The 144,179-nt window shown below is 44.6% G+C and overlaps 2 protein-coding genes and 1 long non-coding RNA gene across 9 annotated transcripts in view; 1 reads left to right on the top strand and 2 right to left on the bottom strand.

The window, feature by feature from the left end:
• cdkal1 (CDK5 regulatory subunit associated protein 1-like 1) overlaps window positions 1-8,652 on the bottom strand; it is a 358,098-nt gene extending 349,446 nt beyond the window's left edge. Inside the window, exons 1-2 of the mRNA XM_060920977.1 lie at window positions 8,494-8,652; window positions 7,613-7,773 (exon numbers count right to left, since the gene is read on the bottom strand). Of these exons, the coding sequence (XP_060776960.1) occupies window positions 7,613-7,770 (158 nt within the window). The 5' untranslated portion in view covers window positions 7,771-7,773; window positions 8,494-8,652. The remainder of the gene's footprint in view (window positions 1-7,612; window positions 7,774-8,493) is intronic.
• Window positions 8,653-84,720: 76,068 nt separating this feature from the next.
• On the bottom strand, window positions 84,721-115,068 carry LOC132886372 (uncharacterized). Of its 7 annotated transcripts, XM_060920957.1 has the most exons (7): window positions 114,972-115,067; window positions 114,141-114,210; window positions 107,590-107,617; window positions 107,259-107,312; window positions 90,248-90,286; window positions 87,745-87,793; window positions 84,721-87,470 (listed from the first exon to the last, which is right to left on the bottom strand). In XM_060920957.1, exons 6-7 carry the CDS (start codon window positions 87,768-87,770, stop codon window positions 85,838-85,840), a joined length of 1,659 nt encoding a protein of 552 aa, XP_060776940.1. In that variant the 5' UTR covers window positions 87,771-87,793; window positions 90,248-90,286; window positions 107,259-107,312; window positions 107,590-107,617; window positions 114,141-114,210; window positions 114,972-115,067; the 3' UTR covers window positions 84,721-85,837. The 7 variants fall into 7 exon arrangements, 5 of the variants coding, with proteins under 5 accessions (XP_060776940.1, XP_060776939.1, XP_060776938.1 ...); XM_060920956.1 differs by lacking the exon at window positions 90,248-90,286 and having other exon boundaries at window positions 114,992-115,068; XM_060920955.1 differs by lacking the exon at window positions 90,248-90,286.
• On the top strand, window positions 105,773-113,466 carry LOC132886388 (uncharacterized). The gene is made up of 4 exons (XR_009654687.1): window positions 105,773-106,842; window positions 112,687-112,806; window positions 112,914-113,090; window positions 113,215-113,466. It is a non-coding gene; the product is annotated as an uncharacterized LOC132886388 (long non-coding RNA).
• Window positions 115,069-144,179: the final 29,111 nt, after the last annotated feature.

Below are 144,179 nucleotides of genomic sequence, written 5' to 3'. Positions count from 1 at the left end.
TATAACTGTGTCGTATCCAAAGTGTCTTCCAGGACTTGCATTTTTACATCCTAAAGCAGATTCTACCGTAACTGGATCCATTAACCACTTGCCCACAAAATAAGAAATTTTTCTTGTCCTTTTTTTCAGTGAGGTAATATTTTCAAGATTGAAAATATGGTATTTGGTCTTCTAAAACAGCATGTCATTTAAAAATACACTGAGTATATCAATAAAAGATTTTTAAAGAATAAAGTTCTATTTCTTTGACATGTCTGACAGACATAACTCCCATTTTAAAAATCCCTTTCATTATCTCTGTTGCTATCGTCAGTGACTTTCTGTCAGATGACCTGACGATAGACTCGGCCATTATGGATCTTTGGTAGTTATCGTGTGGAAGCAGGCTTTATCATTTTTGGGTGTCAACAGATAGAGCTGAAATAGATTAACAGCGAAAAAACTATTTCGTTCACGAGAGAAGCCCACAGTTATTTTTAAAAAATGCTATTGTCAGCCTGTCAGTCGAATGCACCTGACGATAGCAAAATTCAAGCCCTCGCCACGCACGTGTTGACTGACGCAAGGAGGAAATTCTACTGCGCAGGATTTTTGTGACAGCAGACATTTACTTCCGGGCAAGACTTGGAGTTCTGACAGCTAGATTTCATCAAATAAATCAAGGTAAGATTTTCAGTCAGCTATCCTGACCATAGAAATTTTTGACGATAGAAACATTGAGAATATATTTGTGCATTCATATTAAAATTTTTCTGGAGGAGAACTATCGTAAGTTGAGATAAATCAGAGCCACTTGCGACCCTTTCAGCCGACAGGCCATTTCAATGTGTTATTTCCCTGCGAAAGTGACACAGTGGTGTCTATCGTCACTGTTCTGACAGACCATGAGATTGCTATCGTTAGTATATGACCGACAGGTGTGCGCTATCGGCACAAAAATGACAGACCTTGTAAAGTGTGATAGCACACACACCTGTCGGTCATATACTAACGATAGCAATCTCATAGTCTGTCAGAACAGTGACGATAGACACGACTGTGTCACTTTCGCAGGGAAATAACACATTGAAATGGCCTGTCGGCTGAAAGGGTCGCAAGTAGGGTTGCCAACCGTCCTGATTTGCCCGGGACATCCTGAATTTTAGGTGAATTTAATTTGTCCCGCGAGGAACAGCTCCCGTCCCGTATTCCAATCGCAGTCGCAGTTTTTGATGAAATATGGATGAAATATTTTGTCCAACAGTAGCAGACTGGTGATTGACGACACATTGAACCCTTCAACTAAACCGTCCGTTTGGGCAGGGTGCGCCAGCTCCACGGCACTCCGCTTAGGTTTCGTTTCTATCCAGGGCTCCAGCCCGACTTTGGACGCCCGTAGCTCGGGCAGGGGAGGTCCCAGCCACCCCAAACTTGACAGGCAGAGACCTCTGCCCTCTCCCCAAAGAACCAGTGCTGCCAGGGCGCCGTGATACACGCTGGTGTGGATCAGCTTAATCCCTAATAACCTATACAGTTCATTCAGTGTCCGTGACATAAACGAGGTGCCTTGATCAGTCAGAATCTCTTTTGATAATCAGTAGAGTTACCCACATTAAATATCCAAAACGAGAAAAGAATTTCAAAGGAAGAAGGAATGGTTGGAAATTTAATTTAGCCACATTTTGTATGAATGAATTCTGTTATGTATAATAATATAGCCTTGTATAAGGCCTGTATTTTTATGCTACAAACACAATTTTTGTTTTGCCTTTCTCCTGTATAAACAGTAATTATTGAGTTTTAAAATTTTTCCTTGTATAAACCATTTCATTTTCCTGGGAAATGAGAGGTGTCAGTAATTAGCAAACAATAAAGGTTACGGTCAGTGAATTATGGAATCAACGGTCCCCTCACAGTCTAAATAGATCATAATGGAAAGGTTTATGAAAGGAAAAATTTTAAAACTCAATAATTACTGTTTATACTGTCCCTTTTTTTCAAATTGTTCTTAAAAATCATATAGAATTTTTTTCCACATTTTATCTTCGGGGGATTTTTTCCTAGGGCTTTATTTCCATCGGGGTTTTTTCCTCGGGGTTTATTACCTATGATCGATCATCATAGGCCTTACTACCATCAATATCATGCCTTCACAGTCATGGATAAAGCATTCGGCCTACCAGAGTACACTGCATTAAATACTGTATATAGGCCTATCTATTATAGCCATACCAAATAATATGTCAACTTAGGTCATTATTTTGTTTTGCAACTAAGTTGACTTAAAGTTAAGTAGAAAATAATATGACAAAAAAGGTAAAAAAAAAATTAATAATAGATTTTTAAAACTATTTTAGCATGTCATCTCCAAGTAGCAAATATCGACAAAAACTTAAAGAACAAGACCCAGAGAAATACCAACAGTACCTTGAGGACCAGAAACTTAGAAACAAAAGAGCAAGGGAAAAGCTGAAAGAACTACTGAAAAAGAAAAGGCCTCCTAAGACAGCTTTGGAAAAACTCGAAAAGCAGAGGGAACAAGGACGTGCCAGACAGAAGAAGTATGTTGACCGTTTGACTGCAGCAGGAATATCACCAGCATCCACTCATCATCAGTCTGATGTTCAGATGCTGACTCGAAAGCAGCAAGAGACTCGAAGGGAACAAAATAACCGATATAAACAGAAAGAAAGAGCAAACCAGACCACTCAGAAGAAAGCTTGGATCAGAAAAAAAGACAGGGAAAACAAAGCCCTGAAGAGATTACAGGCTAAGAAGCAAAATCAAAGTGAAACCTCAACTCCAAAGGGGGCAACAGGATTCAAGGCCAGGAAAACTGAGTGGAACGCAACATCAAAGGCACAGTCTTCACTCCCCAAAGAAGCAACCAAATACGCCAAAGTAGCATCCAATTTGATGACAAAGTAAAAAAAACTTGAAATGTTTTATACTTTCCTGTGTTACTGTATAGTTTTGTTATTCCTAAAAATTCATGTTTCAAACTTTTAGATTACCCGTCAATTGTAAGCATGCACCGATACTGGCATCGGCCCCGATACTCCACTAATATACTCATACTCGTCAAACAGTTGCCGATACCATGAACCAGTGCCGATCCCATGCGCCGATCCCAATGTTCCCCGCAGCGCTTTTTGTTCCATTCGAGAGAGAAAAAAAACCTGAAGCATTGTTGAGCTCAGGCTTGAGCATAATATGATAGGCTATACCATGCGCCGATAGTGTTCCGTGAAGCGCCTTTTGCCAGCGTCCGTTCGAGGAAAAAAAGCCTCTCCCAGGAAAAAAATTGTAAATCTCAAGCATTGAGCGTAGGCTAATTTCGTCAGAAGACAAAAAAAATTGTTCGACAACAACCCATTTTTCCATGACGAATATGTGTTTGCGTAGTCATGAAACAGTGCCATCACAACATCTTTCCCCAACACTGTCATTTTAAACATCTCTCCACACTCCACTCCCTTTCGCTGCCATACGCAGATAGGCCTACGCTAAGATCCCCAACGTTGTCCTTTTTTAATGTTGGCTATTCGCCTAGGTAAGGGTTTTGTAGGACAGGCTACTCACTAACAAACAAATGAAAATCGGATTTTTGTATAGGTGAATCCAACCGGCAGAGTTTTTAAGTACGAGTCCAACCGGGAGAGTTTAAGAGTGAAGAGTGAGAGAGAGAGCTTTAAGAAATGGCTGATTGAGTTTTCCAACTTGTTTCAGTTGAGGGCAACGCTAAGACCAAGGAAACTGACGTCCCATCTACAGGTATGGAGCTCCACGAGCACGGGACGCGATGTTGCGTTTGGTTGTAACGGCTGAGTCGTCTTCTCAAAACACTCGTTCATGACTAGTTGTCTCCCTCTGCTGGGTACTGAATGTCAGTGCGCAGAGTTGTAGTGGGTGGTTGCGAGCATTGCGGCGGCCCGCGGGTGTTAGATTATAGATATGTAGGTAGCCTATATTTTAATAACATCAACAGTATCGGTATCGGTAGTACTCGGTATCGGCAAGTACTGAAATGATAGTACTCATACTCGTATCGGTTTTCACAAATGTGGTATCGGTGCATCTCTAGTCAATTGTTACGGAACTGATGGAATTATCGTGATATTGATGTATGTAATTACACGTATACAATGTACTGTTAATAATACATTCTCAATAAGTATTAACTGCATAAGTGTAATTGATTATAAAGATTTCTGAATTACATGTTCTTTCTGATTGAAAAGAGTACATGTATAATGTAATGTTATTTCATGTAATTTCCACAATACTGGTATTTTACAATTATTGTTGATATTTCAATTTTGAAAATAAATTCTCTTTTTTATTTCAATATTTTATTTTATTTGGTTCTAGTGCTGAGGTATTTAATATTATTACTAAATTTGTCAGATTAATAATGTAAGAAACAGTTTTGTTGCTATTCGAGAGTGTCTGTCAGAACATGATGGCATACGTTAGTTTGTCTGTCAGATTCTGATGATAGAAACCGATGTGTTTCTATTGTCATTTAGCATGTCTGTCAGAAATGACAATAGAAATGGTGGTTTTCAAAGAGATAAACTTTTTTTTTTTAATTGTGGAACATATATTTGCTTCATATGATTATATCATACTCTGGCAGACATTCTATATGATTTTCATGACTTTCCTCCATGAAAAAGATTCAAAATTGTGGGAGAGAGTCTGTCAGATAAAGACTGATTTTGTCTGTCAGAATGATGGTAGAAACACGGGTTAATTAAAATGGCTTTTATTAATTAGTTACCAGGAGTACTGTCCTAAAATTTACTGTGAATGTCCAAGACCCCAAATGCGACTAGAAAAACTTAATAAAATGATCAAAATAATCAATTCAGCAATTTAAGGAGATGGGAGTTAACTGGCCTCTGTTATGGTAGAATCTGCCTGAAGCATTTCAAACCCAAAGGATAAGATTTTTTTAAATTCCAATCAATTTGACAAAGAAAAAAAAATAAGGATTAAAAGATAAAAATTAAAAAACTCGTCTGCATAAAATGTTAAATATTTCCTACAAAATATTTAAAAATTCAGGTGATGCTGATTCAGGGCGGCACAGTGGTGTAATGGTTAGCGCTGTCGCCTCACAGCAAGAAGGTCCGGGTTCGAGCCCCGTGGCCGGCGAGGGCCTTTCTGTGCGGAGTTTGCATGTTCTCCCCGTGTCCGCGTGGGTTTCCTCCGGGTGCTCCGGTTTCCCCCACAGTCCAAAGACATGCAGGTTAGGTTAACTGGTGACTCTAAATTGAGCGTAGGTGTGAATGTGAGTGTGAATGGTTGTCTGTGTCTATGTGTCAGCCCTGTGATGACCTGGCGACTTGTCCAGGGTGAACCCCGCCTTTCGCCCGTAGTCAGCTGGGATAGGATCCAGCTTGCCTGCGACCCTGTAGAACAGGATAAAGCGGCTAGAGACGATGAGATGAGATGATGCTGATTCAGAGAAACTTATACAATGAAAAACATTAACTATATTTTTTTTCGCGGTCCGGTTTCCATCAAATCCTGCGCTCTGATTGGCTGGCGAGCGGGTACGGATCCTACGGTACGGATCCCTGGCGACTCGCTCGTTCACAACAACAAACATAGTAGCAATTTGTGTCAACATTTATCTTTTTTTTTTTTATAAGATTTCTAAATGTTTGCCAGCATTTCTCAGGAGAATAGCATTAATTTTACAGCATGGATAGCGATAACGACAGTGTTCACAGCGAAAGCGAGTTTTACTCCCCTGAGGAAGAAGAAATAAAAGAAAACATTTCAGGAGAAAGCTAAAAACCTCTAACTGCTGCTAATGCCGAGCAAAAACATGGCTGAATCCTGAATGACTCCTATTTGTATAAATAGGGGACGACATAGGCGGCAAAATGTAGTTTTTTCCCTGCCATGGAAGTGCACTTGTATACCGAGGAGGAAGCCATTTGCATTACAGCCGTGAATGAGGATTCAAAATGGCGGCTCGGCTCGGTTTTCTCTTTCAGGCGCTCTCGTTTTCTGTTAGAATTTGGTAAAGAAAAAAATAAATATATTATTCACCAGCTTAAGGTCGGTCCGTATGGTGAAATACTGTGACCTCGGCCTTGAATACTGACCTCCGCCCAGAGGGCCTCACTCAGTACTTTCAAGACCTCGGTCACGGTATTTCACCATACGGACCTTCCAGTTGGGAAATAACATACACACACTATATATATATATATATATATATATATATATATATATATATATATATATATGGGATTTTTCTGACGGTGTGTTCACAGCAGCCTGCTGAGTTCCTGGACGCTCAGTGATGAAGGTGAAACAGGCAGTGAGGCGACGAGTTCAGGAGGAAAACTTCGTCTTGGAAACTTTATATAAAGCAAACACGCATCAGCTGGTGTCTCTGTGCCGAGTGACTACAAGTGAATGAAGGAAAATAACGAACCTTTATGATCCATGTTTGGGAAAATAAATCACACGACATTAGTGTTCATCTGAAACGATGCTGAAATTAAACTGAAATGATCAGAGAAGAAAATCAGTAACTTAAAGCTGTACTGCCTTTCAGATTTCTCAAGTGTGGGTCATAAAAAGAATTTTCCCGACACCCAATTATTTTTATTTAGTGACCGAAAGCTACTGAATTCAAAACACAGACTTGCAATTTTATTTTTTAAATAGAACAATTAATGAATTTATCTCCACATGGCCCGAAATTCTCCACTATTTTTTTCCTGCTTCACCATGACCCAATTCAAGATACTACGTCATGCGTCACATCCCGTGGTGGGCTTTCCCCGTTCACGCAAAGCATTGTGGGATACAAATTTGAAACAGGAGAGAGAAAAATGGAGGACGTGAGTGTGCAAATGAAACGTGAAAGAGCGACTACAGTAACGGAAAGAAAGCAAAAAGAAAAGATGTTATATATGAAGGAAAGGAAACGCAGGACCAAACTAATAAATATGGGCGCTCAGCGAGCACCTCGGTGTGATCAGCTGTTCGTTTAGCGACAGAATGATGGAACTGTCAGTGCACACTCAAAGGGAAACCTGTAGATGGCAGTAATGCAACACTGTGGATGCCAGCTGCCGTAAAACCCAAAAGAAGGTAAACCTGCGCATGCGCACACGGACTTCCTCTGTCTGCTCGACTGCGCCAAGCGAGCAATTTCATGCACATTATTTGCTTTAATCCCCTCAAATTAAATAACTTCCCAGCCACAGAATGGCCTGATATTTTGTGAGATATTACAGAAATAAACAGATATCACAATCACCACATTTCAGACGGAACTAAATTTCACCCATTTTATGAAATCAAAAGGACGTCTCACTTTCAGAACTAAAAAAAATTACATTTTTACCAGTTGATAATCATTTGAAGGAAACGAATACCTGATTTTCAGAAACAATTAAAAAAAAAAGATTAAATTTTACTTTTTTACTTCATTAATACATTTTTACACCCGTGTGTTGTGCATCATCAGTGTTTATTGCACTGTGCTGAAACTGTGTGCGCGTCTTTGTGTTTCACAGTCACACAATTTCCACATTTTGTTTGAGCCGCTCAAAAGTTAGTGCGCCTCACTGACAGGTCGCACCGTGTCTCGTTTCCTCACCTGTCCGCCTGCAGCTCCTCGTTATCTGTGTGATCTTTCCGTTTTCTCACTCGGGGAACGACGGATCGCCTGCTGGAGGAGCGCTGGAGAGGAACCGGCTCGCTGGAGGACACCATGTCCTCGATATCGTCGATGAGAGAGTCGCAGGAGGATGGCATGATCTGGAACATAAACACAGCATCAGGACTGACACTCGATAAATCCAAAGAACTCCAGAGTTCATCAGGAGACGTCAGCATGACACATACACTTTACACACAAGATCACTGGGCTCCTGTTTATTATTTTAATTTATTTATTGCTAACAATCAAATAGAGTGCTGAAATTAATTACATTAATAAATCATTTAATTTCATTTTGCATTGTCATTTCTTTATTTCGCATTATTTAAAAAACATATTGCTCTCCTGAAAATAAAATTTAAACAATTTCTCTCAGAAAGACATTTATATATGTGTTATAATCAAATATTTGAGTCAGTTTCATATATTCGACAAATTAACGCATCACTAATAACGTGTGAAACTGTGAATATAAGATTTAAAATAAAAAAAATTAACTTGTCATATAACTAGACTGAGAAATATCAAATGTTTATTTATGTATTTATTTGAACTAATTTGGTCATATATTAAACGTCATAACTGTTTATCTTGACTGAAAATTAAAATGTAATATGAATCATAAATTCTCTCTGTCTGCTGATTCTTTCACACAGAGTTTTAAAGTTTGTCCAACTTCAAATAAAAATAAATCCTAAAACACTCTGAAGCTAAATCCTCACTAGCTAACATGCTAATCTAGCTAACATGCTAATCAGGCTAGCACAGCTGGAGCCTCACGTGAGCTTCAAACTCACTGCCAGGACAAAAACACTTACTTTACAAATTAATAATCGTCTTGTTTTATCTTTAAATAATATTTCACTCTAAAATTCACAAAAAAAGAAGAAGCGGCTCAGACTCCAACTTCATAAACGCTCCTTCAGCTAAACTTGGCTTGTTTATCTCAGAGTCTCCATGCTGGAGTCACAAGAAGGCTCAATCCTGAACAGAGAGCTTGTACACTGTCGCTGTGCACTACATAGGGGGCAGTAGTGAGCGTCTGCGCTCTGGATTAGTGCACTTCATAGCGAACAGCCGCCATTTTGCGATCGAGCCTGAAAACGATGCTGTACGGCAGCTGCAGTGGGACAAACTTCAGCTTCAGAATCAGAATCAGGCGAATTGCCGAGTCCATTCTCACAGCCGGGGGCGGGGCCGGGGGGCGGGGCTGGAACAGTGAAGAGAGAAGAATTTAGCAAAGACAGCAGTGATATACTACAGAGAATAAAACATGAGAAGAATCTAAAATATACAAATTTGAAAAGTGGACAGATTTTCAGGTGCATGTGTCTGGGTTGTGTTTCAGTCCAAGCTGAACAGTCTGATCTGGTCACATGATGAAGATGAAGAAGAGTCATGACATGAAGAACCCAAAGAGGTGGACAAAGAACCCAACTTCATTACTTCAGTCAAAGTCCAGATCCCGCTGGTCAAATGTCACTCCGATACAGGAGTGAAAGTTGTCCAGTCAATTTTTTCTCAAGTTAAAGTCCTGAAGTACTTGCTTTGAAAAATGATTAAGTATTAAAAGTAGTGGTTAGCGCTGTCGCCTCACAGCAAGAAGGTCCGGGTTCGAGCCCCGTGGCCGGCGAGGGCCTTTCTGTGCGGAGTTTGCATGTTCTCCCCGTGTCCGCGTGGGTTTCCTCCGGGTGCTCCGGTTTCCCCCACAGTCCAAAGACATGCAGGTTAGGTTAACTGGTGACTCTAAATTGACCGTAGGTGTGAATGTGAGTGTGAATGGTTGTCTGTGTCTATGTGTCAGCCCTGTGATGACCTGGCGACTTGTCCAGGGTGAACCCCGCCTTTCGCCCGTAGTCAGCTGGGATAGGCTCCAGCTCGCCTGCGACCCTGTAGAACAGGATAAGCGGCTAGAGATGATGAGATGAGATGAGATGAGAAGTACACTACCGTTCAAAAGTTTGGGGTCACCCAGACAATTTAGTGTTTTCCATGAAAAGTCACACTTTTATTTCCCACCATAAGTTGTAAAATGAATAGAAAATATAGTCAAGCCATTTTTCTGGCCATTTTGAGCATTTAATCGACCCCACAAATGTGATGCTCCAGAAACTCAATCTGCTCAAAGGAAGGTCAGTTTTATAGCTTCTCTAAAGAGCTAAACTGTTTTCAGCTGTGCTAACATGATTGTACAAGGGTTTTCTAATCATCCATTAGCCTTCTGAGGCAATGAGCAAACACATTGTACCATTAGAACACTGGAGTGAGAGTTGCTGGAAATGGGCCTCTATACACCTATGGAGATATTGCACCAAAAACCACACATTTGCAGCTAGAATAGTCATTTACCACATTAGCAATGTATAGAGTGGATTTCTGATTAGTTTAAAGTGATCTTCATTGAAAAGAACAGTGCTTTTCTTTCAAAAATAAGGACATTTCAAAGTGACCCCAAACTTTTGAACGGTAGTGTACATTTTTCTGTCAACGCATCGTTGTATTATTGCCACAACGCTTACAAAACCTATCGCCGTTACCAAAGACAGAAATGTGAATCCACAAAATGAATGCATGCTGTGAATCATGGCGGTTTAACGTTAAAGCACATATCACGGGTAAATTCAGGAGCAAGATCAATGTAATGTATTTTATATTAAACTTTGGTCAAATATCCGTCACATTTTGTGCAATTTTTTTTACCTTGCGCAATACCAGAAAACTTCAGTTGAAATCAAGCCATTTGAGGCGAATTGGTCCGCCTCTGAAAAAAACTTGCCATTTGGATTTCCCAGCAAACACTGATTTGTGACGTCACGTGCGGGACGCCTCCTTCTGAATCCTACGTCAGCGCTGGTTTGTTTATGAGAAAACGACCTGGTGGTTTTCTGCAAATTTCTTCAACGTTATCACGTAATTATTAAAATGGTTAACAGATGTATCGTAGGAGGGTGTAGCAACACCAATCATGATGGGATTAGTGCTCATCGTTTCCCAAAAGACCGGACAATGAGAGAGAAATGGGAGTGCTTGGTCTACACAGGCTGTGCACTGAAACCGTGCAAAGCTCGCGCAGCCTGCTGGCGCTTCCGCAGGTGACGTCACAAATCTGGCTCCAGACTCCTTTGGGATTTTTCCAGACATGTTTTGTTATTTTATTTTTTTCTGCTGTAGACAGATGGCCTTGTGCAAAATTATCCTTCTGGATGAGTGTGTAAAGGGACATACTTTCATATTTAAAAAAACGAAATTGATCCAGAATCTCATCTCATCTCATCTCATTATCTGTAGCCGCTTTATCCTTCTACAGGGTCGCAGGCAAGCTGGATCCTATCCCAGCTGACTATGGGTGAAAGGCGGGGTACACCCTGGACAAGTCGCCAGGTCATCACAGGGCTGACACATAGACACAGACAACCATTCACACTCACATTCACACCTACGCTCAATTTAGAGTCACCAGTTAACCTAACCTGCATGTCTTTGGACTGTGGGGGAAACCGGAGCACCCGGAGGAAACCCACGCGGACACGGGGAGAACATGCAAACTCCACACAGAAAGGCCCTCGCCGGCCACGGGGCTCGAACCCAGGACCTTCTTGCTGTGAGGCGACAGCACTAATCACTACGCCACCGTGCCGCCCCTTTAAAAGAGTCATTATAAGAAATTAAACAGTCAGTTATTCAGACAGTCTTTTAAATTATTTCGCATTTAGTATTCGTACAGAGAGTCACTTAACCGTGGGACTCTCTGAACAATTCAGTAAATCTCTGAACAACTCTCTGAATAACTTGAATTACTTTTTCAGTTCGGAGACTCAGTTAAGTTATTTCAGTGAGTCATTTCAACCTGAAGGTTCAGTTCTGTCAAGTGTACTAATATCGCTCAGCATGAATGCGAGAGGGTGGTTACTAGTTAGCTTTATAGATACGTTGCTAATCAGAGGCTAAATTCCTTACATTCCTTATGTTGTCCAGATTAGCATTCTGTTTCCACAGTTCAGTTATGCACATGTTAAAGAGCTGGACTCTTTTGTTTAGCCACATACAGACACACACACACTCATATTGAGCTGTACTGAGTGTGAAATATGAAAATATGTGTCTGCGTGTGTGATTCGTGACTAACCACATACTTACACGTATTTGTTTCTCACTGATCAAGTCCAATTCCTGCAGCATCACACTTTGTGCTTAAACTATAAGAAAGCGATGGAGGACCACCGGTGTTCCTCTGACTGACGTGGCTACACACATACAGAACGATATTCATCTCATTATCTGTAGCCGCTTTATCCCTCCACAGGGTCGCAGGCAAGCTGGATCCCACCCCAGCCGACCACGGGCGAAAGGCGGGGCACACCCCGGACAAGTCGCCAGGCCACCACAGGGCCGACACACAGACACAGACAACCACCCACACCCACACCCACGGTCAATCCAGAGCCACCAGTCAACCCAACCTGCACGTCCCTGGACTGCGGGGGAAACCGGAGCACCCGGAGGAAACCCACGCGGACACGGGGAGAACACGCAAACTCCACACAGAAAGGCCCCCGCCGGCCACGGGGCCCGAACCCGGACCCTCCCGCTGCGAGGCGACAGCGCCAACCACCACACCACCGCTCTGCCCCAGAACGATATTTAGCCAGCCAATTCATTTAACCATGCTTTCATCAAACCTTATTACAGCTGTATTTATTAAAGTTTATTTTAACCCTACACTCACATTTTCATGTTAAACAATCTGCTTCATATTAGCTTTGTCTCAGATTATATGTACACTCACTAGAAGAGCCAACAATCTCTGCTACTTCCTTTCAAGCTTTATTTTTCTTCATAATGTCTCTAATGAAAGCTTGTATATGACAGGATAAGACGAAACCACACTTAGAAGATTTTCTTCCATGTTTATGGGAAATAATTGCAAGTAGGAACTAAAGTTGTGAGCAGGGAACTGAATGGATGTCAGACCACACACGCCATATGATCGGTCCGAGGAATCACTCGAGCTGATCATTTGGATTTTGTTTTTTGTTTTTTTTTTGTTCCTTTACAGCGTGATACCTAATGTGCATGGAAATGAGAATATCTATCACACTAAAGCCACCAGTCAGTTATGGTGAAGGCTAACACCTGCTAGCATAACTGTTTACTGGCTTTAATATCAGCTAGCAATGTAAGTGCTCCCTAATGCTAGCTGAACTAACTAACCATAACAGCATAATGGTAGCGAGAATGCTATCAGAGGTTTTGCCTGGCTAACATCACCTGGCTAAGTGTGTGCTTTCTTTCTTTCTTTCTTTCTTTATTTCCCCAATGGGATAAAAGTATTGGCACCTACGGCTTTATTTGGGTTGCCACCATTAGAACAAGCTCGCTGTGTCTCGTGCTCAGTAGTTCACCCTGAGAGAGGGAGGGGGGATAAAAGGATAAAAAAGAGAGACAGAAAGAGAAAGTTGAGAAAAGGAATGTACAGAAGAGACGAGATTAGAATCGCATTGTCCCTATCTGATTAAATTCATGCAGTCTACACTACATAATAAGCACTGTGTATTTGTTAAAAGGCTGAATCTCAATGTTAAGTTGAAGAACAGTGGTGCCTTAGGGACTTTTTTTTTACCCAGTAATAATTTATTTGATCAATTTTCTTGGATATAAAAAAATTAGTTTACATTGAGTCTGAGTGGACCATGTTCTCTACCTCCATTGTGGATGCAGCTGTTCGGAGCTGTGGCCGCAAGGTCTCCGGTGCCTGTCGTGGCGGCAATCCCCGAACCCGGTGGTGGACACCGGAAGTAAGGGATGCCGTCAAGCTGAAGAAGGAGTCCTATCGGGCCATGTTGACCTCCGGGACTCCTGAGGCAGCCGACGGGTATCGGCAGGCCAGGCGTGCTGCAGCTCGGGCAGTTGCGGAGGCAAAAACTCGGAACTGGGAGGAGTTCGGGGAGGCCATGGAGAAGGACTATCGGTCGGCCTCGAAGAAATTCTGGCAAACCGTCCGGCGCCTCAGGAGGGGGAAGCAGTACTCTGCCAACACTGTTTACAGTGCGGGTGGGGAGCTGTTGACCTCGACTGGGGACATTGTCGGGCGGTGGAAGGAATACTTTGAGGATCTCCTCAATCCCACCGTCATGTCTTCCACTGAGGAGACTGAGGCTGATGACTCAGAGGTGGACTCGTCCATTACCCAAGCCGAAGTCACTGAGGTGGTTTGCAAGCTCCTCGGTGGCAAGGCACCGGGGGTGGATGAGATCCGCCCTGAGTATCTCAAGTCTCTGGATGTTGTGGGGCTGTCTTGGTTGACACGCCTCTGCAACATCGCGTGGCGGTCGGGGACAGTGCCTCTGGAGTGGCAGACTGGGGTGGTGGTCCCTCTTTTTAAGAAAGGGGACCGGAGAGTGTGCTCCAATTATAGGGGAATCACACTTCTCAGCCTCCCAGGGAAAGTTTACTCCAGGGTACTGGAGAGGAGAATTCGACCAATAGTCGAACCTCGGATCCAGGAGGAACAATGCGGTTTTCGTCCTGGTCGCGGAACACTGGACCAGCTCTATACCCTTCATAGGGCGCTCGAGGGTTCATGGGAGTTTGCCCAACCAGTCCACATGTGCTTTGTGGATCTGGAGAAGGCATTCGACCATGTCCCCCGTGGTATTCTGTGGGGGGTGCTTCGGGAGTATGGGGTTCGGGGCTCTTTGCTAAGGGCTGTCCGGTCCCTGTACGAACGGAGCAGGAGTCTGGTTCGCATTGCCGGCAGTAAGTCAGACCTGTTCCCAGTGCATGTTGGACTCCGTCAGGGCTGCCCTTTGTCACCGGTTCTGTTCATAATTTTTATGGACAGAATTTCTAGGCGCAGCCAGGGGCCGGAAGGAATCCTGTTTGGGAACCACAGGATTTCATCTCTGCTTTTTGCGGATGATGTTGTCCTGTTGGCTTCTTCAAACCAGGACCTTCAGCATGCACTGGGGCGGTTTGCAGTTGAGTGTGAAGCGGCTGGGATGAGAATCAGCACCTCCAAGTCCGAGGCCATGGTTCTCGACCGGAAAAGGGTGGCTTGCCCTCTCCAGGTTGGTGGAGAAGTCCTGCCTCAAGTGGAGGAGTTTAAGTTGGTCATGAGCTTTGGGTAATGACAGAAAGAACAAGATCGCGGATACAAGCGGCTGAAATGAGTTTCCTTCGCAGGGTGGCTGGGCGCTCCCTTAGAGATAGGGTGAGAAGCACAGTCACTCGGGAGGAGCTCGGAGTAGAGCCGCTGCTCCTCCACATCGAGAGGAACCAGCTGAGGTGGCTTGGGCATCTTTTTCGGATGCCTCCTGGACGCCTCCCTGGGGAGGTGTTCCAGGCATGTCCCCCCGGGAGGAGGCCCCGGGGAAGACCCAGGACACGCTGGAGGGACTATGTCTCTCGGCTGGCCTGGGAACGCCTTGGTGTTCTTCCCGAGGAGCTGGCCGAGGTGTCTGGGGAAAGGGAAGTTTGGGCTTCCATGCTTAGACTGCTGCCTCCGCGACCCGGTCCTGGATAAGCGGAAGAAGACGAGACGAGACGAGACGAGATAAAAAAATTATTTATTGTCATAAAAATGTCATATGACTGTAAAACTAGCAGCTCAGGTAATGTGGAACTGAAAGACAGGTTTGTGACTACACAAGGCGCGCTTATTCTCAGTTTACATTCACTTTTTCAGTGACTTTATATACCGGTAGGTGCACACACACACACACACACACACACACACACACACACACACATGGCCCCTTTCCACCAAATCAGCTCCAGGGCTGGCTCGGGGCCAGTACTTAGTTTGGAACCGGGTTTTCTGTTTCCACTGACAAAGAACTGGCTCTGGGGCCAGAAAAACCGGTTCCAGGCTAGCACCAACTCTCTGCTGGGCCAGAGGAAAGAACCGCTTACGTCAGCGGGGGGTCGGAGTTGTTAAGACCAACAACAATAACAAGACCGCGAAAGATCGCCATTTTTAAGTGGCGAGAAGCCGCAGCTGTACAAACGCGAAGTCATCCATTATTATTATTATTATTGTTGTTGTTGCTGCTGCTTCTTCCGTGTTGTTTTTGCTTTGATATTCGCGCCAAGGTTTAAGCAAACGTAGTGACGTAACTGACGTATACAGCGACGTAATGACGTATACAGCAACGTAATGACGTGGCACCGCGAGCGATGGAAAAGCAAACTGGTCCCCAGCTGGCTCGCAAGTTGAACGAGCTGCGAACCAGCACCAGCACTGGCCCCGAACCAGCCCCGGAACCGATCCGGCGGAAAAGGGGTAACACACACACACACACACACACACACACACACACACACACACAGCAGTGGGTTGCCAGTAATCAGACACAGGTGAAACTCATCACATGTTACCTGCCAGTTCTAACTGACTCTTCACCGCCCACAGCTGGCGCTTGATCACATCCAATCATGCCCCCTAAAAACACATGCCCCCACTGGCCAAATCAGGCCAGGGAGCTTGGTGGGAGAGGTAATCTAACAACACTATCTTCACCCCAAGTCTGTGGACCAGCTCAAACTTAAAGGGATGAAGAGCCAGATACCAACCAGTGATCCATGTGTTGGCATCCCTCATGCAGTGGAGCCCTTGGAGTGGGGTGTGGTCAGAACAGAGAGTGAGAGGGCATCCCAGAAGATAGTATTGGAGAGTGAGGACCACCCATTTGATGGCCAGACACTCCTTCTTAATTATGCTGTACTTACTATCCCACACCAAGAGCTTGCGGCTGATGTACAGTACCGGGCACTCCTCCCCCTCTACCACCGGGGACAGAATGGCCCCCAGCCCTCTGTCCAATGCTCCAGTCTCTCTCTCTCTCTCTCTCTGCACTTTAATCTTTCCTAGAACACCTCCAAGACTGAAAACAGCCTGCCTTCAAAGGGGCACACTCCACAGGAACTAGCATTGTGGATGTTACTGAGAAACTTTATACCATACAATCAACCAAACTGTCATCCATACTAATCCTCCTTGGCCATTCACCAACCTTCAAGATGGATGGCAGCTCATCACCTCAAACTAAATCCCAGCAAGCTGTATTTCCTGAGAGATGAATCCCCATGTCAATGTCTCAATATCTTGCAATCAATCTGGACAAGCAAAAGACATTCCAGTGATCTCAGATTTCACCATCTAACACTGCAGACAGCCTTGTTTCCCCACACCACCCCATGGTTGCATTCTCTCAACTTGCTTCCTCTGGCTATTGCATCAGATTTAGAACACTGATGCTTGCCTAAAAAATGTCAAAAATCCACCCACTCATCGGGGTGGGCAACACTTGCATAATTGTTCTTTAATATGTCCAGTTTAATACTTACACATTATTTTGTCCTATTTATACTTACTTGAGTACTTTTTTTAGTTGAATAGCTGTCCTCTTCATTGCATTTCCAAGATAAAAAAGTATTTTACTCTTTACAGTCTTCTTTATACCTTCAAAGTTCTTGTTCCAAATCTCAAAAGGTCTTTTTTTCTCTCTTATTCAGCTCATGAATGTCTGCAATACATCATTCTAAGGGGCTCAGTTTAGAAGCCAGTCGTTTCAGTTTAGCATCCAATCAAGTTAATTAATATAGAAAAAAATCTATCAAGAAGGATGTCAATTCATCAGTGGCAATGACTTTCTAATGTTACATAATGTAGTTAATGCTCTCGCTATCTGTGTGTTTGACAATGGATAATCCACAGTGAAGTTACAGTTTTAACTTAAAATCTATTGTATCGATTTTCAATTATTAAGTTTTCATTGAAAGAGACTTGAGTGCAAATTGTTCTGAGCAATTGTAGCCCTAAGCAGATCAACCATTAGGTGATGGACAGGGGGACACAATTTTCTAACCTGGGCCACTGATCCACACCCATACACCCTGAGCTCTAACGCCAACACAGTCAATTTCAAATAAGTTCTTGTGGTGCAGGAAAAAAACCAAAAAATCTTTCAAATCCAGATACAAGCATCAAAATTTGCACGCAGACCCCTCAAGTACTATATTTTTCATATTTCCCATTAGCCAGTTGAATTTCAAATTTGGCCACCATTTTTAGCCATAAAATAACAATTTCCCATAGAATGTGACCCACGTCAACAAAATTTAGTGAGAATTATTGAATAAACACTGATAAGGATTCTTAACATTGCTGTTTTATTCATCAAAACTGGAAACGAAAAATAAAATTTCACTTTTTTCACCTCAATGATAAATCAGATTATTGTTTTAAAAAAAAAAGTGGAGTAAAGCATGGTGGTGCACCAGGGCCGGCTCTAGGTCTTTGGCTGCCCTTAGCAAGATTGAATTTTGGCGCCCCCCCCCCAAGAAAAAAACCCCTTTAATAACTTCTAAATAAATAATCACTCTATTCTATTACTATTAAACAATGTACGGTGCATGGACAATAAACAAGAAGTCATTTTTATCTTTTTCATTATTGTTATTATTGTTATCATTATTAACATAAAGTGTCACAAAGTAAAATGACCACACAAATTCAATACATATCTCCATATAATGGGCAAAAACTCTTCCGCACCCTGTTCAAAGTGTAGTGCATGGACAATAAACAAGAAATAATTTTTAGTTTCTTTTTTGCTATTAAAAGTTAAGTCATCTCTGAAGAATTAACAAATTAAATGAATAAAAAATTCTACAATTCTAAATTGTGCAAACTTAAGCACCCTGTTAGGACATCAATGGGCTGTATTTTCAAACAAAAGTGCTATTATGGGTACTTTGTAATTGAAGTCTATTGCTGTTTGCATCTAGTTAGCTAGGCAGACATTGATTCAGGCGTCTAAAATATTAATTTGCCACTATAATGGTTGATATGAGAGATTAGATCAGACTTACCTCTATACTTGGCTCTATTTGTTTCTGTAGCCTTCGTTTGTGCCCTTGCGCACTCGAGAGTTTGGATTTCTTCATTTAAGCACTTGTAGTCTGGGCTACTTTTTGCAGTGGATAGCCATTCTCATTCCCCAGTGAGCACCGCTCCCCCCGCCCCCCTTATAACCTATCATTGTGCATTTTTAGTAGGCATAAGGAAATCACCGACCACTACTGCATAGGCTACACTTGTTTTTCAACCTTTTTGAGCCAGGGCGCACTTTTTTCAATGAAAAAATCTCAAGGCACATCACCAATAGAAAATGTTGACTGAAACTAAAATGCTGTTGCCAATATTTACAATATACAGTCATTCTATAATTTTCCACGGTACACTTGGTGATCTCTCACGGCACACTAGTGTTCCGCGGTACTAGAGTTCGGCAGCACAGTGGTTGAAAACACTGTACACCACTGATGCACTTGGTAACATCTCCTTCAATAACTCCATCCCTCCTTTTTGGTGGGGTTTTAGTCGCCCTTGGTGCCCCTGGGCACACTTTGCACTCTAGGCAATTGCCTAGGTTGCCTGTAGCAATCGCTGGCTATGATTACATGGCCAAAACAGAGAATAGCCACGGATGCGCACTTGCGTGCCCGAAGACACACTATAGACAGGGCGAACCACTGTTGAGCGCTTATTGTTTCATGATTAACAACCACCACCCCAACCCACCCCACCCCGCTTTTTTTTTTTTGACAAATCGCACCCTGACTACATGCTTTGCTGTACAATTAAATTAGACTAAGACATTATAATGCTGACTCATTTTCAGAATAGTGGAAGTCATAATTTTTCTCCCCCCGTTTCTGCGGCCCTGGATGGATGCAGCGCCCTTAGCATTTGCCTATATTGCCTATGCCACGGTCTGGCTCTGTGGTGCACCCTATGACAAGCTGGGCCACAGCTGGGTTCAAAGCTGATGGTCAACTGGGGCCTTTCTGCATGGTGATGCATGTTCTCCTCGTGACTGGGTGGGTTTTCTCCGGGGGCTCCAGCTTCCTCCCATATTTTCTCATGGGATCAGGGATCTGCCAATATCCCTTTGTCAAATCCAGTGTGAAATAAAAGCAAAACATGCCTAATCGATGGAGCAGTTTGTCACTGTGAGGCATCAGATACGTGTCAAACTTAGACACCATGCTGACTTTTCTAAAATCCACACAAAACTGGACTAAACTGTCAGTCTTGGACACAAAAACCACTGGGACACTCCAATCACTGTGGGACTCCTCAATTCCAAAAAATTAGCTATAAATCTCCTGTAGGAGCCAGCCAGCCCCAGGAACTGCTTCAGCCCCTTTTTGGTCTTGGGTCTTGGGCAGGCCGCAATCACTGCAGTTTGATTAATTTGGGGACGCATCTGCCCATGACCCATGTGGAAGCCCAAATACCGTACTTCCACCCATCCAATTGTACACTTCCTCGGGTTTACCGTCAGTCCCGCACATCTCAAAGATCTCAGGACAGCCCTCAGATATTGTAAATGCCGCTGTACTGTATTACTGTAAATCATGATTTACAGGACCCCCAAGAAGGGCGTGACTGTCACACAGTTTGATCGACCACTTTCCATTCTCAGGCGGTTGGTAATATGGTAAAGAGGGACTGACTCACTTCTAAAATGGCTGACATGAGCAGTGTTGTTTACATCGTCTCTGAGAAACAGAGAGGATGTTCAGAGGCGTTCAGTGACCTCTGGGATGCAGATCTTTTTTTGTTATTGACATAATGAAATGGTAATCATATCAAATATAATATTAGAATGAAAACAAAATGTCGAGTTGATGCCATAACCGGACTCCAGGCTGCTGCTGTACAGCGAAATCAAACAGCTCATGCATTAAAAACCTGACACTGAGTTTGTGTCGAGCAGATCAGGCGACACATATTGTGTTCAATGCTGTGAACAAATTCACAGGTTGTGTTCATTTTAAAACGACACATATCCATGTGCAAAAAAGCTGAATTCTTCAACACAGATTCATTTAATATTGACACAAAATGTGCAAACTGGAGTGCAACACATAATTGTGTAATTTTTCAGGAACATTCCTTCTAAAAGCGCACAGTGAGATTTTAAAGATTTTATTTGATATTTATTTTAATACAGCAATAAGCAGAATTTTGTACAGATTAAACACCAGATGGTCAGTGATGATACTGTATGCTTCAACAGAAATTAATAACTACATGAAAATCATCAAACCATCAAGTAGAATTTTGTTTGTAATTTTCTTGAAATTGTTGGTTTGGTCCATTTAAAACATTCAAGGAAAGAGTAAACGCAGATCACTGTTAAAACAATATGATGTGATAAAGTGTCACAATTATCAGTTGATCCGATCTTATAACTGCATGAGACTGCTCGAACACAATACAACTACTACTACGATTATTAATAATAATAATAATAATAATAATAATAATAGCATAAACAGCAAAGCTTACTCATCCTGAGGCCCGACTGACCACAGAAGGTTTTTGCAGGCAGTTACAGTTACAATACCGAAATTAAAAACAAGGAATTTCAAAAATGATAGATCGATAGACTGTAGAATGGACAGAAGCAGATAGATCATGATGAATAAATGTATACAGTATAACGTGCGCAGCATGCTGGTCATACATCAATTATCATAGCAATACAGGGGGTTTCAAAACATTTGATATCATTTCACAATCTAATAACTTTGCCAATTCTCATTCAATTGACCTCAAATTTTAACAGCATGTGTGGAAACAGGTCAATATTTTATGTTTAATGTTTTTAGGTGTAGAAACGCCATTCACTGGGAAAGAAAAGGCGTTGTGTGTGTTAGAGTTCGCTTGAACACAGTCGAACAAGACTACAGCGTGCATTTATGAGAGAATTCTCTAAAAACACACCAACTGCAATACAGATTTGGACATGGCACAAAAAGTTCAAAGAGGAAGGCTCTGTGTGTGTGTGTGTGTGTGTGTGTGTGTGTGTGTGTGTGTGTCAGGCGGTGCGCATGTTGAAAATTTGTGAAATTGTTCATGGAGTCCACAGACCTTTGAATTTCTCATTCAAATTTTGAGGAATAAATCTGATATTGCTCAACGTTAAACCTGTTCAGTTTCATTTGCCTCGACCATGTAGTTTCTGGGATATTTACATCTCAAATAATATCAAAATTTTTTGAAACACCCTGGATATAAAATGTTCTGTATCCAAGATAAAGATGAAATTCTTGCTGTTTTCTGGCCTGTCTGTGACTCTGGAACAGGTATGAACAGGCGATCTGTGCAGAAGTCAGTCAGGACGTCTCTCAGTTCACTTGTTTGTGTCTGGTTTGTCCATGTGCTGACCAACAGCATGAAACCACTTCCGCACCTCCACCATTACTGCTTTACTACTCCAGAATCAGAAGAATATGGAGCTCCAACACTGACAGGATGCTCAGTTAGGTGATGCTTATATATCATCCATAAAACAACGGGCAGTGTGTCACAATCCAGTTTTACTTTTTCTTGATAGAGACTGATGAGGGCAATGGATTTTCCGTTCCATTCCGATACGCAATGCATGACCTCAGTGACTGAAGCTCACTGGTTCAGGCTGTCCTTCAGGATGATGTTCTTCTGTTGTCTGAAAATTTGGGCCCATTTTTGTTGCAATGCCTCCTTCCCATCAAAACATCTTAAAGTTGTAGCAGAAAATGAGTCACGTCCACCAAGAACAATTTCTTTCCAGACCACCAGAGGGAACCTTCTCTTGATTTTGGTTATTGTTTTGCTCATTCCTGGTTGTTGTCTTGTCTTTGTTTGTTTTGTTCATGCTTCAAGACCTCTGAAGAACATTTTATCAGAGCTCAGCTTGACTTCTTCTGTTCATTTTTATCTATTTGTCTCTGTAGAACTGACAGAAGCTCCAGAATCTCATTCTGAAATGTCTACGCATAGTTGTGTTGTCTGTCAACTCAGATATAAAATTGTCACTCTCTTCTCATCATGTTTAATGTAAATGACTGACCAAATGATACACTGATTGGTTTTACATGTTTCAGAGAGTCGATACTGTTGGAGAGACCCAAAAGTCACCACCAGAATTATTGTCACCCTTCATGAAATTAAGCTCCTCCATAATGATTTCTGAAAGAGTGACCTACTACCACATATTAACCTCCTGGCAGAGGCAACCAAGTCTCACACTAAAGTCTGGAAGGACTTGGTGGAATTCATGACGGCATCAATCTTCACACAAAGTCCAGGACACAAAACGTCTCTCAAAATAGTCAAATTGGAAACCAATTCGTAAACCAAACTGAAAACATTTAATTGCTAAGGAGTTAAACTAAGAATATATACACAAATCCTAACAGAGGGATTTAATTACATTTTACTTCAAAGTGTCATAAACAGTCATGAGCTAAATTTAGAAGATTTCTGTTAGGGTGGCAATAGTTTTAGCACTGGCTATACTGTGTACATCATGTGATGAACTAATATTAGGAAAACACATTTTTACACTAATTTGGAAGGAATTACATTAGCATTGCGCTGCACCATTGTATTAGCTTTGCCACCTGTTTATCATCAGCTCTTCGTTTTATTTCTTCAAGTTTCTGCACTCGGGTTGTGTTTCCTGTTTCCTTCACTTTCTCAATCAAATAGTCCAGATGCTGCAGTGTAAACAGAGTCACTCTTTAAGGCGATCTCCTCAAGCAGTATCACACACTCATAACACTCGTTCACCAGTCTGATTTTTTCTTTCTCCATTTCTTTTATTTCATTCTCTACATGATTCATCAAGCTCTTTTTCTCTCCAGACTCTGTCTCGTATTTCTTTTTCAGATCTTCCTTCGTCTTCTTGACCTTCCTTGTCTTACTCACATAGATTTCGTTTTCTTTTGTATGATGACTGACCCGACACTTCCCAGTACACACTGTGCACTTACCCTCAAACATGACGCTACACCATGAGAGATCTCTGACCCACCAGCATCCTGGATAATGACAGTTCTCCTCACAGATGTTACAGCAAGTGGCCTGTGTGGTGAACAAGTTCCGCCAGCTAAATTCTATTGGTACCTTTGCTTTGTAAGGCTCATCCACTTCATATTCCCAGTTATGATGGTCGCCTTTTTTCTCATGCTCCTGTAAAGCCTCTTTTGACTGCTGAAGTGCTTTTTGTTTTAGTTCCGTCAGTGTGATTCGATCCTTTAGATTGGAGATGGATGCTGTCAGTTGTTTGCGTTTTCTCAGCACTGCTTCAGTCATTTTCAAGTTTATGGCTTTACTTTCTTTCAGAAAGGTCAGAAAGCTCTCCATTGTTTTCGTTAACAGTTTCCATGATGCTTCATAATACTCTAATATTTCCTCATCATTAAAGTTTTCACAGTGAAAGTTGTCGAACCTGAAACACACAGGCTCCCCTTTATCAGTCTGAGCACACGGGATTTTGGATTCCTTGATGGATTTAATGACATTTGTAGGTTTTCTCGGAGCGTGTGTGATGAAAACAATTATGTTTTTCTCCACGTCATGGCCAAATAATGAGAGAACGGCATTAAAAACATACAGCTGTCTTTCAGTGAGTCGATCTGTGCTTGATTTCACCACAAGACAAACTGCATCAATTTCATGACTCCATCTTTAGATCTAATTAACTCATGTAAACTTTCAGATACCTTTAAATCCTCCTGAATACCATCAGTGCTTCCAAATCCAGGCGTGTCGATGACGGTCAGGGAGAACGGGCCGTGTTCAGTAAACACATCATATACTGTGACTACATTTGTCTGAGAATCGGTTTGATTTTCTTTTGTCTCTATGATCTCACACCAAACTCTGTCTTTACTTTCAACACCCAGCAGGTAATTGACCATGGCATTGATAAGAGTTGACTTTCCTGTTCCTGTTTCTCCCACTAGTAAGATGGTTTTGTGAAGTTTGTTGGTGTCTTTTTCTCCAAATGCTTCTCTCTTCAGTCTTTCACCATCAAATACAGTCCTTGTGTTGAGAATATATCTTGTGATGAATCCTTCTATTGTTCTGCTGTTTCTTCTGATTTCATTTAGTTGTGTTTCTGTTGAAGTGTCCAAGTCTTCATTCCTACACAAAAAATAATGGTTTATGGATGAATCTAAAGTATGATGGATTCTAACTCTGTCGCATCCTGCATATCAAATTGAATCCACACATTTGGCAGACTTTCCTTCCATTATCTTCATCACTGAGATTATCGATATTGTTGTTCACTTCTTGTCATGTCTGTGGTACCCTTTAATGGGTTACTTAAATATAGTGGCCTGCAATGCCAATTTACTTCATCAGGCAACATTTTTGGTCAAATTTAATTAAGTGCAAAATGAAGTGGATCTCCATAACTTGTTTAAAATGTCAGTTTGATGGAAAAAATAATTGTATCAGATGAAACCTTACCCTTCAGAGGAATGACGAAAATGCGCCATGATTGGTGTCTTGTTGCTGATATCAAGAAGTAAATCAGGGTTATTTACAAAGTCTGAGTTTTAAGTCAGAGAAAAATATTTATTCTCAGAGCAAAATAAATTACAGGCACATTAAAAGCTCAGTATATGCAGTGAAGCCTCTGTACGTACCGAGGACGCAGGAACTCAGGGTGCTGACGGTGCTGCAGTCGCCCAAACTTTCAGCTGTCAATGCTAAAAAATAATAAGATATAAACAAATAAAGAAAAGAACAAGCTTTAAAACTGAGCAGTGTGTGTAGAGTTTAAATTTGTTTGTCAGAGATAGTCTTCCTCTAATACCACACTGATTACAATTTATTTTTTTGTGTGCACATTTGTTTATTGGTTTTCAGAGAACATGACAAATACAAACTCAATCATGTGAAGATGAAATGCGAGGTGCGTGTCAGCTGCAGGCCGGATGCTACCCCAGCCCGAGTCGGGCGGCAGGACTATGTGGCAGCGGGGTCGTGATCGAGCGTCGGCTGTGGGAGGTGGGGAGTCAGGAGACCCACCAAAGCTGGTTGGTAAAATGTGATGGGTTTCACCCATGACCGATTACTGGCAGTTTATTTGTGTGACTCTTATATTCTTGAAGAGAGAAGCCAGTAACCAGAGAGAGAGAGAGAGAGGTTTTTTTTGAGTTCAAAAAAAACTTTTTTACAATAACTTAAAAAGACATCTCATCTCATTATCTCTAGCCGCTTTATCCTGTTCTACAGGGTCGCAGGCAAGCTGGAGCCTATCCCAGCTGACTACGGGCGAAAGGCGGGGTTCACCCTGGACAAGTCGCCAGGTCATCACAGGGCTGACACATAGACACAGACAACCATTCACACTCACATTCACACCTACGCTCAATTTAGAGTCACCAGTTAACCTAACCTGCATGTCTTTGGACTGTGGGGGAAACCGGAGCACCCGGAGGAAACCCACGCGGACACGGGGAGAACATGCAAACTCCGCACAGAAAGGCCCTCGCCGGCCACGGGGCTCGAACCCGGACCTTCTTCCTGTGAGGCGACAGCGCTAACCACTACACCACCGTGCCGCCCTTAAAAGACATTACAATGTCAAATTGTCATCTTAAATATAATTAAAAATCAAATAAATAACACAGTTAAAAATATTAAACGGCAGATACAGAAACCTCTAACACAGGGGTCATCAAACTACGGCCCGCGGGCAAACTACGGCCCGCGGGCAGACTCCGGCCCGCCACCCCCCTTTGACCGGCCCCCCAGCCCCTCTGCCCCCCACCACTTGAACCGGCCCTATGAGGCAATCCCCAAAAGTGGTCATGGCCTATTTTTTTTAAATTGCTTTTTGGCAAATAATAGCATGTCTGTATCTTGTATTTTGTTGATTTTATCAATTAAAATTGATATTTAGTTATAAAATGAACTATTCATATTTTCCGAATTTTCGTCATATGCTCGCGATCAAGCAGTGACAGGCAGCGCATGCGCAGAGAACTGTCAGTGTTCAGGACAGCAAAATGGCTAGCGGTCAGCAAAAAGCTGACAGAGAGTGCAGAGTTTTTAAAGAACAGTGGACCACCGATTATTTTTTCGTTTAGTGTAAGGACCGTGCAGTTTGTCTTGTATGTAAAGAAAGTGTGTCGGTTTTCAAAGAATATAATCTGCGTCGTCACTACGAAACCTGCCACAAAGAGAGTATGCTAGTTTGCCAGGGCAAACAAGAGAAGACAGGATTCGGAGGATGAAATGCGGACTGGCTGCACAACAGAATGTATTCCTTCGTCAAACCCAGATCAACCAGGCTGCTGTCCGAGCTAGCTATAAGGTAGCTCACCTACTGGAAAGCCCATGGAAAGCCGTTTACTGATGGGGACTTTGTTAAAGTATGCATGCTTGCTGTGGCCGAGGAGGTGTGTCCCGACAAGAAGGATGCGCTCAACGCGGTGAGTCTCTCCGCACCTACTATAACCAGGCGAACCGAAGATTTGGGGGACGACATGTATGACCAGCTGAATGAGAAAGCGTCAGAATTCGAGTTTTTGTTTTGGCCGTGGATGAGAGCAATGACGTGCAGGACACAGCACAACTGCTGTGATCTATTGCTCATATTATTATAATTTCACTGTTTTTTTTTAAATGTATTTATTTGACCTTTATTAAGTGCTGCACACAATTATTATTAATAATATCAACAGGCCTACCTACAATTTATAATTTTCCACTCACCTTTGCCAGTGTCAATCACCTCAACTAGGCAGATGTTTCTTACCTTGACAGCTTTGATGTTATTTTTATTAGAAAATAAATAAATGGAATATCTCTGGTATTTCAAATTAAAACAAAGTGTGAAGACTCGATTACTACTTTTGCAAACCACTAGTAAAGATAAACAAATATGTGCCAGGAATCAAGTGTTGATACAGTAGTGGGGGTATAGTAGTGTGGATATAGTAGTGTGGATATAGTAGCGGGGATACAGTAGTGTGGATACAGTAGCGGGGATACAGTAACGGGGATACAGTAACGGGGATACAGTAACGGGGATACAGTAGTGTGGGATATAGTAGTGGGGATATAGTAGCGGGGATATAGTAGTGTGGGATATAGTAGTGTGGGATATAGTAGTGGGGGAATAGTAGTGTGGATATAGTAGTGGGGGATATAGTAGCAGGGATATAGTAGCAGGGATATAGTAGTGTGGGATATAGTAGCGGGGATATAGTAGTGGGGATACAGTAGCGGGGATACAATAGTGTGGGATATAGTAGTGGGGATATAGTAGTGGGGATATAGTATTGGGGGATATAGTAGTGGGGGATACAGTAGTGGGGATACAGTAGTGGGGATACAGTAGTGGGGATATAGTAGCGGGGATATAGTAGTGGGGATACAGTAGTGGGGATATAGTAGTGGGGATACAGTAGTGGGGATATCGTAGTGGGGATATCATAGTGGGGATGGCTGTGCCAGGCTAGTAATCTCTACTACACAATGAGGCCTGCCGATATAGCTGACCCGACCCCGGCCCCCCATCACAGTCAGGAACGGCAATGTGGCCCCCAGAGAAAAAAAGTTTGGTGACCCCTGGGCTATGCTTTTGTGCTTTATAGGCGTATGGAGAGCGCATTGATCAGACCCTCCAGGATTTCGCGATGTTGCGATTTGCAACTTCAACGCAAATTCAACCAATCCCCGCGAATTCAGGGCGGTGTTGCAATTATATCCAATCACCGCAACTTTCCCGCAAATTTGACCAATCGTTGGCGTCGTCTTGAGGTGACGTCGGCAAACTACCTTCTGCCTTACTTCCGTGTATACGTTCAAGAGAAGCAGCATGTGAGCAGTGTTGCCAGATTGGGTGGTTTACGTCCTAATTGGGCAGTTTTAAGTGAATTTTGGCGGGTTTTTAACATATTTTGGGCTGGAAAACGTCAGCAGTATCTGGCAACACTGCATGATGTGCGAGTCAGTGTTTATGTTGGCTTAAATTCTGTTACTGAAAGTGTGTTATGTTTACAGTGAAGGACTGTGCGCACTTTACATTATTATTTGACTTAATACAAGAAATTAATGGATGCCAACATTTTTGCCAAAATGGTGTTTTATTTTCCATTGTTTAGGCAACTTCAGCATCATACTGTGAGATTCTGTTCAAATTGTTTTTTTCTTCTATGAAGCCTGAGCCATTTATTTTATTAGTTTATAATTATTGTTTAATTTAGTCTTCAGGAGAGACTGCCTGCACACAGTACTAGTGTTAATAGTTTTTTTTCTTACATGAAAGCTGAGGCATTTATATTATATTTTAAGGTAACTTCATGTTGTGCTGTGAGGTTCTATGCACTTTAACTTTTGAACCAACAGGTGCATTTGGATAAGTAAAGCCTATTTTTCTGTATTTTTGTAGTCCTGGTAATCTTTTATATTGGTAAAGTTGTTTATAGGACCATTTCTCAGTGTCTTTGTTTTTTTAATCAATAGTTTTTCAGTAATAACTTAATATTTAACATATCACTCAATTTTAATCACAAAAAGAGAAAATCGCAACAGTTTCTCGCAACTTTCACTTCCTTCCGCAATGTAATCGCAACAAAAGCCTAAAAAACACCGCAACTTTCATCGCAATTTTTTGCAAAAACCCGCAACAGACATTTTAGCCCGCAACAATCACAAAAAAGGCCCGCGGAATCCTGGGGGGTGTTAGGGTTTTGCTGGGATTCGAACCTGGTTCGTTGGTGTGATGATCCAGCAAACCCCCACTAGGCCACCAGGGGAATGACTCAAATGCAGAGGCGTGAGGCGGAAGTAGAAAAAGTAACAAAAGGTTTATTTATACTATGTACACTATATACAATCCAGGGCAAAACAAAAAAACAAAAACAAAGAGTATAATTCAAAAAGAAAAAGGCAAAAATGCAAAAGCTCAGAAGATCCACAAAACACAGTACAAAGGAAACTGGAGATAAACATAACAGCACAAAGACTCCGTGACAAGAGGACTGAACTCAGGGGTATAAATACACAAACTAATTAAGGACACAGGTGAAGATAATCAGGACAAACAGGCAATTAACAAAAAACACAAAACACAGGAACAGTGGCGGCCTCTAGAGGCCAAAATAAACATGACAAGAAAAAGAAATAACAGCGGCCTCTAGAGGCCAAAACAGTCCTAGTCCTAACAGGGGGACTGACTGATGGATGACGTTAAGTGTATTGTTTCAGTAAAATTACTTTGTCCATTTCGTACTGGCAAACCTACCTTTTCTGTCAGGCAACAGTAGGCTATTTTGAGGCAGTATTAGTTAGCCCTACGTAGTTATCTAATTCGTCAAATTATCCTACCAGGATCAGGTTGTTTCCAAATTCACCGGCGAAGTGCTTCCCGCTTGACATTGTATGTGTGCAGTCTATCCAAGTGATGGAGACGTGAAGTGACAGCAGTGATAAACTAATCCAGGTCTGCATGCACATGTTAAAAGGGAAAAGTAGTCTATTCTAACAGAGAGCGAACTTCGATGCCACTTTTGAGAATTAGTGCTAGTAGCCTTAACGCCATTTGTTACTGGTGAGACGGAAGACATTAAATTATTTTTAGCTTTTTCTAATAGGCTACCTTCTAAAGGTGAAGCTATTAGGCCACATAATTAAGGGAATGTAATGTTAGTTACCTACTTAATTAAATTAACTTCTTGACTCGAATTTGATTGTTTTTGATTGATGTGATATGAATCTCAATTGGTGATCGTTTTTGATTCACCAGTGATGTGAATTTCAATTTACATTTACCCATTGTTTTTATGCTCAAATCCTACCTAAGTTCAATCTCACTTTCACTTAATTAAATATTTCAGAGTGAGCTCTACAATCACATGACTCATCGTAGGAACAAGTTGTTTGCCATTTTAGGTCAAAACAGACCTTCGTAACAGACTGCAAGGAGAGCACCTGGCCGCCTGCTTGAGGATTTCCATTAACAGGCCACAACCAGAAGATATAAATTATGAAAGGGCACTCGAACTCTTTTTCTCAAAGCCAAGAAAAATCAAATGCACAAGTGCAGGGTGTGGTCTTTGTAAATAGGGCAGGCATTTGTCAGGGTCACTTTTGACATACAGCAGAGCTAGAAGTCCTTGTTTTGTAGGACTTTTTGTAGGAGTTCAGGGTGTGAAGTATTGTAGGATTTTTGGTTTGGTTTGGTTGCTATCTGTAATATGTTCTTCTTGTAGGACTGCCCTCTGTAGCAACATGCTAAAATAAAATACAAGGTGCATAACCAGTACCAACAAATTTGTTCTATGTTAGTCTTAGTTTAGTAGTATTAGTAGGCTAAACAACCCCCGCGCACCCCTGCAATTCAACTGGACACGCGCACCACGCACGCCACGCCCCCCCGACTTCCAATCAAAATAGCTACATCATTGGCATTAGCTGATAGCTTCAAAGAGAGGTTACAATTAGGAAGAGTTACACCCTTCAATTTGGCTCTTCACTGTATTAACAGTGGCTCAATGGCTAAGGAATAGGCTATAGCATGTAGACAAGGGACATCCTTGCCTAATTCCCCTAAAAACCCTAAATGGGGCACACAAGTCACCATTAATTTTCAGAATACTTTCATTGTCACAATATAGAGCTCTAATTTTGTTTATAAAATCAAGATTAAAACCAAAAGCAGTCAAGGCGCTCCATAAATAATTATATTCAATTCTGTCAAATGCCTTTTCCTGATTAACAGAAATAATGCCAAAGTTCAAATGTAAAAGTTTACCAAGTTCCAAAATGTAGGTACCGCCTGTCTCATCTTTTAGGACTACAAATCCCATCAACCAACTTCCGCTGTGACCTATGTCACGCCTGGGCGGGATCACCAACGTCACATCCTCCCTGAAGCCATAAGTAACTGAGCCACGCTTCCGCTCACTCTCTCTCGTCTGGACCATCCCTTCTGCAGGCACAAAGAGATCCGCTCATCAGAGCACCCAAGATAAAGACGTCTTTCTTACAAGTAAAAGAGATTTTAGCACGCTTTCGTGTTTGCCACTGGCCACGGTAAAACTACTTGAGTTGCGCTCTCTTTCTTGGTTGAGTTATAACCGGTTTATTTGTATTATAAGTAACGTTACGACTGCCGCCCAAAGCAGTTGATTTAAAGTTAGAAGCGACCGGATTCCTTCTGACTAAAGCGCTGTGCACGTTATTGATCAGAGACGACTTCTTCACGAACTACGAAGCATCGGACCAAGAATTCTCTGCTTTCCACGGAAGCCCCATGTGCTCTTGTGAACTCCAAAAGTTTCGGAACATCTCTATAAACTTGCACTGGAAGCAAGATACTGAAGTAAGACTGGCATTTTGGGCAAAAACTAGTCTTCAGAATTAGCTTTATGAAGTAGTGTGAATTTAAACTCAGGAACGGTTTAATTGTGTACACTGTAGACACTCAGGGTGTTTAATTATTGTTCTATTTTTGTCCTCTCAATTGTTAATAGATAGGCTTTTGCATGCTCTTGCTATCCTTTCTAACCTTTAATTTCATCATTACACATATTTTGACCTCATCAAGATTTCAGTGGATTTAGTAATGTTATAAGCTAGTGGAATTAGCTGCTACGGCTAATTCTTTTGTCTCATTAGCATCCAGGGCTAATTGTATTGTCTCAAGGGACCACGAGGTTGTCACCCTCCCCCAACACACACACACACACACACACACACACACCCCTTAGATAACATTCCAAGGCCTGTTTTATTCCAAACTTTATGGTTCATTTTCCCACGCTCACATTCAAACCCTCTTTGTCTCCTCCTTCCCATACCGCGCAGTCGCGCACAGGACACACCCCTTTTGTTCTCCTTAACACCACGAGGTAGAATTATTTTGCCTTAGCTAGCAATCAAGGCTAGTCCTTTGTTTTAGGCCACGAGGCCACACACACACACACACACACACACACACTCCCATACACAACCCCGATTCCAAAAAAGTTGGGACAAAGAACAAATTGTAAATAAAAACGGAATGCAATAATTAACAAATCTCAAAAACTGATATTGTATTCACAATAGAACATAGACAACATATCAAATGTCGAAAGTGAGACATTTTTTAATTTCATGCCAAATATTGGCTCATTTGAAATTTCATGACAGCAACACATCTCAAAAAAGTTGGGACAGAGGCAATAAGAGGCTGGAAAAGTTAAAGGTACAAAAAAGGAACAGCTGGAGGAACAAATTGCAACTCATTAGGTCAATTGGCAATAGGTCATTAACATGACTGGGTATAAAAAGAACATCTTGGAGTGGCAGCGGCTCTCAGAAGTAAAGATGGGAAGAGGATCACCAATCCCCCTAATTCTGCCCCGACAAATAGTGGAGCAATATCAGAAAGGAGTTCGACAGTGTAAAATTGCAAAGAGTTTGAACATATCATCATCTACAGTGCATAATATCATCAAAAGATTCAGAGAATCTGGAAGAATCTCTGTGCGTAAGGGTCAAGGCCGGAAAACCATACTGGGTGCCCGTGATCTTCGGGCCCTTAGACGGCACTGCATCACATACAGGCATGCTTCTGTATTGGAAATCACAAAATGGGCTCAGGAATATTTCCAGAGAACATTATCCGTGAACACAATTCACCATGCCATCCGCCGTTGCCAGCTAAAACTCTGTAGTTCAAAGAAGAAGCCGTATCTAAACATGATCCAGAAGCGCAGACGTCTTCTCTGGGCAAAGGCTCATTTAAAATGGACTGTGGCAAAGTGGAAAACTGTTCTGTGGTCAGATGAATCAAAATTTGAAGTTCTTTATGGAAATCAGGGATGCCGTGCCATTCGGACTAAAGAGGAGAAGGACGACCCAAGTTGTTATCAGCGCTCAGTTCAGAAGCCTGCATCTCTGATGGTATGGGGTTGCATTAGTGCGTGTGGCATGGGCAGCTTACACATCTGGAAAGACACCATCAATGCTGAAAGGTATATCCAGGTTCTAGAGCAGGGGTGTCAAACCTGATCCATAAAGGGCCTTGTGGCTGCAGGTTTTCATTCCAGCCATGCAGCAGCACACCTGACTTGGCTCATTCAATCAACTGAACTGTCTTCACACAGTCAAATACTTGCAGCCACACCCACCCTTGATTAAAGGGTGGGTGTGTCAGTTGATTGAATAAGCCAAATCAGGGTGCTGCTGCATGGCTGGAATGAAAACCTGCAGCCACACGGCCCTTTATGGATCAGGTTTGACACCCCTGTTCTAGAGCAACATATGCTCCCATCCAGACGACGTCTCTTTCAGGGAAGACCTTGCATTTTCCAACATGACAATGCCAAACCACATACTGCATCAATTACAGCATCATGGCTGCGTAGAAGAAGGGTCCGGGTACTGAACTGGCCAGCCTGCAGTCCAGATCTTTCACCCATAGAAAACATTTGGTGCATCATAAAACGGAAGATACGACAAAAAAGACCTAAGACAGTTGAGCAACTAGAATCCTACATTAGACAAGAATGGGTTAACATTCCTATCCCTAAACTTGAGCAACTTGTCTCCTCAGTCCCCAGACGTTTACAGACTGTTGTAAAGAGAAAAGGGGATGTCTCACAGTGGGAAACATGGCCTTGTCCCAACTTTTTTGAGATGTGTTGTTGTCATGAAATTTAAAAAAATCACCTAATTTTTCTCTTTAAATGATACATTTTCTCAGTTTAAACATTTGATATGTCATCTATGTTCTATTCTGAATAAAATATGGAATTTTGAAACTTCCACATCATTGCATTCGATTTTTATTTACAATTTGTACTTTGTCCCAACTTTTTTGGAATCGGGGTTGTACACACATCACTCACTGTTTGCTGCTGATCATATTTGAATATTTCAACTGCTATTACTCATTTTTTTTCATTGTTATAATAAATTCAATTATTCTGAAACTGTGATTGTCTGTTTTGCTGATATATCCTGGAAGTCACACAATCTAAAAGACCTCCAAATTGCTTTCAGTGTGCCGTTGGCTGTAGCATTTATGTAATTCGGTAAGTGATACATTATTGCTGCACTGGTAGTGGTCATAACAATTTGGAATATACCATAATTTAGCTGTTTGGTAATTTATTATTAAGCACCAAAATTAATGGTATTATTAATGAGACTGATTTAATGAGACTGATCACTTAACACCAATAGCACCCTACATATACCTACAAAAATCTCTAATAAAAGAAATGTTATCATAAATAAGTCTGCCCGGCACACAGTAGGTATGGTCAGGTACAATAACTTCTCCCAAAACTTCACCGAGTCTATTAGCAAGAACTTCATAGAGCAGCCGATAATCCGCACAGAGAACATGACACAGGTCTCCATGACCTGATGTCCTTCAAATCTCCCTTCTTTGGTAACAGAGTAAGAACTGCTCTGCGACAACTAAGTGGCAGCTGCCCCTTGCCCAAGCTGTCCCTCAACACAACCAGGAGGTCTGCGCCTATTTCTGTCCAGAAAGACTTATAAAAGTCAATTGGCAGGCCATCAATCCCCGGTGCCTTGCCACACTCCATAGCCTGAAGGGCCCTGTCTAACTCATCCAGGGTGATCACCCTTCCGAGATCGATATTAGCTTCTCTTGATACCTTGGGAAGATTCATCAGAAAAGGACTGTCAAGGGCCTGCTCGTAGGAGATTTCACTCCTCGACAAAATTTTATTGAAATCTACCGCTCTCTTACGAATTTCTTTATGGTCAGATAAGAGGATTCCAGTCTCTGAAACCAAAGCATGTATAAGCCGTTTTGGCCATTTTTCCTTTCCAGATTAAAAAAGAATTTGGAGGGTGCATCCATTAATTCCGCACTCTGGAAACGAGACCTGACCAGAGCTCCTTGTGCTTTGATGCCCTGCAAATTGGCCAAAAAGTTCTTTTTTAATTTTCCATATAAAACTGATTTCCTATGCTTTCAGCTAAACCTTGGAGCTCCATTATCTCATTTTCCACAATTTTCATACGTTGAGCTATATCTCTCGTGACATAGGAAGTATACTGTTGACACAACTGTTTTATCTGAGCCTTTCCAAAATCCCACCACTGTTGCACAGACTGAAAAACATGCTTTGTGGTTCTAAAATCCCTCCAAAAAAACTTTAAAACATCCCTAAAATGACAATCATTTAAAAGACCGGTGTTAAAATGCCAGTATGCACTCTTATGTCTAGTGGCACTAAAAAAAAAAAGTACAAAGCACCATACTATGATCAGAGAATCCTACTGGGAGGATGAAACAACTTCTAAAACAATTGAGCTGATGTTTAAAAGTATAGAATCTGTCCAATCTTGCCAGAGATAACATTATTATTATATGAATGAACCCATGTATACTGTTTCTGTTTCAGATGAAAGTTTCTCCATAAATCAGAGAGATCATTGGACTTCATTATCTCAATGAGCCTTCTATGTGATGGCATCTGAGGCTCTACATGATTCCTATCTATATCCAGCTCAGTACAGTTGAAGTCCCCACCAAGAAATAAAAATTCCCCAGAATCACAGTTATGTAACGTCATCCAAGATATTTAAGAAAATCATTCTCTCCCTTCCAACAGTTGGCACATAAACACAAACAAAAACAAAGAAATTATTCTCAAATTGAGCTCTGACTCTCAATAGTCTACCTTTAATAACTTCATCAACCTCATAAAAACAGGGGATACAATTATTTGAAAAAAGAATAGCAACACCACCACGAGTTGAAGTATTATGGCTTAAGATAGATAACCCCCCAAATTCCATTGCCCAATCAGCACTATTACTCGCATCAGTATGGGTTTCCTGCACAAAAACAACATCAATCGCTTTTTCCTTCATTGTTTCAAAGAGCATCGCCCTCTTTCCACGTTCTCTTGCTCCACTTAAATTTAACGAAGCAATTTGAAACCCACTCATAAGTAAAAAGTGTAAAAAAAAAAAAAGAACATATTTATTGTAAATTAAACGGGGTCTGGGGTAGACCGAATGTCAGTGTTTAACAGAGCTCCAAGTTTTGTAAGAAATTTATTCAAACGGTAGATCTCTTGCTTAGTAAAGCTCCCTTCAGCCATATATAATTTCATTTTTTTCATAAATTGTTCAACATCGGGAAAGTATTCATCAACTTGAACAAGTCTGACATTTTTAGTCTGCCTCAGAAAAGTTGTAATGTCCTCTACGCGGTACTCGCGACCTGTATAGCCACTTTGACGAAGACTGCAGGTTAAGCTACAATCAGAGAATTCGCCCTCACTCTCTGCATCAGTAGAATTAGCATCAATAATCAGTTCGTTCTTTTTAGTCTTTTTATCAGATCCAGATTTTCCCCTTCCTCTCTTCCGACCTTTCGGAATTTTAAACAGATTTTCCTCCGTTTCCATGACCTGACTGTCATCCCCACAACCTTCATCCAAGTTATCCAATACATTTCTATTCTGCGAATTACAGTATCAGTAATATCTTCCAAAGCCCCGGCCCCATTCTTCCCGTCCCCTACTGTCTCATCAGACACATTTTGATCAGATGGTCTAACTTCAGGCGCATCAACACTAAAGGACCTTTCCCCCGGTGGCTGATCACTATCCCCCCCAGCCTCTTCACCATGTGTAGGTGCATCACCGCTGGCGGCCTGTCCCTCTCCGGCACTTTCATTTCACTCATTTAGGCCATTAACATTGGCAGAACCACTGCGTTTTTCAGGACAGGCTCGCACTCGGTGACCTGTCAATCCACACCCAAAGCATCTCATTACGTTACTTGTAACATATATCGCATAATTAAAATCATCAACTTGAACATTCAAAATCAGATCCAGGTCTTGTGCGTTTATTCAAAACCATGTGTACATGTCGCCTAAAGGACACCACATGCTTTAAAAGTGGGGACTTGGTAGAAATGGCGATCTTTTTGATTGAAGAAACTAGTTTACCATAACGAGATAAAGACTGGACAAGAATGTCATCGTTAATAAAAGGTGGAACATTTGAAAGAATTATTTGCTTAGATGGGGCAGACAATGGGAGTACCGAAGTAAAGATTCCATCAATCACTACCCCGCGCTCAACCATTAAATTAGCCAACTCCACAGATTCAAGGAACAAGACAATTGCTTGATTCATACGAGCCGCAGACAAAATTGTGTCATGCCCAACGATTTCCCCTCCGGCCAGGCTACACACTTCAACGCTGGCGGCAGGCCGCCGCGTGAGACAATCCAACTTCCTCATAGTGTTACCTGAGGCAGCTATACTTCCAACCCGGGAGCTGACGCTCAGGGAAGAGCACAAAAAACACCCACCCCCAAAAAACTAGAACCACTTTAAACCCAAAACACACAAACAAAAATGTTAGATCAGAAAGAAACTAGATAGAACTCGACGCCAACGGCATCGATGGGGATGCCTCCGCCTGGTAGACTACACGCCTTATTAAGTTGTGATTAAGTTAATGTCAACTTGGTATTTAGTGTTATTATGCAAATTATAATATGCCACCTGACCTTGAAGTTTACAAGAACAGATAATATTTTGTTGTCAAGTAAAAATCACACCTCAACATGGTGTATAGTAATAATATGCAGTTTTAGAAAGGCATACTACATTTGATATCTAAATCTAAACTGTCTACCAAGTTCACAATAGACCATGCAATTTGGTGTAATCATGTAATCATAATGTTAAGTGACTTTCCTTTCATTTGCTATTGAGATATTGTGTTCACAAGGTTTTTGAACAGACATTTGACCTCACAGTGATCTTGACCTTTGCCTTTTGATCTCAAAATCTAAATCAGTTCATCTTTGTCCCAAAGCACACAAATGTTGAAAGTAAAAAAGAAAGACAAATAGAGGAAAAGACAAGCAGGAAAGGCACAGCGGCCTCACTCACACAGCACTCACTCAGTCCATGCGCACAGCGAGAGAGAGAGAGAGCTGAACTCCCCAGCACCGTGTGTCTGTCTTGAGAAACTCACTGAAAAAGCTGAAGTAAACAGAGAATAAACGCACTTCGTGTCGTCGTAAGTCTGTCTCCCACTTCTTCATACCATGAGCTATTAGAGGATACCGCTATCTGGTCACGCGTGCTGGAGGAGGCCAGAGTGTTTTCGTTCTGAAGGGAGGCGGCTGGCAACAGCTGGGTTGTGGCTGGTCAGGAGATGGAGGATGGAAGTGACGATTCAGGAAATGAGAGAGGAATGTTTGAGTTTGGTGGCTCCAATGCTCAACAGGGCGAGGCGTGGAAATTCTGTCGAAAGAAAAAAAACAGGAAAAAGCCAGATACTGTGGACTCTAGATCTGATTCAGAAAGGCATGAAAGGGAAAGTCATAAGGTTTTTATTAAGTTGATGCAGACAGAGACCACTTTTAAAGAGTGGAATCCAATCCAACTCACGAAGGGTCTAAACAAGGAAATAGGAGAGATAAGGAGCGCAAAGGTTTTGCAGAGTGGACAATTGTTAGTATTGTGTAATAATGCCGAACAATATGAGAAAGCTTTAAAGGTACAAAAGATCAATGGAAAGTCTGTACAGTGTTCAAGGGCTAATGATCAAAAGCTCACCAGAGGTGTCATTACAGGAATTCCGACTAATATAACTGCAGAAATGCTGAAAGAAAACATCAAGAAAGTTAAAGTGAATGCAATTAAGCGTCTTAAGACCAAGAGAAATGGTGGAATCTGTGATAGCCTGTCTGTAATGATTACATTTGAAGAGAAGGAACTACCGGATAAAGTGTTTGTTGGATTCATGTGTTACGATGTTAAACTATACATCCCACCACCACTCCGGTGTTATAAATGCCAAAGGTTTGGGCATGTAGCAGCTGTATGTAAGGGCAAGATGAGATGTAGCAAATGTGGTGGAGAACACGAGTACAAGAACTGTGATAAAGATTACAAACGATGCTGTAACTGCAGTGGTGAACACAGTGCAGCCTATCAAGGTTGCGAGTTTAGCAAGCGAGCTAAAGAGGTGCAGAAAGTTAAAGCTTCCCAAGGTATTAGCTATTCAGAAGCCGTAAAGAAAGTCCCTAGAATCTCACTGTTACTAAAACAAAATGAACGTAGAGAAGTCAAGAATGACAAGTCCACTAATAACTGTGAGGGGTGTAATAAGTTGGAAAGGGAAAGGGTCTAGCTATCAATAAGAGCGACTTTGTGCAGGGATTATTAATTGTTCAGCTCAGACTCAGAGTCGAACGGAAAGGATAAAGATAATTGTGAGGTCGGCTGAAAAGTATCTGGGTATCAAAGGATTGCTCTGGGAGATAGTCAGAGATAATCTAAACACGGATAGTCAATCTTCTCAAGTTATGTCAAGCTATGATTAGTTTAATGCTGTTAATAATATTACAGTGGAATGCCAGAAGCTTGATTACTAATGGTCAAGAGTTCAAGAAATACATTAATAAATTAAAAGAAAAACCTAACATAATTTGTGTGCAGGAAACTTGGTTGAAGCCTGAATTAGATTTTATCATTAAGGGATATACTGCAATTAGAAGGGATAGAGGAAATGGTAGAGGAGGAGGAGTTGCAACTTTTATCCAAAATGGAATCAGCTATAAAGTTCTTGGGGTCAACAAGAATCATGAGTCAATTGTGACTAAGGTATGGACTAAAAGAGGCCCAGTGAATATAGTGAACTGTTATAATCCCTGTGGGAAGCTAGATGAAAATATTCTGGAAAACATTTTGGAGCCAGTCCAAGGTAATATGGTTTGGTGTGGAGATTTTAATTCACACCATCTGCTTTGGGGCAGTGATCACACAGACTCAAATGGTTATATAATTGAAGAGTTTATTGATAATAAATGTTTGGTATGCATTAACAATGGGGAGGGTACACGATACAATGGTATCAACAACACAGAATCTGTCATTGATTTGACATTCTTATCTAGCAAGCTAGCAGGTACTAGTTCATGGAAGGTAGTAAAGAAAACTACAATTGGTAGTGATCATTATCCAGTATTAACTAAAATAGGATCAGAAGTGTGCTGTGAAAAGATTAAAAGAACACCAAGATGGAAAATGGAAACTGGGAAAACTTTCAAGTATTATGTGCATTAAGATGCCTTAAGCTAAGGGAGGTGAAAGAAATAGATGTTAATGAACTTAATAGTGTGTTGGTTGAGGAAATAATAATATCAGCTGAGGAATCTATACCTAAAATTAAAGGAAATGGGAGAAGAAAGAATGTTCCATGGTGGAATAAGGATTGCAGTAAAGCAGTCAAGGCAAGAAATAAAGCTTTTAAGGATCTTAAAAAGTGTCACTCTCAACATGCTTTGATTGAATATAAGCGAGCTCAGGCAGCTGTTAGGAAAACAATTAAAGCAAGAAAGCGTACCTTTTGGAGGGAATACTGTAATAGTATAGGAAGAACTGTGAAGCTGTCTGATGTATGGGGCATGATAAGAAGAATGGGAGGGATTAGAAGGAATCAAGAGTTACCAGTCTTGAATAGTGGAAATATAGTCGCCATTAATAATCTGGAAAAAGCTGAACTTTTAGCACAAACATTCAGGAAGGTGCACAACTCTGAAAACCTAACTAAAGAGGCTAGGGCAGTTAGAGGCAACATTTTAAGAAAGCACCCAACCATCTTAATAAGGAAGGAAAGTTCAGAAAACCCATTGGATCTGCCTCTTACTATGTTTGAGTTGAGGAAAGCCATATCTGCCAAACAGACTACTCCAGAGAAAGACATGGTATGCTACAAAATGTTAGCAAATATGACCGACGATACACTAAGGATAGTACTGAGATTATTTAACAGCATATGGGATTCTGGGCATCTTCCATCAATGTGGAAGCATTCAATAATAGTTCCTGTACTTAAGTCAGGGAAAGAACCCTCTGATCCTGGTAGTTATAGGCCTATAGCGTTAACATCACAACTAGGCAAAGTTATGGAGAGGATAGTCACAGAAAGAATAACCTACCATATGGAAAGTAAAGGATTCTTCTCTCCCTATCAGAGTGGTTTCCGTAAAGGCCGTAACACAATGGATTCAGTCCTATGTTTAGAATCTGACATTAGGAAGGCTCAGACCAATAAGGAGATAGTGGGCAATTCCATGTAAATGTCAACCTCACAGGAGATCCCAAATTTCAAACTAAACAATCTAAATAAATAAACAAATAAATAAATACATACATAAATATTTTGATCACCTAATACGTCACTGTCAGTCTTTCTTTCTTATAATGTAAACCCCAAGCTAAAATCAACTTTGATCATGTACAATTCTATATTATTGCCACAAGCCACAGAAATGTATGCTAAAATCCACAAAACAGCAAAACAATAGCCATCCTAAATATTATTTAAGAACTTTGATAGTTTTAGCTGATATTTAGAGAGTTTTTCAAAGGGTTATGGTGGTTAAATTGCTGATTTTCTAAACATATGCCATGTCTATTTCAGACGCGTCACATCCATAACGGAATTTCGTCACATCCATAACGCTGACTTTTCCTTCCGAAACTCTGCATGAAATACAAAATATTTTAAACGAAGATTTTTTAATATTCACCTTGGACCCCTCTATCAAACGGATATCTCCATTTCGACATTAGGTTTACGATTTCACAGAGTTTGATATAAATGTACAGTCACCCAAGAAAAGTGATACTTTTTCTGTCACATCCATAACGCATCTTTTATTGGCATTTTCTGGCATGCCCTAGATGTACTATGGGAATTGTTCTTGTTCTATCACTTCTCCAGTATGGTACAGCCTTAAAATATGCAACACCTGTTTAAATACTGGGAGACAATAAAACATGCACTGGGTCATTTGTTGCCATTTTGAGTTCAAGTGTCACGTCCATAACGCTGGAATTGCTCACGTAATAGCAGTATTCTTTGACATAGAAAAAGCCTATGACATGCTCTGGAAGGAGGGTCTGCTAATTAAGTTAGAGTCCATCAGAATAGGTGGTAAGGCATAGAACTGGATTTTGGATTTTCTACTTGACAGGAAGATACAGGTAAAAGTAGGTACAGAATATTCTGAAATATATACAGTGGAGAATGGTACACCGCAAGGTAGTGTGTGTAGCCCATTATTGTTTAATATCATGATTAATGATATCTTTTTAAACATAGAGCAAGGTATAGGCAAATCCTTATATGCAGATGATGGAGCGTTATGGGTCAGAGGACGTAATATTTCACATGTCAAAACAAAAATGCAAGCAGCAATAAAGAAAGTGGAAAAGTGGGCAAATGAATGGGGTTTTAGGCTATCAGTGTCAAAGACTCAAGTAATATGTTTTTCAAGAAGGCGCAAAATCACTCCTTTTTCTTTAAAACTTTATGAACATCCTCTTGAGCAAGTCAAAGCTATCCGATTTCTTGGGGTATGGTTTGACGAAAAGTTAACATGGAAAGTACACATGAGTAAGGTAGGAAACAAGTGTAAAAAGGTTATTAACATCCTTCGCTGTTTATCAGGACAGTCCTGGGGAGCCAGCAGAGCAGCTTTGCTTAATGTATACTGGGCACTTATGAGGTCTGTCTTTGATTATGGCTGCATAGCATATATGTCTTCAGCTGAATCTTACATAAAGGTCTTAGATGTACTGCAAGCTCAGGCTTTGAGGATCTGTAGTGGATCCTTTAAAACATCCCCTGTACCTGCAATGCAGGTGGAAATGGGTGAGATGCCACTAAGGATTAGAAGAATACAACTTCTGTTGACGTACTGGGTTAACCTTAGAGGGCAATATGCTGATCATCCAGCCAAAAATATTTTAAATGACTGTTGGGAGCATAACAAGTCCAACTTTAGAAGCTTTGGGTGGATAGGTTATGCTAAAGCAGAGAGTTTAGGGCTACATCAGTTGCAGTACAGTCCTGTTGTACCTTTATCCTCTATTCAGCCATGGTTTTTCCCATTACCTTCTGTAGACCTGGGCATTCACTTAGAAATTAAAAAGAAACCAAAAGAGGTGACAGTAGAAGCCATAGTGCAGAATTATTTAGAGTTACATTTTCCATGCCATACATTCATATTCACAGATGGCTCAAAAGATCCAGAAAGAGAGCGTGCTGGTTCAGCAGTACACATTCCAGCAAATGATGTGAGCATTTTGAAAAGAATAGATGGCAACTTATCTGTTTACACTACAGAGTTAGTAGCGATCTGGTTGGCCCTGGAATGGATAAAAGAAAACAAAATTCACAATACTGTCATCATCTCAGATAGTTATTCAGCTCTACAAAGCATACAGTCAGGTAGATCATTCAGGGGCGACCTCATCAATGAAATATACAGTACATTATTCCATCTAGAAGCAGTAGGAATAGTAATTCATTTTCTTTGGGTCCCGGCACATGCTGGCGTTGAGGGTAATGAGCAGGTGGACAAGTTAGCCAAACAAACGCTCAAGCATGAAGAGGTAGATTTACTAATCCCTGTGAGTAGGGTGGAGGCGAAGGTCCTTATAAAGAATCATGCCAAATCAATCTGGCAGGAATACTGGGATAATAATGAAAAGGGCAGACATCTGTACAACATCCAAAAACAGGTGGACAAAGGAAGAATGGAAGGTAGAAGTAGGAAAGATGAGAGCATGATAACCCGGTTAAGAATTGGTCACACAGGGCTTAATGGTACACTAAAAATAATAGGTAAACATCACACAGGAAACTGATTACTGTAGCCAGCTGGAGACAGTTGAGCATGTTTTATTTCACTGAAAACAGTATGAGGAAGAAAGAAACAACCTTTGTCAGTCATTAAGCACAGTGAAACACAGCAGTTTTAATCTACCTGGCATCTTGGGTAAGGCATCTAGCCATATATATATATATAAATAATTTTGTTCTCAGATTTCTCAAAGAAACTGGGTTAGCCCAGAGGATACAAGTTTTTTTTTATTTTTTATTTTATTTAATCCAATATCTACCTGTTCCACACTCCAGCCCTGTTGGTGGCGGTAATGCTCCTTTAAGTTGGTTGCCAACCGCCATAAAATGTCGGCTTAAATTCTGTTACTGAAAGTGTGTTATGTTTACAGTGAAGGACTGTGCGCACTTTATTTTTTTACGTAATACAAGAAATTAATGGATGCCAACATTTTTGCCAAAATGGTATTTTATTTTCCATTGTTTAGGCAGCTTCAGCATCATACTGTGAGATTCTGTTCAAATTGTTTTTTTTCTTCTATGAAGCCTGAGCCATTTATTTTATTAGTTTATAATTATTGTTTAATTTAGTCTTCAGGAGAGACTGCCTGCACACAGTCCCAGTATTAATAGTGTTTTTTTCTTACATGAAAGCTGAGGCATTTATATTATATTTTAAGGTAACTTCATGTTGTGCTGTGAGGTTCTCTGCACTTTAACTTTTGAACCAACAGGTGCATTTGGATAAGTAAAGCCTATTTTTCTGCATTTTTGTAGTCCTGGTAATCTTTTATACTGGTAAAGTTGTTTATAGGACCATTTCTCAGTGTCTTTGTTTTTTTAATCAATAGTTTTTCAGTAATAACTTAATATTTAACATATCACTCTATTTTAATCACAAAAAGAGAAAATCACAACAATTTCTCGCAACTTTCACTTCCTCCCGCAATGTAATCGCAACAAAAACCTAAAAAACACAGCAACTTTCATCACAATTTTTTGGAAAAACCCCCGCAACATCAGACATTTTAGCCCGCAACAATCACAAAAAAGGCCCGCGGAATCCTGGGGGGACTGATTAGAGGACTACAAGCAACTTAAACAGACCACAGTTAAAATGTTTTAACTTGAGAGCAATTCCAGCATTATGGACGCGACACTTGAACTCAAAATGGCAACAAATGACCCAGTCCATGTTTTATTGTCTCCCAGTATTTAAACAGGTGTTGCATATTTTAAGGGTGTACCATACTGGAGAAGTGATAGAACAAGAACAATTCCCATAGTACATCTAGGGCATGCCAGAAAACGCCAATAAAAGATGCGTTATGGATGTGACAGAAAAAGTATCACTTTTCTTGGGTGACTGTACATTTTTATCAAACTCTGAAATTGTAAACCTAATGTCGAAATGGAGATATCCATTCGATAGAGGGGTCCAAGGTGAATATTAAAAAATCTTCGTTTAAAATATTTTGTATTTCATGCAGAGTTTCGGAAGGAAAAGTCAGCGTTATGGATGTGACGAAATTCCGTTATGGATGTGACGCGTCTGAAATAGACATGGCATATGTTTAGAAAATCAGCAATTTAACCACCATAACCCTTTGAAAAACTCTCTAAATATCAGCTAAAACTATCAAAGTTCTTAAATAATATTTAGGATGGCTATTGTTTTGCTGTTTTGTGGATTTTAGCATACATTTCTGTGGCTTGTGGCAATAATATAGAATTGTACATGATCAAAGTTGATTTTAGCTTGGGTTTTATATTATAAGAAAGAAAGACTGACATAATGAGGCGAAGGGAACAATTCTTGTGCCAAATTGGTTCAACTTATTCACATCTGTAAAATACAGGCCTAGGTGAAATCTCTGGGAGTGGTTTTGATGTATTACATGTTGCTTTATTTTTGCATGGTGAGGTTGACATTTACATGGAATTGCCCTTAATAAAATTCATGTCAAAGTCCAAAATCTGATAAAGAAAAGCAAAATGTTGTCAAGTGTAACCGCTGTCTGCGTTGTGTTGTGTTTCTGTGACAAAGGCCGACACTTTCTCAGTGTTTGAATGCACTTTTATTGCCTGTAAGACAGCAAGGAAACCCACTGGTTGGTCACGTTCATATACAGCAGTTTCTCGGCACAGCATGGGCTCAATCCTCACGTACTGGCCAGATTATTCATAAATAATAATTAATAAACATAAACCCAAACATAAACATATGTACCTGTAAGACAGCAAGGAAACCCACTGGTTGGTCACGTTCATATACAGCAGTCTCTCGGCACAGCTTCATGGGAAGAAGTTAGCAAATATTAGCTTAGCCTTTGAGCTAAGGTAGCTAACTATCGTATCAATACGTAACAACAATACACAACCAATTTGACTCATTCTGCTAAGTGCAATGTGTTCGCCACCTTCTTAAGTACAATATAATTTTATCTGTGTTATTGCATTACGTTATTTTCACAGTTTCAGTACAGTGCTGTGCTTTGAGTAACCTACCATGGGCTCAATCCTCACGTACTGGTACTGAGGTAACGTCACAGCCAGTATTTATATGCTGAGGGGAGCCATGGCAACCAGTGAGTGTCCATGATACATATTGTATGTAACAGCAAATCTGATTGCTTGTCACTGTGTCAAGTGGAATCAACAGCTTAAATCTGTTACACTCCCCCCTGCTGAATTCCACTTACACACAAAAAGCAAAAATAGGCGAAGAAAGAAAAGGAGAGAGAAAACAAACAAACAAACAAACAAACAAACAATCTAACCAAGTGAGTGACACATCAGGCACTGAACATAAGCGCAACCCCGAACAATAAAACAACAACAAAGAAAACAAACATCACATATAAGAATATATACAGTATACCTCAGAAAAAAAATGACAGAGGAAGCCAACACTGTGAAGTCACATGTAACCCAGTCAGGAGACTATTCTCTGAAAGTATTAGAGGAGAAAGAGGCTGGCCAAACCCCCAAAACCATCTTAGGTAAACATGCCTGTCACATGTCTAATACACAATGTGACCCCACAGACCCTCAGTAAAAAAACAACAGTCAGGGATATAAGCATGAGAAACCCTGTCCTGTATCTACTCCATACTTGGAAGCTAACCCCACCCACACAGGAGTGAGAAAAGAAGAAAAGAAAAAAAAACATTTCACATCTCAAGTAATCAGTTGCACCATTAACAACATATCGAGCAGTTAGAAAGGCGTGTCTCCCCTCCACGTTGTCGAACAGAACTGAACCATTCATGAACACATTAGAGAGAATTTATTCAAACTCTTAGTACATCCCTTTGAACACTATTGAACCATCTATCAGTTTACCCTTATCTTTTGGTCCATAATCTCAATAAGCCTAGTCACAGGTCTAAGCAACCTCCCCGCCCTAGACCTAATACTACGCGATGGTTCGTCTGGTGGAACTGGAGCAGGAGCATCATGCAGCATAGGAATGTGGTCACTTGACCCAGAAACAATAGCCAAGGCAGTGCAAGATCCGTCACCCTGGCCAGATCCCATGTTACATGACTCAGAGACTGGCTGCTGGGGGTCCTGAGATTTAAGTCCCACTAAAGCAGGTGAAGGGAGTGGATCACCCTGACAGCTGAGTTGACCAGAGCCACCATCGTGTGACTGAAACAAAGATGGTTCAAGATGTGCAGTGTACTGGGTATCCTGACATTGGCCATCAACCTCCCCACCTTGGTCACTAGACCCCTCGGATGGCAACTGAGAAACCCAAACTTTGGTTCTGTACTCAGCTGCATCCGTTGACATGTCATCATCCATAAAAACATCTCTCGCCACACGTGGACAATCAGAAGCAGAGGAGACAGAAAAGTCCTGCTCGTCTAAAGAAACTGTGTCGGGGAGTGGCAGAAAGTTAACTGGTGTTATCAGGTTGCGGTGGGCTGTTTTCACATCACCGGTTGAGTCATGCTGAATTTTGTAGGTGTGACTGTCAGCATTCACCCCGATGATAAGGTAAGTGGCATCCTCCCAACGGTCAGCAAGCTTGCGTTTACCACGTTCACCCTTGTTGGCCAACAATACCTGATCACAGACTTCAACAGGAGCCCCCCGGACCCTTCGGTTGTATAGTTCAGCATGCCTCCTCAACTGTTTGGAAGCCGAGGCTTGCGCAACCCCCATAGCCTCCTTCAGACTCTGCCTCAGAAACTGAACATACTCATTATAGCTCACAACCTCCGGAACATTCAAGACAGAGCTGAAAGCCAGGTCAATGGGCAGCCTAGGTGTCCTCCCAAACATCAGGAGAAACGGGGCATACCCTGTGGTCTCGTGGATGGTGCAGTTGTAGGCAAATGTGAGAGATTTCAGTGCCTGAGGCCACCTATGCTTTGACCTTGGTGGCAGTGCCCGAATCATGTTCCCCAAAGTCCTGTTCATCCTCTCACATGAGCCATTGCCCATGGGATGATATGGCGTCGTATGGGATTTCTGAACACCGGCAAACTTCAAAAGGTCAGCAATAAGGGCACTTTCGAAATTGGCCCCCCTATCCGAGTGAATTCGCTTTGGAAACCCATAGACACAAAATAAGTTATGCCACAATTGGTGGGCTACAGCCTTGGCAGATTGGTTCGGGCACAGAAACGTGTTAGCCATCTTTGTGAAATGGTCAGTGACCACAAGCACGTCTAATGACCCGTTCTTTGAGTCCTCCGCACACCAAAAGTCAATACAAACAAGTTTGAGAGGTTCCGTCGTTACAATGGTTTCCAGTGGTGCTCTCGCTTCTGGTTCAGGGGTTTTGCTCAACACACACCGCCTGCAGCCCTTCACATGTTCCCTTACATCCTTTTCCAGGCCCGCCCAGTAGAAGCGCTGCCTAGTAAGGTACAAAGTCCGCTGTTGACCCTGGTGACCGGCCTCATCGTGGACCCCCTCCAGCACAAGTGTTTTCAGGGAAGCAGGTACCACATAGAGAAAAGATTTGGTCTTTGTAACAGGGCTCTTGGACACGCAATACAGCATGCCCTTCTGCATGCAAAGCTTATCCCAACACTTCAGGAGATGTAGGACACCAGCTGGCTCCAGAGCACGCTCTCTCCTAGATGGTCGCTGCCCCCTTTCCACAAAGAAGATCACCCTGCTTAGCACCGTATCAGCCCTCTGCTTATCCATCAGCTGGTCATGAGACAACACGTCAGTCCCAGCCAGTTCCATTGGCAACACTGCCTGTGGAAGCTGTGGCAGCAACAATGCATGAGGTGTCACTGAACCTTCCTGCAGCTTGTGTGACTGCAGAACAGCCGCCACTTCCTGACTCGCCAGAGCCCCGGGCTGGACAACAACAGCACACTGGCAGCCAACAGAAGGCCCCACAACAGAGTTCTTCTCAAATGGATGGGTAGACCACCGGAATACATCCTGCACCTGATCTTTACAAACAGCATCAGCCTCGGCCAACAATGTTTCATAAGCCACTCTCGTTAAGCGATGGAGTGCACTTGAATGAACAAAGGGCTCTCTGCTCAAAGAGTCTGCGACAATGTTCTTGGGTCCCGGGATGTATTTTATGTCAAATCGGCATGGTGCCAGTTTGGCGACCCACCTCTGTTCGCATGCATCAAGTTTAGCTTTGGACAAAATATACGTCAACGGATTATTATCCGTCCAGACTGTAAATGGGTGTCCTCTCAGCCAATGATGGAATTTGTCGCAGACTGCCCATTTCATGGCAAAAAACTCTAACCTGTGCGCAGGGTACCACGACTGTGCATATGAGAGCGATTTGCTAACGAAAGCAATTGGCCTTGCCACTGTGCCCCTTTCCAGCACCTGTGACAGGACTGCTCCAAGGCCATTACTGGATGCGTCCACTGAAAGAAGGAAAGGCTCCCCAAAATTTGGATGAGCCAAAACCACCTGATCAAGCAGGGCCCGTTTCAACAGGTGAAAGGCCGCACTCCTCAGTCCAGTCTGTGGCCACCAGCTTCCGCTGGGGAGGCCGTCCCTTTCTTCACTTTAGGTGGGGACTCTTAGGTCCAGCAGTGAGGCCGAACAGCGGTTTGGCTATTGAGGAAAAGCCCTCAATGAACTGCTGGTAGAAAACCACCATTCCCAAAAAAGATCGTATTTTCCGTTGCGATGGGACCCCTGTACTGTCTTCCATAAGGTCCTCCTCAGACAGGGCAGTAATCGCTCGCACCTTTTCAGGGTCCGTAGCAATGCCCTCTGCACTCACGATGTGGCCAAGGAACCTTACAGACCTCCGTAAGAAATGACATTTCTTTGGAGCCAGTTTCAAATTGTGGACCTGAAGACGCTCAAAGACCATTCCCAGTCGTTCCAATGCCAGCTCCTCGGTCAGAGCAAACACAAGGACATCGTCCAAGTAGCAAAGGAGACTCAAAAAATTCTGGTCCCCAAAGATGGACAGCAGCATCCGCATAAAGGTGGCAGGGCTGTTGCACAGGCCCTGTGGCAGGCGGTTGTATTCGTACAACCCAAATGGCGATGTAAAAGCCGTATACCTCTCGTCATCTTCATGAACCTCAACATTGTAGTAACCAGATGTGAGGTCCATGGTAGAGAAAAAGGCATTGCCACCCAGTGCCGCCAGAGCATCAACCTGATGAGGTAACGGATGAGCGTCCTTGATGGTACGGGCATTTATCCAGTGGAAATCGGTACAGAGCCTCAGGTCCCCTGACTTTTTCCAAATGAGGACCAAAGGTGAGGCAAAGTCACTGCTGGACTTTATGATCTCTCGTTCTTCCATCTCATCCAATACTTGTCTGAGTTTCTCGTACTGGTTGGGTGCGACACGTCGGTATGGTAACCGAAAAGGTCTCTCATCACTGAGTCTAATCCGGTGAACACAGCCTTTAGCCTTTCCACAGTCCAATCGATGTCTAGAAAAGATGGACTGGTACTTAGCAATCAGCTCGACAAGTTTCTCTTTACAAGAAGAAGTCACATCACAAGAATCCAAATCAATATCAGCAAACCCCAGGTCATGCAAGATTGAGGTACCTCCACCATGAGGTCCACTGAGACTGCCATTCCCATCACGACAGTCTGGGAAGCTTGAATCATCAGATGTGAGATGGGAGTCTTCCCCATCAACAGTAACATTACCTGACTTCTGCACCTGTTGCTGGAGAATGCACTGTGCATCGTCATGCACATCAGAACAGTCAAAGTCCTCCAACTCTATACAGGGATAGACATCGGCGAGCTTGGCATTTCGTCTCAGTGTCACAGGCTTATCAAAAGGATTTATCACTTTAAGGGGCAGCCAACCATCACCAGGAAGCAATGCCACAATCCTCCCTACCAACACAGACTGTGGGCGTGACCTGGCAGCAGTAGGCTCCATGATGACAGCGCTGCCGACTGAGATGTTGCCAACATTCTGAAGCTGACCCCAAACCAAATGTTCACTTAGAGGATCAAGAGTCACGGCCCTCTTTATCCTCACTGCTCCCACTTTGTCGGGGATGTCACTGCCTGACCACACCTCCACATTAGCCAACAGGCTCAGCAGCCTACGTTGCTCAACTTCACTGTGGTCAGACACAGTCATGTGGCTCAAAGCGTCCCTCGAAGCTTTCAAGCATCGAATCAGGTATTTCAAGAGATTACTCCCCACAATGAGATCATGTTGTGTAGCAACCACAAATGTTGGAACAATCACAGGGAAGCCGAACAGCTCAATCTCCAGATCACAAATTCCCAAGGGTTTGGTCCGTGACCCACCACAACCAACCAAAACCACATCTGTGGGCACCAGAGAAGGGCTCTTCATCGCTCCCTCCTGTGACAGCTGCTGCAAAACCCTGGAACTCAAGCTGCATGCCATCGAACCACTGTCAAGCATAGCATTCACATCAACTTCGTTACCAATCAGTGCTTTAGCATGGAAGAGCTTGTCATAAGGTGCAATTCTCTGTGTGTTCTGCAATATGACTTTACTCTTTAGCTCTTCACATACACTCTCATAAAAAGATTCCAAATCATCATTTTCTGTACTCGGGGGATTGACTACTGGCCCAACACTTGCCCCCCCTAAATGCTGGCCCTCTCGTTTCCCTCTTGCTGAGTGGTGTGTTTACTAGTAGCACTGCCCACTGGCTGAGGCATGACAGACTTTGGACATTCGGCACGTGTGTGGCCAGAAGCATAACAAAGGAAACAGAGATGGTTGGACCGGCAATGAAAACGAGTAGTATGCCCCTTGTCCCCACACACTTCACATGGCAGCGAGGGTCGCGCTCTGTTTCTGGGCCCTCCCTGTGACTGACGTCCTGGCCTGTCATAGTACTGAGTCTGGTGGGGCCCCTGCGCTAGACTATGTTCCAACATGCTGAGAATACGGTCCAAAGGCTCAGCAGACTCCTGCGGTGACTGGCCTAATGCTGGGCCTGTGTTAGTGTTGCAAGCAGACTTACCAGTTGGTAATGGCAAATGGGGAGCAGGACTGATGTCTTGGCGCAACACAGCTACAGCAGTGGTACTCTTAAGCTGAGAAGAGTGCCTCTTATCCCTCCTGTGTCCAACCAGTGTCTCGTGGACCTCAGCAGCAGTCCACTGCCGTAGCGGCTTGCACCTGAATATTAGGGACAGTTCAGCATCAGGGCAATGTCTGATAAACAGAGTAGTGAGTTCCTGTGAAGGATTATCCATTGATTTATTCTGTCTTTTCAGACAGTCCTCAGTCACTTCCACAGTTTTGTTCAACCTGAGCCAATACTCAAAAGGATCCTCACCAGAGAATGGCATGGTGGCATAAAAATCAGCAAGTGGCATGATAGAGGAAACTGTGTCACTGAAATGTTGCTTCAAAATGTCAAAAATGGGACCTGGGCCATCAGACAGAACAAGAAAGAGGTTACTGCGAAGGCCCACTTTAACCACTTCCCTCGCCCTCCCCATCAACCTGTTCCTGACCTCCTCAGCCTGCCTGCTTCTTGAGATATGTCATGACCACTGCTTCCCATTCATGTACCGTATAGGCATCCAAGCCATCCCCCTTAAAGCATACTGGCTCTTTGACTTCAGATTTCACCACCCAGTTTGTGAAAGAAGAGTCCACCCCCCGAACTGGACGTATTACCAGCAACATTATTACCTGCTCCACTACCAAGCTGTGATGTAATGCAGGAGACAATACTCTCTCCAATAGACATGCCAATTTCCTTAGCTATGCCTGCAATAATATGGACTGAAGAACTGCCCTCATATGCACCAGGCAAGTCAAGCCCAGCACAGCCAATTCGTGGCGGATCAGTGAACGTATCATCAGTATTTGAAATGTTTTCAAGAGCTGGCATAGGGGTGGACGTGACAGGTGTAGACTGAAACCTAGCCCTAGCCCCACCCCTACCCACAGGTGTTACAGGAGTGTACATTAACGCACCCCTCCCCCTGCCAACACCAGCACCAAAGTCCATGTTCAGTATGGAAAAAACAAGCAAGAGAAACAGTAAAAAAAACAAAACAACAATCACCACCACCACCAAGATGCCTATATATATATATATATATATATATATATATATATATATATATATATACACACACTATATAAAAAAGATTCACTTGACCCACTCTTAAATGAAAACAGTACAGACAAAACAACAGAAAATAGGAGTCACATGCGTAAAATCACTGAGACCCCAAATTTACCAGGCCCAAAACAAAAGGAAGCCAATTAGGACAAACAAACAAACAAAAATTTCAAAATTAGATTTCAAGTAGCAAGGCACACAGCCAATAAAACAAAACAAAACACACAAAAAAACAAATCCAAAATCAAATCAGCTCCAACAGGGGGGGAAAAAACAAACAAAAATGCCACTCCAACAGAGCAGGTTATACAGTCATGTATAAATGAAACAACAAGACTGCTCAGACCTGGTAAATGATCTGGCTGATATTTCACCCCAAATGAGTTGCAAAATGAACAAAATAAAAATAAATGGGCGTTCAAATCACTCAAGTGAGACAATGCGTCAATATTCCCACCCCAGTGAGAAAACAGTGAGGAAACCAACCCCTGCTGCAACACGGATGTGATTACCGCCCCACCTGCTGGCGAAAAGCGGCACTGCGCCCAATAAACAGCCCAGTGCGTCAGTGACTCATCAGCAACTGCCAGGGCCGGTTCTGCCCTAATCTGGACCCGGGTGCAACATCGCGCAACCCCTAAAACACACACACACACACACACACAGACACACCAGTCTAAATCAGGACAACCATAACTATAACTATAAACATTTTGCATCAACTATTTTAACTAAATGGGCTATAATAAATAAGCCTGCAGCCACGGCGGGCTAAAGTAACCATTCAATGACACAACTGAAAGCCTGCAGGAGATAGTCCCTGTGTCCTCGATTTCTTCTGTTCGTCTACTAAGCCAAGAAGTATATACTCGTTTTGCATTTTCTGCCTCCTTTTTTGTATTTTCAACCCTGCGTTTATTTTCTTTCCTTTTCTGAAAACCCGATTTGTGTCCAGACATTTTGTTCTGCTACCAACGAACTAACTCGTCAGGTCTCGTCTCTCGAGCCCGCGATGATTCCCGTGGGAAGGGCAACAACTGATACATTTTTACAAACAACCAATAAACAGCCAATAGGGAGGTTGCAACGTTCAGGCTCTCCTTTGCTCAGAGACACTCAGTAATGCACTTATTCAGGAGCAGAGAGAACTCTTTATTTTTTATTGGGGCCCCTCTCCACACCAGTCCCGGGTGCAAATGCTACCGTTGCTACCCCTCCAGAACCGGCCCTGGCAACTGCGGTAGTTTTCTCCAGGAGCATGCGGTCACTCTCCCGACGGGAAGACTCCCGGAGCGCCGTCACGGCACCATTGTAACCGCTGTCTGCGTTGTGTTGCGTTTCTGTGACAAAGGCCGACACTTTCTCAGTGTTTGAATGCACTTTTATTGCCTGTAAGACAGCAAGGAAACCCACTGGTTGGTCACGTTCATATACAGCAGTCTCTCGGCACAGCATGGGCTCAATCCTCACGTACTGGCCAGATTATTCATAAATAATAATTAATAAACATAAACCCAAACATAAACATATGTACCTGTAAGACAGCAAGGAAACCCACTGGTTGGTCACGTTCATATACAGCAGTCTCTCGGCACAGCTTCATGGGAAGAAGTTCGCAAATATTAGCTTAGCCTTTGAGCTAAGGTAGCTAACTATCGTATCAATTTGTAACAACCAATTTGACTCATTCTGCTAAGTGCAATGTGTTCGCCACCTTCTTAAGTATAATATAATTTTAGCTGTGTTATTGCATTACGTTATTTTCACAGTTTCAGTACAGTGCTGTGCTTTGAGTAACCTACCATGGGCTCAATCCTCACGTACTGGTACTGAGTAGTGGTGTGTCATTCACGAACGAACCGTTCTTTTTGAACGAGTCTTCGAAGTGAACGACTAGAACTAGTTCGCGCTGCCTCTCGTTCTCGGTCGTTCGCGAATCAGCAGTCTCTGCTCGCTGGCAGCAGGGTGGTCGCTGAATCTCGGTCGTTGGCGAATCAGCAGGATCTGTTCAGTAGCAGAAGGGCGTCCAACTTGCATTTTGATCTGTGCAGAGCAGCGCCACTTTACTTCTTTAAGGGCTATCTGAGCCCTATTATCAGAGCGTTGACACATGCCAGGTCTTTAGTTTACAATTTAGAGCTCTCACTCAGCAATACATTTCAGTTCACAGCGAACGAGCTCAGCAGTTCGCGAACGAACGAACAGCCAGCAGCCAGCCTGCCTGCTGCCATACTGGGCTGGGCGCATAGCAACTAGTGGTGTGTCGTTCACGAACGAACCGTTCTTTTTGAACGAGTCTTCGAAGTGAACGACTAGAACAATGAATGATCATGAATGCAGCAGAGAGACATCGCAGGCTACTGTTCGCTGAATACGATGACTTGTAAAGTTGTTTATTCTCTGAAATGAGTGTTGCTGTTAAATAAGCAATTTTTTTTTTGCTTAATGGGTTTGAGAGAACAACTGCATAGCCGTCCATGGCTCTACTAAAATAAATATAATAAATATAAAAACAGCTTTATTCTCATCTACATTTAATTAACTTTCAGAGCTTTGTTTATGTAGTCTTTTTCAGATAATGCTAGGATAATGTTTTTCTTCCATCTTTTTCTCAAGCACATGCTCTGAAAAATTTTGCTCTGAAAACTTTCCTTAAGACTCAAAATGATACGGATATGAAACTCTTTAAAGGCCTGCGAAATAGAGTTGTAAAGGAACTGCGTACTTCAAAATCCCGCTACTATCTTCAAGTATTATCAGAGTCTAAAGGAAATAGTAACATCATTTGGAAGCAACTTCATAGCTTAATAAATCCAAAGGGTAAAGTCACCCAAAATAAATATAAACTTAAAATTGGGGACAGTGTCGTCACTGATTATGGACAAGTTGCTACTGAATTTAACACTTTTTTATTCAGTCTGTCAAAAACCTGACATTGAACTTTCTAAATAATCATTATAAAACTAACATAGACCTTGTTGAAGAGCATACTAACTTATTCCAGTTCAGGGAGGTTAGTCCATCTACTGTCCAAAAAGATATTAATGATTTGAACACCACTCTCTCCAAGGATATATACAATTTAGACACTGCATTTCTGAAGCAATACAGTAGTATCTTAGTCCAACCCCTCACACATCTTATTAATGTTTCCATTAAAACTGGGCAATTCCCAGACGGATGGAAAAAAGCTCTTGTTACACCACTTTTTAAATCTGGAAATTCTGAAACAATCAGTAATTACAGACCAATCAGCCTTCTTCCAGTCCTGTCTAAAGTTCTAGAGAAGGTTGTCCTAGAGCAACTCCTACATCACCTGGAAGTAAATAATTTTTTACACCCTTTACAGTTTGGTTTTAGACACAAACTTTCTACAGAAACAGCGATTTGCTTATTATCTGAAAATATCAAACAATCACTTGATAAAGGGAATATAGTTGGGGCTGTTTTTCTTGATTTGAAAAAAGCATTTAATACAGTGAATCATGACATTTTGATCTCCAAACTTTCAAAATTCAATTTGTCCAAACGGACATTGTCTTGGTTTGAGTCCTACTTGAAGGGCCGCGAACAGTGTGTCACAATTAATAACATAAGATGTTTATCCTGCAAAATGGATACAGGAATCCCACAAGGGACTGTTTTAGGCCCTGTACTCTCTAGCCTGTACATCAACGACCTGCCAGACATATGTCCAGATATAGGCCTTCAAATGTATGCTGATGATACAGTGGTGTATGCATCTGGTAACACCCATGACTCTGTATCAGACAAGCTAAATACAAATTTGACTAAAGTATCAACATGGCTTGAATCTTCCTGTCTGACACTAAACACTAAAAAGACCAATTCAATTTGCTTTTCAATTAAGAAAAAAGCTATAACCAAATCTTTGAATGTACATATTAAAGATGAATTTTTTGAACAAGTACCAGAGGTTAAATACCTGGGAATAATTCTAGACAGTCAGCTAAATTTTAAAACTCACATTAAAAAAATCTGCAAAACCGTTAAAGCCAATTTAGGTTGTTTTAAGCTGATCAGAAACTGTCTGACCTTTAATTGTGCTCTACTCTTCCTGAACTCTATGTTACTTTCACACATGTCATATGGTGCGACTACTTGGTCCCAAGCAAACCAAACAACCATTAAAGCAATAGAGAGTCTTTATAATCAAGCCTTAAAAGTTTTGGACAAAAAACAGATAAGGTACCATCATTGCAAAATTTTAAACAAGCATAAGAGCCTTAGTTTTGCTAATTTTATTGTTTTTCACTCTGTAAAATTAGTTTTCAAATGTCTAAACAATCTTGCTCCTTTGCCCCTTGCTAGACTCATAAGATCACAGAGCAGATCCACTAGAGCAGTGTCAAGTGGCAACTGTAGAATTTTATTCTGCAAAACATCCTTTGCTCAGTCAGCCTTTTCAGTCAAAGGTCCAAAACTTTGGAATTCTCTACCTGATCATCTGAAATCGCTTTCAAGCTTCACTAATTTTAAAAAAATTAAAAAACCTGGCTAATTCAACAACAATCATGTAGTCATATATAGTCTTTTTTAAACTTTATAATGGGTTATTGCTACCAGATTTTTTTTTCTTCCCATTTCAAAAGCCCTCCTAGGGACAAGTGTTGAAAATTAGCATTTGCTATAAACACTACGATACAAGCATGGGATAGGCTGTTCACTTATATGTGTACTGTTTTGTCTATGTATATTGTATCCGTCCCTATCAAATAAACCAAAAAATAATAGACCCAACACCTGAAGGCTATGAATCTTTCCAAAGACTAGTCTGGGACGCTGCGAAGAAGAACATCCCTCGCGGATGTAGGAAGCAGTACATCCCTGGCCTAACTGACACCAGCAAAGAAATTTACGACAGGTACATTGAAGCCTATGATACTGACCCATTTGCCGAAGAAACTATTGAACTTGGAGAAAACCTACTAGCATCACTTAGTGAAGCAAGAAAGGAACGCTGGCAAGAAACCATCACACACAACAGTAAGAAGGCTTGGAAGACCATCAAAAAACTAAACAGGAGTCAGATCAACGTATTGCAGCAGTGACTCCGCACCTACTATGACCAGGCGAACCAAAGATTTGGGGGACAACGTGTATGACCAGCTGAATGAGAAAGCGTCAGAATTCGATTTTTTTGCTTTGGCCATGGATGAGAGCAATGACGTGCAGGACACAGCACAACTGCTATGATCTATTGCTCATATTATTATAATTTCACTGTTTTTTTAATGTATTTATTTGACCTTTATTAAGTGCTGCACACAATTATTATTAATAATATCAACAGGCCTACCTACAATTTATAATTTTCCACTCACCTTTGCCAGTGTCAATCACCTCAACTAGGCAGATGTTTCTTACCTTGACAGCTTTGATGTTATTTTTATTAGAAAATAAATAAATGGAATATCTGTGGTATTTCAAATTAAAACAAAGTGTGAAGACTCGATTACTACTTTTGCAAACCACTAGTAAAGATAAACAAATATGTGCCAGGAATCAAGTGTTGATATAGTAGTGGGGATATAGTAGTGGGGATATAGTAGTGGGGATATAGTAGTGTGGATACAGTAGTGGGGATACAGTAGTGGGGATACAGTAGTGTGGATATAGTAGTGGGGATATAGTAGTGGGGATATAGTAGTGTGGATATAGTAGTGGGGATATAGTAGTGGGGATATAGTAGTGGGGATATAGTAGTGTGGATATAGTAGTGGGGATATAGTAGTGGGGATACAGTAGTGGGGATATAGTAGTGTGGATATAGTAGTGGGGATATAGTAGTGTGGATATAGTAGTGGGGATATAGTAGTGGGGATATAGTAGTGGGGATATAGTAGTGTTGATATAGTAGTGGGAATACAGTAGTTTATCACTGTCACACAGCGGGAGGTCAGTAGGCTATTTAAGGGAATTAACACACGCAAGTGCCCTGGCCCAGATAATATCTGTGGTAGCGTATTAAAACACTGCGCTGAACAACTGTCCCCTGTTTTTGTTGACATTTTCCAGTCTTCCCTGGATCAGCGGACTGTCCCTACACTCTGGAAGATCTCAGTCATCATCCCCATCCCAAAGATCCCTTCACCTTCTGAGCAAAACCACTACCGTCCTATAGCACTGACTTCTCTTGTTATGAAATGCTTGGAACGAATCGTAAAGAAACATTTTTATACACACTCATCAGCTATTGGACCCATTACAGTTTGTGTACCGTCCCAGCAGGGGGGTTGATGACTCCATTGCAACGTTACTACATCTTGTGTACACACACCTGGAAGCTGCTAAAACCCATGCAAAAATAATCTTTTTTGACTTTTCATCTGCTTTTAATACTATCAAGCAGAACATCTTGGCTCAGAGGCTACATGAGGACTTTGGATTAGCTGGAGGCTTGATCCTGTGGCTCTCAGATTTCCTGAGTCAGAGAGTCCAGCAGGTGAAGGTGGGCTCTTCTCTCTCTCCGACAAAACCATCACTAACACAGGCTCCCCCCAAGGATGTGTTTTATCTCCGCTACTGTACATACTGTACACCAATAACTGTTGCAGCTCTTATCCTGGCAGACATTTAATCAAGTTTGCAGATGACACTGCATTGGTAAGCCTGCTCAGAGAGGACGAGCAGGACCATGGACCAGTCCTGGAAGAGTTTCTCATCTGGTGCGAGAAGTCCAACCTCCTCCTCAACACCTCTAAGACAAAAGAGATATGTCTATTGACTTTAGAAAAGACAGACCAACCAACCCCACTGTCATCGGGGGGCAGACCATACAGTCTGTCACAGAGTATAAATATTTGGGGGTAGTCTTAGATAACAAGATAAGGTGGGAGCAGCACATTGAAGCCATCCAAAAAAAGGGGCAGCAAAGGCTGCACTTTTTAAAAAAGCTGGTCTCCTTTGATGCAAATCCCAGCATAACCAGAATGTTTTACAGTGCTTTTGTGGAAAGTGTCTTGATGTTTGCCATCATCTGTTGGTTTGGAAATGCTACAGTTGCACAAAAAGGTAGGCTAAGGAAAATAATAACAACTGCTAGCAAGCTGATTGGCACAAATCTCAAAAGCTTGGAGATGATTTATAGGGAACGTTCACTGGGTAAAATAGACACGATTTTAGCAGATAAGAAACACCCTCTATTTTATACATTTGAATTATTGCCATCAGGCAATAGATTCCGTTATCCTGCTCTCTCCAAGAATAGGACCAAGCAGTCATTCATTCCACAAACCATTAGCCTTTTTAATAAACAAAACCCCAGATCTTAATTTTGATTTTAATTTTAATTGTGCAGGAACTGTTCAGCGGGTCTGAGCAGGGAAGCCACATTTTATCACATTTTATTTTATTGAGTGTACACTTTTAACTTCTAACGTTTTTATTGTTTTTAAGGATGTATTTATTTCTTCCTTGCTGTTTGCACATTTCTCCAGTATATACTTTTATCTAGGACACTTTAGTGCTATTTATTTCCCCTCCCTACTGTACCTGCACAGCCAGCGTTTTTGCACAACCAGTGCATTTTGGCCATTATGCACTTATGCCAGAGAAGTAGAAACTGTGAGTGGGACTGTTGAATAGTTTGTCCTGTCCTGTCTAATGTCCAGTGTCTTTTGTTTAATCTGGGTAAATGTGTAATGTAAATGTGTTAGACTTTGTTCCTTCATGTCATAGGCAAATATAACATGCCTGGTGTACCTCACTTGCTGACCAAAATTTCCCCATGGGGACAATAAAGTTTCTAACTAACTAGTGTGGATATAGTAGTGTTGATATAGTAGTGGGGATATAGTAGTGGGGATATAGCAGTGTGGAATATAGCAGTGGGGATATAGCAGTGTGGATATAGTAGTGGGGGATATAGTAGTGGGGGATATAGCAGTGGGGGATATAGCAGTGGGGGATATAGCAGTGGGGATATAGCAGTGGGGGATATAGCAGTGGGGATATAGCAGTGGGGGATATAGCAGTGGGGGATATAGTAGTGAGGGATATAGTAGTGGGGGATATAGTAGTGGGGATGGCTGTGCCAGGCGAGTAATCTCTACTACACAATGAGGCCTGCTGGTGGTCATATTTGTATGGGTCATACAATTCTATGTTATGTAGCTGACCCGACCCCGGCCCCCCATCACAGTCAGGAACGACAATGTGGCCCCCAGAGAAAAAAGTTTGGTGACCCCTGCACTACATGGACATCAGGAGGTCCCCTGACGGCTGAGATCACGTCACAGCTTCATGACGGTTCAAGGCCTAGGTGTAGTACCTCCAAAAACCTTCAAGATGGAGAGGTGGAAGGAAAATGACTCAAACAACAATGAGTCATTACCTCCCCCTAGCGAGACACTTCCCCCGGGAGCAGACCTACCAAGGAGGGACTGGGTCATGCTCAACAGAGCCAGATGCAAGGTAGCTACCGGAGGACCGGTGACAACAAGCTGAGATGGGGTAAATCTACAAGTACAGCCTGTCCCTGCAGGGAAGACCCCCAAACCATACAGCACCTTCTACATAACTGCGAACTTGGTCCGACCTGCTCAGATGGCGATCTCTGGGAGGCCAACGAGACAGCCCGTCGCTGGATCCAGAGTTGGAGCGACATGATATGATGATGATGATGAGTTGGTCCCATCAGTTCCTAAACATTTGATATGTTGTCTTTCTACTGTTTTCAATAAAATGTCAGGTTTCCATGATTTGTAAATCATCGCATTCTGTTTTTATTTATATTTCCCAACTTTTTTGGAATTGGGGTTGTCATTATTTTTTGATGGAGGCGTTCAAGTCTTCAATCCTACACAAAACATTGTTGGTGCATAGAGTCATTATATTTTCTGAACTGTGTGGTTGATGCCATTTTGCAACCATATATTTTTGGTTATTCTTTGATTTTAGGTCAATCTAAAGTCATGGGGTGTACAGTGAAATGAATCCTTACCCAAGAGAAGAATGCTGACATTCTGCCATGATGTATCTACAGAGAAGCAGCAAGTTGTTTTTGCTCATGTCTAATTACATAAAGCTTTCTGTTACAGCAAAATAAAGCGATTCAAATGTGTACATAAATTTCAAGCAAAAAGTAAAACTTGAAGACAGCATAGAAATAATCAAATAATGAAATGCTCTACATGCATGCAGTTTTGTTTCATTCAAATATCCAAACACACTTCTCGTCACATACGTAGTTCACAAAAATTCAAATTCAAATTAAGAACAAAGAATAAAGGATTCTTCTTTTTCCAGAAGCAGTTCTGTGTACATTTTCAGTGCCAGTATAATGCTTTATGATGAAACAGCAGAATATCCAACCCAAAAATCTCATCTCATTATCTCTAGCCGCTTTATCTTGTTCTACAGGGTCTCAGGCAAGCTGGAGCCTATCCCAGCTGACTACGGGCGAAAGGCGGGGTACACCCTGGCCAAGTCGCCAGGTCATCACAGGGCTGACACATAGACACAGACAACCATTCACACTCACATTCACACCTACGGTCAATTTAGAGTCACCAGTTAACCTAACCTGCATGTCTTTGGACTGTGGGGGAAACCGGAGCACCCGGAGGAAACCCACGCGGACACGGGGAGAACATGAAAACTCCACACAGAAAGGCCCTCGCCGGCCACGGGGCTCGAACCCGGACCTTCTTGCTGTGAGGCGACAGCGCTAACCACTACACCACCGTGCCGCCCCAACCCAAAAATCATCTTCATAAAATCTAAATATTTTCAAACATAGCTGAACATAATGTTTCTGCTTTTCAGTCTCGTCATGCAAGACACAAACTCACAAGTTCTGTACTTATAACATCCCCTCTGTTAGAATTAGGTGATTTAAGGAAGGTGTCGATATATTCCCAGTCTCGACTCAACAATTAATATCAGTGTAATTAATAAAGATATTAAAAGATAATTATGATTGTAGATTGTGGTTGTTTATCACCTTCCAAGAGACACCCATACAGGCCAGAGTTTATTCAAGGTTCAGGTGATTGACAGGAAATCTCTGCTGAAGATGTAACGTGAAAGTAAACTTAGTGTGTTTGTGTGTGGTTAAAGCAAACTGTGAATAACTTTCCAAGTTCATTGTAAATCTAACTTCTTGTTGTGTAGTGGTGTGCAGTTGTGTTCATCAATTTCAATCTTATTGCAATAAGACAATTTCAGACCAAATTCAAGATAGCAGCGTGCATGGACACAGCAGCTTCTGTGGCTCCAGCTAACGGTGCTGTGTTATTGTCTGTCACAGAGACGGTCAGTTTCTCTCAGGGTTAGAGCCGTAAAGCCCTTATAGTTTTGGGCTCAAAGAGCAGCTTTGTAATACCGACATCACAAAGAGAGAAGCTATGTGGCCGAGGACTACTACGTGGACAAAGGTTCAACACTGTGTTGCCTGTTTCAGCTACGCAGGTAAGGAGGCACCACAAGCAGAGTGAGAGGAACCGGAAGCGAGGCAAATGACTGGGTGTCTGCTGGAGTCAAAAGGCTAACTCTAGCCAATCAGCTCTCCCATTAGTACCACGAGCTAATGTGCGTTCTCTGGACAATAAAATGGACCACCTGAGACTTCGACCACCCAGTCTGAAACAAGGAACTACTGTGTACTTATCTTCACGGAAACATGGCTGCAGAACAACATCCCCGACAAAGCTATCCAGCTACAGGGGCTAACATCGTTCCATGCGGAAAGGAACATTGAGACCTCCAGTAAGAGTCATGGTGGTGGATTCTGTGGTTATACCAACAATGAGTGGTGTTTTAATGCATTGACAGTCGCTACTCATTGCTCACCACAGAGAGTGTTTTTAGTGGTGAAATGCCACCCGTTTTATCTACTATGGGAATTCACCACTATTATAGTCGGAGCAGTGTACAGTACATCCCTCCCAGTGCTAATGCCAGTGCTAATCCTAACAAAGAGCAAGGGTGAGCTCAACAATGCCATCAGTGAGCAACAAATGGCCCACCCAATGGCTTTTTCATTGATGCCGGGGATTTCAACCATGCCAACCTGAAAACTATAGCACCAAAGTTTTACCAGCATGTCAAATGTTGCAACAAGGGGAGACAACATGCTGGACTTATTTTATACCAGTGTCTGCATAAAAGTCCCTGCAATGGGTGGAACACTGAAGCACTGGGACAGGTGGGTTAATGGTAGGGCACTTGTTTTATTTGAGCTTTTCAGCATCAAAACTCTGCTCTCTCTCTCTCTCACACACACACACACACACACACACACACACACACACACACACACACACACGGTGTGGAGGGAAGGTCTCCCTCCCCTCTGCTTCCTCCCACCATATAAACCCTCAGCTGTCACTGCAAGACACACACACACACACACACACACACACACAATTCGACACAGGTCTGATCACTTTGCCACTCACCTTCCCTGGCCTCACCCTCCATTCACAAACTGGCACTCGACCACGCCCCCACTGCCACAGTCTGTGACTCAGACAAGGCCATCCCTCAGTCACCACCTGGGCCACTCAGACCACCTTCGTGTCCTGCTTCTCCAAGCATACAGGCCACTACTGAATCACTGCAGGCCAGTCCAAAGAAACATTAGAGTCTGGCCGGAAAGAGCCACCTCAGCCCGACAGGACCGCTTTGAGACTGAACTGGAACATGATCAGGGAAGCTGCCACTTATGACCAGTACATTTGCCTGGAAGAATATCCAGACTTTGTGACTGGGTACACAGAGGAGTGCGTTGATGTCACTGTTGAAAAGAGCATAACCACGTGTGCCAACCAGAAGCCATGGCTTTTGGCTGAGGTTCATGCCCTGTTAAGAGCAAGAGACACTACCTTCAAGTTGGAAGAGGAAGGGCCTCTCAGGTCAGTAAGGGCTTAGAATCAGAAACACTTTTATTGCCAGGTATGCGAACACACGAGGAATTTGACTCCGGTACCACTTAGCTTTCATAGTACAACACAGATAAAAGCATATACACAAAACAAACAAACAAACAAACAAACAAAACAAAGGAATGGTAATAGTCGGGAATAATAGGGAATACAGAGAGAGAGTCTAACTGCAGTGATCTTCAGGGGAAGATTGTTGCTCCAGCAATGACCTTGACCAAGGCAGTGCTGGCTGAGAGAGCCGAAGATAAGATTGGAATTTGTTTAGGCTTGAAAAGGGTAGACGTGGCAGACTACCCTGCTCATCCATTCTGGTCCCTAAAAACCATTTCTCTCTGCAAAGCCATCAACTTCTCCTAGATGAATCCACAGAGTGGCTAAAAGTTCTGAATAGCCACAGTCTAAGTGCCAACAGCTCTGCCCACCACTTCAATCATGTCGGGCAGCTTTATGGGGCTTTGAACAGCTGTCACCATTTTCTGATTTCCTCGATACACCAGGGCAATGCCTAGTCCAATCAGCAAAAGTCTTGTGATCATGGTTCCGAATAAGGAATTATCCTCAATGTCCTCCACAGAAAGAACCACCAGGCACACGACACGCCACCTCTCCCACACATCCATCGTATATCCAGCTGCAAACGTTCCGGCAGGACAGGCTGGTTCCCCCGAACCCAGGCTTCTTGTCGAGAAGATTGTGTCAATTGCGTGAAGAGACCAGTTTATCAAATCCATGAATTTTGATTTGAAGAACAATGCAGAAAGGGTCTCTCAGACAAGACGAGTCAGCATAGCAGAAGCTCTGGGGAGGAGAGGCAGAGAAATGCGAGATGAGAGGAAAAAAACACCTCCGCATTATGCTCCTATCAGGAGCACTATGTGGAAACATTTAAAAAACCTCAGCGCAGCAGCTTTCCGTGAAAGCACGGAGAAGAATTAACACAACAATTACACAAAACATAGAAAGTACGAGAGAGCGAAGTCCCGAGGCAGCCGTCCGCGGCGCCATCTTAGCTTTCCAAGGTCACCAGTAAAGCAAATTGCCAGTATGCACAGAAGATTAATAACCACTTCTGTGATACTAAGGAACCAAGACACATGTGGCAGGGTATCGAAGCCCTAACAGACTATAAAATCACACCATGCATGCCAGGACGCATGCCTGGGCAAAGTGTATGGAGATCCTGTGGTGCCCAGTCAACAGAATCCCCCTCTCAACCTCACCGATGTGGTCCAAAGGTGAGCAGAGCAATGTGTTTGGCATCAGCTTGGCTGCAGGAGCTGCTGGAAGGAGGTCAGTGTTGGCGATCCAACTGCCTTAGGGGCCCCACTCCAGATTTTATCTCGAGGTTTACTCCTGAAGCCTTTTCCATGACTGGATATGGCCACAAGGCAGTGGAGATTTGGAATCAGAGTTTATCTTCTCCTATGGACTACCTTCCCAGGCTGATGAGCTCCAACTACCCGAAGCAACTGGTTTTCAGGTGCCCTCGCCCCTTCTTCTGTCAGCAGAAGCAGCTCCGCCAGGTTTAGAAATTCAGCTGCACGAGCAGGCCAGGAGTTGGACTTGGTTGTCAGGGGCTATTTGAGGCACATGCCATGTGGGAGCACTTTATAGGCAGTGGGAGCTTGTCCCCACCGCCACCCCTGGCAATGACAACCTTGGAACCAAAATCACACCACATGCCATACCAGGTAGAGTGTTCAGAGACTGTGCTGACCAGCTGGCAGGTGTGCTCACAGACACCTTTAACATCTCCCTGAGAAAAGCTGTGGTCCCCATGAGCTTCAAAAAGATCTCCATCATCCCAGTGCCGAAGCAGTCAATGGTGATGTGTCTCAATGATTACTGTCCAGTAACACTGATTCCCATCATGATAAAGTGGTTCGATTGTCTGGTCAAGAGACACATTCATTCCACCCTCCCTGCCTCACTGGACCCCCTGCAATCTGCCCCAGTCGCTCCAGTGATGATGCTATCTTCGACACCCTGCACTCCATTTTATCACATCTGGACACAAAGGACACAAATGTGAGAATGCTGTTCATTGACTTAGGCTCAGTGTTCACTGTTCCACCAGCAGTTAGTGAGGAAACTCTCTCTGCTGAGCCTCGACAACCCACTCTGCAACTGGATTCTCAACTTCCTGACAGAGACCACAGTCGGTGTGCATCAGCAGCAGAACATCAGGCACCATCACGCTGCGCACAGGTTCCCCCAAGGCTGCATGTTCAGTCTACTGCTGTTTATGCTACTCACCCATGACTGCACAGCCAAGTCAGAATCCAAACTCATTGTCATGTTTGCTGGTGACACGACAGTCGTGGGCCTCATCAGCAACAACAACGAAACACCATACAGAGAGGAGATGGAAAAACTAGTGAGCTGGTGTCACAACAAAAATCTGTCTCTTGATGTAGACAAAAGAGATTATTGTTGATTTCCGGAGAGGGTCGGCTGACCACCCTGTGCACTGGCACTTTATTCTCTGCTTCATCACATCTGCTTTCATCATTCTGCTGCTGTTTATCTGATGTCACACTGTATTTTGTCTGCATTATTTTTGCAATTAATTTTATATTATGATGCTTCATGTTGTGTTTTGTTACGTTACATTTGGCCGAGCGTATGTTGTGCGATGAGATATACACGTATGTGAGGCTGAGTTATGTCAAGTTGTGTATGATAAATTCAGTTATTTTATGTTGTGTTATGTGATGTTTGCACAGCTCTTTACCAGCTCTTTCAATATTTAATGTTTACTGTTTTATAGTGATTTATTGTTTGCACTATCTATGGACTTTGGTCTGTAAGAAAACGATCTTCTGTATCGTACCTATATGGAATTGTTAGGGATTTGCTGGGATTCGAACCTGGTTCGTTGGTGTGATAATCCAGCAAACCCCCACTAGGCCACCAGGGGGATGACTTAAATGCAGAGGCGTGAGGCAGAAGTAGAAAAAGTATCAAACAACAGTTTATTTACACTATGTACAATATTTACAATCCGATGAAAAAAAAAAGAAAATCCAAAAGCTCAGAAGATAACAAAAATAAAAATATCCAAAGGTGCAAAGTCCAAAAACAAAAGGAAAGGCAAAATGCTGAACGTTCAGAAGATCCAAAAACACAGAAACACTTAGGTCCAAAAGAAAAGCAAAGTGCAAAACAAAGAACACGGTACAGAGGAAACTGGAGATAAACATAACAGCACAAAGACTCCGTGACAAGAGGACTGAACTCAGGGGATATAAATACACAAAATAAATTGAACACAGGTGAAAATAATCAGGACTAAACAGGCAATTAACACAAACACAAAACAGGAACAGTGGCGGCCTCTAGAGGCCAAAACAAACATGACACGAAAAGGAAATAACAGCGGCCTCTAGAGGCCAAAACAGTCCCAGTCCTAACAGGACCCCCCCCAGGAGCGTCTCCTGATGTTCCCAGGGCGATCCGGATGGGCCGAATGGAAGTCCCGACACAGTTCTTTGTCTAGGACATCCCGAGCAGGAACCCAGCAGCGCCCCTCAGGACCATAGCCCTCCCAGTCCACCAGATATTGCAGCCCACCGCGGACCCGGCGGGAGTCAAGCAGGCGATGCACAGTGAACACAGTCTGACCCTGGAAGATGCGGGGGGTGGGGGGTTCCTAGGAGCAGGGGCATACGTAGACGTCAGTACGGGCCGCAACAGGGAAACATGGAAAGTGGGGTTGATCCTCAGAGTCCGGGGCAACTGCAGCCGGTAGGAGACAGGGTTCACCCTGCGCACCACCTTGAAGGGGCCAATGTAGCAAGGAGCAAGCTTGCGGTTCTCCACCCGCAGCGGAAGGTCCTTAGTGGACAGCCAAACCCGCTGCCCAGGGCGGAAAGCGTGTGCAGGTCTTCTATCGCGGTTGGCCTGAGTCTGGTTGGTTCTGGAGGTCTGTATGAGGGTCTTCCTGACCTTGCTCCAGGTCTTGCGACACCGTCTCACATATTGGTTGACCGAGGGCACCCCCGCGTCCTCCTCCTGGTCCGGGAACAGAGGTGGCTGGAACCCGAATTGGCACTGGAATGGCGACAGCTTGGTGGCCGATGACTGCAGGGTGTTGTGGGCGTACTCTGCCCATGGCAGCCAGGTGCTCCACGATGTCGGGTTATCCATAGCCAGGCCTCGCAGGGTGGTTTCCAGGTCCTGGTTGAGCCTCTCCGTCTGACCATTGGACTGTGGGTGAAACCCAGAGGAGAGGCTGGCAGTGGCTCCGATGACCTTGCAGAACCCGTGCCACACTCGGGAGGAGAACTGGGGCCCTTGGTCTGAGACGATGTCCTGTGGAAGACCAAAGACTCGGAAGACATGATTAAACATAAGTTTCGCTGTTTCAAGAGCAGAGGGGAGTTTGCACAGTGGTATGAAGCGGCAGGCCTTCGAGAATCTGTCAACTATGACCAAAATGACCGTGTTACCTTGTGACTCAGGGAGACCCGTGATGAAGTCGACTGCCACGTGGGACCAGGGATGCCGGGGAATTGTCAGAGGATGCAGGAGACCCTGGGGATGCTGTCGTGGGTTCTTGGTTCTGGTGCAAACCTCACAGGACAGGACAAATGACCTTACTTCCTTCTCCATGTTAGGCCACCAGAAGCGTCTTTTCAGGAAGTCCAGGGTCCTCCGAGCTCCCGGGTGGGCGGTGAGAGGGGAAGAGTGACCCCACTGGAGAACCTTGGCCCGGGCTTAATGTGGGACGTACAAGAGGCCCGGTGGCCCCGTCCCAGGACCGGGGTCCTGGCGTTGGGCTCGTCGGACAGCCTCCTCAATACCCCAGCGGACAGGGGCCACAATCCGGGACACAGGGATAATAGGCCCGACTTCATTCTCCCTGTTAGTGGCAGAGAACAGCCTGGACAGTGCGTCAGGTTTGGTGTTCTTGGAGCCGGGGCGGTACGAGAGGGTGAAGTCAAACCGACTGAAAAACAGGGCCCACCTAGCCTGTCGAGGGTTCAGTCTCTTGGCTTGCTGGAGGTACTCCAGGTTCTTGTGGTCAGTCCAAACCAGGAATGGATGTTGCGCTCCCTCCAGCCACTGTCTCCACTCCTCAAGGGCCAGTTTGACCGCTAGCAGTTCTCGATCCCCCACATCGTACCGGGACTCCGCAGGACTCAGGCGGTGGGAGAAGTAAGCGCAGGGGTGCAGCTTTCCTTCCGAACGTTGAGAGAGCACCGCGCCGACACCACTGTCCGAGGCGTCCACCTCCACGATGAATGGTTGGGAGGTGTCTGGGAGGACCAGAATGGGTGCCGTGCAGAAGCGGTCCTTGAGGTCTTTGAATGCCTTTTCCGCCTGAGGAGACCAGACATAAGATCCACCGGTCCCTTTGGTGAGGTCTGACATGGGTGCTGCTACAGAACTGAAGTTCCTGATGAACTTGCGGTAGAAGTTAGCGAATCCTAAGAATCGCTGAACCTCCTTAATGGACTTGGGAGTAGGCCAGTCCCGGACGGCCAGGGTCTTGGCAGGGTCCATTTGGAGTTGGCCTGTCCGTACAATAAATCCCAGAAAGGAGACCTCGGGAACATGAAATTCGCATTTCTGGGCCTTGGTGAACAGATTGTTCTGTAGCAGCCTCTGGAGAACCTGGCGGACATGGTGGCGGTGCTCCTGCACGGTCTTGGAAAAAATAAGGATGTCGTCGAGGTAGACAAAAATGTACAGGTTAATCATGTCCCTTAAGACGTCATTGATTAGGGCCTGAAAAACAGCTGGTGCGTTGGTGAGTCCGAAGGGCATCACCTGGTATTCGTAGTGCCCAGACGGGGTGTTAAAGGCAGTCTTCCACTCGTCTCCCTGTCGGATACGGATAAGGTGGTATGCGTTCCGTAGGTCCAACTTGGTGAAGACGGTGGCGCCTTGGAGCAGGTCGAAAGCAGTGGACATCAGCGGAAGGGGATATCGGTTGCGCACAGTGATCTTGTTCAGGCCCCTGTAGTCAATACATGGTCGGAGCCCCCCATCCTTCTTGCCGACAAAGAAGAAGCCGGCACCAGCAGGTGAGGTGGAGGGTCGAATGAACCCAGAGACCAGGGCGTCTTTGAGGTATTCCTCCATGGCCTTGCGTTCTGGCTGAGAGAGGGAAAACAGTCTGCCACGAGGAGGGGTAGTCCCAGGGAGCAAGTCGATGGCACAGTCGTAGGCCTGGTGCAGAGGAAGAACGGCGGCCCTGCTCTTGCTGAATACCTCCTTGAGATCCCAGTACTCTGTGGGAACTTGAGATAACTCGGTGAGATCAGGGGGCTCGGCAGGAGACACAGGAGAGCTAGAGAGCAGACAAGAGGCATGGCATGCAGGGCCCCATTCCACAACCTGGCTTGTTACCCAGTCTATGCGAGGGTTGTGGTGAGTAAGCCAAGGAAGGCCTAGAATAACTGGGAACTCAGGTGAAGGAATCAGGTGCAGGGATATTTCTTCCTTGTGACCTTGAGACTGGAGGAAGACTGGAGAAGTAACTTGGGTGACTCTTCCATCACCTAAGGCTTGGCCATCCAGGGCAGACACAGACAGTGGGACTTCAAGAGGTGCAGTCGGAACATTGATACTTTGGGAGAAGTGAATATCCATAAAGTTCCCGGCCGCCCCTGAGTCTAACAAAGCTTGACAAGAGTGGACAGACTCACCCCAGGAGATGGAGACTGGGATGTAGATTCCTTGGCCAGGGAGTCCGGGAGAGAGGGTAGGCCCCGTCACAACCCTCCCTCGGCTGGACGGGGCGGTCCTTTTCCCAAGAGTTCGGGACATGATGCTCGGAAGTGACCAGGCTTGCCACAGTAGATGCAGCACTTGTCCCTCCTTCTGCGCTCCCTCTCAGATGCGGAGAGGCGAGTACGACCCACTTGCATGGGTTCTGGACAGTCACTGAAGGAGGCAGACGGTCTCCAGGTAGAGGTAGGGAGGCTGGGGGGGGCTCAAGGCTTGGTGGCGTTCTCTCATCCTGTTGTCCAGACAAATAGCATGTGAGATGAGGGTTTCGAGGTCACTTGGGCATCCAATAGAGGCCAGACCGTCCTTGATGGGGTCAGACAGACCATGGTGGAAGGCTGACACCAGGGCAGTCTCGTTCCATCCACTTACTGCTGCGAGCGTCCGGAACGAGATGGCGTAATCTGCGATGCTTCCTCCTTGCCGGATGGACATGAGCTTTCGGGCTGCGTCGGTACTGATGTCCGCCTGATCAAAGACCCGAAGCATCTCTTCAGAAAACAGCTGGAAATCAAGGCACTCAGGTCCCTGTCTTTGCCAGATAGCAGTAGCCCAGGCTCGCGCCTTACCAGCTAATAAGGTGATCACAAAGGCAATCTTGCAGCGATCCGTAGTGTAGGTGGTAGGCTGAAGCTCAAAGGTGAGTTGACACTGGGCAAGGAACTCTCGGCACTCACTGTGCTTGCCGTCGTACCTCTGTGGTGCAGGAAGGCTGGGTTCGTGAGGTGAAGAAGGCAGCATGGCAGGAGGCACAGGAGCGGGAGCTGGATCAGGAGATGCCGGCAGAGATGTCAGCTGTGCCAGGGTTTTCCCAATTTGCTGAAGCAGTTCCTCGTGCCGAGCAAGGGCCTCATGTTGGCTGGTGAGCGTACATCCATGAGCGTCCATGGTCGCTCCGAAGCGTGTCAAAGCTGCCATAATTCCCTGAAGGTTGGCCAGGTAGACAGCTGAAGCAGCCTCTGCTGAGTCGGTCATGACGGAGTCTTTCTGTTAGGGATTTGCTGGGATTCGAACCTGGTTCGTTGGTGTGATAATCCAGCAAACCCCCACTAGGCCACCAGGGGGATGACTCAAATGCAGAGGCGTGAGGCGGAAGTAGAAAAAGTATCAAACAACAGTTTATTTACACTATGTACAATATTTACAATCCGATGAAAAAAAAAAAAGAAAATCCAAAAGCTCAGAAGATAACAAAAATAAAAATATCCAAAGGTGCAAAGTCCAAAAACAAAAGGAAAGGCAAAATGCTGAATGGTCAGAAGATCCAAAAACACAGTAAATACTTAGGTCCAAAAGAAAAGCAAAGTGCAAAACAAAGAACACGGTACAGAGGAAACTGGAGATAAACATAACAGCACAAAGACTCCGTGACAAGAGGACTGAACTCAGGGGGTTCAAACTAAATTGAACACAGGTGAAAATAATCAGGACTAAACAGGCAATTAACACAAACACAAAACACAGGAACAGTGGCGGCCTCCAGAGGCCAAAACAAACATGACACGAAAAGGAAATAACAGCGGCCTCTAGAGGCCAAAACAGTCCCAGTCCTCACAGGAATAATGACAAAGTTGAGATGAGTAGTTCTTGATTTACAGTTTAGAAACCAACTATAATTTGTTGTTAAATTTACTTGAGTAAAAACGTGTTCTGTATCTTTCCACACTGCAAAACCTGTACAACCTCATAGCATGTTGAAATTACCCAAGAGCCCAAACACAGGAGCAATGGATAAGTTTTCCACCTTTCATCATGAACATATTACAACTACAAAGCTATCAGAGAAGCAAAACATATGTATTATTCACTGTTATCTCATTAACAGCTTTAGAAATATACAAGAAAAAAACCCCAAAATGCACCAAGTGTACACTGTCTGAATAAGGGTTAGTGTGACCCCTCTGTTGGTTATGTATCTGGTGGTGGTGAGGGTGGAGTTGGGGGATCTGAACCTGAGCAGTGGATTATCAGTAACACACCGTTTGAACATAAGGTGGTATCAAAATGTCCCTGATACCAAGAACTTTATGTCGAAGGACAATGTTTGATTTTGTGATCATCATCAGACATGAGACCGTTTGTTTATGACACTCGAGTCACGAGAGACGCAGATCAGTCAAGTGTTCTCTACTTGCTGGTGAGCTGATTTCATCACACAGGGTGCAGCTCAGATTTCTCAGGTAAACCCAGGAGAGTCTTTCAGGTTCTCATGGGAGCAAATGGAAAAAGCTTTACAGGAAGCTAATTTAACCTCTGAATGAACTGCTCCTGTGTACACTGAGGTTGGTAATATCCCTCAATCAAAGAGGCAGCTGCAACAAGCGGTTCCCGAAAGGCTGTCAAAGAGGGGGAAACAAGTTAAATCAGGAATCCTTCTGTGTTCTGCTCATGAACAATGTTCCCAGATAGAGCTGATGATTTCCAGCCTCAAAACTGTTCAAAAACCCCAAAACATTTGATCAATATTTACTTCAGTATTTTAATTGCCAATATTACTGACTGTACCATAATTAAACATAATGCACACCAGAAGCAGTTGAAAAATATATTCTTCCCACAGCCCAAAGACATGCAGATTACAGGGGATATATAAAGTATACACACCCCATAAAAATGATAGGTTTTTCTGATGTAAAAAAAAGACAAATAATTTCAAAACTTTTCCGACCTTTAATGTGACCTATAACCTGTACAATTCAATTGAAAAAACAAACAAATCTGTTTTGGGGAAAAACATAAAAAATAAATAAACCCTACATAAGCTGGTTGCATCAGTGTTCACCGGCTGTCAGAACTGATGAAGGCAGAAAATCAAGAGAATCTGAGCTGCTTGTGTGACCTGACTGAATGCAGCTGTGGTTAAATTTCCACAAAATATTACATTCCAGACATTTAGCAGACTGTATTAGCTTATTATTTGTCATATTAAGTGTAATGTCTTGTTTGTGTTTTAGTATGTATAGTATGGGATTTGTGGTGTAGGATGTAACTTTGTCTTGTTTTTTATGTATTTTGAAACTTTTTGCCGCCAGTCTTGGCCAGGACTCCCTGGGAGAAGAGTTATTGTAACTCAGTGGGACTTTTCCTGGTTAAATAAAGGTTAAATAAACAAAAAAAATAAATAAATAAACCCAAATTAAGGATGGACTGGCTATTCTATGTCTCACATAACCACACTGAAGGATTGTGATTGAAAATAATTTTCTTTGATAATTTATAGAGCAAGCAATCAAACAGGACTGATGAAAATATTATCGGATGATTTTCCTTTTCAATCATTTGTATGTAACGTATAAAAGATCCTCTCGTGCATCACATCCATTTTGTATGTTTTGGGGTTGGTTTGTTTGGTTGTTCAGTGTTCTGCATGTTTGGACTCCTCCTCAGCCCTTTTCTTCAGCTCTTTCAGTTTCTTCAATATTTCTGGATGCTGAGTTTCTTTTGCTTCCTGAATCAGGAAGTCCAGATCCTGAAGTGTGGACACAGCATCAGTCTTTAAGGCGATCTTCTTCAGGAAGTGCATACACTGATGACATTCATCCACCAGTCTGGTTATTTCTTTTTCTTGTTCTGCCATTTCTTTCTCAAGCTGGGTTATCCATCTCTTTTTCTCCTCAGACTCCATCTCATATTTCTTTTTCAGATCTTCCTGAATCTTCTTGACCTTCCTTGTTTTCCTCACATAGATTTTTGCTTCTTTAACATGGTCAGTGTAGTCACACCTTCCAGTACACACTGTGCACTTGCCCTTTGACATGGCACTACACCATGAAAGATCTCTGGCCCACCAGCATCCTGGGTAATGACAGTTCTCCTCACACACACTGCAGCAAGTCGCCTCTTTGCTCGAACTCGTTGACGGATCAATTGGTACTTTTTCTTTGTAGACTTCATCCATTTCATATTCAAAGTTAACAGTTTTCCTTTTCTCTTCATGCTGCTGCAGAGCTTCATTTACCTGATCAAGCTTCATTTTCTTGAGCTGCATTGCTTTGACTTGTTTCCTTAAACTGCTGATGTGGTCTACTCGTTGCCTGCAATATGTCAGCACGTTTTCCGTATTTTTCCAACTCACAGGTTTGCTCCCATTTAGAAAATGCAAAAATTTCTTCATGCTTGTGTTGAACAGATTCCATGCTGCCTGAAAACCCTGTAACAGTTGTTCATTTTCCTCTTCATGGTCATATTTCGCATAAAAGTTTTCACAGTGACAGCTGTCAAACCTGAAATGCACAGGCTCCTCCTCATCAGTCTGAGCACATGGTATTTTGGCATCTTTAATGGCCTTTAAGGAATTTGTAGACTTTGTTGGGGCGCGTGTGATGAACACAACCAAGTTTTTCTTCACATCATTGCCGAACAATGAGAGAACGGCATTAAAAACATTCTGCTGTTTTTCAGTGAGTCGAACAGTGCTTGATGACACCACAAGGCACACTGCATCAATTTCATGAACCCAGCTGCTGGAATGAAATAACTCAAGTAAACCATCAGAAACTTTTAAATCCTCCTTTCTACCAGAGGTGGAAAAACCCGGGTGCAGAAAGTAAAAACCCTGCCACATTTTTGCTCCAGCCAGTTCAATGAACCAGCTGATCCTAATTACCACATCCCCTAAGCCAGGTTGATGAGCTAATTGGTGAAATCACCTGTGTTAAGAGCACAGGCAGAAGGAAAACCTAAGCAGGATTTTTACTTTGTCAATCCAGTTTTTCCACCTCTGCTTTCTACCTTCCGTTTTTCCAAATCCAGGCGTGTCGATTACGGTCAGAGAGAACGGGCTGTGTTCAGTAAAGATGTCATACACTGTGACTACATTTGTCTGAGAATCACTTGGGTCCTTTTTTGTCTCCATGATTTCAAACCAAATTCTGTCTGGACTGTCCACACCCAGCATATAGTTGACCATGGCATTGACGAGAGTCGACTTCCCCACTCCTGTTTCTCCAACCATGATTATGGTTTTATGAGGTTTGCTCTCATCTTTTTCTCCAAATCCCACTTTCTTCAGTCTTTCACCATCAAGAAGAGTCCATGGGTTTAGTATATATCTTTTGAGGAATCTGTTTCGGCTATCCTTCATATATTTACGTTGTTGTTCCGTTCTTGAGGAGCTCCTAAAATTAGGTCATGTATAGTGCATTAATTCCAAGTTAATTATTAAAGCTCATCATCGACAGATAAAAATGGTACAGATATCATTAATTATCTACAACTGAAACAAACACACACAATCTTGAAAAAAAGACTTTTGGATATGAAGTAAACATTTTGGGGTTGTCGTTATTTTTTGATGGAGGCGTTCAAGTCTTCAATCCTACACAAAACATTGTTGGTGCATAGAGTCATTATATTTTCTGAACTGTGTGGTTGATGCCATTTTGCAACCATATATTTTTGGTTATTCTTTGATTTTAGGTCAATCCAAAGTCATGGGGTGTACAGTGAAATGAATCCTTACCCAAGAGAAGAACGCTGACATTCTGCAATGATGTATCTACAAAGAAGCAGCAAGTTGTTTTTGCTCATGTCTAATTCCATAAAAAAACTTTGTTACAGCAAAATAAAGCGATTCAAATGTGAACATATATTTCAAGCAAAAAGTAAAACTTGAAGACAGCATAGAAATAATCTAATAATTAAATGCTCTACATGCATGCAGTTTTGTTTCATTCAAATATCCAAACACACTTCTCATCACATACATAGCTCACAAAAATTCAAATTCATATTAAGAACAAAGAATAAAGGATTTTTATTTTTCCAGAAGCAGTTCTGTGTAACTTTTCAGTGCCAGTATAACACTTTGTGATGAAACAGCAGAATATCCAACCCATAAATCTTCATAAAATCTAAATATTTTCAAACATAGCTGAACATAATGTTTCTGCTTTTCAGTCTCTTCATGCAAAACACAAACTCACAAGTTATGTAATTATAACATCCCCTCTGTTAGAATTAGGTGATTTAAGGGAATTATCGATATATTCCCAGTCTCGACTCAACAATTAATACCAGAGTGATTAATAAACATAGTCAAGATAATTATGATTGTAGAATGTGGTTGTTTATCACCTTCCAAGAGACACCCATACAGGCCAGAGTTTATTCAAGGTTCAGGTGATTTACAGGAAATCTCTGCTGAAGATGTAACGTGAAAGGAAACTCAGTGCGTTTGTGAGTAGTTAAAGCAAACTGTGAATAACTTTGTAAGTTCATTGTAAATCTAACTCATCGTTGTGTAGTGGTGTGCAGTTGTGTTCATCAGTTTCAATCTTATGACAAAAAGACAATTTCAGACCAAATTCAAAATAGCATCGTGCATGGACAAAGCAGCTTCTGTGGCTCCAGCTAATGGTGCTGTGTTATTGTCTGTCGAAGACAGTCAGTCTCTCTCATAGTTACAGCCAGTAACCCTGATAGTTTTGGGCTCAAAGAGCAGCTTTGTAATACCGACATCACAAAGAGAGAAGCTATGTGGCCTCGGACTACGACGTGGACAAAGGTTCAACACTGTGCTGCCTGTTTCAGCTACGCAGGTAAGGAGGCACCACAAGCAGAGCGAGAGGAACCGGAAGTGAGGCAAATGAGTGGGTGTCTGCTGGAGTCAAAAGGCTAACTCTAGCCAATCACCTCTCCCATTAGTACCACTAGCTAATGTGTGTTCTCTGGACAATAAAATGGACCACCTGAGACTTTGACCACCCAGTCTGAAACAAGGAACTGCTGTGTACTTATCTTCATGGAAACATGGCTGCAGAACAACATCCCCGACAAAGCTATCCAGCTACAGGGGCTAACATCGTTCCATGCGGAAAGGAACATTGAGACCTCCAGTAAGAGTCATGGTGGTGGATTGTATGTTTATACCAACAATGAGTGGTGTTTTAATGCATTGACAGTCGCTACTCATTGCTCACCACAGAGAGTGTTTTTAGTGGTGAAATGCCGGCCGTTTTATCTACGATGGGAATTCACCACTATTATAGTAGGAGCAGTGTACATCCCTCCCAGTGCTAATGCCAGTGCTAATCCTAACAAAGACCAAGCGTGAGCTCAACGATACCATCAGTGAGCAACAAATGGCCCACCCAATGGCTTTTTCATTGTTGCTGGGGATTTCAACCATGCCAACCTGTTAAGAGCAAGAGACACTACCTTCAAGTTGGAAGAGGAAGGGCCTCTCAGGTCAGTAAGGGCTTAGAATCAGAAACAGAAACACTTTTATTGCCAGGTATGCGAACACATGAGGAATTTGACTCCAGTACCACTTAGCTTTCATAGTACAACACAGATAAAAGCGTATACACAAAAACAAACAAACAAAACAAAGGAATGGTAATAGTCAGGAATAATAGGGAATACAGAGAGAGAGTCTAACTGCAGTGATCTTCAGGCGAAGATTGTTGCTCCAGCAATGACCTTGACCAAGGCAGTGCTGGCTGAGAGAGCCGAAGATAAGATTGGAATTTGTTTAGGCTTGAAAAGGGTAGACATGGCAGACTACCCCACTCATCCATTCTGGTCCCTAAAAACCATTTCTCTCTGCAAAGCCATCAACTTCTCCTAGATGAATCCACAGAGTGGCTAAAAGTTCTGAATAGCCACAGTCTAAGTGCCAACAGCTCTGCCCACCACTTCAGTCATGTCGGGCAGCTTTATGGGGCTTTGAACAGCTGTCACCGTTTTCTGATTTCCTTGATACACCAGGGCAATGCCTAGTCCAATCAGCAAAAGTCCTGTGATCATGGTTCCGAATAGGGAATTATTCTCAATGTCCTCCACAGAAAGAACTGCCAGGCACACGACACGCCACCTCTCCCACACGTCCATCGTATATCCAGCTGCGAACGTTCCGGCAGGACAGGCTGGTTCCCCCGAACCCAGGCTTCTTGTCGAGAAGATTGTGTCAATTGCGTGAAGAGACCAGTTTATCAAATCCATGAATTTTGATTTGAAGAACAATGCAGAAAGGGTCTCTCAGACAAGACGAGTCAGCAGAGCAGAAGCAGGAAAGCTCAGGGGAGGAGAGGCAGAGAAATGCGAAATGAGAGGAAAAAAACACCTCCGCATTATGCTCCTATCAGGAGCACTATGTGGAAACATTTAAAAAACCTCAGCACAGCAGCTTTCTGTGAAAGCACGGAGAAGAATTAACACAACAATTACACAAAACATAGAAAGTATGAGAGAGCGAAGTCCCGAGGCAGCCGTCCGTGGCGCCATCTTAGCTTTCCAAGGTCACCAGTAAAGCAAATTTCTAGTATGCACAGAAGATTAATAACCACTTCTGTGATACTAAGGAACCGAGACACATGTGGCAGGGTATTGAAGCCCTAACAGACTATAAAATCACACCATGCATGCCAGGACACATGCCTTGGCAAAGTGTATGGAGATCCTGAGGTGCCCAGTCAACAGAATCCCCCTCTCAACCTCACCGATGTGGTCCAAAGGTGAGCAGAGCAATATGTTTGGCATCAGCTTGGCTGCAGGAGCTGCCGGAAGGTCATCAGTGTTGATGATCCAACTGCCTTAGGGGCCCCGCTCCAGATTTTTCCTCGAGGTTTAGTCCTGAAGACTTTTCCATGACTGGATATGGCCGCAAGGCAGTGGAGGTTTGGAATCAGAGTTTATCTTCTCCTATGGACTACCTTCCCAGGCTGATGAGCTCCACCTACCTGAAGCAACTGGTTTTCAGGTGCCCTCGTCCCTTGCTCTGTCAGCAGAAGCATCTCCGCCGGGTTTAGAAACTCAGCTGCACGAGCAGGCCAGGAGTTGGACTTGGTTGTCAGGGGCTATTTGAGGCACATGCCATGTGGGAGCACTTTATAGGCAGTGGGAGCTTGTCCCCACCACCACCCCTGGCAACGACAACCTTGGAACCAAAATCACACCACATGCCAACAACAGTGACACTCACTTCCCTGACATGTTAAATGACTTCTGCGCATGCTTTGAAACTCAGCACCACATTAGTGAGGTTGAGACAAAAGAGATTATTGTTGATTTCCGGAGAGGGTCGGCTGACCACCCTGTGCACTGGCACTTTATTCTCTGCTTCATCACATCTGCTTTCATCGTTCTGCTGCTGTTTACCCGATGTCACACTGTCTTTTGGCTGCATTATTTATGCAATTAATTTTATATTATGATGCTTCATGTTGTGTTTTGTTACGTTACATTTGGCCGAGTTATGTTGTGTGATGACATACTGTGTACACATGTATGTGAGGCTGAGTTATGTCAAGTTGTGTATGATAAATTCAGTTATTTTATGTTGTGTTATGTGATGTTTGCGCAGCTCTTTACCAGCTCTTGCAATATTTAATGTTTACTGTTTTATCGTGATTTATTGTTTGTACTATCTATGGACTTTGGTCTGTAAGAAAACGATCTTCTGTATCCTACCTATATGGAAAAATGACAAAGTTGAGATGAGTAGTTCTTGATTTACAGTTTAGAAACCAACTATAATTTGTTGTTAAATTTACTTGAGTAAAAACGTGTTCTGTATCTTTCCACACTGGGAAACCTGTAGAACGTCATAGCATGCTTAAATTACTCAAGAGCCCAAACACAGGAGCAATGGATAAGTTTTCCACCTTTCATCATGAACATATTACAACTACAAAGCTATCAGAGAAGCAAAACATATGTATTATTCACTGTTATCTCATTAACAGCTTTAGAAATATATAAGAAAAAAAACCCCAAAGTGCACCAAGTGTACACTGTCTGAATAAGGGTTAGTGTGACCCCTCTGTTGGTTATGTATCTGGTGGTGGTGAGGGTGGAGTTGGGGGATCTGAACCTGAGCAGTGGATTCAAAATGTCCCTGATACCAAGAACCTTCTGTCGAAGGACAATGTTTGATTTTGTGATCATCATCAGACATGAGACCGTTTGTTTTTGACACTCGAGTCACAAGAGACGCAGATCAGTCAAGTGTTCTCTACTTGCTGGTGAGCTGGTTTCATCACACAGGGTGCAGCTCAGATTTCTCAGGTAAACCCAGGAGAGTCTTTCAGGTTCTCATGGGAGCAAATGGAAAAAGCTTTACAGGAAGCTAATTTAACCTCTGAATGAACTGCTCCTGTGTACACTGAGGTTGGTAATATCCCTCAATCATAGAGGCAGCTGCAACAAGCGGTTCCCGAAAGGCTGTCAAAGAGGGGGAAACAAGTTAAATCAGGAATCCTTCTGTGTTCTGCTCATGAACAATGTTCCCAGATAGAACTGATGATTTCCAGCCTCAAAACTGTTCAAAAACCCCAAAACATTTGATCAATATTTACTTCAGTATTTTAATTGCCAATATTACTGACTGTACCATAATTAAACATAATGCACACCAGAAGCAGTTGAAAAATATATTCTTCCCACAGCCCAAAGACATGCAGATTACAGGGGATATATAAAGTATACACACCCCATTAAAATGATAGGTTTTTCTGATGTTAAAAAAAAAGCACGACAAATAATTTCAAAACTTTTCCCACCTTGAATGTGACCTATAACCTGTACAATTCAATTGAAAAACAAAAAAATCTGTTTGGGGGAAAAACATAAAAAATGAAAAAAACCTACAATAAGCTGGTTGCATCAGTGTTCACCAGCTGTCAGAACTGATGAAGGCAGAAAATCAAGAGAATCTGAGCTGCTTGTGTGACCTGACTGAATGCAACTGCGGTTAAATTTCCCCAAAATATTACATTCCAGACATTTAGCAGATGCTCTTATCAAGAGTGACATACAACAAGTGTAAAAATCAAGCACAAGAAGTACTAAACTTCAAGACAAGAAAGTTCGAGTGCCAACTGAACAAGTGACTTTGTTACTTCAACAGAATATTACACTATCAGCAAACAGCCAAGGAAAACAAGCCAACCATACAAATGAACTCACAAAGTACAACTAAATTGAGAAAAATAAAACCCCAACGGCTTACACCAAGTTATTATGAGCAGGCGAGACAGTACACAGCCTGGGCTGGTTGGTCAAGGCAGCTACAGTATGTGATTACACAGTAGGCAGGGAAGCAGGGGAGAGGTGCAGCCTGAAGAGGCGAGTCTTCAGTCTGCGCTTGAAGGTGGTCAGAGAGTCAGCAGTTCTGACCTCAATGGGAAGGTCATTCCACTAATGGGGAACCAGGACAGACAGCAGTCTAGAGCAGGCTGGGCAGGAACGGAGAGAAGGGGCCAGACGACCAGTAGTTGTGGAACGTAAGGATCTTGCTGGCGTGTAGGGGTGGATCAGCCTCTGGAGGAATGCTGGACTGACCCCTTGACTGCCTGGTAAGCAAGCACCAACATCTTAAATTTGATGCGAACTGCGATGGGCAGCCAATGAAGGGCGGCAAGCAAGAGAGGTGACATGGGATGAACCAGGAAGGTTGTAGACCAGGTGGGCTGCAGCATTCTGGATGAGCTGCAGGGGTCTGGTGACAGATACACTGTAAAAAAAGAATAGTTGAGAATACTTGAAATTTCAAGGCAACAGTCTGCATTAAGAATTTTATGTTTTGCCAATGATGTGCCCATGATAATCCAAACTATGATAAAACTGTTATCTTTATTAAGAATTCTTAATTAAGTCAATTTTCAATTCCTCATTCTGCGAACATAGATTTATCTTTTTGCTGAACAGTGGCATTCACAGTAGTACAAAAAGGCAATTGAGGTTATCAGACTTTTTTGGGGGGCTTTTTTCACCTTTATTTGGATAGGACAGTGTAGAGACAGGAAATGAGTGGGAGAGAGGGACGGGGAGGGATCGGGAAACGACCTCAGGTCGGAATCGAACCCGGGTCCCTGGATTTATGGCATGGCGCCTTATCCACCTGAGCCACGATGCCATACCCACGATGTGGGTTTTAAAAACTTTATTTCAATATTGAAGTTTTGTAATTGTGTAGAACAATGAAAAAAGGCATGTATAGTTTAATGATAAATTGTGATAACCTCAGGGGCTCTCAAGGTAATTTCCCGATCCCTCCCCGTCTCTCTCTCTCCCGCTCATTTCCTGTCTCTACACTGTCCTATCCAATAGAGGTGAAAAAAGCCCCCAAAAAATCTAAAAAAAAAAATTGTGATAACCTCAATTGCCTTTTTGCACTACTGTGAATGCCACTGTTCAGCAAAAAGAGAAATCTATGTTGGCAGAATGAGGAATTGGAAATTGACTTAATTAAGAATTCTTAATAAAGATAACAGTTTTATCATAGTTTGGATTATCATGGGCACATCATTGGCAAAACATAAAATTCTTAATGCAGACTGTTGCCTTGAAATTTCAAGTATTCTCAACTATTTTTTTTTTACAGTGTACTGGGAAGCCAGCAAGGAGAGAGTTGCAGTAGTCCAAGCGGTGCTTGGATCAGGAGCTGAGTAGAGTAGAGTAGGTGGTGAGGAAGGGGCAGATCTTTTGGATGTTGTAAAGTAGAAATCTACATGTCTGGGTCACTGCAGTGATGTTCACCGAAAAGGAGACTGTCGAACACCACCCCAAGGTCCTTTGTGCTGGGTGAAGGTGACGGATGTCCCACAGGGAGATGTCAAAACCACTGTGCTAATTTTTTACAGTTGCATTTGGAATATTTTCCACTCGACATGTCATAAAGCTCCTCTTATTCACTCACTCACAACACTGTTTTTGTCCTCCATGTTTTTCTGTTGCTTGTCCACCAAATTGTGACTTGATTGGTTGAGAGGTTAAAAAAAGTGCATCCTATCACTCAGTGTTTTTCTAAGAGACATTATACTTAAACTTGGAAGCTTGTAAAGTACAGATGACACTATTTTTTAAAGTGGATACATTCTGATAACCAGCCACTTCCTGTTGGATCACCTACAAAACATGAGAGAAAAATTCTTCTTGTGAAAGCAGTCAGGTCTGTTGGGATTCTGTATCCATTTTCCTGGAGAAGTTAGATTCCATGGTTTTGGGGAGTGAGCCACTTTTCCTCTGGAGGACAAAGATGGAGACATTCAATGTGTGTATTGTCGATTTCACAATCCATTTATCAGGAACTGTACCTCATTTTTTCCTTCTATATATGGCTTCATTCTTTTCCTTCTTGGAGCACCCTAATGGGGCATGGAACCTTGAAGGTTTTTGATTTCATTGATTCACTTGCAGGTCTGCTCTGGGGATGTTTCATTTCTGTTTCCATTCAGCCATTTTTTTTTTTTGAGAGGACAGGGACTTGATGGACCTCACACACCTTCACTTCTTCTGTTGATCATTTTATTTCACGTGACTGGAAGGTGACATGTTCATCCACCAGATGATTATTTCAATGTTAGCATCAAACCCAAATCAAGGATGGACTGGCTCACATAACCACACTGAAGGATTGTGATTGAAAATAATTTTCTTTGATAATTTATAGAGCAAGCAATCAAACAGGACTGATGAAAATATTATCGGATGATTTTCCTTTTCAATCATTTGTATGTAACGTATAAAAGATCCTCTCGTGCATCACATCCATTTTGTATGTTTTGGGGTTGGTTTGTTTGGTTGTCCAGTGTTCTGCATGTTTGGACTCCTCCTCAGCCCTTTTCTTCAGCTCTTTCAGTTTCTTCAATATTTCTGGACGTTGAGTTTCTTTTGCTTCCTGAATCAGGAAGTCCAGATCCTGAAGTGTGGACACAGCATCAGTCTTTAAGGCGATCTTCTTCAGGAAGTGCATACACTGATGACATTCATCCACCAGTCTGGTTATTTCTTTTACTTGTTCTGCCATTTCTTTCTCAAGCTGGGTTATCCATCTCTTTTTCTCCTCAGACTCTGTCTTGTATTTCTTTTTCAGATCTTCCTGAATCTTCTTGACCTTCCTTGTTTTCCTCACATAGATTTTCGCTTCTTTAACATGGTCAGTGTAGTCACACCTTCCAGTACACACTGTGCACTTGCCCTTTGACATGGCACTACACCATGAAAGATCTCTGACCCACCAGCATCCTGGGTAATGACAGTTCTCCTCACACACACTGCAGCAAGTCGCCTCTTTGCTCGAACTCGTTGACGGATCAATTGGTACTTTTTCTTTGTAGACTTCATCCATTTCATATTCAAAGTTAACAGTTTTCCTTTTCTCTTCATGCTGCTGCAGAGCTTCATTTACCTGATCAAGCTTCATTTTCTTGAGCTGCATTGCTTTGACTTGTTTCCTTAAACTGCTGATGTGGTCTACTTGTTGCCTGCAATATGTCAGCACGTTTTCCGTATTTTTCCAACTCACAGGTTTGCTCCCATTTAGAAAATGCAAAAATTTCTTCATGCTTGTGTTGAACAGATTCCATGCTGCCTGAAAACCCTGTAACAGTTGTTCATTTTCCTCTTCATGGTCATATTTCGCATAAAAGTTTTCACAGTGGCAGTTGTCAAACCTGAAATGCACAGGCTCCTCCTCATCAGTCTGAGCACATGGTATTTTGGCATCTTTAATGGCCTTTAAGGAATTTGTAGACTTTGTTGGGGCGCGTGTGATGAACACAACCAAGTTTTTCTTCACATCGTTGCCGAACAATGAGAGAACGGCATTAAAAACATTCTGCTGTTTTTCAGTGAGTCGAACAGTGCTTGATGACACCACAAGGCACACTGCATCAATTTCATGAACCCAGCTGCTGGAATGAAATAACTCAAGTAAACCATCAGAAACTTTTAAATCCTCCTTTCTACCTTCCGTTTTTCCAAATCCAGGCGTGTCGATGACGGTCAGAGAGAATGGGCTGTGTTCAGTAAAGATGTCATACACTGTGACTACATTTGTCTGAGAATCACTTTGGTCCGTTTTTGTCTCGATGATTTCAAACCAAATTCTGTCTGTACTGTCCACACCCAGCATATAGTTGACCATGGCATTGACGAGAGTCGACTTCCCCACTCCCGTTTCTCCAACCATGATTATGGTTTTATGAGGTTTGCTCTCATCTTTTTCTCCGAATCCCACTTTCTTCAGTCTTTCACCATCAAAAAGAATCCACGGATTTAGTATATATCTTGTGAGGAATCCGTTTCGGCTATTCTTCATATATTTACGTTGTTGTTCCTTTCTTGAGGAGCTCCTAAAATTAGGTCATGTATAGTGCATTAATTTCAAGTTAATTATTAAAGCTCAACATAGACAGATAAAAATGGTACAGATATCATTAATTATCTACAACTGAAACAAACACACAATCTTGAAAAAAAGACACTTTTGGATATGAAGTAAACGTTTTGGGAACACATTTCTCTTGTTTGAATTCAACATTAGAGTTTTTGTTTGCTTGCCTGCTTTTTTGATTAAAGACTGAAGCTATAATGGGGATAATGTAGTTCTGTCAGATGGAACCTTACCAAGACAACTGTTGACCATCTTCCATGACTGCTTGTGCTATACAAGTGTCTAAATGTGAGGAAAGAGAAAAAACATTTTGACCGATCAGTTATTGGTACAGTTATAGGTAAAATAATAAAACATGCACAGTGGGACCGTCACATCCACAGGGGACACGTCCCAAGACCTAACATAGATAGTCAAAACCGCAGACAGGAGTGAACCACGTATACATCTATTTCATGTACATCTATACCTTTGATGAAGTTTAATTTATAAGTTACACACAGTGACATTAACAGTAACTAATAATAAAACAACTACTACAATATACCCAAATAAAAGTGATGTGAACATGGTCTGTTTATCTCTTGAATGGGATTCTGACATTTCCACTTAATATTTTTGGCCCGGGTTAAACCGCAGTTACAGAGTCAGCGCCTAACTATATGAAATACGATCGTAATGTGAGAACACTGGCACACTTCAGCACTTGCTTTACACATCACTGTTCCCAAATATTACTTTTTGCCAAAAGGTCAATGATCAATTTTGAGATTAACAGACTTGATCTTCAGCAATATGTTTTGAACATGGGAGCAAAGAGAAGAGAGAGTTGTATTCGTTGTCCAGGGCACCAGCCAGATTTCCCCCAGGAAAGCTTTCCAGGCTACTTTGGAGAATGTGGTAGACACTTCAGTGAACAACAAACTGTGTGAGATCAGGGACATTAAGTCTGTTTGGACCATATTCAAGTCCTCAATCACAGAGGGCGCTACAAGAAGCTTCTGGCTGCCGAACTGGCTGGAGGTGCCCAGGGATGCGTTGGTGGACACCAGGGCTAAGGGAAGCTATCAAATTAAAGAAGGAGGCTTTCTGAGTAATGAGACTCCTGATTCAACTGAGAGGTACAGAAGAGGCAGAAAAATTTTGCAGAAGCAGCTGCAAAATTTTATGGGATAGAGTTTTGGGAGGCCATGGGAAAAAAAAGACTTTTGGGTGGCCCAAAATATGCTCTGCCAAACCATTTGGTGCCTCAGGAAGGGGAGATGAGACCATGTGCAATCTTTGCTAAGCAAGTGCAGGAGGATGTTGACCTCTCCAAAGGATACCGTTGTGAGATGGAAGGAGCACTTGGAGGAAACTCCTGAACCCACTGGACATGTCCTCTCTTCAGGAGACAGAAATCTTTGCTGTTTTGGAGTTCATCCTTGTGGGTGAGGTTGCTCTGGGGCTAAGAAACCTTCAAGGCTGAGGAGCGGATGAGATTCAGCAAGACATGCTGAAGGCAGTGGACAAGGTTGCTGTTGTGTGGATGACATGCCTCAATGTTTCACAAAGACTGGGGACATTGTCTGTGGAAAGTTCTCTCTATTTTTTAAAAGGGGACCAGAGAAAGTGTTTCAGTTATTAGAGAAATACACTTCTCGGCACCTCAGGGAAAAGTCCATGCCTGGTTTCTGGAGACTCCATTCAAGAGCTGAGCCAAGTCTTGATGCATTCTATAAATCCCAAGATATTGCCCTTATGTCAATGATGCACAAGTACAGGCAATTTTCAACAAAAGACATCATACATACAGATGGCTTTTTTTTTTTGGCTTGCACCACATTTTCTTAATAAAATCAAAGCCCAGCACTTTCAGTCCATGACCATGAAAAGGGTGAAGGATAAATATCAGTTATGGTGTTGATGAGGCAAACAGAGTATCAGAGGATCGGCAAAAGGCAGAGTCAAAACAAGCAGAACAAAGTCAGGAGCCAGAGGAACGAAATAGAGAATCAAAGCTTGGTCTAGACAGACAATATGTACTGCACATATACTTTAAGTGTGTGAGAGTTCAGCCTTCTTACAAGGGCGTACCGATTGCACTCTAATCACAGGTGCATGTAATTAGTCTGAGTGGCAGGCGTAGATGAGAGCCAAGCTCAAGCTCACACAGACATGCCAGAACCACCCCCCAAAGAGCTCCCTCCAGGAGCTAAAAACCGACTTGGTCCAGCCCCAGGGATGAGGACCTGGCGCTGGACCAAGTCTGCATGAAGCTTCGCTCTGGCTCGGGGAAGACATGGCATCAGAACATGGGCTCAGGCAGAGGATTGGGTCCTGGTTAGGCCTTGAATGAGGGCGAGGACAGAGGTGGAGGCTTTGGTTCAGGCTTGGACTCGTACTGGGTTGGGGATACGGGTGGAGGCTCAGGCATAGCTTCAGGCATGATCGTGGGCTGAGGCACTGACATGGACTCAGGCATTGACATGGGTTCAGACCTAGACAAGGGCCTGAGCCTAGGCATGGACCCTGATGTTGGCATAGGCATGGACTCCAGCATGGACATGGGCTTGAGCATGGGCATTGACCCTGGCATCAGCATGGGCATAGATTCGAACATGGGCATGGACTCAGACATCAGCATGGGCATGCAGACCTAACAGTAAATGTAAAGGGGAATGCATGTTTATTTTTCATCTTTGAATTTCTAATAAAGCTGAGGCTAATGTGTTTACAGATTTATCAAAATTGTACCTTGTCCTTCTAAGGAATGATCTTGTTGGTAGCTGGTGTCTAGAAATAAATCAGATTTTTTCCCCCAAAGTCTCAGTTTCAGGAAAGGGAAAACATTATTCTCAGGGCAAAATAAGTCACATGCACATTAAAAATTCAAGTATATAAAGTGAAGCATTAATGCATAATATATGTAGGCCTGTGTCAAGTGCAAACTTTTGGCTGACAATGAATTTTATCACAAGCATAATAGTATTGCAGTTGTGCACATATGTATGTGAAGAAACAGCTTTTTAACCATGTAAATAAGTTACATTTCTTTTAAACTTTAAAAACACTGCAAAGAGAAGATGGCAGTGTCGTTGTCGTGGCTATCCCTCGAAAGTGAGGATGATGTTCTCCTAGTTGTTGGCAGCTCGGGCTTGGTGGGTTCTCAGGTGGCTGAGGGGTCCAATCCTTGATTCACAGGATTTGTTGCAGATGCTGGTGGTGGGAAAATGCAGGCGGTCCAAATTTTGCGCACGTTCTTTCCTTTGCCTCCTCTTCTCCTCAATGTGGTTCATCCTCTGGTTTTTGAAATTCTCGACTTTTTCTTTGATGGTTGCTCTCCAGGCACGATAGTTTCTAGCCTGGTCTTCCCAGTTGTTCCAGTCAGTGCCGCAGCTTTTCAGGTTTTGTTTCAGCAAGTCCTTGTATTGTTTCTTTTGTCCTCCTCTGGACCACTTTCCTTCTCAGAGTTGGGAGAAGAAGACCTGTTTTGGAAGTTGGCTGTCCTCCATTCTGATGATGTCACCATCCCACCACAACTGGCTTTGGATGATGGACTCCATGCTCAGGAGTTTAACTTCAACCAAGATGCTGACGTTGGCATGGTAGTTCTCCCAGCCGATGCAAAGGACGCTCTTCAAACAGTGTAGATGGAAACACTCAAGGGTCTTCAGGTGGCAGTGGTAGGTGGTCCAGGTTTCAGATCCGTACACAAGAGTTGGAATGACGACAGGTCTGTAAATGTGGATCTTCGTTTCGTCTCAGAGGTCTTGGTTTTGGAAGACATAAGAGCACAGGCGGCCGAAAGCTGTTCCAGCACATTTAAGTTGGTGTTGGATCTCGTCATCAATGTTACCGTTTGAAGACACGTGGCAGCCAAGGTACAGGAAGTGGTTCACATTCTCCAAAAGTTGTCCCTTCAGTTTCACAGCAGGGACTTTTGGGTTGAACTCATGGGGAGCAGGTTGGTACGAGACTTGCATTTCCTTCAGGTTGATGTGAATGCCGAGCTTGGTATAGGTATCATGGAAGGTTTTGAGGATTGTTTGAAGACCTTTCTCTATGAGAGATGACACGCCATTGTCTTCGGCAAACTGGAAGTCCAGAAGCGAGGTGGCTGACGTTTTGTTCTTGGCTCTCAGCTGAGAAAGGTTGAAGAGCTTTCCATTGGTTCTGTACATGATGTCCATCCCTGGTGGTACTTTGTCCCTGAACAGGTGGATAAAGGTGGCGATGAAGACAGTAAACAAGGTTGGCATGGTGAGACAGCCTTGGTTCATTCCAGATTTGACCTTGAAGGTTGCTGTTTTTGTTCTGCTCATCAGGACCATGGCAGACATGTCATCTTGAAGAAGTCTCAAGATCTTAATGAACAACTCAGGGCAGCCAATTCTGCTGAGGCTCTTCCACAAGAGTGGTTATGAGACACTGTTGAATGCTTTAGTGAGATCTACGAAAGCAAGATGCATCGCCTGGAGTTGTTCCCGATATTTTTCTTGCAGCTGACAAACGATGAAAATCATGTTCATCCTCCCTCTCCAGTGGTCAAAAAGCTGCACTGTGTTTTAGGGAGCGTACTTTCTGCAATGGGTTTCAGCTGGTAGTTGGTGATGCGAGCAAGGACCTTCTCTGTGATGGATAGCAAGGAAATTCCACGGTAGTTGCAGCAGTCAGACTTGTCTCCTTTCTGCTTGTACAACCCCATTTCCAAAAAAGTTGGGACAAAGTACAAATTGTAAATAAAAACAGAATGCAATGATGTGGAAGTTTCAAAATTCCATATTTTATTCAGAATAGAACATAGATGGCATATCAAATGTTTAAACTGAGAAAATGTATCATTTAAAGAGAAAAATTAGGTGATTTTAAATTTCATGACAACAACACATCTCAAAAAAGTTGGGACAAGGCCATGTTTCCCACTGTGAGACATCCCCTTTTCTCTTTACAACAGTCTGTAAACGTCTGGGGACTGAGGAGACAAGTTGCTCAAGTTTAGGGATAGGAATGTTAACCCATTCTTGTCTAATGTAGGATTCTAGTTGCTCAATTGTCTTAGGTCTTTTTTGTCGTATCTTCCATTTTATGATGCGCCAAATGTTTTCTATGGGTGAAAGATCTGGACTGCAGGCTGGCCAGTTCAGTACCCGGACCCTTCTTCTACGCAGCCATGATGCTGTAATTGACGCAGTATGTGGTTTGGCACTGTCATGTTGGAAACTGCAAGGTCTTCCCTGAAAGAGACGTCGTCTGGATGGGAGCATATGTTGCTCTAGAACCTGGATATACCTTTCAGCATTGATGGTGTCTTTCCAGATGTGTAAGCTGCCTATGCCACACGCACTAATGCAACCCCATACCATCAGAGATGCAGGCTTCTGAACTGAGCGCTGATAACAACTTGGGTCGTCCTTCTCCTCTTTAGTCCGAATGACACGGCATCCCTGATTTCCATAAAGAACTTCAAATTTTGATTTGTCTGACCACAGAACAGTTTTCCACTTTGCCACAGTCCATTTTAAATGAGCCGTGGCCCAGAGAAGACGTCTGCGCTTCTGGATCACGTTTAGATATGGCTTCTTCTTTGAACTATAGAGTTTTAGCTGGCAACGGCGGATGGCACGGTGAATTGTGTTCACAGATAATGTTCTCTGGAAATATTCCTGAGCCCATTTTGTGATTTCCAATACAGAAGCATGCCTGTATGTGATGCAGTGCCGTCTAAGGGCCCGAAGATCACGGGCACCCAGTATGGTTTTCCGGCCTTGACCCTTACGCACAGAGATTCTTCCAGATTCTCTGAATCTTTTGATGATATTGTGCACTGTAGATGATGATATGTTCAAACTCTTTGCAATTTTACACTGTCGAACTCCTTTCTGATATTGCTCCACTATTTGTCGGCGCAGAATTAGGGGGATTGGTGATCCTCTTCCCATCTTTACTTCTGAGAGCCGCTGCCACTCCAAGATGCTCTTTTTATACCCAGTCATGTTAATGACCTATTGCCAATTGACCTAATGAGTTGCAATTTGGTCCTCCAGCTGTTCCTTTTTTGTACATTTAACTTTTCCAGCCTCTTATTGCCCCTGTCCCAACTTTTTTGAGATGTGTTGCTGTCATGAAATTTCAAATAAGCCAATATTTGGCAGGAAATTTCAAAATGTCTCACTTTCGACATTTGATATGTTGTCTATGTTCTATTGTGAATACAATATCAGTTTTTGAGATTTGTAAATTATTGCATTCCATTTTTATTTACAATTTGTACTTTGTCCCAACTTTTTTGGAATCGGGGTTGTAGATGGTAACAATCATCGAGTCTCCGAAGTCCATGGAGATGTTTGCTCAAGTCCAGATCTTGATAAGCTGGTGCAGCTGATGCCGAAGATAGCAGTGTGTGGCAGTGGGGGCGTGGTCAAGCGCCGGTCTGTGACAGGAGGGCGGAGTCAGGGAAGGTAAGTGGCAGAATCACTTCACCTGAGAGCAATTAACCTGTGTTTGTGTGTCTTCCCAGCAACCACGCCCTATATAAGGAGAGAGAGAGCAGAGGAAGTGAGCTCTCTCCCGCACCAGACGACTTGTGTGTGCATGTGTGTCTGGATGACTGAGAGTGTGTTTGACTGAAAAGTGAAACAATAAATAGTTTTTGGAACTCAGTTCTGTCCTGCCGTACTTCTGTGCTCCACCCACCTGCTCTGACCGCTACAGTGGTGCCGAAACCCGGGAACTGGAGCACAGCAGCCTCACAGCCCCATGGAGTCCTCCCCGTTTGCTGAACTAGTCCACGCCCTTGCCACGGCCCAGCAAAGCCAGCACCAGGCGCTACTCACCCTCCGAAAGGAGCAAGAAGAGCGGTTCGAGGCCCTGGTGTTGGCCCAACAAGAAGATCGACAGGCGTTCCGGCACCTCCTCGCGTCGGCGGGGTCCACCAGCGCTCCTACTGCAGGCCCGTCTCCCCTCACTGTCACCAAGATGGGCCCGCAGGATGACCCCGAGGCGTTCATCACGCTCTTTGAGCAAGTCGCCGAAGCCTCGGGGTGGCCGATGGAGCAGCGCGCGGCGCGCCTCCTCCCCCTGCTCACGGGAGAAGCACAGCTGGCCGCGCTACAGCTCCCCGCCGACCGCCGGCTGGCCTACGCGGACCTCTGCCGGGCCGTCCTCCAGCGCGTGGGGCGCACTCCAGAACAGCAGCGCCAGCGCTTCCGCGCGCTGCGCTTGGAGGAAGTCGGCCAGCCGTTCGCGTTTGGCCAGCAGCTCCGGGACGCCTGCTGGCGGTGGCTGAGGGCCAACAACCGCGATGCCGAAGGAATCCTCGACCAGGTGGCACTGGAACAGTTCGTCGCTCGCTTGCCAGCAGGAACTGCGGCGTGGGTCCGGTGCCACCGCCCGGCGTCGCTGGATCAGGCAGTCGAGCTGGCGGAGGACCATTTGGCGGCTGTCCCAGCAGCCGGACGGCAGAGGACATCATCTCTTCTCTCCTCTTCTCTCTCTCTCTCTCCCCCTCCTCCTGTGTCCCGTCCTCGCCCCATTCCCCCACCGCGGAGGCGGGGGCCGGCCCCACCCCAGCCGGCCCGCCGCACCTGCGGTGCCCTCCCGTTTCTCCCTTCTGTGTCTGTCTCTCCCCCACCTCAGGTGAGTGAACCCCAGATCACTGGTGCAGAGGGAAAGCCCGGGCCGGTTGGCTGGCGCTGCGGGGAGCCGGGCCACCTTCAACAGCAGGGCGCGACAATGGAAGTGTGCGCGGTGGTTCGGATCTCTGACGCGCCAGAGGCCGCCCTCGATCGGGCCGGAGCGTATCGCATACCGGTGAGTATCCAAGGGGCTACATATCAGGCTTTGGTGGATTCTGGTTGTAATCAGACCTCAATTCGCCAAAGCCTGGTTCAAAACGAGGCATTGGGGGGAGCACAAGGGGTGAGGGTGTTGTGTGTGCACGGGGATGTTCACCGCTACCCTTTGGTGTCGGTCCACATTATTTTCAGAGGGGAAAAATTTATAGTGAAGGCGGTGGTTAATCCTCGCCTTACCCACTCTTTAATTTTGGGGACTGATTGGCCAGGATTTCGGGGTTTAATGACACGCCTAGTAGAGAGTGGGTCCTGCCATTTGACAGGGGGAGGTCCCAGTGTCGCTTTGGCGGGAGCAGCTGTCACAGAGCCGTCTACGTCATCTCCGCGTCAGAGTGAGGAGCCGCCGGCCCCTCCTCTCTCTATTGGGGAATCCCTCGCGGATTTCCCATTAGAGCAGTCGTGAGACGAGACTCTGCGGCATGCGTTTGACCAAGTGAGAGTAATCGATGGTCAAACGCTCCCGCCGAACGCCACCCCGTCCTTCCCCTACTTCGCGATTATGAAGGATAGATTATACCGAGTGACGCAGGACACTCAAACTAAAGAGCGAGTCACGCAGCTTTTGATTCCAAAGAGCCGCCGGGAATTGGTATTCCAGGCGGCGCACTTTAATCCCATGGCTGGACACTTAGGGCAGGATAAAACACTAGCCCGAATAATGGCCCGATTCTATTGGCCGGGGATTCGCGGCGATGTCCGTAGGTGGTGTACGGCATGCCGCGAATGCCAGTTAGTAAATCCAGCGGCCATTCCGAAAGCGCCTTTGCGCCCTCTACCGTTAATCGAGACCCCGTTTGAGAGAATTGGGATGGATCTCGTCGGGCCATTAGATCGGTCAGCACGAGGGTACCGCTTTATATTAGTTCTGGTGGACTATGCAACGCGATACCCGGAAGCAGTGCCTCTGCGCAATATCTCAGCACGCAGTATTGCAGAGGCACTCTTCCGTGTCATCTCCTGAGTTGGAATCCCGAAAGAGATTCTGACTGACCAAGGCACTACGTTTATGTCACGAACACTGCGCGAACTGTATGGGTTATTGGGGATTAAGCCTATCCGCACCAGCGTATATCACCCACAAATGGACGGTTTAGAGGAACGGTTCAACCGCACCCTCAAAAATATTATTAAGAAATTCGTAAGTGAGGACACACGTAATTGGGATAAGTGGCTCGAACCCTTGCTGTTCTCAGTGCGAGAGGTCCCCCAAGCCTCCACGGGGTTCTCCCCGTTCGAATTATTATATGGGCGTAAGCCGCACGGCATCCTGGACGTGCTGCGGGAAAATTGGGAGGAGGGACCTTCACAAAGTAAGAATGAAATTCAGTACGTTATGGACCTGCGCGCAAAACTCCACACGCTCACCCACCTAACTCAGGAGAATTTGCGGCAGGCCCAGGAATGGCAAACCCGCCTGTACAACAAGGGTACGCGCCTTAGAGAGTTCACACCGGGAGATAAAGTACTCGTACTGTTGCCCACGTCGAGCTCCAAATTGATCGTCAAGTGGCAAGGGCCCTTTGAGGTCACACGGCGAGTCGGGGACGTCGACTATGAGGTGAGGCGAACAGACAGGGGTGGGGCGCTACAGATCTACCACCTCAATCTGCTGAAACTCTGGAATGAGGAGGTCCCCGTGGCGTTGGTGTCGGTAGTTCCGGAGAAGGCGGAGCTGGGGCCGGAGGTTCAAAAAGGGACATTGGCATCACGTACCTCTCCGGTCCCCTGTGGAGACCACCTCTCCCCGACCCAACTCATGGAGGTCGCCCAGTTGCAGGCCGAGTTTTCGGATGTGTTCTCACCCCTGTCCAGTCGCACTAACCTCATAGAACACCACATAGAGACACCCCCGGGGGTGGTAGTGCGTAGCCGCCCTTACAGGCTACCCGAACACAAAAAAAAGGTGGTTCGGGAAGAACTTCAGGCCATGCTCGAAATGGGCATCGTCGAGGAGTCCCACAGTGACTGGAGCAGCCCGGTGGTCTTGGTTCCCAAGGCCGACGGCTCGGTCCGGTTCTGTGTGGACTATAGAAAATTCAACGCAGTGTCTAAATTCGATGCGTACCCAATGCCTCGTATTGATGAGCTGCTCGATCGACTAGGCACGGCTCGCTTTTACTCGACACTGGATTTGACGAAGGGATATTGGCAGATCCCCTTGACTCCATTATCCCGGGAGAAAACGGCCTTTTCCACACCGTTCGGCTTACACCAATTTGTCACACTTCCGTTTGGGCTGTTTGGGGCGCCCGCTGCGTTTCAGCGGCTGATGGACAGGGTCCTCCGGCCCCACGCCACCTATGCGGCCGCATATTTAGATGATATTATCATTTATAGTAATGACTGGCAGCGGCACCTGCAACACCTGAGGGCCGTCCTTAGGTCGCTGAGGCGGGCGGGACTCACTGCCAACCCAAAGAAGTGTGCAATTGGGCGGGTGGAAGTACGGTATCTGGGCTTCCACTTGGGCAACGGGCAGGTGCGTCCCCAAATTAATAAGACAGCAGCGATTGCGGCCTGCCCGAGGCCCAAGACCAAAAAGGGGGTGAGACAGTTCCTGGGGCTGGCTGGCTACTATCGTAGGTTTATACCTAATTATTCGGACGTCACCAGCCCGCTGACTGACCTCACTAAAAAGGGGGCGCCAGACCCGGTCCAGTGGACGGAGCAGTGTCAGCGGGCTTTCTCTGAGGTAAAGGCTGCACTGTGTGGGGGGCCACTTTTACACACCCCTGACTTCTCTCTCCCTTTTACATTACAGACGGATGCGTCGGACAGAGGGCTGGGGGCCGTTTTGTCCCAGCAGGTGGAGGGGGAGGACCGCCCGGTCCTGTACATTAGTCGGAAGCTGTCAGTGCGTGAGGGGCGCTACAGCACGATTGAGAAGGAGTGCCTGGCGATCAAGTGGGCGGTCCTCGCCCTCCATTACTACCTGCTGGGGCGCCCTTTCACCCTCTGTTCGGACCACGCGCCCCTCCAGTGGCTCCACCGCATGAAGGATGCCAACGCGCGGATCACCCGTTGGTATCTGGCACTCCAACCCTTCAACTTCAAGGTGGTCCACAGGCCGGGGGCACAGATGGTCGTGGCGGACTTCCTGTCCCGTCAAGGGGGGGGGGGGGGGGGAGTCGGCTTCAGGCCGGACGGGCGCCCGGCCTGAGTCGGGCGGTGGGGGTATGTGGCAGTGGGGGCGTGGTCAAGCGCCGGTCTGTGACAGGAGGGCGGAGTCAGCGAAGGTAAGTGGCAGAATCACTTCACCTGAGAGCAATTAACCTGTGTTTGTGTGTCTTCCCAGCAACCACGCCCTATATAAGGAGAGACAGAGCAGAGGAAGTGAGCTCTCTCCCGCACCAGACGACTTGTGTGTGCGTGTGTGTCTGGGTGACTGAGAGTGTTCGGTTTTCTGTGGTTTTGTCCCCACCGAAGAGGGCGCTAGAAGAGCGAGACTTGGGTATAACTCAGTGTCCAAAATGTTTTGTTTATTTTTCTCTCTTTACTTGTGACACGGCAGCAGGTTATAAACCTGTGGAAAACACCGAAGTTGTGCTATGCATTAGATGCCATAATTATATAAATAACAAATAGAAAGTCATTGTAATATAAATGAGCAATCCATATAAATACACACAAATGCATCCTTAAAGCATCAGCAAATTACTGTATAAATATCTGCAGCTTGTATGAATAATTAATCTTTAAAGCATTACCAACAAGATCCATAAACATCAACATTAGAATGCACAACAGCTAATTTGTATAACAAACAACAGACATTACACTTAATCCATTTCGTTACATACACAACACCAGAGCCATTACTACAATTATCACGTTCAAAGTAGCAGAGACAAGAACCCATTTACAAAGCCGAGTAAGTGAACCACATCTCCCATCATGCACTACTGGAAATAACTACGACTACAGCCCCCAGAATGCAACGCGAATCAGGAAGCAAAGTGCAATAGCGCTTCCATTCAAAAGTTTGTCCCGTCATCTCAGACAAGTAAACTTAAGCATTAATCGGAGGATTAAAACAACGCACTAGCCAAGCGACCATAGTGACAAAGTCATTAACTTCTGACCAGTTGAAAAACAGCAACTGACGATCAAGCAGTTAACAACAAACCAGCGAGAGAATATTAAACCCAGCACCTTACCGGTGATGTGCGTCGCTCTTCCAGCATGCAATTGGATTTTGTCTCTGTGCGTGCTCGCTCCCGTTTATCAACACATTTCACGGAATATTACCAGCCAACGGCAAGCCAAAACACCAAACCAGGTGAGTGTCCCCACCCACCTAATCAGCTGAGCAACATTACTTGTGATCACCCATGTGTTGACGTTTTCTACCCTCCACCAAAATGACAGTGCGCAAAACACCTCCCACTTGACTGAATGATCGCAAGATCCAATGAAGTCACAATTTCTACTAATTTCTCCCTTTCAGAGTCTTTTTTTTTTTTTTTCCAGTGCATGATGCAGATTTGCAGTTCTTCATAATGTGCATGAGTATGTACGTGCATGTATGCATGTGTGTGCATGTGCTGAACATAGTGGCAGCGTTCGGCGTACACCACTATGTCAGATTAAGGCAGAGGACCTTGATCCTCCACCGGAAGAAGGACCACGAGCCTTCTTACATCCCTCTTTATCACAGTGGTAGACAAAGGAGAGCTGCTCTTCTTGCAGCTGCTCGACTGTGATGCGGGAATGCCAGTGCAAATTGTGATGTCGGCATCTCGGACGATCCCCTTGTTGTCAGGGAAGACGGAGAGAATTCTGCCCAGGCGGAACTGACCTCTCAGGGCATTTGGGTCAGCTACCCAGACAAGGTCGCCGACTCTAACGTTTCTCTCTGACTGATGCCATTTCTGCCGAACGAAGAGATTTGGGCCAGCAAGCTCCCTCCATTTTGCCCAGAAGCGATCCACCCCAATTTGGATAGCCCGCAACCGGCGCCAGGAATGGGTCTCCAGGTCAAGGCCAGTCGTGTCTCCAACCATCGTTGCCCGACCCAAGATGAGGGAGTTTGGTGTCAGGTACTCGATGGAGTTCTCCTGCTCTTGAGCCCTGGCATCGATTGGCCGTTCGTTGGTTAAGTTGGCAGCCTGGTAAAGGAGTGTCTGTAGCTCTCCCCATGTGAAGGACCCTGTGGTCCCACCGAGGTTCGTGAGAGCCCTTTTCAGAAGCTTCACAGCAGCCTCTGCAGCTCCATTCCTATGTGGTGCATCTGCCGGGTGAAACTCCCACTTCCACTCAGTTCCATGTCTTGCAGCCACATTTTCCATGGATAAGGTCTGCAGGCAATCCAGATGCTTGTAGAACTGCTGTAGAGCTGGTTTGGTGCCGATGAAGTTCGTCCCCCGGTCGGACCACAGTTTCTTTGGATGCCCCCTCAGGGCGACAAAACGGGTGTAAGCCAGGAGGAAGCTTTCTGCTGACTGGTCATCAGTGAGGTCCGCATGGACTGCTCTGGAGGCCATACAGCAGAATATGATCCCCCACACCTTCTTTGACGTCCTTTTTTTCACACTATCCTTGACCTCAAAGGGGCCAAAGAGGTCAAGGGTGGTGAATTCGAAAGGGCAAGCTCTTTGGGTGCGTTCAGGGGGCAGGTCGCTCATGACTTGCTGGCACATTTTTGCTCTACGCTTTGTGCAGGTGATGCATTTGCTCTGCACCTTTTTGACGAGTCTTCGTCCCTGCACTATCCAAGCCTTTTTCCGTGCTCGCAGAAGAGTTGCAGCGATGCCCTCATGATTTTCTTCATGAGCTTCGTTGACCAGAAGAGCTGCGAGCCATGACTGGTATGGGATCAGTGGTACAGTCACTTTATCCTCATCCAACGACTGGACTCTTCCTCCACAGACAAGTAGACCCGTGGTGGGATGTTTTTGAACGACCAGGCGATCAAGTGTTGAGTCTTGGAACTTGACGTTGTGTTGGGCCTCGAGGGCCAAGAAGTTGAAGGCGGTAGCTCTTTCATCAGTTGAGAGGCATGTTTTTGCCTCCCACTTTAGGGCTCCTGAGGTCTGGGTGCGTTTGCTCAGCCAGATGTCAACTGCTCTCTTCAGCCAGCCAAGAGCTCCACACAGACGTGTCAGAGAGCTGAATCTTTTTGGTTCAACTAGTTTCACGAGAGCGATGATGTTTTGGGCGGGCCATTTCAAAGGCTGAGCTGTGGCGGACAAGACTGTTGCTGAAAATGCCTTCCTTTGAAGCGCTGAAACATCTCCAATGACTGAGGAGATAACTTCTCCAGCTGTTTTCACAGGCCATTCTTCAAAGGGGAGTTTTAGGAATCCAGGGCCTTCCTGCCATGCAGATCCTTCTGCAAGGTCCTCAGGGGTTGCACCCCTTGTGATGAGGTCAGCAATATTTGCCTTCCCTTCAACCCATCTCCAGCTGTCGACGGGCCCGGCTTTTTGGATTTCCCCTACTCGATTTGCAAAGAAGGATTGATAGCCATAGCTATCCTTCTGGATGGCTCCAAGAATGGTCTGGCTATCGACTATGTGGACCCACTTGTCGACTTGGATGTAGCAGTGCTTTTCGAAGTAGGACCTCAGGCGAGTTGCGAAGACAGCCCCACACAGCTCTGCTTTGATGGCATCACCCTTTTGGTCTAGAGGAGTTAGTTTGGCCTTTGACTCGACTAACCTGACAATGATTCCATCAGCGGTCTCCCAGCGGAGGTATAGAACGGCTCCATATGAAGCTTCACTGCCGTCAGAGAAAGTGATGCCCATGGGGCGGCCCATGGCTCCAGGGGGAGTGAGGCTTCTAGTGAACCTCACCTTGCCGAGTCTTACGCACTGCTCGAAGAGGGTTATTGCAGCCTCCCTGAGATGCGGTGAGAGGGGTTCATCCCAGGTGTCTTTGACAGGACGGTCTTTCCCGGCCTCCTGAAAGGACTCCCTCACCAGCATCACACCCCTTTGCTTGATGGGTGAGGCTAAGCCAATAGGGTCGTAAAACCCAGCGACTTGGCTTAGCAGTACTCGGCGGGTGAGGGGGTCAGGGGTGTTAGCACGAACCTCTTCCTCTTGTAAGTCCAGCCCTGTTCTCATTTTTCCTCTTCGTTTTGAAAAATTTACAGAGGTGAGCAGGCGGAGCTTGTCGGAGTCTGGCTCGTAACCTAGACCGAGTGCCTTACTTTCCTCGTCTCGCATCTGATTGGGGAGTACCAGGGTCTTGGGCTCTGTTGCTCTGGGACAGTCAGGTTCTTCCCCCCTCCCACTTCGGCCAGTGAGGACCCACGGCTTGAGTGAGAAGCCACCCGCTTTGAGTATCTCCTCGACTCCCTCAGTCATCTTGGTAAGAGCTTGGAGGTCATTATAAGACGTCAAGATATCATCAACGTAGCAGTCCTCTGTCAGAATGCAGCGCTCTGGGATCATGGATTCAAACTGGGGCAGGTTGGCGGTCTCTCTCATGGCTACCTGGGCGATACAACCAGCAGGTTTGTCACCAATATTAACTCTTACCACTGCAAAATCGCCAATCTCTTCCTTGGGGTCATCTCTCCAGAGGAATCGGTGGAGGTGTACCTCCTGATCTTTCAGCCACACCGAGTTGTACATTTTTCTGACGTCGCCGAGGGCTGCGTAGAGACCACTCCTAAATCTCAACAGGACTCCTCGGATGGGATTAAGAACATCAGGGCCTTTATGGAGTAGGTTGTTCAAACTCATCCCTTTGAACTCCTGGCTGCTGTTCCAGACTATCCTCACTGGCGTGGAGCTGGAGTGGGGATTGGGCGCGACCAGGTGGCTGATGTACCACACTGGCCCGTTCCAAGCTTTGATCTGTTCCGTGGTGAGTTTGACAGCGGCTCCTCTTGCCACCATGTCATTGATTTGGTCTCCATATGCAGCTTTCCACAGTGGTTCTTTAGCTAGCCGGGCCTCAGCGTTTCTGAACGTTGCTTCCACAGCTTGGCGGTTATTTGGCAGACTTGCAGGGTTGACCTTCCACGGGTAAGCTGCGTCCCAGTGAGGAGTATCACTGTGCTTATCAGTCAATACATACGAGAGACAGCCTTTGATCTTCTCAAGTTCCCTTTCTTCTCCAAGGGTCATTTCTTGGCCACCCGGAGAGCACTTGCCGCACTTGCAGCTCCCGCACTTTGGGCTGCATGCTGCCCCGATGCTATCCCACTTGAACCATTCGAACACTTCTTTGTTCGTGGCAGCGGTGTTGCTGAAAGCAGTCGGTGGAAGCTCTTCGGCTGGGACAAGAATCTCTTGGTAAAGCCTTGACGAGGTCCTCATTGTTCGTGCGAAGTGGGTCTCGGACTGATGGAGTGTTAAGTCCACTGACTCGAAAAGGTCGGGGTGAGTGCCACCAACTGTTTTGCCGAGTGGCCCATCCCAAAGGACAAGATCACCCTCCCTCTTTAACGGTTGAGGAACCAGACGACCCTCCCTGTGGCTGATTAGGAGGTCAATGGTCTCAGGCCGAGCAAGATCTGCCGCAGCAACACCAGGGAAGATTTTCTGGAGTTGTGCTGGGGTGACTGGGTGGCTAACCTCGGCAATGCTCTCTAGCCCATAACAGAGTAGCCTGTGTTCAGCTACTGTGCCTTTAGCAGTCTTCACTCGCAGCCGAAGGGAATATCTGCTGGTTTTGACCGTTTTGGTCATGCCTCCGACACCATGCACTATTAGGCGAATGCTCTCACCACTCAACCCAAGCCTTTGGGCGGCACAATGAGTGATATAGTTGGTGTCGGAGGCAAGATCTAGCAATGCCCCGATAAGCTGACCGGAGTTGGTCGTGACTTCCAGGAGCATCATCACCACTGGATGCTCTAAGGGCGCTTTCCCAGCAGAGCAGGTTATAGCAGAGGTAGTCTTATTTGAGAAGGCCTTCCGGAATTCCTCCCTGAGCTCAGGGGTAACTTTTGCCAATAGCTCCTCCTGGTGGCTGGTCAGGCCAAGGCCTTTGCCATTTGATTTTTTCCTGGCACTTTCCAGGGGCACTGATCTGGAGCACAACAGATAATGGTGGGGCTCTTCAGCTCTGCAGTCTGCCTTTGTGCAGACAAATTTTTTGTTGCCGCAGACAGGTTGAGAGTGGGGTCCAAGACACTGAGAGCACAGCTTGTTTGCATTAAGATGGCTTTTCTTGCTCGGCAGATCCATTTCTCGGAACGCGGTGCATGCAAAGAGCCTACCTGCGTGGGATGAATCAGAGCAGGCCGTGCACGCTTGCGGCTGGTACCCCTTCTGGCCAGAGGTGGCTTTGGAGAAAGCCTTTTTGGCAGATTTGTCCACATATGATTTTGCCGGGGGGGTTCCTTCTCTCAGGCTCTCATCAAGCTGGTCGAGCTCCTCCAGTACCGCCTCCTGTTTCTGGAGGTACAGCAGCAGACAGTCAAAGTGAGTTTGGGGGGTGAATCCATGCAAGGGCTCCGCCTTATACTCGATCCACTTTTCTTTGAGTGAGCTGGGTAGCTTCCGTTCCAGTGACTGCGCGACAAGCCTGTTCTTCAAGATGTCCTCCTCTCCAAGTATGACCAGGTTGCTCAAGGCCCTCTCCACGGCCTGGATCAGTTCAATCGCCTTCCGGGGATCATTTCCCTTCACGGGGGGTAGGCTTTCAATATCCTCAGCAATTTTAAGGACAATTCTTGCCTTATTTCCGAAACGATTGTCAAGGCGCTTGAACATCTCTTCAGGGCTTGAACAGCTGGACAGAACCAAGTCCTTTTTGACTCTTTCACTCAGACTTGCCAGCAGGTGGAACCGTGTTACTCCAGCCGTTCTCATTGGATTTCCTAGCTGTTCCAGCTCTGCCCACTCGGCCTTCCAACGATAATAATCCGTCATATCTCCTGAGAAGACAGGCAGCCGAGTTCGTTCGAGGCTGATTTGTGGCTTGGAGATGGTCGGCATGCTAGGCGATGGCGGGGGCTCTGATTTGGGCTTGCGGCTAAGTTTTTTCCAATTCAGCTCCCACTCCCGTGCTCTGCTTTTGAGTTTGAAGATTGTCTGCTTGTGGGGAGTCACTTTGTCAGAGACGAGCCGTTCCCAGGTTAGGACTTTCTGCTCCAATTCATGGATTCCTTCGAGAAGGCCATCACGCAGGGCGTCAAATTCATGCTCTAGCATCTCTGCAATATTAGCATGTTCCACTTCTTTGCATGTCTCCTCGGTTCCTTCTATGTGGAGCTGAATTTCGGACTTTGCAAACTTGTCGTACAAGATATCCCTGGCCAGCTGCATTGAGTCACCATAGACAGAGACACACTGCTCAACTTTTATTTTTGTCCTCCTCGCCTCCTCTTCACTGCCCTCCACATCTTCCACGGCCTCCAAGAAAGCTAGTGCAGTGTCGTGCATCCTGTTGAAATCAGCACTGAGTGCACGCATCTCATCAATAATTGCTCCCTTTTCCATGATGGTCGCAGTGAGAGAAAGCTTATTAGCGCGTCTGGTGAATGCTGCTTGAGCAGAGGATCGTTTCCCTTTTAGTTCTGTTATTTCAGCGGAATCCATTTTCCTTTTGTTTGATGATTTTAATGTTTGTTGAGGTGAAGTTTATTTAGAGGGATATTTGACTTTTTGTCTTCCTCTTCTTTCTTTACGGCACCTCGGTTTATAACTGTTCGGTTTTCTGTGGTTTTGTCCCCACCGAAGAGGGCGCTAGAAGAGCGAGACTTGGGTATAACTCAGTGTCCAAAATGTTTTGTTTATTTTTCTCTCTTTACTTGTGACACGGCAGCAGGTTATAAACCTGTGGAAAACACCGAAGTTGTGCTATGCATTAGATGCCATAATTATATAAATAACAAATAGAAAGTCATTGTAATATAAATGAGCAATCCATATAAATACACACAAATGCATCCTTAAAGCATCAGCAAATTACTGTATAAATATCTGCAGCTTGTATAAATAATTAATCTTTAAAGCATTACCAACAAGATCCATAAACATCAACATTAGAATGCACAACAGCTAATTTGTATAACAAACAACAGACATTACACTTAATCCATTTCGTTACATACACAACACCAGAGCCATTACTACAATTATCACGTTCAAAGTAGCAGAGACAAGAACCCATTTACAAAGCCGAGTAAGTGAACCACATCTCCCATCATGCACTACTGGAAATAACTACGACTACAGCCCCCAGAATGCAACGCGAATCAGGAAGCAAAGTGCAATAGCGCTTCCATTCAAAAGTTTGTCCCGTCATCTCAGACAAGTAAACTTAAGCATTAATCGGAGGATTAAAACAACGCACTAGCCAAGCGACCATAGTGACAAAGTCATTAACTTCTGACCAGTTGAAAAACAGCAACTGACGATCAAGCAGTTAACAACAAACCAGCGAGAGAATATTAAACCCAGCACCTTACCGGTGATGTGCGTCGCTCTTCCAGCATGCAATTGGATTTTGTCTCTGTGCGTGCTCGCTCCCGTTTATCAACACATTTCACGGAATATTACCAGCCAACGGCAAGCCAAAACACCAAACCAGGTGAGTGTCCCCACCCACCTAATCAGCTGAGCAACATTACTTGTGATCACCCATGTGTTGACGTTTTCTACCCTCCACCAAAATGACAGTGCGCAAAACAGAGAGTGTGCTTGACTGAAAAGTGAAACAATAAATAGTTTTTGGAACTCAGTTCTGTCCTGCCGTACTTCTGTGCTCCACCCACCTGCTCTGACCGCTACACAGTGTAACATATATAAACACAGATTACTGAAGTATATTGTATGTATATAAGTATGTTGAACACATGGCTTTATTCACATCATCTCCAAGTGTGAGTAAAGGGCAAGTTATAATTAAACTAAAGAGTATTGTGATGCATGACAAAAGAAACAGTTCATTGATCAAATCCTGAAATAATGTTCTGATAAAATGATGAGAATGTATTGAGAACTCACCTTCATAAACCTTTCACAACTGTTGAGTTCATGATGACTAATTGCATATTTCAACTAAAACAAAAATAATCAGATAATATAATTGATCAACTCCAATTATAGTTAATCACAATTTGATTAATTGTAATACAGTTCTTATACTGTATATTCTTATCCATAAAAACATTTGTTTCAACAGCAACTTAAAGGAGAAGTGTAAGTTTATAAAATTTTAACACAATGTCAAAGCCTAAATAAATTAGATCCAGAAAATCAAAAAAAAAAAAAAAAAACCCAAAAAACTGAAGCATCAAGAAATTCACTTAAAGGCAAATCTAAAAATATGACCTACCTTCTAATGCATCCCTGTACCTTTGCTCCTGTCCACCCAAAAAGAGAAAGAACTCAAATGAGTGAAAGCTGCCTGTATATAGAGCAGCACATAATTTACAGGAAATCAGTAAAGTTCTCTGCTGCATATCAACAAAGACATTGGCAGAGCATTTCCTGAGTATTGGTCTGTCTTCCTCTGTAGGCACCATTTTGTATGTTACAGTTTCCAGATATCAACCTGCAGTTTTACAAACCATTTCAACAGCTAATTACACATTTTCAGTTTTCAAAACCAATAAAGTCATTCCTGTTGTAGGGATGGATAGCCATGCCCATAACCAGAGTAACCATTTATGAACACACCAATCCCTGTACTCGATGCCATGTTCTATCTCCGCCCATTCTTCTGACTCCCTGTAATGGTATTGGATACAGAGATGATACCGGATACCAAATACAGTGATGTCATGACTGTGCTTTAAACTCGCGGCGGAATCGAAATTCTTTCTCTCTGGCTGTGGATTCCACGCGTGAAAGAGAAGCCGATGCATCGGTGATACAGAAGGACAGAGAACAAAGAATGAGCTATTGATACCGGACCTTTAGCCAAAGTTCAATGTATTTGATCTTCGCAGAGTTGTAATAATAACTGAACCGGTTTGTTACTGCAGCCCACGCAGTATTTTAAAGAGAAAAGGCGACCGGATCCCCTTTCCCTTTCTCAACGTCGACGAACTATAAACAAGATTCTTTCCAGATCATTGGATGACCAACGGAACACCGAAGATCTTCAGCTGACGAGCTGTAAAGTGAAAGGAACAAAACCATCTTCTCCCTGGACTTGCGCTCCGCACTGTCTTCGGATAACAGACGACGCACTTTCAAGCAAGAGCGATCTCAAGAAAAGCTGTGCTCGGCTCTGCTCCGGGAGAACGCTTCCAGATGACAGTAATTAAGTCGAGATATTTTAAGGAGCTTAAACAGGCTCGCTGCTGCCTTGAATTATAGCCAGCCCTCTCCAAGAAGTACTGTGAGTCACTCCACACTGTTTCCTCGTGTCCTCTCAGCGCTCTGACCACTTTCTGAAAGAAGTTCATCCAAAATGAGCCTTGTTGGAGAAACAAGTCGTGCTGATGAGCTCCATTTTCAGAGCGGATCTGTAGTTTCATTTTTTTGAAGCATATAAAAATCTTGAGGTTTGTTTCTACGTGGACGGTGTTATTGTTAATAAACCACCGTGCCGCATGCTGTTACAGGAAAATAATCAATCATTGGATGAAGTGAACATCCTGAAGCTGATGATTTTCCAACAACAGCATGTCCCTCGAGTGGTTTATTCTTTGTAGATAACAGCAGTTTTTCAACAATTATCATTTTTAACTGATTAAAAAAAGACACATCATTGGTTTGATTTTTGTCCATTTGTAGTTCGATTTAATGAACAGTTTAGTTCCTGCTCTCGCTGGCGTTATGACAGATTGTCGTTTTTGTGAAATGAGAAACCGTAAAGGAGTGTAAACTTCAATGTCCTGAAGACGTCAGAAGACCTGGAGCTTCACCCCTGACTGTGAAAGCGCTGACACTGGAGACTCCTTCCAGAAAAGGTCACCATATTAAAGGTCTTTAAATGTTTTAATTGTTTAATGTGCAGTGTCTTCTGGACAAGTCCATATGAGTGAGCTGTTGCGATGGAAATGATAATGTAGTCATATAAACCCCTGTGGAGCAACATTTTTAATAATTTTGCACTTCATGAGTACAGAATAAACAAACAAATTAATGTGTATTATTTATATAAAATATTCACTGGTCATAGTTCTTTAATGTTAGATGGTGGCACAGTTTCGTGTGTGTGTGTGTGTGTGTGTGTGTGTGTGTGTGTGTGTGTGTGTGTGTGTGTGTGTGTGAAGCATGAAGCACATTCAGACATGCTAATTTACCATTTACTCATCCAGAACTTTTCTCAAACAGCAACATATTGGTCATACAGTCACTTTCATAATCTCTCTCTCTCTCTCGGTCTGTAAAACGTTGTTTGTTGCTGCACAGGATGTGCGTGCTGCGTAGGCTAATTGTGCTACCGCTGTTTGTTCCTTTCCCTTCATTTGTGGGAAAATGGCTGTAATTGTTGCTCAGGAAATGTACACTGAACAGGTTCAGATGTGGTTTCAGCTGGAGAGCAAAGTGACAAAGCCGTCAGCTGAAGCTGAGCAAGCTATTGTTTTTCCTCTTCCCAGTATAGCTGAGAGAAAGAAAAACAGCTTTACGACACGGAAAAGGAGGTGGGGCTTAGAGAGGAACTGCAAGGATTTTTCTCATCTCATCTCATCTCATCTCATTATCTGTAGCCGCTTTATCCTGTTCTACAGGGTCGCAGGCGAGCTGGAGCCTATCCCAGCTGACTACGGGCGAAAGGCAGGGTACACCCTGGACAAGTCGCCAGGTCATCACAGGGCTGACACATAGACACAGACAACCATTCACACTCACATTCACACCTACGCTCAATTTAGAGTCACCAGTTAACCTAACCTGCATGTCTTTGGACTGTGGGGGAAACCGGAGCACCCGGAGGAAACCCATGCGGACACGGGGAGAACATGCAAACTCCACACAGAAAGGCCCTCGCCGGCCACGGTAGACCCCGAAGCCGTTTGTTTTCAGGATAATGGCTGGCTGATGAAATTATTGGCTGGCTAGCTGACTCAGCCAAAACCTTAATGGCTGCTGCAGCCACCAAAATGTTTATGGCTACAAATGGCTGATACTGGACGTCACTGTGTGGCATATATCCGGGCGAACGGATCAAACAAATGGGGGGAATAAATAGCAAATTACCACAGGTCCCCTGGTCTCTTACTTCATTGTAAATATAAATCTAGCAAGATTGTAGTTCAATGCTAATAATAAGCTAATCTGGATTGTTTGAGGAAGGCATCTAGCTATCTACTCTCACTAGCAATGACCAGTGAAGGACTGACTGGCAGCTATCTTACTATGATGAAAGTAGAGTGGTGGAGTACTTTTTTTTTTATCAATCTTGAAGTATGTGAAACAAACAAACAAACAAAAAAAAAATACCTTTACACTTTCCCTCAGCAGTGGCAAAGATTGCAGCCATCTCATCGATATCGGAGTCGATTGATGCTCTGGGTGGGTCCCCGGGTTCCCCAGTGTATCGTGGTAACGGTGTGAGGAGCGGGAAGCCAGACAGGTAGTCACAACGGCAAGCTTGTGGTGGCTCTCTGTGCTGTGATATCAGTTCTAAATCTCTACAGTGTATGCCTATACGTCTCTATTGTGTTACTACTAGTGTGTACAGTTGATCATGTTTGTGTCACTTTTCTTGTAGCTCATGATGTGGATAAACCCATTATTTGATGTACACAATTCTTAGTGGCTCAGCCAAATTTTATTAGATAGCGGCTCAAATTGGCTTACAAAATTATTGGCTGGCGGCGGCTCAAATTCTAAATGGCGGTTTTAGCGGCGCCTGGCGGCGGCTTCGGGGTCTAGGCCATGGGGCTCGAACCCGAACCTTCTCGCTGTGAGGCGACAGCACTACACCACCGTGCCGCCCTGCAAGGATTTTTATTTTTTTTTAAATTAGTTTGTTATTGTGGGAAAAACCCGCCAAATGTCACTGAATTCTGGTCAAAAGTTACAAAAAACATCAGTAAATAAAACATGCTGTCCGCTGTCCAGGCTAAGTCGAAGTCTTGACTCTGGATATCCCAGATCAGACTTTTTTTAATTATAAAATGCAATCTTTTTTTCTAGGAGTGAAAAAAATGTGATATTTTCCAAAATGCAGATTCCAGTAATCGGTCACAAGCAACAAATCACAAAAAGAATGTACAAAATCTGAGACATTCAGCAACAGCGATGTGAATTAACATGGAATGACTCGTTTGTGAACATGACGTAAGTCAGGGAAAGCATTCGTATCCTCCTTGTTTTAGAAAGCATAAATTTACGAACGTAACTAATGTAAACATCATCTGATCTGATGGAACTTCAAATTGCATAATTTCAGGTTTAAATAGCCAATGTATTTCAATTCTGCACATTAATTTCATGAACATTTTTAAGATGCATTTAAATAGTTCACTGGGAATCTAAATTTGAATGAATTAACTGGCAAAATGGATGCAAAATACATATAAACATCATGAATGAAAGATGCATGTCTCCACTGCATGTCACTTTCCCGAAAACATCATGTTCTCCTTTCATGCTGTTGTTTATCTGTCCAGTCATTTTAGCAAAACATTGTTCATAGCACAACATAATTTTTATCAATAGAGTATGCCATCTTCATGATTATCTTGATCTCACAAGGAACATCGAATTTGCTGTGAGTGGATTACATTTACACATGACATTTATGGATTATATTTTGCCATTGATCTACACACAATAGTCAAACAAGCATCAAAACAAAAACGTGAAAACACTGAAATCTCTCATTTAGACGCAGCGATGCTTGAAAGTTTGTGAAACTTTTTAAATTTTTGTAACAACATCAGATTTTCATACAAGTCCTAAAAGTAAATAAAGAGAAACCAATTAAATGAATGAGACTTAAACATAGGGCGGCACGGTGGTGTAGTGGTTAGCACTGTTGCCTCACAGCAAGAAGGTTCTGGGTTCGAGCCCAGTGGCCGGCGAGGGCCTTTCTGTGCGGAGTTTGCATGTTCTCCCCGTGTCAGCGTGGGTTTCCTCCGGGTGCTCCGGTTTCCCCCACAGTCCAAAGACATGCAGGTTAGGTTAACTGGTGACTCTAAATTGAGCGTAGGTGTGAATGTGAGTGTGAATGGTTGTCTGTGTCTATGTGTCAGCCCTGTGATGACCGGGTGACTTGTCCAGGGTGTACCCCGCCTTTCGCCCGTAGTCAGCTGGGATAGGCTCCAGCCCGCCTGCAACCCTGCACAGGATAAGTGGCTACAGATAATGGAATGAACTTAAACATAGTTGGTCATTTATTTATTGAAAATTATCCAATATTACATCTCAGTGAGTGGTAAAAGACTATGAACCCTTGTTTTCAGTGTCTCGTGTGAGCTCCTTGTGCAGAAATAACTGCAGCTGAATATCTGCTGTAACTGTTAATCAGATCCTGAACATCGGCTTGGAGGAGTTTTATCCTGTTCCTCTGTACGGAACAGCTTGAGCTCTGAGATGTTGCTGTGTTTCCTCACATGACCTGCTCACACAACATTTCTACTGGATTAAGGTCAGGACTTTAACTTGTTCATTCCAAAACATAAGCTTGATTCTTCAACCATTCTTTTGTAAAATGACTGTTTCGGAGTTATCCTGGGTCCCTTTATGACCTCGCAGACTCTTACATGCCTTGCTCTTGGAGTGATCTTTGCTGGTCCACTCCTGAGGAGGGAAACAGTGATCCTGAATTTCCTCCATCTGTCTGATTGTGGACTGGTGGAGATTGATTGCCAACCCATTGATTGAAAATACCTGACTCGAATTTCACCTTCAAATTAACTGCTAATTCTAGAGGTTGACATTCTTTTGCCACTCACTGATCTGTAATATTAGATCATGTTTTATCAATAAATAAATAGCCAAGGATAATATTTTTGTCTCATTTCTTTAATTGGGTTCTCTTTGTCTACTGTGGCAGCGGGGGCGTGGTCAAGCGCCGGTCTGTGACAGGAGGGTGGAGTCAGGGAAGGTAAGTGGCAGAATCACTTCACCTGAGAGCAATTAACCTGTGTTTGTGTGTCTTCCCAGTGACCGCGCCCTATATGAGGAGGGAGAGTGAGAGCGGAGGGAGCTCTGCCCTGAACCAGACGCCGGTTGTGTGTGTCTGTCTGGCTGTTTGAATGAATTATTGTTTAGCTGAAAAGTCTAGCAATAAAACGCTATTTTGGAATCTGGTCTCTGTCCTTCCGTCCTCTGTGCTCCACCCACACATAGGGAGTCCTACATCTACTTTTAGGACTTGTGTGGAAATGTAATGTTTTTGGTCACATTCATGTAGAAATATAGAAAATTCTCAAGGGTTCACAAACTTTCAAGCACCACTGTAAGTCTTCAGACCCTCGGCTGAATGCACTCCAAAACTGAGCTCCAGTTTCTGCTCATCAGCTCACTAATACCATTCCTATGGTGAAGCATGGTGGTGACAGCATACAGCCAAGACAGCTCTGCAGTGGCTTCAAGTCTGAATGTCTGTGAGTTGCCCAGCCGAAGCCGAGACCTGAACCTGTAGAACATTTGTGGAGGGAGCTGAAGATAGTAGTTTTCATCCAATCTGAAACTCAAGACTTACCCAAGAATATCCAAAGCTGTCATTCCTGCCAAAGGTGCCTCTACACTGAAAAAAGGGTCTAAATACTTGTCTAAATGAGATATTTTAGCTTTGTATTTTAAACAAATTTGCGATTGTTTCATTTGTTCTATGCAGACTGGTGGCTAGACAACTACGTACATCCAAACAATTTTAAATTAAACCTATGAGAAAAAATGTGCAAACATACTGTTCATATGGTTGGCTTTGCACCCTTAAGGACAAGCCCCAACTGGTTTTATCAGATAGAACCTTACCCTTGAAAGACATGATGAGAATGTGCCATGATCGGTATGTCTTTGCTGGTATTCTGTCTTTCTTCTGATGCTTCAAAAACAAAACAAAGCAAAAAAAATTATATATATATATATACATACACACACACATACAGAAAAATTAAAGGTACATAAAAGTAATTACAGTAAAGCCTCTATCCGTAATTTGTACTTGCCTTTCTTAAATATAAAACAGCTGTCGGTTAATTTTGAGAGCAACTGTTCAAAACTTGTGAACTCTCTTTTCTCTTTGTATTCACATTTAATACAACCATAATAGTACTTTATTCATTCACTAATTTTATGGAAAAGTGTTTCAGAGTGTTTTACTGGAAATTAAAAAAAAAAAAAGTTTTACAGTTTGAAAATCCAATTCCTTTAGAGTACAAAACAGTTGCAGGCAGCATAAAAACGATAAGAAAATAAATAAAACTACAATATAGAAAACCTATGACTGCAGGATACAGAGGCTGAACAATTAACAGTGTAATTGTGTAACACAGAGACTTTCCTCATCACCTCCAAGTCTTCGTGTTTGTGACTAAGTTCACCTGCACTAATTCTTTACAAAAGCAACAGAATCACAATATCATCCTTAAATTCATAAATAAAACTCAAGATAAAGCTGTTGCCAATGTAAACTTATATCTATCGAATAACATTATCTAAACAGCAACTGAAACAAACCACAGTGAAAGAATGACAGCAAGTTCATAAGATTTTAATTCCCTGTGAAAGGCCAGCCCAAAATCTGATAAATGAAGAAAACATCATCAATTATTATAATATAAAAGGCAAATAAAAATATATCACCTCCCTCCTAATGTAATCACCTTTTCCCTTGTCCATCCATAGAAACCTGAAACGAGTCCTCTGCTGCCTGTATTTATCACAACAACCCACCCTGCTTGGATCATGTGATTTATGGGAAATCACGAAAGAAATCAGAAAGACATTGTGGCAGCGGGGGCGTGGTCAAGCGTCGGTCTGTGAATGGAGGGCGGAGTCAGGGAAGATAAGTGGCAGAATCACTGCACCTGACGTGAATTAACCTGTGTTTGTGTGTCTTCCCCGTAGTGACTGCGCCCTATAAAAGGAGAGAGAGAGCAGAGAAAGGGAGCTCTCCCCATCCTGGACACTTGTATGCGTGTGTGCATGTGTGTGGGCGAGCAAAGTAAGCCACTGAAAAGCACAAAATAAAGTGTTTGGAAGAACTCAGTTTTGGCCTGCCATGCTTCTGTGCTCCACCCACCTTCAACTATTTCTACAGTGGTGCCGAAACCCAAGATGGAGCACAGAAGAGAACAGCCTCATGGAGTCTTCCCCCTTCAAGGACCTGGTCCATGCCCTTGCCACGGCCCAACAGAGCCAGCACCAGGCACTGGTAGCCCTCCGGAAGGAGCAGGAACAACGGTTCGAAGCCCTGGTGCTGGCGCAGCAGGAAGATCGCCAGGCGTTCCGGCACCTACTCTCGTCGGCAGGGTCCAGCATCACCACCGCCGCGGACCCACCCCACCTCAACTCTAACGAAGATGGGTCTGCAGGATGACCCCGAAGCCTTCCTCGCTCTTTTTGAGCAAGCAGTAGAGGCGTGGGGTTGGCCGGTGGAACAGCGCGTGGCGCGCCTTCTCCCCCTGCTAACGGGCAAGGCGCAGCTGGCCACGCTACAGCTCCCCACCGACAGCCGGCTGGTCTATGCCGACCTCCGCAGGGTCATCCTCCAATGTGTGGGGCGCACCCCGGAGCAGCAACGGCAGCGCTTCCGCGTGCTGCGCCTGGAGGAGGTCGGCCGGCCGTTCGCATTTGGCCAGCAACTCCGGGACGCCTGCCGGCGGTGGCTGAGGGCCGACAACCATGACGCCGAGGGAATCATTGACCTGGTGGTGCTGAAACAATTCATCGCCCGACTTCCGGAAGGAACAGCGGAGTGTGTCCAGTGCCATCGCCCAGCGTCACTGGATCAGGCCATCGTGCTGATGGAGGACCATATGGTGGCTGTTCTGACAGCAGGACCGCATGTCTCCTCTTCTCCCCTCTTTTGTCTCTCTCTCTCTCTCTCTCTCTCTCTCTCTCTTCTTCTGTTCCTCATCCTCACCCCATTCCCCCACCGCGGAGGCTGGGGCCAGCTCCACCCCAGCCAGCCCACCGCACCCTGCGGTGCCCTACCAGTTCCTACTTCCTTGTCTGTCTTCCCCCCCCTCAGGTGAGTGAGCTCCAAAACACCAGTGCAGAGGGAGAGCCTGGGCTGGTATGCTGGCGCTGCAGGGAGCCATGGCACCTCCAGCATCAGTGCTCGGCGATGGAGGTGGGCGCGGTGGTCCGGATCACCAACTCGCCAGAGACCACCCTCAATCGGGCCGGAGCATATCGCATACTGGTGAGTATCCAAGGGGATACGTATCAGGCTTTGGTGGACTCCGGCTGTAATCAGACCTCAATCCACCAAAGCCTGGTGCAAGACAAGGCATTGGGGAGAGCACAATTGGTGAAGGTGTTGTGTGTGCACAGGGATGTTCACAACTACCCTTTAGTGTTGGTCCACGTTCTATTTCGAGGGGAGAAATTTAGAGTAAAGGCGGTGGTTAATCCTCACCTTACCTACTCGATAATTTTGGGGACTGATTGGCTGGGATTTTGGGAATTAATGTCACATTTAGTGAAGAGTGGGGCCTGCCATAATTTAGCGGGGGGAGATCCCGGTGTGGCATTGGCGGGAGCAGCTGTCACAGAGCCATCTACGTCATCACCACATCAGAGTGAGGAGCAGCAGGCTCCTCCTCCCTCTCTCAGGGAATCCCTTGTGGATTTCCCATTAGAGCAGTCATGAGACGAAACTCTGCGGGATGCGTTTGACCAAGTGAGAGTAATTGCTGGTCAAATGCTCCAGCCAAATGCCACCCTGTCCTTCCCCTATTTTTCCATTATTAAGGATAGATTATATCGAGTGACACAGGACACTCAGACTAAGGAACCGATAACACAGCTTTTGATCCCAAAGAGCCGCCGGGAATTTATATTCCAGGTGGCTCACTTTAATCCCATGGCCGGACACTTCGGGCAGGATAAGACACTAGCCCGAATAATGGCCCGGTTCTATTGGCCAGGGATTCGTGGCGATGTCCGTAGGTGGTGTACGGCATGCCTCAAATGCCAGTTAGTAAATCCTGCGGCCATTCCAAAAGTGCCTTTGCGCCCTCTGTCATTCATCAAGACCCCGTTCGAAAGAATTGGGATGGATCTCCTTGGGCCATTAAATTGGTCAATATGAGGATATCGCTTTATTTTAGTTCTGGTGGACTATGCAACGCGATATCTGGAAGCAGTGCCTCTTCACAATATCTCAGCACATAGTATTGCAGAAGCACTCTTCCGCGTCATCTCCCGAGTCGGAATCTCCAAAGAGATTCTGACTGATCAAGGCACTATGTTTATATCATGCATACTGCGTGAACTGTATGGGTTACTGGGAATTAAGCCTATCTGCACCAGCGTTTATCACCCACAAATGGATGGCTTAGTTGAATGGTTCAATCGCACCCTCAAGAACATAATTCAGAAATTTGTAAGCAAGGATGCATGCAACTGGGATAAATGGCTCAAGCCCCTGTTATTTGCAGTGCGAGAGGTCCCACAAGCCTCCACGGGGTTCTCCCCATTCAAATTATTATATGGGCGTAAGCCGCGTGACATTCTCGATGTGCTGTGTGAAAATTGGGAGGAGGGACCTTCAACAAGTAAAAATGAAATTCAATACATTATCGACCTGCGTGCCAAACTCCACACACTCATGCACCTAACCCAGGAGAATTTGCAGCAGGCCCAAGTATGTCAAGTACGTCTATAAGAAGGGGCACGCGCCTTAGGGAATTCACACCGGGAGATAAAGTACTCGTGTTGTTGCTCACATCGAGCTCCAAATTGATCGCCAGGTGGCAAGGACCCTTTGAGGTCACACAGTGAGTCGGGGACGTTGACTATGAGGTGAGGCAAACGGACAGGGGTGGGGCATTACAGATTTACCACCTCAATCTGTTAAAACTTTGGAATGAGGAGGTCCCTGTGGCATTGGTGTCGGTAGTTCCAGAGAAGGCAGAGCTGGTGCCAGAGGTTTAAAAAGGAAAATTGACATCGCTCACTGCTCCAGTCCCCTGTGGAGACCACCTCTCCTTGACCCAACTCACGGAGGTCGCCAAGTTGCAGACAGAATTTTCTGATGTGTTCTCGCCCCTGCCCAGCCGCACCCACCTCATAGAACACCACATTGAGACACCCCCGGGGGTAGTAGTGTGCAGCCACCCTTACAGACTGCCCAAACACAAAAAAAGGTGGTTCAGGAAGAACTCAAGGCCATGCTCGAAATGGGCATCGTTGAGGAGTCCCAGAGTGACTGGAGCAGCCCGGTGGTCTTGGTTCCCAAGGCCGACGGGTCGGTCCGGTTCTGTGTGGACTATAAAAAAGTCAATGCGGTGTCTAAATTTGATGCGTACTGTGACATCCCGAGAGGCTGCGTTGTGGAGGGGCGCTATATTCCACGGAGATGGCTCCAACCACTGGCAGCTATAACTCCATCTGGTGGTGGAGTTGGGAACTTCACCCCCCAGCACACAACACGGCAACACACCTGTGGCCAATGAGGGCCTAATGAGTAAGAGGGCTTTGTGAGAGCTCAAAACTCCCAGTGTGAAGGTGGAGGAGAGAGGTTCATGGACTCTCCTGCTGAGTGGATCCTGCTGGGCGGAGTATTCATCGAAATGCTTATCTGGAATTCTTACCTGAGGGATTTTTCACTGAAATACTTGCCTGTGTTATGAACGCCTGCTACTGGACTGCCACCGGGCTGAAGACTACAGGGATTGTTGACTGGACTCCAAGTAAGGCAGAAGATTTTGTTTGTTCCGTGAAAAGGATATTGGACTGAAGGAAACCTGCCTATAATTTTGTTATTCTAAAGCCAGAGACATTGTTTGAGTTTGACTTTTGGGAATCCATCTCCGTTTGAACATTGGACTTTGAGATACCTTTTCTGTTTAATCTCCTGGCATAAGATTAAAAATCTTGATTTATTCTAACCTTCGTGTCCTTGCCCTGATTGAAGGGTCCCGCTGAGAGCCAGCCAACCTCTCGTGATGTCACATATGGTGGAGAATGTGGACACTTCAATCATCAACAATAGTGCATGTACGAGGAGGACACTGAACATTTGATTGCTCAATTTTCCCAGTTAGCCATAGGCCCACCGCATAACAAGATGGAGGAAATTTTGAAGGCCCTTATTGCAGGGCAGCAAGCCCAAATGCAGGTGAGTGCGGCCCTCCTGGAGGAATAAAGGAAAGCCAACCAACTGAAGGCAGAGGAGTTGCAGCTACAGAAGAAGATTGCTGTTCAGAGTGTGGGCCCAATAAAGGCAAGTAACTTTATCTCCATAATGGGGGCTACAGATGATGCTGAGGCATACTTGCACACCTTTGAAGCCACGGCCACTAGGGAAGGATGGCCCAAGGCACAGTGGGTTGGACTGTTAGCCCCATTCTTAATGGGAGAATTGTTGAACGCTGTCCAAGACCTACCCCCCGACAAGACTACGAACTATGATGCTCTGAAGACTGAGATCCTCAGCAGACATGGGCTCACCAAGTTCGGTATGGCTCAACGCTTCCACAGCTGGACCTTCCAAGCAGACCAGGCTCCCCGTGTGCAGATGCACGAACTTTCCAGAATCGCGAGGAGATGGCTGGAACCTGAAAAAAAACACAGTGGCTGCAGTAGTGGAGGCTGTGGTCGTGGATCACTACATTTGAGCCCTGCCATATGAGGCAAAGCGCTTCATCAGCCAACAAGCCCTAACCACAGATGAACTGACGGTTGAAGCTGTGGAAAAGTACCAGGCCACAACAGAAATGCTCCGTACTACCAGGAAGGACCCCAGGACTGCGACCCTGCTGCCGACAGGGGGAGGCCACCCCAAAAACCCCAAGGGGTCCAGCACAGCCACAGCAGGACCTGGCTATGCTCCAGGGGGAGCCAGAAGCCAGCCGGGTCCGGTTAGAATTCCCCGTGATGGTGACACCCGACAATGCTTCCAGTGTGGGGGTATGGGACACACAGCAGTGTGGGAAACCGGTGGACGAGCCTATGCCCACTGCAGGGTCCTCCAGCTCACCATCCGCCCAGCTGTTTGCATCACTCGTCGGGGCTGCGGACGGGCCCCCAGATCGACCCCCCACCTGCCCAGTGACGGTGAATTGCTGTGATGTTGAAGCATTGTTAGATTCGTGTAGTCAGGTCACCCTGGTGCATAAGGACCTGGTGGATCCATCGTGTCTGACCACTGACAAAGTTCTCCCAGTTTCCTGCGTCCATGGAGACACCAAAGAGTACCCCACCACTGAACTAAAAGTGACCACCACCAGGGGGACTATACACACGAGGGTGGGCGTGGTTGATCCCCTCCCTGTTCCTGTTCTGATTGGGCGAGATTGCCCAGCCTTCCACCTGCTGTGGAGAGAGACCCAGCAGAGGCCAGCCTGGGTACCCCACAGTCAGAGGGGTAAGACTCACCCTGCAAACACACAAGTGCAACCCACACAACCACTCATCCCTGCGTTTGCCCTCACAGGGATGACAGGCACCCAGGCCGACACAGAGACTGGCCCGGACACTGGAGAAGAGAATGTGGCCCCGGAAAGCTCTCCGAGCTCCAACGAGGAAGACGCCTCAGGCATTGAGGAGCTTCCCCCTCTCATAGGCCAGTATGGTACTGCCCAGTTGCAGGATCCCACGCTTGCAAATGCCTTAAGAAATGTGCAGGTGCTAGAGGGTGTACTGGTAGGGGGTAGAGCAAGCCCTACATACCCCCATTTCGCAATTATACATGGCCTACTGTATCAGGTGGTGAAGAAAAATGATGAAGTGCATGAACAGCTCCTTCTACCACAGCCCCACCGGGCGACTGTGCTCAATCTGGCACCCATCCATCCACTGGGGGCCCACCTAGGTGTAGAGAAGACAAAAGAGAGGATCTTACAGCGTTTCTTCTGGCCTGGAGTGCACAAGGAAACAGAGAATTACTGTCGTAGTTGCCCAGAATGTCAGAAGGTGGCGTCTAAGCCCCCATACCATAACCCGCTCATCCCCTTACCAATTATCGAAACTCCTTTTGAGAGGATTGGACTGGATATAGTTGGTCCTTTGCCAAAAAGCTCCAGGGGGCATCAGTACATCCTGGTCATCCTGGACTATGCGACCCGGTACCATGAGGCCATCCCCCTGAGGAAGGTGACCTCCAAACAAATAGCCAAGGAGCTGTTCCTCCTCTCCACCAGTCTAGGAATTCCAAAGGGGATATTGACGGACCAAGGCAGCTCGTTCATGTCCAGGGTGATGAAAGAACTGTGTGCCCTGTTGAAGATCAAACAGTTGCAAACATCTGTCTACCACCCCCAGACAGATGGATTGGTCAAACGTTTTAACAAGACTCTGAAGTCAATGCTGAGGAAGGTGGTTGAAGAGGATGGGTGGAACTGGGACCAGCTGCTGCCATACCTGCTGTTTGCAGTGAGAGAGGTACCCCAATCTTCTACTGGCTTTTTGCCTTTTGAACTTTTGCTTTCTTACAGACCCAGAGGGCTGCTGGACATTGCCAAGGAGGCTTGGGAGGAGCAACCCTGCAGACAGCGGACCCTGATTGAGCATGTCGGGGCCATGAAGGAGAGAATGATGGCCGTCTACCTGATAGTGCGTGAACACATGAAGACTGCTCAACGGCAACAGCAGGCCTCCTACAACCGACCTGCCCAGCCAAGAGAGTTTAAGCCGGGGGACAGAGTGCTGGTCCTGGTGCCGACCATGGAATGTAAGTTCCTGGCAACCTGGCAAGGACCATATGAGGTCATCGAGCAGGTAGGAGAAGTGAATTATAAGGTGAGACAGCCTGATAAAAGGAAAACTGAGCAGATATATCACGTTAACCTCTTGAAAAAATGGCACGCCAGGGAGGTGTTGTTACCCACCAGAGAGGAGGTTCAGGTGGGGCCAGGCCTATCCCCACACCAGCGGCAGATGACCCTAGAGCTGGTGGACCGCAACCAAGACGTCTTCTCCTCACTCCACTGGCACACAGAGGTGGTCCAACACGAGATCTGCACTGTCCCGGGCCAAACAGTGACCTAGCATCCCTATCGTGTGCCAGAGGCTCGCAAGGTGGCTATCCAGGAGGAGGTGAGAAAGATGCTAGAGCTGGGGGTCATCGAAGAGTCCAAGGCCCAATCCCAATTCTAATTTCTACCCCTCCCCCTTCCCCTCCCCTTTCCCCTTGGCCCTTCCCCTTGAAACTGAGCTACAAGGGATAGGGCTTGAAATTCAACCCCTACGTATTGGGATAGCCCTTCAACGATCGCATACGTCATCGCGTACCTCCGTCAGCGTTTACGTTAGCAAAACGCGACCAAATGCGTCATTGGCTGCGACCAGACGCTACAGTCAGAGCCAGAGGCAGAACCAGAAATCTCTGCTGGCAGGGTGTGATTTGTTAACTAACACCACTGAATGGGATATCTTTGGCGCTTCGTGCACCACATCCGACAGAATGAGGTGTCAGAATACTCATGTAAACAATAAAAGCGAGAATAACAGAACAAAACGTATGCAGTCAAGCAACCGAAAACAATACTCACTCCCAAAGCTTTTTAGCAGCAGCTTGGATTTCAGAAATCGCTGCTCATTCTCAGCTCAAAAGCGAATCAAGCGGCGTGTTTCCTCTGGATAACAACTTAAAACACGTAAATAATGGAGAAAATACATTTATGACAATCTTTCGCCGCGGGAACCGCCATCTTTCTGAAATCCGCATGAAATCTCGCTGAAATCCGCATGGCATTGTGGGAAATCACTCAAACCCCTTCGTTCGGAGTCAGCTCCAGGAAAATCTCCGTTTGGAGGGGTACAGAAGCCCTACCCCTTCCCCTACCCCTCCGCGTTAACTGGGATTGGGATACCCCTACCCCTTCACGTGAACGCGCAAAATGGAGGGGAAGGGCCAAGGGGTTGGTCCAAGGGGTGAAATGGGAAAAGTGCCTGGGTAAGCCCCATCGTCCTGGTTCCCAAACCAGACAGGTCGGTGAGATTCTGCAATGATTATCGCAAATTGAATGAGGTGTCAGAGTTTGATTCATACCCTATGCCCCGTGTCGATGACTTGGTAGACTCCTTAGGACATGCCCAGTTCCTCACCACTCTGTGGCCAATGAGGGCCTAATGAGTAAGAGGGCTTTGTAAGAGCTCAAAACTCCCAGTGTGAAGGTGGAGGAGAGAGGAGCGAGGTTCATGGACTCTCCTGCTGAGTGGATCCTGCTGGGCAGAGTATTCATTGAAATGCTTATCTGGAATTCTTACCTGAGGGATTTTTCACTGAAATACTTGCCTGTGTTATGAACGCCTGCTACTGGACCGCCACCAGGCTGAAGACGACAGGGATTGTTGACTGGACTCCAAGTAAGGCAGAATATTTTGTTTGTTCCGTGAAAAGGATATTGGACTGAAGGAAACCTGCCTATAATTTTGTTATTCTAAAGCCAGAGACATTGTTTGAGTTTGACTTTTGGGAATCCATCTCCATTTGAACATTGGACTTTGAGATACCTTTTCTGTTTAATCTGCTGGCATAACGTTAAAAATCTTGATTTATTTTAACCTTCATGTCCTTGCACTGATTGAAGGGTCCCGCTGAGAGCCAGCCAACCTCTCGTGATGTCACAGTACCCAATGCCTCTTACTGATGAGTTGCTCGATTGACTAGGCATGGCTCATTTTTATTCGACACTGGATTTGAAAAAGGGATATTGTCAGATCCCCTTGACTCCACTATCCCGAGAGAAAATGACATTTTCCACACCATTTGGCTTACACCAGTTCGTCACACTTCCTTTTGGGCTGTTTGGGGCACCCACTACATTCCAGTGGCTTATGGATAGGGTCCTCCGCCCCCACGCCACCTACGTGGCCGCATACTTGGACAATATCATTATTTATAGTAATGACTGGCCGTGGCACTTAGACCACCTAAGGGCCATCCTTAGCTTGCTGAGGCGAGCGGGTCTCACAGCCAACCCAAAGAAGTGTGTGATTGGGCAGGTGGAAGTACAGTATCTGGGCTTCCACTTGGGCAATGGGCAGGTGCGTCCCCAAATCAATAAGACAGCAGCGATTGCGGTCTGCCCAAGACCCAAGACCAAAAAGGGGGTGAGACAGTTCTTGGGGCTGGCTGGCTACTATTGTAGGTTGATACCTAATTATTCAGATGTCACCAGCCTGCTGACTGATCTCACTACAAAGGGGGCACCAGATCCGGTCCAGTGGACGGAGCAATGCCAGCGGTCTTTCTCTGAGGTAAAGGCTGCACTGTGTGGGGGGCCACTGTTACACTCCCCTGACTTTTCTCTCCCCTTTGTTTTGCAGACGGATGTGTTGGACAGAGGGCTGGGGGCTGTTCTGTCCCAGGAGGTGGAGGGGGAGGACCGTCCAGTGCTGTACATCAGCAGAAAGCTGTCAGTGCATGAGGGCAGGCACAGCACAATAGAAAAGGAATGCCTTGCCATCAAGTGGGCAGCCCTTGCCCTCTGCTACTACCTGCTGGGGTGCCCTTTCACCCTCTGTTTGGACCACGTGCCCCTCCAGTGGCTCCACCGCATGAAGGATGCCAATGCGCAGATCACCCATTGGTATCTGGCACTCCAGCCATTTAAGTTTGAGGTGGTCCACAGGCCGGGGGTGCAGATGGTCATGGCGGATTTCCTTTCCCGTCAAGGGGGGGGGGGGGGTCAGCTGCAGGCTGGACGGCTCTCCGGCCTGAGTCAGGTGGTGGGGGTATGTGGCAGCGGGGGCGTGGTCAAGTGTCAGTCTGTGAATGGAGGGCAGAGTCAGGGAAGGTAAGTGGCAGAATCACTGAACCTGACATGAATTAACCTGTGTTTGTGTGTCTTCCCCAGTGACCATGCCCTATAAAAGGAGAGAGAGAGAGAGAGAGAGAGAGAGAGAGCAAAGGGAGCTCTCCCCAACCTGGACACTTGTGTGCGTGTGTGCATGTGTGTGGGAGAGCAAAGTAAGCCGCTGAAAAGCGCAAAACAAAGTGTTTGTAAGAATTCAGTTCTGGCCTGCTGTGCTTCTGTGCTCCACCCACCTTCAACTATTTCTACAGACATCAATAGACACAACACAAGCTATGACTTGTTCTTTTACCTACTTTTTCTCTGATTCAGGACACAAACTTCAGTCACACTTCCTCTGTAGGTATCCATTTTTCCTGGGAGTTTCAAGATATCTACCTTTACAAACCATTTCACCAAATGTCACTGCAAGCAGCAGTTCAGCAGGTCAAACACTTTCTGTCCCCCACCTCTTAGCAACAGAGGAAGAACAGAAGCCACTGGGATGATCTGCACTTCCTCCCAAGGAGATGTACACAATTTGAAGGCAAAAAAAAAAAATCAATCCTCTGTTGAGATCTTCCCTAAATTCCTGTTTTCAGTATACACCTGCAAATGAAGCTGCAAGTGAAGTCATCATGATTCTTACCTTTAGATTTCATTCATAAATGTTTGTGAGAAGTTTGATGTCAGTACATAAAAGCACTACCGATATACATCCTCTCTTCCTGTTTGGTGCCAAAGCCATCAAAATTCATTTGCAGGTTCTGGATAAAATATCACATATGTCTTAAAAATCTGAGGAACTATTTTTTTGACCGGTCTGATGATGATGTGATCCAAATTTGGATCAAAAGAAGCAAAAAAAACCCTTTTAAATTTCAAAATGGCAACAATCTGTTTGGTAAAATGCATTATCTGCACCTTCCAGGGAATCAAGAGAAAGAAGAATCATGATTGCAGATTCAGCGGTTCAAAGATTATGAGCAGGTCCATTTTTGGACCTGCTCATGCTTATCCATTTTTCCTGCTGACAACACATCAACTTCGAGAACTGACTATTCACTTAATGCCCGATTTATCCCACACATTGACAGGTGCCACCATTACAAGATAATCAATACAACAAGAAAGTCACTTCACCTGTCAGATGACGTCATGGCGCCCCTCGAGACAGACGTGCTTGCTCGCTCCACTCTTGAATGACGGCTTTTTCTTCTTTTTTGTATATTTTCTGTTTTTTCTGCTGTGCACAAATGTCATGCACTGCAAACATATAACAGACAGGCACTGCTGGACATCGCGAACACACACATGGCCATTTGGAATTTACTGGCTTTATACTACCAGAACTACAACTCACTGTTCGCTCCCGCAACCACCACCAGCCCCAGGAAGGCCCTGAAGCACTGGGCCTGAGTGAGCAAGCTGACCCCAGGAGAGTGCTCTGGAGACGGCGAGGCAAGGGGTGGGGTGGGGTGGGGTGGGGGGCTCCATGCTAGGCTAAAAGCTCGCGTTAGCCGACCACCGCTACCCAGCCTCCTGCTAGCCAACGTGCAGTCTCTGGAAAACAAACTGGACGAATTAAGAGCCAGAACCACAGCACAGTGGGAAATAAGAGGGTGCTGTGCTCTAATTTTCACTGAGACCTGGCTCTCAGACAAAATCTCAGAATGCGCCATTCAGCTACAGACTCACTCTGTACACTGAGGAGACCAGACCACAGCCTCCTGTAAGGCTAAAGGGGGAGGTGTGTGTGTTTATTCACAACTCTTGGGATGGAGATATACAGACTGTTTATAAGCACTGTTCACCAAATGTGGAGCTGTTATTGCTGAAATGCCGTGCCTATTATCTCCCAAGGGAATTCACTGCTGTGTTTTTGGCTGCTGTTTACATCCCCCTGCGAGCTAAGTCCACGGCAGCACTCAGTAAACTCCACGATGACATGAGCGTGTGAGAGACAGCTCATCCCGACGCTGTTTTTATCATCGCCAGTGACTTTAATCAGTGCAATATACAGACTGTATTCCCTAAATATTATCAACATGTGAACATCCCCACCCATGATAAGAACACACTGGACCATGTTTACAGCAACACATGCGGTGCATACAGGGCCACACCCCACCCCCACTTCAGACACTCGGACCACATCTCTTTGTTCCTGTATCCGGCCTACAGACAAAGATTAAAACAAACCAATCCTGTCACCAAACAAGTCAAACTCTGGAGCCCAGAGACTGAGAGCACCCTTCAGGACTGTTTTGCTCGGACAGACTGGGATGTGTTTAAAGCTGCAGCCACTTTGGAGGACTCTTCTGTTAGTATACAGGACTATGCTGAGTATGTGACTGGATACATCAGCACATGTGTCTGCAACATCATGCCCACCATACAGATCAGAAAGTTCCCCAACCAAAAGCCCTGGGTAAACAGTCAGATACAACGCATGCTGCCTGCTCGCTCTCTTGCATTTAGATCAAGCAATGAGACGGAGTACAAAGCAGTGAAGTACAGACTGAAGAAAGCCATTACAGCGGCCAAGAGGCAGTACAGAGAGAAGCTGGACGGCTTCTATTCTACTGCTGACCCCGGGAGAATGTGGCAAGGCCTGCAGCACTTTGCAGACTACAGGACCACCACCAGCACCATCAGCTCCACAGACAGCCTGCCGGATGACCTCAACACTTTTTACACCCACTTTGAAACCTCCAGCTACAGAACAGAGAGGAGGCACACACACACACCTGGACCACCACCCCCTCCTCCCCACCAACAGTCTCATCAGGCCAGGTACACAAAGCTCTGAGGAGGATCAACCCCAGAAAGGCAGCAGGACTAGACAACATCCCTGGGCGGGCCCTCAGAGTATGTGCCAATTAGCTGGCTGATGTTTTCACCACCATCTTCAACCTTTCCCTTAGCCAGAGCACCATTCCCTTCTGCTTCAAGACCACAACCATCGTCCCTCTTCCCAAGAAGAGCCTGAATGATTACAGGCAAATAGCACTCACTCCAATCATCTCAAAATGCTTTGAGAGAGTGGTACTGGCCCACATTCAGAACAGCATCCCGGAAACCCTGGACCCCCTGCAGTTTGCCTACAGGCCCAACAGGTCCACCTCAGATGCCATCACTGCTGCCCTCCATTATGCCCTCTCCCACCTGGAAAACAAAGATTCCGACATCAGAATACTCTTTGTTGACTACAGCTCTTCAATACGGTCATCCCCCACATGAGACAAGCATTGAGTGGTAATGAAAGTCTGCCAGAAGATTGGGATACTACTGCTGTACTAGTAAAAGAGGCAGCAAGGAAGGTGCTACAGTGGTCATCGGGAAGGAGGAAGGAAGACACGGAGGCATGGTGGTGGAACAAATAAGTGCAGGAAATTATAAAAGAGAAGAGGCTACCAAAGAAGAATTGGGATGATCAGAGAGATGACGAAAGCAGGTGGTTTTACAGAGAGACGAGACAGAAGGCAAAAAGAGCGGTAGCGAAGGCGAATGCAGATGCATACCAGGAGTTGTACAAAAGACTGGAGACCAAAGAAGGAGAGAAAGACCTGTACAGATTAGCTAGGCAGAGAAACTGGGAAGCAAGGGATGTATAGCAGGTAAGAGGGAAATGTGCTGACAAACAAAGAGAGTGTATTAAGAAGGTGGAAAGAGTACTTTGAGCATTTATTAAATGAGGAGAATCCAAGAGAGAAAAGGTCAGATTCATTGGAGACAGCAAATCAGGAAGCAGAGTTGGTTAGTAAGGAGGAGGTGAGGGCAGCCATGAAAAGAATGAAGACTGGGAAAGCAGTCGGACCAGATGGTATCCCGATTGAGGCTTGGAGATGTTTGGGTGAGACGGCCGTGGAGTTCCGAACGGGACTGTTGAATAAGATCTTCAAGAATTAGAAAATGCCGAATGAATGGAGAAAGAGTGTGCTCGTCCCAATATACAAGAATAAGGGAGATGTACAGAGCTGCAGTAATTACAGAGGGATAAAATTGATGACCCACAACATGAAGCTATGGGAAAGGGTATTGAAGACGAGATTAAGAAGAGAGGTAGCAATCTGTGAACAGCAGTACGGGTTTATGCCAAGCAAGAGCACGTTGGATGCAATTTTTGCTTTAAGAATGTTAATGGAGAAGTACAGGGAAGGCCAGAGAAAGCTACATTGTGTGTTTGTAGACCTGGATAAGGCATACGATAGAGTGCCAAGAGAGGAGTTATGGTATTGTATGAGAAAGAGTGGAGTGAATGAGAAGTATATCAGAGTGGTGCAAGACATGTATGAGAACAGTGAAACAGCAGTGAGGTGTGCAGTTGGAACAACTGAATGGTTCAAGGTGAAGGTGGGACTCCATCAAGGATCTGCTTTGAGTCCTTTTTTGTTTGCCATAGTGATGGATAGCTTGACGGACGAAGTGAGGCAAGAGTCACCATGGAACATGATGTTTGCGGATGATATTGTGATATGTGGTGAAAGTAGAAAGGAGGTTGAACTGGGTTTGGAGACATGGAGGTACGCATTGGAATGAAGAGGAATGAAGGTGAGCAGTAGCAAAACAGAATACATGTGCATCAATGAGAATGGGGATGAGAGTGTAGTGAAGATGCAAGGAGTAGACGTAAAGAAAGTTGGTGAATTCAAGTACCCGGGGTCAACTGTGCAGGAAAATGTGGGCTGCAATAGTGAGGTGAGAAAGAGAGTGCAGGCAGGGTGGAGCAGTTGGAGAAGGATTTTGGGAGTCATTTGTGATAGGAAAGTCCCAGCAAAAGTGAAAGGTAAGATGTATAAGACAGTAGTGAGACCAGATGTGATGTATGGATTGGAGACTGTACCCTTAACGATGAGACAGGAGGAAAAGTTGGAGGTGGTGGAGTTGAGGATGTTGTAGGTGCAATGGGCTTACCAAATCAGTCTCATCAAATCAGTCTCATGTAAAAAGGTATCAGTCTCATAAATTCATTAATCAGTAAATCAAATCAGTCTCATAACAAGGAATCAGTCTCAAATTCATTAACAAAATGGGTGAAGGCAATTAGAGTTCTTTTCTTGGCAGAGGTTGGCACTTCAGTGAATAATGTAACAATGAACAGGACACAGTTTATTCCAAAGATACCATTTATTGAAATAGCTGACAGGAATTAGCAAACTAATACTGATCAGATATAGCAACAATAGTAGCCAAGGAATAATTCAATAGAAATGATGATACAATATATACAAAACATATACATATAAGAATCAGTAGTGTATGATAATTAAGGCACTAATGGTGATCAGAAGTAATAAGTATAGTCAGTGTTCCAGTGTAGGGCGAGTGGATGTTAAAATGTGATAGGGAAAATCACGTCGTGGTGTGTGTGTGTGTGTGTGTGTGTGAGAGAGAGAGAGAGAATGGAATGGAATGCAACCACGCCCAGAAAGGGGGAGGGTCAGCACAGGGCGCAAAAGTTAAGACAAAGGAATCTGTGGTTTAGATAGCCCAGGTAGGCCTTAAACCCAACTCTACTGAAATCCTAGTATGGGAAATGTACGATGGAAGGAGTTAAAAGAGAGAGAAAGAGAGTGCATGCACAATCTAGCTAAACAGATAGTAAACAAAGTAAACCAACAAAACATGGTCTAAGACCGACTTTCATGTGAATCAAAATGCGTACATTTAAAATCATGAATGAATTCAAATAAACAACACTGTTCACGTTAACTAGCTACAAGTAAAACTAACAAACTTTGCCCAGAGGCCAGCCTTACTCATTAGCGATTGGAAATGCCTTCTGTTATCCGGGAGAAGACGGTGCTGAAGTGAGTCTTCTGATCCGGGATAGCGTGGAACACAGATCTGGAGTGAAGACCGTTTTGCTCCTTCTGCAGGTCATCAGCTGGAGATCCTCGGTGTCTCGTCGGGCGCCCGATGATCTAGAAAGAGTCTTGCTTATAATTTCATCGCCGTTGGAGAAAAGGGAGCAGAGGGAGCCAGTCGCCTCTTTCCTTTTTTGAAGTACTGCGTGGGCTGCAGTAATTATAACTGGTTCAATTATTATTACAACTCCGCGAAGGTCAAGCACATTGAACTTTGGCTAAAGTCCGGTATCAATTCTTTGTTCTCTGTCCTTCTGTAGTGCCAAATGCATCGGCCTCTCTTTCACGTGTGGAGTCCAGCAGAGAGGACATCCATGGCCAGAGAGAGGGAGATTTCGTTTCCCTCGCTGATTTAAAGCAGTCTTGACGTCACTGTACCTGGTATCAGGTATCCTCCCTGTCCAGTACCATTACAGGAAGTCAGAGGAAGGGGAGGAGAGAAAGCATGGTGTCGAGTACAGAGATGGGTGTGTTTCAAACTGGTTGTGAAAGGGTTAAAATGGTTACGGGCATGGCCGCTGTCCCTACAATGTTTGCAATGGATGTGACAAGGTTGGAAAGGATAAGGGACGAGCACATCAGAGGGACAGCACATGTGGAGAGCTTGGGAATGAAGCTAAGAGAGATGAGACTGAGATGGTATGGGCACATCCTGAGAAGAGATGCAGAGCATGTGGGAAGGAGAATGTTGAGGATGGAGCTGCCAGGCACACGAAAACGAGGAAGGCCAAAGAGGAGATACATGGATGTGGCGAGAGAGGACATGAAAGTGGCAGGTGTGGTAGAGAAGGATGCAGAAGACAGGGAGCAATGGAGATGAAAGATCCGCTGTGGCGACCCCTAATTGGGAGCAGCCAGAAGAAGAATAAGAAGTATACTGATTGAGATGCATCATTCACAGGGGTTTACAAAAGGCGCATCAGCTGCTCTATATTTATTCATTTGTTTGTTTTTGAAATAACATTTACTTTTATGGCATTGAGCACACACCTTTATCCAGAGGAACTTATAGAAGTGCTCTGAAGTCTCTCTCATGAAATACTTCCTGATGGTGGTTCAAAAGGTCACAGATGAAGAGGACCATCAGTCTGAAAATAATACTGAGAGAGGAGGATGGTTTAAAAAAAAACATAAGACATGGATTATTTTACAACAAAGTGCTAATTTAGTAAATTTCATTCATGGAACAAGTGTTGCCAGGCAAAACAAACCTTGAACGGCAGTCTGGCCTATTCACCTTATAAGGTGAATCCATGACCTTCAGGTTGACATTTCAAGGTCACTCAAGGTCAACATTTATGGTGCTAAATGAAACCCCATATAGGACTACCTATGTTGATCACAGTAATATTTCTCAATCATCAGCTGTCAGATTATAGTCCAATGAAAATCCATGACCTTGAGTTTGACATTTCAAAGTCATTCAAGGTCAAAGGTCATGGTGGCAACTGAAAGCCCATATATGACTTTCTATATGTCAATAATATTCAGTATATGTCCGTCTTGAACCGTTTCACAGTTATGAGCCTCTTAAAACCCATGACCCTGTGCATGACCTTTCAAGGTCACTCAAGGTCAAAGGTCATGGTGCCAAATAAAAGCCCATATATGACTTCCTATATGTCAATTATATTCAGTATCTCTCAATCCTGAACCGTTTCCCAGTTATGAGCCTCTGAAAACCTGTGACCTTGACCCCTGACATTTGACCCCCAACCATGAAGAAAACTAGGAGAGATACCCCATCATGTTGCATATCAATAGAAGCAGAATTGAAAGATAAACATTTTGGATTTGAAGTAAATATGATGAATATGAAGGAAGATATCGCAAAACAAAGATTTTGACCTTTTTGGTGACCTTGAACGGATGACCCTCAAAATGTTGGAGGTTCCATTTGAGATCAATGCCCATCTATCCTGAAAGTTTCATGAAGATTGGCCCAGCTGTTTTCCCATAATGTCGCTGACAAAAAACAAAGAAATAAAGAAACCCCACCGAAAACAATACCTCGCCCCCTGGTGGACTCCGTCCCGGGTGAGGCAATAAAATCATTCGAGCCTTCGGTCGTGAGAGGTTGTGTAAAATATCTGAAAGCGATCGTGATTTTGAAGTAGGAACTCTCCAAATTGAATATCGAGAGGTGAAACCGTATATGTATGAACCTATGGCCGTTGCGAAGCCATAGTGGATCTAGGTAACAATTACTTGACAGTGCGCCGGTAGGCCACATTAGCCTGCCATCCGCGGTATTTCCCAGTGTCAATATATCGAGCCTGACATCTCATCTCGTCTATCAATGATTTTTTTTCAACTACCGAGCATTTCAATGAAAAAGGTAAAAATGTTTACCTCCAATCTTCTCCTTTTTGCTTGAGCATTGCTGGTCCATTTCTTCTTTGACTGCTTGCTTTTGTGCTCGAATTTTGTCAAAACAGCGTCAGGTTTGAGCTTCTCTGTCCGACACTGACACCTAAACTCTCCAACAGATGGGGATTCTTCAAAACTGAATCATCGTCGAAGTGATCGGAGCACAGAGCGGCGTATTTACCCGGCTGCCAACCCTCTCGCTTTACGCGCACAATCCACTCTCTTCTTCTTCTGTCAGGTTTTATGGCAGTTTACAAGCAAAGTGTATTACCGCCATCTACTGGACTGAGGTGCAATCAAATGGATGTCATTTCAAAGAAAAATTAAAGAAAAAAACAACAACACAAAACAACAAACTAAATCCGATGTGCTAATTTTGTTTCTTTGATAAATGTTATCATAGCACAAGTGATGTTTTCTGATCTCGGCTCACCGAATAAGGTGTCTAAAGAAAAGGCTTTCTTGACTGCGTTCACTTCCCTCTTCAGTTTTTCTCTTTGTCTATAGAATTTTAAGCACCTTAAAAGAACATGATCTACATCCTCTCTCACTCCACAGAGTTCACATTTTCCAGATGGATGTTTGTTTACAACGTATAAGCTGTTATTTAATCCAGTATGGCCTATTCTCAGTCTTGTAAACCAAACCTTCTCCTGTCTGTTTGGGGAACAAGATTTGCGACTTGAGATATCTTTTTGTATATTATATCAGTGTCTACCTTTCTTCTCCTTATCCTATTCAGCTTGCCATATTATGTTAACTTTGTGTTTGAGTACCTTAACTTCTGATCAACTTAGTGGAATATTTAACTGAACCTCCTTTTCTTTCGTTGCCTCTTTTGCCAGCTTGTCTGCTTCCTCATTACCACCAACTCCTTTATGGGCTGGAACCCATACAAACTGGATTGATATTCCCTGTTGACTGATTGCAATTAGATATTATTAATTTTATTCAATAAGTCCTGTCAGCGGGCGGCACGGTGGTGTAGTGGTTAGCGCTGTCGCCTCACAGCAAGAAGGTCCGGGTTCGAGCCCCATGGCCGGCGATGACCTTTCTGTGCGGAGTTTGCATGTTCTCCCCGTGTCCGCGTGGGTTTCCTCCGGGTGCTCCGGTTTCCCCCACAGTCCAAAGACATGCAGGTTAGGTTAACTGGTGACTCTAAATTGAGCGTAGGTGTGAATGTGAGTGTGAATGGTTGTCTGTGTCTATGTGTCAGCCCTGTGATGACCTGGCGACTTGTCCAGGGTGAACCCCGCCTTTCGCCCGTAGTTAGCTGGGATAGGCTCCAGCTTGCCTGCGACCCTGTAGAACAGGATAAAGCGGCTAGAGGTAATGAGATGAGATATGGTTAATTCATTACTGTCAATTCTTCCAAACACCTTCATCTCATTCAGATTAACTTCTTTAATGTCACCATTCTTACTCTTTTTTTCCCACTTTTATTCATCTAACAGTTTTCAAAAACATCCGACAGTCAACAGGATCTTAACCCCTTCGGTTGCTGTGTACACAATTGTGTACATCACTTTCGACAGCAATATAATGTCTGTATCGTGACTGAAAGGGTTAAAACAGATAAACTTTGCTGTTTATTTTCCAGTGTAATAATTTGAATGGATCTTATAATCAGGTGAAATAATCTTAATAATAAATTAAATATGAATTAATTGCTGTGAGCAGACCAAGAAAAGGTCGTGACGCAGCACACTGAAAGATAAACTGGGAATAAACCTGAGGAAATAATAACTGATCATGGTGAAGCTACAATAAACCACAATGTCCTTTTAGGACTCATCAGCTTTTGCTTGAAATGTGAGAAGAAACCTTAATTTATTTATTTATTTTACTCTGGTTGGATTTCTGTTAACGCTCAACATTTGCATGTTTTTGGTCAAATATCACAACGAAATTGTGATGATAGAAATTATTTTATTTTAAGTTATTTTATGAAGTTATTTTAAGTTCTACTATTTTAATTTGTAATTCCTGAATTTAAAAAAAAAACAATCATCAGTCCAATCTATGTGGTTTCATTATTTTTTTAAGTTGATTAGCTAGAAGTGGAATACAAATTATTTTCATTGTTTGGTGAATAAGACAGAATTTGTATGAAATCTCTCCATCATTTAGCTCATTTACTTCTTATCTATAATTCTAATCAAACAGTTCCAGCTGCTGACTCTTTCACCACAAACAAACCACACTGAGGTGCTGTTGACTTTATTCTGAACTGGTTTTGATGGGTGACATGAGTTATAACTGGTTCATTTAGATTTAAATTAATAAGTAATGCAGATTTATCCCTTGTGTCTTAACAAAACCAAACCAAGGTCATAGGCAAGGGTCGGAGGTGGAACGTAGAATATCAACTTTATTTTCTAGAAGAACGACCCAAAAAGCGAATTCAATCTTCCTGGTGTCTAATTTGAACCCTAAAATTGAATAAAACAGTTAAAATATACTGGTTTGCGTAAGTTCCGAAGGTTTGTTTACATCTCACTTACGTGCACTTTCACCGCCAGGGGGCGTCGTCATGACGTCATTTAAGCCAAACAGACTGGGAGCAGCTCTGTGTTTACTTGCGAACCGAGCCCACTAGAGATCATGGATGGATGGATCTGGATGGATCATCAACTTTGACTTCCCACTATCCACTCTCTCTGCCTCTTCTCCTCTTTCAGAAAAAGTCAACCCTCTCGCTCCGCCTCTTCTCTTTCGGAAAAAGCCAACCCGCTCGCTCCACCTCTTCTCCTCTTTCGGAAAAAGCCACTGTGTTCACTGTGGTTTTGTCAGTTCACTGCATTTTCTTTAGAAGACAAGAACCACAACTGTTTGATCAGAATGATCACAAAGAACAGCCTGAGCTCAAAACAAAATTTAGTGAGAATTATTGAATAAACACTGATAAAGATTCTTAGCATAGTTGTTTTATTCATCAAAATTGGAAACCAAAAATAAATTTTCCCTTTTTCACCTCAATGATAAATCAGATTATTGGGTTGGTTTGTTTGTTTGTTTGTTTGTTTGTTTGTTTCAAAGTGGAGTCAAGCCATGGGTGGCATGGTGGTGCACCCTGTGACAAGCAGGTACTGGGTTCAAAGCTGACTGGGGCCTTTCTGCATGGTGATGCATGTTCTCCTCGTGACTGGGTGGGTTTTCTCCAGGGGCTCCAGTTTCCTCCCATATTTTCTCATGGGATAAGAGATCTGCCAATATCCCTATGTCAAATCCAGTGTGAAATAAAAGCAAGCTGTACCTAACCAATGGAGCAGTTGGTCACTGTGAGGCATCAGATACGTGCCAAACTTAGACACCACGCTGACTTTTCTAAAATCCACACAAAACTGGACTAAACTGTCAGTCTTGGACACAAAAACCACTGGGACACTCCAATCACTGTGGGACTCCTCAATTCCAAAAAAATAAGCTACAAATCTCCTGTAGTAGCCAGCCAGCCCCAGGAACTGCTTCAGCCACTTTTTGGTCTTGGGTCTTGAGCAGGCCACAGTCACTTACGTTTTATCAATTTGGGGATGCATCTGCCCATGACCCATGTGGAAGCCCAAATACCGTACTTCCACCCATCCAATTGTACACTTCCTCGGGTTTACTGTCAGTCCCGCACATCTCAAAGATCTCAAGAAAGCCCTCAGATATTGTAAAAGCTACTGTACTGTACTACTGTAAATCATGATTTACAGGACCCCCGAGAAGGGCGTGACTGTCACACAATCTGATCGACCACTTTCCATTCTCAGGCGGTTGGTAATATGGTAAAGAGGGACTGACTCACTTCTAAAATGGCTGACATGAGCAGTGTTGTTTACATCGTCTCTGAGAAACAGAGAGGATGTTCAGAGGCGTTCAGTGACCTCTGGGATGCAGATCTTTTTTTGTTATTTACATAATGAAATGGTAATCATATCAAATATAATATTAGAATGAAGAAAAAATGTCGAGTTGATGCCATAACCGGACTCCAGGCTGCTGCTGTACAGCGAAATCAAACAGCTCATGCATTAAAAACCTGACACTGAGTTTGTGTCGAGCAGATCAGGCGACACATATTGTGTTCAATGCTGTGAACAAATTCACAGGTTGTGTTGATTTTAAAACGACACATATCCATGTGCAAAAAAGCTGAATTCTTCAACACAGATTCATTTAATATTGACGCAAAATGTGCAAACTGGAGTGCGACACATAATTGTGTCATTTTTCAGGAAAATTCCTTCTAAAAGCGCACCGTGAGATTTTAGAGATTGTATTTGATATTTATTTTAATACAGCAATAAGCAGAATTTTGTACAGATTAAACACCAGATGGTCAGTGATAATACTGTATGCTTCAACAGAAATTACAAACTACATGAAAATCATCAAACCATCAAGTAGAATTTTGTGAAAGTACATTTTGTGTTGCAAGAATTTGTTTGTAATTTTCTTGAAATTGTTGGTTTGGTCCATTTAAAACATTCAAGAAAAGAGTAAATGCAGATCACTGTTAAAACAATATGATAAAGTGTCACAATTATCAGTTGATCCAATCTTATAACTGCATGAGACTGCTCGAACACAATACAACTACTACTACGATTAATAATAATTATAATAATAATAATAATAATAATAATAATAATAATAGCATAAACAGCAAAGCTTACTCATCCTGAGGCCCGACTGACCACAGAAGGTTTTTGCAGGCAGTTACAGTTACAATACTGAAATTAAAAACAAGGAATTTCAAAAATGATAGATCGATAGACTGTAGAATGGACAGAAGCAGATAGATCATGATGAATAAATGTATACAGTATAACGTGCGCAGCATGCTGGTCATACATCAATTGTCATAGCAATACAGGGGGTTTCAAAACAAATCTTATTAAAAAGACTGAAAATTACATATTTAGCCACGTCATTGACTTCATTAATCATTTTATAACATATACCATCTTTCCCTGGTGAAGTGTTCCTAACCCCATTTAACGCTCTCCTCAGCTCAAATAATGTAAAATCCTTATCAAGTCCACTCTCACTTATTACCTGCTTTTCCAGGAACCCTTTATTCTCATCTATTACTTTAACTCTCCAAGACAATTCTTCATCAGTTAAGTTCTGTGAACTGTGAATCTGAACAAAACTTTTCGCAAACATCTCTGCTTTCTCTTGATTAGTTACTGCCTCCACATCATTGTTTTTCATCACAGGTAAGGAAAACTCCCTTCGAATGCCTCCCATCTTTTTAATCATGCTCCAAATATCACCCACTTTGACTTCCCACAGCCCACTCTCTCTGCCTCTTCTCCTCTTTTGGAAAAAGCCAACCCACTCGCTCCGCCTCTTCTCCTCTTTTGGAAAAAGCCAACCCACTCACTCCGCCTCTTCTCCTCTTTCAGAAAAAGCCAATCCACTCGCTCCGCCTCTTCTCCTCTTTTGGAAAAAGCCAACCCACTCGCTCCGCCTCTTCTCCTCTTTCAGAAAAAGCCAGTCCTCTCACTTCACACACACAATTCACTCGCTCCGCCTCTTCTCCTCTTTCGGAAAAAGCCAACCCACTCGCTCTGCCTCTTCTCCTCTTTTGGAAAAAGCCAACCTACCCGCTCCGCCTCTTCTCCTCTTTTGGAAAAAGCCAACCCACCCGCTCCGCCTCTTCTCCTCTTTCGGAAAAAGCCAGCCCACTCGCTCTGCCTCTTCTCCTCTTTCAGAAAAAGCCAACCCACTTGCTCCGCCTCTTCTCCTCTTTTGGAAAAAGCCAACCCACCCGCTCTGCCTCTTCTCCTCTTTCAGAAAAAGCCAATCCTCTCACTTCACACACACAATTCACTCGCTCCGCCTCTTCTCCTCTTTCAGAAAAAGCCAACCCACTCGCTCTGCCTCTTCTCCTCTTTTGGAAAAAGCCAACCCACTCGCTCCGCCTCTTCTCCTCTTTCGGAAAAAGCCAACCCTCTCGCTCCGCCTCTTCTCCTCTTTTGGAAAAAGCTAACCCTCTCGCTCCACCTCTTCTCCTCTTTTGGAAAAAGCCAACCCACTCGCTCCGCCTCTTCTCCTCTTTTGGAAAAAGCCAACCCTCTCGCTGCACGCACACAATCCACTCTCTCTGCCTCTTCTCCTCTCTCAGAAAAAGGTAAAAACTTCTTCCTGAACCGGTCCCGTTGTTACAGTTCACTGCACAACAATAAGGCATTGGGGGTTTTCCTTTGGGAATTCCTGAACGCACGTCTGTAATCAAGCCGAACAGCAATGTAAGTAAACGGAAGTGGACTCAACTCACGCGGTTTGTTTGTCTTGAATGACGTCATGCACTGAGTGGTCACGAAAATCGCCGAACAGAAATTTGCTGCGATCCGCGCTAACTTATTTTAATTATTACTTATTAACAATACTTCTTGGGACCAGAAGAAAATTACAGAGGGTTTTTTAACATATAAAGTTTCAAATGTGCATAAATTGAAAACTGTTGCCTATGAGCTTTAAATCCCTCCTCTGAGTCAGACTCTTCCACGTCTCCTGTAAAGTCCTCTCCTCCTGCTTCTGTGTGGATTTGGATCCCTTGTTTAACTCGTGTTCTCATCATCATATGCCTTTGACACCTCCAGTGTTTTTTTCTTTTTTTAATTAACAAGCAGCATGTAGCGGTTCGTGTGGAAGGGTGGAGCACAGAAGACGGCAGGACAGAGATCAGGGTCAAAATAGGGCTTTATTGCCACAATTTCAGTCTAACAACTTTTCACACACACACACAACTGGCGTCTTGTTCGGGGATGAGCTCCTCTGCTCTCTGCTCTCCCTCCCTAAATAGGGCGCGGTCACTGGGAAGACACACAAACAGGTTAATTGCAGTCAGGTGTAGTGATTCTGCCACTTACCTTCCCTGACTCCGCCCTCCTGTCACAGACTGGCGCTTGACCACGCCCCCGCTGCCACATACCCCCACCGCCCGACTCAGGCCGGGCAGCCATCCGGCCTGCAGCCGACTCCCCCCCCTTGACAGGAGAGGAAGTCCGCCACGACCATCTGTGCCCCCGGCCTGTGGACCACCTTAAAATTGAAGGGTTGGAGTGCCAGATACAAACGGGTGATCCGCGCGTTGGCATCCTTCATGCGGTGGAGCCACTGGAGGGGCATGTGGTCTGAACAGAGGGTGAAAGGGCGCCCCAGCAGGTAGTAACGGAGGGCGAGTACTGCCCACTTCATCGCCAGACACTCTTTCTCTATCATGCTGTAGCGCCCCTCACGCACTGACAGCTTCCTGCTGATGTACAGGACGGGGCGGTCCTCCCCCTCCACCTCCTGGGACAAAACCGCCCCCAGCCCTCTGTCTGACGCATCGGTCTGCAACACAAAGGGGAGAGAAAAGTCAGGGGAGTGTAAAAGTGGCCCCCCACACAGTGCAGCCTTTACCTCCGAAAAAGCCTGCTGGCATTGCTCCGTCCACTGGACCGGATCTGGTGCCCCCTTTTTAGTGAGATCTGTCAGCGGGCTGGTGACGTCCAAATAATTAGGTATAAACCTACGGTAATAGCCAGCCAGCCCCAGGAACTGTCTCACCCCCTTTTTGGTCTTGGGCCTTGGGCAGGCCGCAATCGCTGCCGTCTTATTAATTTGAGGACGCACCTGCCCGTTGCCCAAGTGGAAGCCCAGATACCGTACTTCCACCCACCCAATCGCACACTTCTTTGGGTTGGCTGTGAGCCCCGCTCGCCTCAGCGACCTAAGGACGGCCCTCAGATGTTTGAGGTGCTGCTGCCAGTCATTACTATAGATGATGATATCATCTAGATAAGTGGTCGCATAAGTGGCGTGAGGGCGGAGGACTCTGTCCATCAGCTGCTGAAACGTAGCAGGCGCCCCAAACAGCCCAAACGGAAGGGTGATGAATTGGTGTAAACCAAACGGTGTGGAAAAGGCCATTTTTTCTCGGGATAGTGGAGTCAAGGGGATCTGCCAATATCCCTTCGTCAAATCCAGCGTCGAATAAAAGCGAGCAGTGCCAAGTCGATCGAGCAACTCATCAATACGAGGCATTGGGTACGCGTCGAATTTAGACACCACGTTGACTTTTCTGTAGTCCACACAGAACCGGACCGACCCGTCGGCCTTGGGTACCAAGACCACCGGGCTGCTCCAGTCACTGTGGGACTCCTCGATGATGCCCATTTCAAGCATGGTCTCAAGTTCTTCCCGAACCACCTTTTTTTTGTGTTCGGGTAGTCTGTAAGGGCGGCTACGCACTACTACCCCCGGGGGCATCTCTATGTGGTGCTCTATGAGGTTAGTGCGACCGGGCAGGGTGAGAACACATCCGAAAACTCAGTCTGCAACTGGGCGACCTCCGTGAGCTGGGTCGGGGAGAGGTGGTCTCCACAGGGGACCGGAGGGGTACGTGATGTCAATGCCCCTTTTTGAACCTCCGGCCCCAGCTCCGCCTTCTCCGGAACCACCGACACCAATGCCACGGGGACCTCCTCCTTCCAGAGTTTAAGGAGATTGAGGTGGTAAATTTGTAGCGCCCCACCCCTGTCCGTTCGCCTCACCTCATAGTCGACGTCCCCGACTCGCCATGTGACCTCAAAGGGACCTTGCCACTTGGCAATCAATTTGGAGCTCGAAGTGGGCAACAGTATGAGTACTTTATCTCCCTGGGTGAACTCCCTAAGGCGCGTACCCTTGTTGTACAGGCAGGCTTGCTGTTCCTGGGCCTGCCGCAAATTCTCCTGGGTTAGGTGGGTGAGTGTGTGGAGTTTTGCGTGCAGGTCCATAGCGTATTGAATTTTGTTCTTGCTTTGTGAAGGTCCCTCCTCCCAATTTTCCCGCAGCACGTCTAGGATGCCGCGTGGCTTACGCCCATATAATAATTAGAACAGGGAGAACCCCATGGAGGCTTGGGGAACCTCTTGCACTGCGAACAACAAGGGCTCGAGCCACTTATCCAAATTACGTGCATCCTCACTTACGAATTTTTTAATTATATTTTTGAGGGTGCGATTGAACCGTTCCACTAAACCGTCTGTTTGTGGATGATACACACTGGTGCGGATTGGCTTAATCCCCAATAACCCATACAGTTCACGCAGTGTCCGTGACATAAATGTAGTGCCTTGATCAGTCAGAATCTCTTTCGGGATTCCGAGTCGGGAGATAACGCGGAAGAGCGCCTCCGCAATACTGCGTGCTGAGATATTGCGCAGAGGCACTGCTTCCGGGTATCGCGTTGCATAGTCCACCAGAACTAATATAAAGCGGTACCCTCGTGCTGACTGATCTAATGGCCCAACGAGATCCATCCCAATTCTCTCAAACGGGGTCTCGATCAATGGAAGAGGGCGCAAAGGCGCTTTTGGAATGGCTGCTAGATTTACTAACTGGCATTCGCGGCATGCCGTACACCACCTACGAACATCACCGCGAATCCCCGGCCAATAGAATCAGGCCATTATTCGGGCTAGTGTCTTGTCCTGCCATAGGTGTCCAGCCATGGGATTAAAGTGAGCCGCCTGGAATACCAATTCCCGGCAGCTCTTTGGAATTAAAAGCTGCATGATTTGCTCTTTCGTCTGAGTGTCCTGCGTCACTCGGTATAATCTATCCCTCATAATAGAGAAATAGGGGAAGGACGGGGTGGTGTTCGGCGGGAGCGTTTGACCATCGATTACTCTCACTTGGTCAAACGCATGTCGCAGAGTCTCGTCTCGCGATTGTTCTAATGGGAAATCCGCGAGGGATTCCCCGAGAGAGAGAGGAGGAGCCTGGGGCTCCTCACTCTGACGCGGAGATGACGTAGATGGCTCTGTGACAGCTGCTCCCACCAAAGCGACACCGGGACCTCCCCCTGCTAAATGGCAGGACCCACTCTCTACTAAGCGCATCAACAAACCCCGAAATCCCGGCCAATCAGTCCCCAAAATCAAAGAGTGGGTAAGGCAAGGATTAACCTCCGCCTTCACTATAAATTTTCCCCCTCGGAAAAAAATGTGGACTGACACCAAAGGGTAGCTGTGAACATCCCTGTGCACACACAACACCTTCACTCCCTGTGCTCCCCCCAATGCCTCATTTTGCACCAGGCTTTGGTGAATTGAGGTCTGATTACAACCAGAATCCACCAAAGCCTGATATGTATCCCCTTGGATACTCACCAGTATGCGATACGCTCCGGCCCGATTGAGGGCGGCCTCTGGTGCGTCGGGGATCCGAACCACCATGCCCACCTCCATTGCTGTGCACTGCTGTTGGAGGTGGCCCGGTTCCCTGCAGCGACAGCAAACCGGCCCGGGCTTCCTCTCTGCACCGGTGTTCTGGGGCTCACTCACCTGATGGGGGGGAGAGACAGACATGGAAGGGAGAAACGGGAGGGCACCGCGGGTGCGGCGGGCCGGCTGGGGTGGTGCCGGCCCCCGCCTCCGCGGTGGGGGAATGGGGCGAGGATGGGACACAGGAGGAGGGGGGGGAGAGAGAGAGAGAGAGAGAAGAGAAGAGAAGAGAAGAGAAGAGAAGAGGCGGTCTGCTGTCCTGCCGCCGGAACAGCCGCCAAATGGTCCTCCGCCAGCTCGATGGCCTGATCCAGCGATGCCGGGCGGTGGCACTGGACCCACTCCGCGGTTCCTGTCGGCAAGCGCGCGATGAACTGCTCCAGCACCACCTGATCGATGATCCCCTCAGCATCACGGTTGTTGGCCCTCAGCAACTGCCAGCAGCCGTCCCAGAGTTGCTGGCCAAACGCGAATGGCCGGCCGACTTCCTCCAAGCGCAGAGCGCGGAAGTGCTGGCGCTGCTGTTCAGGTGTGCGCCCCACACACTGGAGAATGGCCCGGCAAAGGTCCGCGTAGGCCAGCCGGCGATCGGCGGGGAGCTGTAGCGTG

Source organism: Neoarius graeffei, chromosome 5 (assembly GCF_027579695.1).
Source record: "Neoarius graeffei isolate fNeoGra1 chromosome 5, fNeoGra1.pri, whole genome shotgun sequence".
NCBI classification, from domain to species: domain Eukaryota; kingdom Metazoa; phylum Chordata; class Actinopteri; order Siluriformes; family Ariidae; genus Neoarius; species Neoarius graeffei.
Note: the sequence above shows the minus strand (reverse complement) of the source record. Positions and strands in the feature narration are given on the sequence as shown.

What these genes read in the sequence shown, in the direction of transcription:
- LOC132886372 (XM_060920956.1), bottom strand. Translation starts at nt 87,770, where the DNA reads ATGGAAGATGGTCAACAGTTGTCTTG. An exon ending in GATGGTCAACAGTTGTCTTG is followed by an intron (nt 87,471 to 87,744) that starts GTAAGGTTCCAT and finishes ACCTAATTTTAG; the next exon opens with GAGCTCCTCAAGAAAGGAAC.